This window comes from Rhinolophus sinicus, linkage group LG06, assembly GCF_036562045.2.
Source record: "Rhinolophus sinicus isolate RSC01 linkage group LG06, ASM3656204v1, whole genome shotgun sequence".
Classification (NCBI taxonomy): domain Eukaryota; kingdom Metazoa; phylum Chordata; class Mammalia; order Chiroptera; family Rhinolophidae; genus Rhinolophus; species Rhinolophus sinicus.
This window is the reverse complement of record NC_133756.1, coordinates 47,610,192-47,712,621: the sequence shown is the minus strand read 5'-3', so window position 1 is coordinate 47,712,621 and position 102,430 is coordinate 47,610,192. Positions and strand designations below refer to the sequence as shown.

The following is a 102,430-nucleotide window of genomic DNA, read 5'->3' as shown; positions in this document are numbered from 1 at the left end:
TAAAATTGTAATAATATATACCTATAAAAAAAGTTGCATACAAGTAATGGTATACATTTTTTAGGCACCTCCGCTATAAACACTTAGTATAACTTGATAATTCTGCTTCACTCACCTTTTCATTATTACTACTTAAGGTAGCATGGTATAGTGTTTAATTTCACAAAGTCATTTAAATCCTGGATCCACCTCTTACTATGTGACCAGTGGCCTCATATACAAAATGGAGGTGAAAATAGAACGTATCTCATAGGTTTTTTGATGATTAAATGGGTTAACATTTCTAGAGAGCTTCAATAGTATTTATGCCTGACACATAGAAATTTCTGTATGTGTTTGTTAAATGAAATACCCTGCCTTCTTTTCATTTATTATTAGACCTAAGCAGAAAGTCATCATTGGACTTTGTGGGTGAGGTGAGAGGGGGGAGGGGTAAGAGCTGTGAATCCTAGAAGATGCTGGAGGCCATTCACCAGCTAGTGCCAGCTTGAAAAGAACATGAGACAAAAAGGATGAAATCATTTGATAAGGAGAGTTCTGTGCTATACTGAATGCTCATGTTACAAAAAGTGCTTCTGCATCATGTCGCTTGCATGGCCAAACGGCTAGTACATTTTATTCCTCTGCTGATTTGACAATTCTGTTCAAAAAGGAGTTTAACGTCTAACATGATGTTTTCTAAACATGCAAACAAGAACATGAAACTTAATTAGGCCCTTCTTACTTGATATTCTCTTGGTCATGTAAGTTATAGAAACACTAGTTCCTTCAAAGAAGAAATCCATATTAGAGCCGAATCTTTAGAGATTGTGGCCCATTTTATACATATATGCATTTGCTTCTCCTGAGCTCTTAAAACGTTTATTGTAATGGATTGCAAATGAGCTATTGAATGTTATATCCCAGGTGTATGGCAGCAAAGCCTGTCGTCTGTAAATTTTCAACCAGCTTCCTGCTTTGTGAAGGATGTTTTCTTGTGGCTGAGATTGCAAACTACGTGCTGAAAACCAAGCTTTGTGTTTCACTTGCTGGCAGATGGAGCAGCCTGGCCTGAACTGTAAACACCTGTGAGGTAGTTGTATCAAAACACTTGGTAATTTTGTTATGGAAGGTTACCCGGACTCTGTTCCAATATTGTGGGAAGCAGAGCTGCTCTCACAACACTCTCCCCTCTTCTTTCCCCATCCTCACCCCCACCCCATCTCAAGTACTGTCGTGGGGGAATAACAGCAGGTGCATTTACTGCCTGGGAGGCAGTTTGCATGGTACCAAATGCGGAAGCCATCACTTGGGGCTTGGGGCTTTGGCAGCGAAGACGCTGGCTAAGGCTTGTTCCAAATCCTCTAGATTCCATCTCCTAACTTTTCTTTGAGATAGGCTCAGAAAATATGTCCTGTGCCTTTTCCTTTTGGAGTCAGGCTTAAGTTCATACCATTCTTTACTTTAACTAACCTGCTTTTTCTCCCTTTTTGCTCCCCAGTATGATAGAAATAACTCTTTTGAGACAGCCTTTTACTTTTTTGTCATTGAAACAGAATGTATCTTTTTCAATCACCTGGAAGATTTACCTATAGAAATCTTAACTTCTCGCTAACCCCCTAACCCTCTGTCCAGAAAGACCATTTTCTTTCCTTCAGACTCTGGGCGGAATGGAGTTTGCTTTTTGTAGTCAGTCTCCTTTTGTACAACATTTGTATTATATCTTCTGCTTCCTCACCTGGATTTATGAGGAAACCAAATATTCTTTCTGAAGACATCGATTTCAAACCTCTAACCAGACACACTGGGTTCTTCCTGCTTCCAAATATTGAAGATTTAATTTCTGTATTTTTCATAGTCTCTGTTCTCATTTCTCTCAGAGCTCAGCTGCTTTTCATTCTTCCATTTGCTTCAACTCTCAGAAATTCTTACAGGTTTTTCTTGTTGTTATTGTTATGGTTGTTTTTTTAGGGGGAGAGGGGGCCATCTTACTGAGGCCCTATTGAGAATATAATGGCTATGGACCTGCTTCCCAGGAAAATGTTCATTCATGTCTCTACAGGTGCCATCACATCGATTGAGGAAGTAGTTTACACTCTATCCTTCAAGTATAAGGGATTCCAATAATAATTTACCACTTAAGGAATATATTCAGCCAAACTTAGAACAAAGGCACACTGATTACCTTTATATGAGAAAGGGAAATAAGTATTTAGAATAAAAGGGAAGGATCCCAGGTATATTAGTTTCCTGAGGCTATTGTAACCAATTAACACAAACTTGGTGGTGCACAACAACAGAAATTTATTCCCTTATTATTTTGGAGGCCAGACGTCCAAAATCAAGGTGGTGGAAGGACTGTGTCCTCTTTAAAAGCTCTAGAGGAGATTCTGTCTTGGATCTTTCAGCTTCTGCTACTTTCTTGATCTTTCAGCTTCTGCTACTTTCAGGGTTTTCTTCGTTTGTGGCTCCACATCTCCAATCTCTGCCTCCATGGTCACACTGCTTCTTTCTCTTCTGCCTGTCATTCTCCCCTGTGTGACTCCCGTTTTTTTTTAAAAATTAAAGTTTATTGAGGTCACAGTGGTTAATAAAGTTACACAGGTTTCAGGTGTACAGTTCTGTAATACATCATCTATATACCACATTGTGTGCTCAGCACTCAGAGTCAGTTCTTCCATCACCATATATTTGATCCCTTTTACCCTCATCTACCAACCCCCTCTTCCCTTACCCTCTGGTAACCACTAAACTATTGTTTGTGGCTATGAGATTTTGTTTTGTCATTTGTTTGTCTTGTTCTTTTGTTGTTTTCAGTTTTACATACCACACATCAGTGAAATCATACGGTTCTCGACTTTTTCTGTCTGACTTATTTCACTTAGTAGAATAATCTCAAGATCCATCCATTTTGTTGCAAATGGTACTGTTTCATCTTTCCTTATGGCAGAGTAGTATTCCATTGTGTATATATACCACATCTTCTTTATCTAATCATCTATCGAAGGACACTTTGGTTGTTTCCATGCCTTGGCCACCGTAAACAAAGCTGCAATGAACATTGGAGCACATATGTCTTTATGGATAAATGTTTTCAGATTTTTGGGGTAGATACCCAGGAGAGGGATTGCTGAGTCATATGGTAATTCTATTCTTAATTTTTTGAGGAACTTCCACACTGCCTTCCATAGCGGCTGCACCACTCTGCATTCCCACCAACAGTGTATGAGGGTTCCTTTTTCTCCACAGCCTCTCCAACACTTGTTATTATTTGTCTTGCTGATGACAGCCATTCTAACAGTGGGAGCTGATATCTCATTGTGGTTTTTATTTGCATTTCTCTGATGATTAGTGGTGTTGAACATCTTTTCGTATGTCTATTGGCCATCTATATGTCTTCTTTGGAGAAATGTCTGTTCAAGTCCTCTACCCATTTTTTAATTGGATTGTTTATTTTTTTGTTGGTAAGTTGTATGAATTTCTTATATATTTTGGAGACCTAAAAACATAAGACCTGAAACAATAAACTGCATAGAATAAAACAGGATTGGGGCTGGCCCAGTGGCTCAGGTGGTTGGAACGCCATGCTCTTAATGCTGATGTCACTGGTTCGGTGCCCACATGGGCCAGTGAGCTGCGCCCTCTACAGCTAAGATTGTGAGCAACAGCTCCCCCTGGAGCTGGGCTGCTGTGAGCTGTGTGGGATACCGTGGGCTGCTGTAAGTGACCCACCAACGACCAGTGACCGACTGCCTCAGCGGGGGGAGCACAAGGCTCATAATACCAGCATGGGTCAGGGAGCTGTGTCCTATACAACTAGACTGAGAAACAACAGCTTGAACCAGAGTGGGGACGGGGAGGTGGCAGAGGGGGGGGGAGAAGAAAACATGGGTACTAAACTTATGGCCCTTGGGTTCAAAGAGGCTTTTATGAATTTGACCTCAAAGGCAAGGGAAGTAAAAGCTAAAATAAATGAATAGGACTATATCAAACTAAAAAGCTCTGCACAGCAAAAGAAACCATCAACAAAATAAAAAGGCACCAACTGAATGGGAGATTTTTGCACACAACGCCTCTGAGAAGGGGTTAATATCCTGTGTGACTCTGATAAGGACACTTCTCATTGAATTTAGGGCCCACCCAAGTAACCTTCAGTGATCTCTTCATCTCAAGATCCTTAACTTACTGACACCTACGAAGGGCTTTTTTTTCCATGTAAGGTCACATTTGCAGGTTCTGGCAATTAGGATGTGAACATAGGACTCTGGGGCCACCTCTCAATCCACTCCAGCAAGTCAGGAGACAGTGACGTTCATGAGGGCAGTTCTTCTCATACCTATGGGGTCTTCAGCTAAGCACACACCACTATTCCCTTCATATCTAAGGACGGTCACATCCCCCTTCCAGTTCAATCAGCTTTCACACAAATATTTATAAAAGGGTGAGGAGCGTGGTATTGGGATCTAGCGAGTGCTAAGTTTTAGACTGGGCTCCACCAATTTCTAGCTGTGTGAGCTTGGGCAACTCACCCTAAACTTTAGTTTTCTAATTTTGAAATGGGAATAATAATAATACCTACTTCAGAGTAACTGAGATAATGCATATGTAAGTTAGAATGCTGTTGGTTACCAGTAACTGAATACCTAAGAGGTATTCTGAAAGGAGCTCTTATTTACTTAAGAAGTTTAGAGAGAGACTATCCCAGGATTGATTTGGCCATTTGGTGATAGTATAAAGGACTCAGGCTCTTTCCATCCTTCACTCTGCCATCTTCAGTGTGTGGTAATGTTTCTTCTGTGGGCACAAAATGGGTGGTAAAGCTCCTGTTAAAGATGCTATAGTTCATCATGAGATCTCTCTTGGGACCAAAGCACTAGGTGCCGGAAGTGTTCACCTTTGCTGGCATATGGTTGGGACCCCCTGCTGGAGCTGCCCTTGGGTAAAGGAAGCTGTTTCGCCCAAATTTATACCCACTCCCCTGCTCATCATTGTGGGAGATACAAAATCCTGAACCCCTTGCCTCAGTTGGGATAACTCTGCAGGGGCCTTCCAGCTCCACATCTTCCAACTGGCTGAGGCCTCTGTTGCAACGGCGTCACTGTCAGCTTCTCCCTCTGTCCAGTGCTGCTGCCCTCACTGCTCACAGGCATTGTTCCAGAGAGCATTCCTCAATAAACCTGCTGCATGAAAATCTCAGGGTCCAACTATGTGATTCAGGGGCAAGCCAATCTGTGATACCAGGAGTTGTCCTAGGAAGGAGACTCTAAGATGGGGTTTTGGGAGCTGATGACCCACTGGCCAGCTGGCAATGAGCCTGTAGAATGTTGCAGTCATGCAAGTGTTGAAACTTTCACCAGAGGTGAATTAAGAGGGGACACTGGAGGAAAGGAATACATGGTAGGGGCAACATCTCAGATGCTTGAGACATTTAGGAGAAATAATTATTACAAGGACTGTAGAATTTGGATGGGTGTTGCTGCGAACCATTAAATGCATTAAGAAAAACACTTAAAAAACTGAGGATGATTAATATCCAATATAAGTCAAAGCATGAAAGCAAGAGGGCCTCCTTGGCAGTATATAAACAGAAGCTACAGCCAGATGGCAGAAAAAGCTTAGAAGCAAGCCCAGGACTTACTTATAAGAACAGCAGTGTTCCAAGGAAGATTGAATTCTCAGCCCTAAAGGTCTGCCACACCAAGGTGAGGGTCCTGACTTATGTGCCTGAAATCTTGAATCCTTAGATTTCCCTGAATTCTCTGGGCCTGCAGAAGGGCCTTCTCCTCCCAGTTAAAAGCTAGCACTGCCCTGCTTGCTTGAAGGCAATGCAGAGATTTCTGCCTAGCAAGGAAACAGTGCTCCCCTGAGATCCAGCACTACCTCTCCTCCTGGCTACCAGACCTATAATTAGGGTCAAATCACATCATGAACCAACCAGCCAGAGACATGCTGTGCCTGCTCAGGGAGCAAAGGGTCTATAGGCCAAAAGAGTGGCAAAGACTCAATCAATATACACAGGAGCTAATGGATTATATATGAGACTGGATCCTGAGGGTACTAGATAAAACCCATCCATCTTTCAAATCAAGAAGGAGGGACAGAAGCAGTTTCTATTCACATGGGATGAACACTGTATACATTTATGGTCTTACCCTATGACTACATTAAGTCTTCTGCCTTTGTATATGGGACCAGGACTATCTGGACATTTCATAGAATATCACATTGGTCTATCATATCCATGGTATCATGTTAATTGGACTGGAAGAGCAAGAAGCTATGCTTGTAATCCAGAGAATGGTAGAGAAACTCATCAGAAGCCCACCATATTAGTGAGGTTTTCAGGAGTGTAATGGTTTAGGGCAGCGGTTGAAAAAAATCTGTCCCAACACCTGTTTTTGTAAATAAAATTTCATTGGAACACAGCCAGGCCAATTGGCTTGTATATTATCTATGATTTGTTTTGTGACACGATGGTAGAATAACAGAAAATAAAGAATTAATAAGAAATATAAGTCAGTTGTAACAGACTATTTGTGCCACAAATCTTAAAATATTTACTCTCTGGCCCTATATAGAAAAACTTTGATGACCCCTGGTCTAGAGCATTCCAGGACATTTCTTCCAATATCGAGAACATATTACTGCATCTCAAACTTTCTACCACCAAGAAGAGAGCACAATGCCTGGTAGTCTCTTCAGGTTTTGGAGGCATCATATTCCAATGGGATATTCCAATGGGAATACTGGTCCAACCCTTTACTGGGTGACAAGGAAACCTTCCAACTTTGAGTAGTAAAAGCCTCTGCAGCAGATCCAGGCTGGGTGCAAAAATTCTTGCTGCCTGGCCATATGAATTAGCAAACCTTACACTATTAGAAATGCCTCTGATTGAGGAAGATGCTGTGTGGGGCTTATAGCAAGCCCCAATAGGAAAATTACATGCTATCTGTAGCAGGGAATTAGTCATCATTTGAAAAATAGCTTCTGGTGTGTTACTGGGTCTTGGTAAAGACAATTGTCTGTCTATGGACATCAAGGAACTTTATGGCCAGAGCTGCTCATCATGAACTGGTTTCCATCACACCCACCAAGCATTAGGAGCTGGCGAGTCCAACAGGAATCCATTGTAAGATAGAAATGAGAGATTTGGGATCAGATACAAGTAAAGCTATGGGGCACAAGACGTGGGCCATAAAAGGAAGGTAGCTTTTATGACAGTGGTGAAAGGAAATCCTTGCAATGAGTAAAGCTTTAGAAAATGCAGCAAAGGGTCATCTACTCTGTGTAGAAAGAAAAGTGGCGCTAGATATGAATATATAAAAACTCATGGCAGATGGCTTGGTTGGTTGGTCAGGCTCCTGGAAAGTTCAAGATTGGCAAATTGGGGAGAAGGAAGAGGCTTGTGAATAGATTTGTATATATTAATCAAGTTTTGTTTGGTTGTTTGTTTTTTATTATTTTTTTTAATCTTATGATGTTTTGAATCTTGAGGGGACTTACAGACCCAGGGAGAGATTGCCTCTCCCAGGGTTAGCTAATTCCTAAAGTTAAAAAACTTACCTGGAAGCATGCCTCTCATATGCAATCTAACCACTTCCTTTATGTAAATCATACACGAAACCATATTTCCCTAGCCCTAAGTCAACCCATGGCCAGGAACCAAACAGCTAGAGACAGTCCCTATGCCCCAAATCCTGCCACAATTATTCCTGGAGTGGGGATACTTCCACTTGGGGATTCAGTGAGAGTGATTTAATCTGAAAGCTATAGGCTTGTACAATCAGCCAACTCAACGATTCTGAAGAAAAACCGCTATTCCCAGCCCACTGAATAGCCAAGAGAGAATCAATCAGACTGAATGCATAGAACATTTACGAAGGGGAAATGACATTGTAGAACATGACAATGCTGTAAGTTTTAAGTGAATGGTGGAGGGGAACAGCGACGCGTGTAACTCAATTGGATTCTCAGAAGAATCACAGAAATTAAATGCTGAAATAAACTTCTGGTTGGACTTGTTTATTTTATATGGGAGACAATTGAACCAACAGAGGTTAAAAGATGTGTACGAGGTCTTGCAGAGAGGTCAGCAGCAGATCTGGGACCAGAAACCCAGTCTCCTGATCCTCCGTCCGGTGTTCCCTTTCTCCTCCACTGTGAATTTGTGGCTCCAAAGTTGTCCTTTTTAATTATCTGTGGATCAGGCTGATGTTAACTTACTCTGCATCCTGCATGCACCCCATACAGAAGGTTGATGAATAACCTATATTCTGGTGGCTGGGTGAAGTCACCTTAACATTAAAAATTCATTATGAAATCTGCCCATATAGGCAATTAAACAGACTGATGTCAACCTAATTGGCTCAAATTAATGAATGCAGACCTACTCAGATTTTACAATTTTATTATTTTCTTAATTTTTTACTGTTTGTTATTGACCTAAAAATATCAGAGGTCTCCCTTTCATTAGTCTCACAAAACCATTTGAATGTCATTAGAATGTTCATTTTTAATTAGGGACAGGATGTATTTAGAATTCACAAATGCCTCAAACTAACTTCTCTAGGCCTTTGGGGACCAATAGAAATATATGCATTTTGCTCAGAATATTTCCCTTTACTCAGCATAACAATTTTTTACGGTGCTTAAGTAATATAGGTTTTTTCTTTTCTTTTATATGCCCTTATGAAGATAAAGCATCCAGAACTACCCGATATCCAAGGACCTGAGAAAGTAATTGTTTTATCTTTTAGTAAGATTCGGATGCATCAAATGAGCAGTATTTGGGTTCAGCATGTGTTTGTTAGTTCTGTGACTCGGCTGGGCTTGAAATGAAGTGAGAACATAGTAATAAACCATATTTTAATGCACTTTTCCTATAACACTAATGACTGTACACTCTAGTGTCATTTGATCCTCCGTCCTTATAAGACTAGTGTTATGGAAGGACTGCTAGCTTCCCCACAGTATCCATCCCTCTGTCCTTATTTCACTGGGCACTTGGCTGCCTGAAATAAAGACTGCAGTTCCCAACATCCCTTGCAACTAGATATGGCCAAATGACTAAGTTCTTGTTAAAGGGATGTAAGTGGAAGTGCTGTATGCAAGTTCTCATAGCAGGTGCCTTCTTTCTTTTTTCTTCCTCTTGGCTGGAATACAGTTGCGATAACTGAAGCTTAAGCAGTCATCTTGGACCACATAGGAAGCTGTGTGTTGAGGATGGTGGAGAAACATGCTAGGAGAAATCTAGGCCCAGGTGGTCATGGAGTGGATACTGACTCTGATCTGCTTACCTTCAGACTTCATGTACGTGGTAGAGAAATTCTGTCTTATCTAAGTACTGTTATTTGGATTTGTAACTGAAACTAATCCTAACCCATACACTTGTGTTGTTCTGTCCTAATTGAGATGTGCTGTAAGTATAAAATCCACAGTGGATTTTGAAGATGTATGAAAAAAAGACTATCATAAAGTCTATCGTAAAGTCTATCATAATAATTTTTATATTAAATGGTAATATTTTGGATATATTGAGTTAAATATATTTTTTAATTCCCCCATTTCTTTTTGCTTTTCAAAACGTGACTACTAGAAAATTGTAAATTACATATGTGGCTCACGTTATATTTTTACTGGACAGGACACATTTTTATTGGTTAGTGTTGCTTTGCAATGTCTTTGTATTTGCACTAGAGAATAGATGAGGTACCCCAGGCTAAGGGGAGCCATACAACTTACCCAAGTTTCCATGTCAGGTAAATGGTGGGGCCGGATTCAAGCCCAGCTCTATCTGGAGCAGCCCCAGGGCTCCCACCCACTGCAACTCAAGTGTATCTCAACTGGTGTCATTGGGTTCTGGCATAGTGGCAAGAATACCGTCCAAACGCTACTTCTTAAAGGCAGGAAATGCTGGTTACTTGAAGAGTTTTACTGAGTTCCCCTCAAAATACATTTATAATCTGATGAGTTTTATAGTCTTATTTTCAAACTGTATTTCCCAGCACATAAAAATAACGTGTAACCTATTGAAAAAGGGAATGAAACACAATATAAGGATTGATTCTGCTACCTTTAATTCAGAAAGAAGACATTTAACTTGAAAACTTTGCCATAGATATGTCCCACAGATGACAGAGCTGGAGATCCTTGTGACACCTTTTTCCTTGGTTGCTTCACCTGAGTTTTCTGGAAGCTTAGGGCCTTTACGCTCTGTAACCTGAGATGCCCCATGGGTGATGCCTAGTTGATAGCATGTGCTATCTTGTGGCACATATTCCCTTCGTTGTTTGTAGATCTGGCTGCTCGGGCTATGGCCTGCTCCACAGGTACTGAGTATGTTCAGCATTATTTACACCTTTGCTCACTGACCTTTTCCCCACCTCTGCTATGATAAAGCTGGTAGGTCTGCCTATTCTATAGAAGAGGGGCACATTTTCTATTTGGAAATTGCCTAACATCCCCAGTTTTCCTATTTTCTCCTTAAAGATAACTGTAGACAGGAACACCCTGCCTCCCTGAGGTAAATAGATATATATAGCTACCTCCTGGTGGGTAGCCAAAGCCTTCTCTTGCTTTACTCACAGGTTCCTCCATTATTCTTCCCCAGTGCTAGGCTAGGCCCAATGCTTTTCTTGAAATTCACAAACACATAAGACAGCCACAGTCACCAAATGAACTTGGATGTGATATTTTTAATCTCTTTTTATCTATATGGAACTGCCACTACTGGCCAGAAGTGGTATCCAAACTACTTAATTGACTATGGAGCTACAGCATGAAGCTAACGAGCTGCTCATTAATGCACCCGTGGTTCTTTCCCTCTGTCCTGTGGCTTCTGTTCCTGGTTTGGAAGCAGAATTAATAAGTTTTCTCCTAAGGAGCATATCTGTCCTACAGCAGTCAGCTCTTTGAACATTTAACTTCACCCTCCAAATCATTGCAGAAAACAGTTAATGGCTCTGCGCCCAGACCTGACCCCTGCAGATCCCATTTGCAATGACCGTCAGAGGCAGATGGATCACCCCCAGTAAGTACTTTTTGCGCTCGGCTTCCAAATCTGGGAGTGGCTGGGCAAACGGTGGGTCATTTGACTTTTCTAAATTAAATTCCTCCAAAGATATATTTCACTAATGCAAGGGAAGGACAGTGGGGGGCCCTGACAGTGTATGCTAAGCTCAGAGGGATAAAATCGTGCTCAGATGGGATATTTGTTGAGTGCAGAATGAGGACATTACCAACAATTGGTCTGCTTTTCATCATATTCATCACGTCCACTAAGAATCAAAAATGATGCTCAAATCTGCTGCACACCGCAATGCAATATGCCAGCTTGTTTTCTTTTCACCAAAATCTAATTCCTGAATTAGATTTCTAATTCTAGTTCAATCTCTGTTTTTAATCTCTAGTTCCTGAATGGATTTATTCCAAGGAGGCTCTCTGTGTGTTCTTTGCTTTAGATCAGGGACCTAAATTTCATATACCTTCAGGGTCCAGACAAGTGATGTCAAAGTGTGCAGTTGCTGGTTGCAAAATATTAGGGAATTAAAAGATTATCATAAATTGGAGCTTTCAGTCTCACCTCGAAGAATGCAAATGTTGTTGTAAAAAGACACACATATTGCACAGGCCGAAGGAAAACATGTCAGCTTAGGTTCCACTGAAAAGCAACCTGTTTGTGAACTTGCCTTTAAATCAATGCCTTAAATATCTTTTGTAGGGTCTAAATCCGAGGTTCAAATGCAGGTGGGGAGGGGAGGTAGAGTGGCAAATACTTTTAAAAAATCCCTGATGGTTCTGATATCCTGTCTGCCCCTCCAGTTGAAAATAATCAGATTCAACATTAAACAATTCTCACATGAGACCTATTGGCATTGAGGCATACTCATTACCACTTGTACTCATGAGGTGCCTCCCCAGATGGCATGTATATTTGCTACTAGTTGCAGACCCAGATCACACTAATAGAAATCCAGTGTGATCTGAAAAGGAATCAGACATCTACGGTTTTACTGCTGTCTGGAGACAAAGGCTGCCTACCTGCTGAATTTCAAGTACTTCCAGCCATTCTCTATGGCTTACTTTGATTGCACTGCTTTTCCCCTGGATTGAGGATGTGAGGTGGAAGGAATGAAAGCACCTTCAGTTACTGTCAAGGCACTAAATTCTGCCTGTCACAGACCTTTATTCTGGGTGCAAGAAAGGCAGACTATCTTTAATTTGCTAATTTTACCTGAAAGCTGTCAACAGAGGCTAGAGAATGATTGGATTCTTTTTGGTTTGCTTTTCAATTGAGACATTTTCTTTTCCTCTTTTTTTTTTTTTTTTTTTTTCCTGACAAGCATTTATAGAGCAGTCCAGATTTGAAGCTTAGTTGGGTTAGGTTGGAATTAGTGAACAAAGCTTCTAATAGTTGTGGGAAGTGACTGTGATAAAAAACGAAAAACAGAAACCATCTAGAGACTAAAAGGAGTGTGAGCCCAAGTTCAAATCTAGAGAAAAAATATAACTATAGACACATTTTCAGTGTCTTGTGCTCTAAGTGTTCAATGGTCAGCTGACTGGTGACAAAAAATCACCCCCTAATATTATTTCTCCTTTATCTACAGAATAATGGGACTTTTGAATTTTAATTGACCCCATGGCCTCCAAGAATAAGAAGAAATATTTCAAACTTTTCCTTGCAATGTGACTGAATTCTGGACAGCAAGATATAATAGGAAGTATTACGAACCATTTCTTGGAAGTGTCTAAAAGAAGGAAATTTCCCTTTTCTTCTTTTCTTCTCCCCATTGGTTGGAATTAAAGTGGTGGTGGCAAGAGCTGAAGCCGCCATCTTGGGCAATAAAATTCTTGGAATATCATGTATGATGGAGCAAAAAGATAGCTGGGGTCTGTGTTCCTAACCTTCCATGGAAGGTCATACAGGGGATCCCTGCTTCCCTTATCTGGACATTTAGATGAGGAGAAGCAAGCTTCTGTCTTGTTTACAATACCACTTGTGGTGGAGGTAAGAGCAGGGGAGGCACTTTCTAGCACTCATAGCCAAACCCTATTCCCAACTAGTATGGAAGGTATCAGGTGGATGCACAGAAGCAGAACTTGGACACTGTTCGGGTCGTCCCTTTGTGGTATAGGGCTCGGATGTCATCAGTATTTCTCTGGCGTGAAACGCCTTCAGAAAGGTTAATCAAGTTCTTCATTCCATCTTTCTTCTATGCGAACTCTTGTCCCTTCTTTCCCACCTAAATTACCAGCAGGTACACTTCTCACCTTTTATCACTCTCTCTGCTCACAGTACTTAATTATATTCTGCCTTTTATTCTTATGTTTTCTGTTTGCTGTCTCAGGTAGACTGTGAGAATTTGGGGGTAGAAAATGTCTCTTTTGTAACCCCCTCTCCCATTTAAAGTGCAAAATAAAGCATTACTTAAATCTCAGATACCCCATAAACTCCATAATTGAATTAATTTGGAACACATTTTTGAACCCCATTTACTATATCATTTCCTATGTTTTTCAGACTTTCTAGTCTTTAGAGAAATAATCCCCATGGGTGACTGACTTAAGTTAAAGAAAGAGGGAACTTCAGAAAGTTCATCATCTCAGCAAAGTTTTGTACGTGAGAATATGAGCTTTTGTCTGGAGGGAAGGTCCATGGCTTTCATCAGAATTTCCCCCCAAATTATGACCCCCACTAGTTTATAGAAAAAAAAATTTGGCTAAAAATTGGTTGTTGGGTGGGGGTAGGAGAAAGAACAAAGCATACATGGATAATTCAGTTTGTAAGGAAGATAAACCCACATATATATCTGTATGTTTTTTTTGGTCTAAAGTTTTCTTTTTTTTTTTTAAAAAAAAAATGGTTTAACTTCCTCTCCATGATTTTAAGGGGCAACCTTAATCCATAATCCCAGCTCCAGAAGCAACCAAACAGAAAAGATCAAACTCATACTGTGAAGAAATTGAAGCAATGCTTTATTGCAACCACAAAGCACCAATCCAACAAGGTATTGACACACAGAGATTGAACAAATGTCTCTTTGAACAGAGATGTAACAAGATCACTTCTTCAAGTTCTTAAAAACAAGTACTCAAACCAAGATTCAAACAAAGCGTCAGAGCAATTAAAAAAATATTACACCATCCTGGAGGAATAGATATAAAAATATTCTGTACTAGGAACGAGGCTTTTTGATCTGTGACTCCTGGCAAATTTCTTCAGAAACAAATTATTATAAATACAAACCATAAAATGATAAAATGCTTTCTTCAAAATAAAAACCCAATTTAAAAGCAATTCTATGCAGAAAATATCATTGCCCCCTGTGAAATCTAGCTGAATATGGATGGTTACCCCGAATACACAACAGAGTTTCTCTTTTCAGGCTACAGTTCTGCTCCTGAAGGGGCCATGATGCATATTCACTTCAAACATCGCAGCATATCCCAGTGAAACCTTAATAAGGTCAAGTGGAGGACCCTCTATACAAGGGTGTCGGCAATTCCATCCAAATAACATCAGCAATAAGAAGCAGAGGAATTCAAGGGTGATGGCCATCCCTTTCTCTTTTCTCCCCCTCCCCAAATCTGTAACTGAAAGATGATCATTCCATTAAATTCTTTTTGAAGGATTTTGGGAAAGCAATCTATGAAGAAATGAAGAAAATCCTTATTGAGTTCAAAAACTTTCTGAAGAGGGGTGTCTAATCATGTCAAAGATTGATTTTTTCACTCTCTTTGATGAACTCCACCATGAAAACCATCCTGTCCACATGTTGTCCTTGATCCTCCTGGCTAAATTCAGGTCAGCTGATGGATTGCCTAGTCTATCCAATAGGATAACGTTTCATTTGACTGAAATTCTTTGCAAATACACATGTATGTATTCTGTCAACAAAGTTTCATCACATGAAACTAAATTATGTCATAATGTACTTTTTGAGGTCTAAGCCCCAATTTGACTGTACTATGAAGAGTTGTTCTTTAAATGCTTTGACTGCAGAGGTTTTACGTGATACTCATAGATTTTCAGAGCAGGCCCCAATTTTAACTGAAGTCCGGTCAACACATCATTTCTTGTCATCAATAGCAGGGACTTTCCATCAATTTCCTATAACAGAAACAGAGGGTAAATCCAACACGTAAGCCCAAAAGCTCAAGAATAATGAGGAAAAAAGGAGGTTCAAAGGAAAAAGTCATATCAATTTTCTCCAAGTTATAATCATTACTTTTTGCTTATGCCAAAATGGAAAAAATGGCATCTTCTATTTTTATCTTCCATATTCTACTTTTATTTTTGGATTAAATAGAATTCATAGCTGTTCTTGTTTTCAAGATCATATCACAAATGTCATGTCTTAAAAACTGACGGCAAGCTTGGAGCATGTGCCCTTAAGGATAAAAACTATTGCTTCCGAAAGGAATGACACTTTCCATTTATAAAATACATTAAAGTTTATGCTGAATTTTGTGTAGTTCATTCCTAAAACAACTCTATGAATTAGAACAGGCAGGGATTATCATACTTTTACAGGCAAACCAAGAATCAAGGCGAGAAGTTACGCTGTCCAAGACCAAGAAGTTAGGAAAGGATAGCAGAAGATTTCAATTCTCATTTGCCTGCAGCCAAAGCACATGCTCTTTTCGTAACTCCCTTCTGTTTTTCTTGACACTTAGAAGTAAATATGTGTTGATGTGTTGTCTAGATGGACCAATGGGGACTAGAGTCTTAGGTTTTCTGGAATCATGTCAATCACAACAATGGGCATTGGAAACACAACTCATTCACTGTGAACTTCTAGTCTGCCCTTTACATGGAGAACCGTCCTGCCTCAACCTGAAAATCAACCTCCTATTTTGAGGGCCCTACTGTACTTCCTCTCAATGGATCCTTGCGATTCAAATAAGGAAGGTAGTGAGGGGCAGGGCTCTACCCACCTCAGCAAATTCCTTCCCCTGTTCTCCTCAGACTCCATTCTCCACACCCTTCAGGTACCAACCAGGTACCCTTCACTCCAGCTCCCCTGAAGACTACAAAGCTTTGGGGTGAAATAAAAATGTGCTTCCCATAAAAGATATGAGGACCCCAAGTATAGAAAGTGGTTTGAAACTTTTGGGAAAAAAAGCACTGAGAAGAATGCTGAATAGCACATTAGTTTTTGTTATTGTTTATTGTGGAGAGAAGCTGAGCTGGTTCTTAGGGGACCTGGGCTCAAGAGATGGACCAGTGGTGCATGCTCAGTAAGCCTCGACATAATCTATTCGTTTTATCCACACACATCTGTACCCACCTCCCCCACTGATGGATAGACAAGGTGACACAGTATGAAACTACAACTACATAAAACTATGACTCCCTCCCACACCATCCCCAAAGGGGCCATTCCTCCAACCTCTCTCATGAGCTTCCCCAGGCTGTGAAGAAAATGTGCTGTGAATGTCTGAGTATGTAGGAGAAATAGCACCAGGCTAGGGGGCTGAAGAAACAACCACTTTGTGACCTTAGGCAAGTCCCCTCCCCTTCTCCTTCCTTTGTTGATAATAGGGGGTATTGTATTTCTGACAGGATTTTATGAGACACCCCTCTTGCAAATGGTCCCTGAGCTGTGAGTTTTACCATCACTTGTCATTATTCCTTGACAGGACCATGGTCCTCATTTCACTTGTTAACCACCTATCACAAACCACAGCAGGACAAAAAATACTTCTAACTGGCCTATTGTGTATCTGAGTGTTGGAAATCTTCATTTTGTCATCTATAAGCAAATACATGTCTCTGATTAATTTGTAAGAGACAACTGTTCAAAACCATAGCACATAAAAAAGCCGTTGGTTGATAGGGCAAGAATGGAAAATTAAGGACATAGGAATTAACTTTCCAATCCTAAAGTATTTTTTTTTTCTATTTAGGCAGCTAGTAATCCCAAAGATGGACCATCAGTAAAACCTGCAAGTATGAGAGTTGGTCGAGGAGATTTTGACATCTGGAAATCACAGTCACAGTTCTGAAGGCATTATGAGGTCACAGAAATCTGAATCATACATGACTTCAAATCTTACACTCTATCTTACACACTGAGACGAATGTTGACTCACTTGCAATGATTTTAGAAAGCAGCATAGCCCCTGCTGCTTGCCATCTTTCCTTTGCTGGTGTTTTACTCAATTTACTACAGATTTTAGACAGGCATCAGGAAGAGATGACACTGCTTTCATTTTTATACAACAAGAAAACTTCCTTGATTAAATGAAAGTTAATTAAAAAAAATCTTTGCTGGCAGAAAGTCCTACAACTCAGCATTTCTGTCAAAAGCCAAGTAGGTCTGTGAAAAATGCTGAAATTTGGGTTTTATTTAAGAAAAAATGGAAAATCATGTTTCATGCTTCACTCTGCTTTTCCCTTTGTTCAGTAGCCACCGCAGTTCACCTCAGATGAGGGTTGATAAAAGAAAGCTCGATTTGGAAATCCTCACTTTAAAGTTTTTGAAATGAATAGAATTCATACAACAAAAATTTTCCTCTTAAACCATTGCGATAGCAGCTCAGATGAATGGGAGTAGAACGTGGCATAATGGAAATGTGAGCTTCCAGGCCAAGCCGACCAGTCTGAGCTTTGTCTTCACAACTTAAGGTGTGACTCTGGGTGAGGGACTCGACTTCCCTCAGCCTCAGTTTCCTCACGTGTGGAATGAAAACAACCCTCTGACGGATTTTGGAAGTTAGAAATGATGCATTTATGCCAGGCACCTAGCACAGTGCCTGACATACAGGAGGTTCTCAATGGCTTCCAAGTGGAAATGTACAGGCTTTGAAAGAAAAGACATATGTTCCAATTTCAAATACACCTTTTGCTTCCTTTCTGGAAGAGTGCTCTGCCTGAATGCTACCTTTTGCTGGCGAGATGCAGGAATATTCCCGTTCAAGTTAAAAAAAATTCATTCAAATTTTTAAAATTTAAAAACTACATAAAACATTTGTCTCATAAAAATTACAAACATAGGGAAGTTCCTTGAATTAAGAAAGCTAATCGTTTATTACATACGTTCTATAAAAGTTTGCAAAGCAAATGAAATCCAAATTTTGCCAGTCAGCAGGGTGTAGTAGAATGAGCCTGAGAGTGGAAATTGGAATACAGAAGTTCTACTGCAGGCTCCGTCAGGAACTTTCCACAAGGAACCACTCCTCTGGACCCATCCGTTTAGTATAAATGAAAGGGTTGGAGTATGACCAGATCCAGTTAAACAAACAAACAAACAAACAAACAAATCCCATGATTTTGCATATATATCATGATTAAAGCTAAACCAAAGATAATTCACATCTTGGGATCCTATTTACGTATCTGTGTTGAGGGATAATCATTTGTTAGTTTCAAGGAAACTTTTTACACTGCTTCTGACTTCATGTAAGAGTAACCAAGTACCTGTTGGGCAATAATATTCAAAATGTTTGCATACTTAATAAGTTCCAGCAAGTACTCATGCATGGAAGTAAGGTTTAGGGATGTCAGGTATAAATTTCCAATGAGCGTAAGAACCTAGATCTACAAATAAATGAATAGGATCCATAGATGTTATAGTTCAGTAGATAAATATGTTTTAGAGTAAGAGACTATTCTATTGCTTATTAAGTGGGGCTTGGGGCAAGTCACTTAATCTTTCAAGCCCCATTTCCTTATCTATATGATGGGGGCAGGGATAGCTACCGTATTTCACTACTGAAAGTGTTATTGAGATAACACATGTGAAGTAGAATTCCCCACATCTACTCAGTACTCAATAAATGTTAGCTATTTAAAAAATATATATAAAAAAAATCTTAACCCATTTACTTTCTATTCTTTCTCTCTGTCAACATTAATTTACATCTAGGTAACTTTTTCAATTGAGCCTGTGATACGTATGGTCCTTTGGAAATATATGGAAAGAAGAGGAAGTAGGAAGAGAAGAAGCTAAGAGAAAGAAGCTAGAAAGAGAAAAAGAGTGACGATTAAGAAAGAGACAACAGCACAATAGCGAGGTAAGGCAAGAAAGAAGTCGAAGAGTAGTCGATGGGGCTTATGATGGTAGGGCACTGACTCAGAAAGCTGTATTTGTGGTGGTGGTCTCTACTATACCAAATATAGTGCAGGGGAAAAGAAGGGTCAATTTAGAATCAGAAGACTTGGGCCTGGAGGCCAAACTCTGCTGCTTCCTAGTTCCTTGTGTAATATCTGGCCCATTATTCTCTTCCTCTGTAAAATGAGAGGTTCGGACTAAGCTGACCTCTGTCCATTCTAGTTCAACACACTCTTGGATTCCAGTTCTGTCTTTGATAAGCCTCAGGATCACAGTCTCATAGGAAAGTCTCCCTGTGAAAGAAATACAGCAGCAACTCCTTACCAGTGACATGGAGGAATCTGATGAAACAGGTTTTCTTCTTCCTCTTCAGTCTTCCCTCTCACATTTTCTACAACTTTCTTGGTAACAATTCTCTTGCCATTCACTATCTGGCTACAAGTGGTGACCAGTCTGAAGTTTCCCATTCCACTGCTCACAAAGGGTACACATGTCCCAGAAAAAGGGGGACTTTGTCTGGAGCCCAGGGATACAAAAGTGGAAAATCCTGTGTCCAATATGGGGGTCACATCAAAGAAGGAGTGGAATCTCCTGGCCCTACCCGCACGGCCAGGGGAAAAATAATCTCCTGAGAAGAGGTCTTCATCTTTGAAGACATTTTGAGAGCCACAGTGTAGCCTCTCAAATCATAGTTCCTCCTTTAAGTAATTTTTATCTCTGCTGTCTCCTCTCTTTTCCCTTTTGCTATGGTTCCTTCTGGACTTGTCATAGTTGCTTTTCTCGGCATCAGACAAGACCTCATAGGCCTCAGCTACTTGTTTGAATTTCTCCTCAGCTGCCTCTTTGTTTTCTGGGTTCTTGTCTGGGTGTACCTGAAGAGCTAACTGGTGATAAGCCTTCTTAATATTAGAGGAGGAAGCATTTTGGGGCACTCCTAGTACTTTGTAGTAATTCAGCATGTTTCTTTAAAGAGCCTTTCCTCACCAAGTGTTTATTTTCTGAAGAATTTCCATATAACTTTGGAAAGGAAGATGGTGAACTACTGAAGTCTACACTAAGACCATTTAAATCTTATCACATGGTTCTTGGGACCAAAGTCTCTTCTGGGGGAAAAACTCCTCTTTGGTGTAGGGGTCCTCTACAGCATCTCCACCCCTCTCTGCCTTCTGCAGCTCATTGTGGGTGGAGTAACTGTGACTCAACAGTATCAGCCAATGACTCTCAGCTGATGCTGTGCTTGCCTTGCATTCCTATTGGTGGAAAAACTGGGGTGGATAATATACATGTTGGGGAGATTTCACCTAGTTTAAAAAAAGCAACACTGACCAGCTTGTTAAGAGAGAGAAAATATTGGTATGGCTCAAAAAGTCTTTCCCTCATTTATCAAAGTAACAGTCAGAAGCAAAATAGGTCTTGCACTTAAATCAGGCACAAAATCCATTCTGGCTCATTTGTGAGGGCTAATGCCTTCAGTGACTGAATGGCTGGCTCACTGTATTATTTAATGTTTGCCGCTGGCACAAAGTGGGTGATAAAGGGGCTCTATTCAAAAAAAAAATTGTACACATTTCTGATGAAGGAAAAAGAGTGCAACTCACTTCATCAAATGAGGAAATTGGGTTAGAGATTTCTGCCTAGATTGAAAAAAAAAGAGTGGATTTAAGGAACAGAATTACAAGGGAAGGCTTTTCATGTATGATCAAATAAGGCTTCTTCACTTCAGTTCACCTTTTCAAGTTAGTCTTTTTGAAATTTATCTCTGGACTAAAGGACAAAACTAAGTAGCAGCATCACAACAGCAAATGCTGGAAAAAAAAATGGCTTTAAAGCTCAAGGGTAGCAAGGGCTGCTCGTTGCTCTTTTTCCAGGATGTACAACCACACATTTCCCAGACTTCCTTGCAGTTGGATGTAGCCATGTGACCAGGTTCTGGCCAATGACCTGGGGAGGGATGGATGTGCATTTCTTGCAGGCCTGGCCCATAAAACCACCTACATGCACTCCTCCTTGCTCTGTATCCTTACACCAGCTGGATGACGATGCCCAGATGACCTTGAAAGAAAGCTTCTGGTTGAAGATGACAGAAGCTGCATCTGCCTGGGTCTTTGAATTACAGCGAAGCAGACACCCCCACTGACCACACTGGATGACTTATATGAGCAAGAAACAAACCTCGACTATAATTAAGTCATTATACATGGCTTGTGATACATCTACTTTTGATAGCAGGTAGTCTAGTACACCAACCATTTCTACAACTTCACCTTCACTTCTAGAACCTAGTCCTATAATGTCAACCATCGGAAGAGTCCCACCTACGTACCACCGAAAGTCCAGTATCCTGTTCTATCTCTCACTCCTCACTCTCATTACACCCACTTGTTCACTTCATCTCCACTTTCTGCAGGCTTCCTCTTTTGTACCAAGTTCCTTCAGGTTCCTCTTTTGTGCCAAGTCTGTACCCCCTGGTTGGCCCTGGGAACCATTCTTTTACATACCCTCTTAGGCTATTATCCCTCCATTGTGCCCCCGCCACAAACATGCCATTTAGGAGCAGTCTAACCATCAGCTTTTCTGACTCCTGTACCTGATGCAGCGGGGAAAAAAAAATAAAATCAAGAAACCATAAAAATGAAACACTGCACTTGGGCAGTGTACCAGTGTCAGCTGGGTCAGTAGAACACCTCAGCAGTTCTTGCATTTATCCTTGGGCAGCTTCCTCTTCCATTCCCCTGGGTGGCCATTCTTAACCTTCATGGCTCTCCTTCAGTTCCTTATTAAAACCCCATGCATCCTGTCCACTCTAAGCAGAGTTGCTTTCCTCTTGTTTGGAAAGGAAACAGAGACTGTCAGAAACTCCCTTAGTGTCCCTCAGGACAAGGGCAATCTTAGCTGTATCTGCACTCATTCTCATCGATGTCCCCGGAGCATTGGAAGGGCAGAAAGGATAGAGGGAGATATCTCTGGCGTGCTCAGAATTAATCCCTTAATACTTTTTTTTAAAAAGTAAAATAGTTGAAAGTTTTTACTGACCAAATTGATTCATTATGTATATTTTGGCTGAAATCACATTTTATTGTGGTAAAAGACATATAATATGAAATGCGCCATTTTTATGTGTATAATTCAGTAGCATTAGTTACATTCACAATGTTGTGTAATCATCACCACTATATTTTAAATTCTTCCATCACCACAAATAGAAACCCTATTAAGCAATAACTATCCCTTCCTTTCAGTCCTTGATAATCTCTAATCTACTTTGTGTCTCTATGAATTTGCCTATTTTAGGTATTTCATATCAGTGGAATCATACAATATTTGACTGGCTCATTTGACTTAGGATAATGTCTTCAAGGTTCACCCATGTTGTAGCATGTATCAGAGGTTCATCCCTTTTCACGACTAAATAATACTCCAATGCATATCCTACATTTTGTTTATCCATTGCCCTGTTCATGAAAACTTGGGTTGTTTCTACCTTTTGGTTATTGTGAATAATGCTGCAATGGATATTTGTGTACAAATATCTGTCTTTAAGTTCCTCTTTTGTGTGGAATGGCGGGGTCATGTGGTAAATCTATGCTTAACTTATTGAAGAACTGCCAAACTATTTTCTACAGCAGCTACACCATTTTGTATTCCTACCAGCAATGCATGAGGGTTCTAATTTCTCCATATCCTCACCCCTCCATACTCTTTAGATCTCATCATTTTCCTGTCCTCAGGGAGTTTGCTTCATTTAACTGTCCTCAATTTCATTCAGTTTTAATCTGTCCAATTCTTTTGTCTACTTCCCTGCATGTAAATAAGTTTGAGTGTCTCCTCTCTGATGAGGAAAGAACCCACATGCCTACATGACTCCTTCCCCCCAGCTCCACTGAAACTGCCCCGTTATGCACAGATCCCACTGGGTTTCACTTTTTTGAGGTATTTGACCTTGTCAATCATTTCATTTTCCTTGAAACTCTCCCCTTTATTGGTTTCTTACAACCTCTCATCAATGGTTCTCTCCCCACTTCCCCAAGTCTTCTTTCTCAGTGGGTTTTCCTAGTTGCCTTCCTTTTCCTAACATTTAAAACCTTGGTATTCTCCAAAGTGCTGGCCTTGGCCTTTTTCTCACCCCTTTCTAAATGCCTCTCTCATTGTTATTCCCTCCTATAATGCTGATGACTCTCATCTCTCTGTATCTAGACCTCACTTGTTCCCTGGGTTGTCTACTAGCTATATTCATTTACATGTCCTACAGGCCCTCAAATACAATGTGCCCCAAACTGTACTCATTACATCCCTTTCAAAACTTACCTCCCACAGACATCCTGGTTAATGGCACTACTTTACAAGCACCCAACCTGGAAACCTGGAAGTCACTCCAGCCTCTACTCTTTCCCACCTGTGAGTACTCAGCTAAGTCCTGGGGCTACAGCAGAGAACCAGAATGGGATAAATCTTCAACCTCCATTGTTAACAATCCACAACGTTCCTTTGACTCTCTTCCCAGACTTTCTAATCTATGTCTTACTTTCCATTCCCAATAGAAGTATTACAGCAGGTTTCTCGCCTTTGGTCTGCTTGTCCTCCAAGCCACTCTCCACATTGCCAGTAGATTGAACTTTCAAAAACACAAATCTCATCATGGCACTCCCCACCTACTACCCTTGAGTGGTGTCTTAGTGCCTGTCAGGTAAAGTCCTCTTCTAGGATACTGTCTGCTACCTGGAGCCCCGTTTACCTTTCTGTCAAATCCCTTGGCATTCCCTGGACCACACCTCTTACTCCAAGGAACTTGGAGTTCTCAAGAGAAACCACATTATTTCATGTCCCCATACCTTCGCATTTGACCGTCCCTCTGCCTGGAATCCTCTGTGCTTCCTTCAAATGGTTCTACACCTATAATGGGTTCAGGTAACTTTATTAAAGTAAAGGTAAACTTGCAATAATGACCATTATTTTACTTTAATAGTCTTATATTTGTTTTAATGTGTTAAAAAAAGTCTATAACAATGATGGCAACAACTGAACTAGTGAATAAGCCAAAGATGCACCACACACCACACACTACACACCTGTCTATCTTATAATTTCTTATAAATGTTCTCAGTTCAAATGAATGATTTAAAGAACCATTTGGGATTTTTGGTTTATGGAAATCTATTCTATTTCAATCAAAAATTCAAAACGATTCTTTCCTTATCAGCTTTGCTTTCCATTCACCTGGCTATTTTCTTATTGTTCGCATGACCTATTGGCTTTTGAACTCTTTTCTAAGTTTTTATGGGCTGAAAGGACATATCAGCAGAGTTTGAGTTGCCACTTCCGCTGTTCATTATGCTGTAAAATATTTTATACATTTCAGAAAACTTCAATTGTTAAGCAATCTCAGGTGTCAAATCACATTGAATATTTTCAGTACTTGGTACTATAAAATGCTGAATATTTTTAGTACTTGGTACTATAAAATGCTGATAAAGTAATAAAAGTATTTCCAATTCGTGGGGTTTCAGCTGGTCTAATTCAGCTCTGGATTAACCATAAAGCTAATGAAGCTTAAGTTTTGCCTTAGTGATTTTACATTCATGCTTTTGTAATTTTTTCCCAAGGCAGTCTATTAGAATTGTATAAGCTTTAGACCACCCAAAACCTGGATTTGTCCTGGGTCTTATTAGAAACATCCATCTAAACTCACTACAGTTGAAATCCATCTGGCCATGACTTAGGCACATGCTCAGGATGGACTCCCTATTTGACCACTCCTTTTGAGGTGGTTAGTGTTACTTGGAAATTTGTAGCAATAAGAGATTTTCTTATATTTATTAAGTCAGTGTCCTCAGAAACATATCAAAAGTTAGCAAAAAGCCACTTGAAAAGAAATTCCAATCTTTGCATTTCAAATTAATGGCTGAAACAACCAATTGGGCATTTCAGAGTAAAATACTGTTCTTATTCAAATGGCTTGGGGAAAGTAGATAATAGAGTAAAATTAATCTGTCACCATGAGTTGCATATTATTTTGTCATGATACTCTGAGAAAAAAATTATCTCAGTCATATATACTCTTCTAGAAACAGGATCACTGATGTCGTTCACTTGTTAAGTTTGAGAAATCTGAACAATATGAATTATACGACATTGATTGAGTGGCAGATCTCTATCTTCCATTTTATTCATATATGTTTTGAATAAGTGAGTCAGACAGATAAAGATAGAAGTGAAGTGACTACATTACAATGGACAGAACTATTGCTGTGACTTGTAGTTAGGCTCCAGTTTGAGTGGTGAAGTTGCTGTACTGGACGGCCAGACTGCCTTAACTGGCCACCAAAAGCATTGTCAGTAGGGAGCGGTGCTCATTTAGGCTTTAGAGTTTCACAAAATGAACCTGATCCTTCATGTTCCGTGTGAGGAAGGTGGCAATGCTTTTGAATGGGCTTAGTCAAAAGATTCTCTCTTAAAAACTAAAGTTCTTAGGAAAGTAAAATTTCTGAAGTATCTTTGACTCTTGTAAACCAGGCAACCTATATCCATGGGCAAGTGACAATTTTTTATCATCTAGTCATGAAAATTCAACGGTGTATATATAATATCTCAAGTAGTTTTCTGCCCTATGCTGGGCATTGAAAGCATACTTCATGAGGGCGAGCTCTAAGAATAACACTTGACTATTAAAACAGGAGCTTGAGCGTATTCTGCTTGTTTAACTCAGCATTCACTACAGAAATCTAGTCTTAGAAAGGCAAACTCTCCAGGATCATCCAAGAACTATGAGCCAGTCAGGAGAAAAGGAAAGAGGAGTCATAACTCTCACTCATTCCCTATAACCCAAACGCTTATCAAGACACAGAAGACTGTCATCACCCAGGAATTGCCTCATGCCCCTTCCCAGTCATTCTCCACTCCCCCCATCCAAAGACAACCACAGTTCTGGTTGTTTTCTACAGGATTTTCCTGTTCTCAACCTTTATCTAAATGGAACTGCTATGGTCTGATTATTTGTATCCCCGCAAAATTCATATGTGGAAATCTAATCCCCAAGGGGCATTAGGAGTCTTAGTAATAATATTAAGAGATGGAGCCTTTGAAAAGTGATTAGGTCGTGAAGATAAGAGTCCTCATGGATGGAATTACTGTCCTTATAAAAGGGGTCCCAGAGATCTCTCTCACCCTCCTTCCTCCATGTGAGGACACAGCAAAAAGATGGCTGTCTAGGAAGTGAGCATTCACCAGACATCAAATCTGCAGCTACCTTAATCTTGGACTTCCCGGCACCTAGAACTGTGATAAATAAATGTTTGTTTATAAGCCACTCAATTTGTGGTGTTTTTATTATAGCAGTCCAAACAGACTGAGACAGGAAACATTTGGTATGAATTCTTTTACGTAAGGCTTCTCTTACTCAGCAAAATGTTTTGAGACTCATCCAAACTCCTGTATATGTCAATAGTTAATTCCTTTTTATTAGTGGGTAGTATCACATTGTAAGATGATACCACACTTTGTATATTCATTCTCCTATTGATGGAAACTTAGGCTTCTAGTTTTGGACTATGATGAATAAAGCTAGTAAGAACAATTTTATACAAATCTTTTGTGGACACATGCTTTCATTTCCTTTCATTTGAATAAATAGTTGAATAAATACGCAGGCGTTAAATTGGTAGATCACGGGGTAGATGTACCAGTGTTCACTCTCTCACTGACAGTGCAGCAGAGTGTGGTTGGTCTACATCCTCACCAACATTTGGGTTTATCAAGCTTTCTCATTTTAGCTATTCTGGTGGGTGTGAAGTGACTCAAGCGCTATTTTGGCAAATGTTCCAAGTTAACAAAAAGTATATCTGTATAGGGATTAGGTTTGAATAAAATATTGGGGGAAACCCACAGATTAGCATATATGATACTAGAAAAGCTCACCAGTCCAAACCGAGCTTGAGAGAATAACAGCTAACGCGATATGGTAGAAGAAGCTAGACACATTATTCAGTCTATAATTCTCTCAATTATATTACAATATTAGAAAAGTAAATCTAATGCTTAGAAAACTGAAGCCTTCATTGATAGGAAGACAGGAACTCTGTTTCCCTACACAGATGTGGTGTGGACCACAACATGCTTCCCCAATTTGCTTCCTCATGGCCAAAGCCCCTTGAGTACTGTCCCTACAGAGTTGGCCCAGCCTGAAAAATGGAGTCAGGAATCACCCAGACAAGTGGGAGGAACCCTTGGCTCCTCCCTCCCTCTGTCCAATACCAATTGTGGATGTGAGGGGAGAGGCATCAACACTGTTTGAAGAAAATATTGGACCTATTCTAGGCACCATGTATACATTGTCCTTGAGTCGTCACACCACCAACCTATTAAGTGAGGTACTGACAGCCTCATGTTACAGATATGAAACCGAGCCTCAGAGAGATGTAGTAAGTTGTCCAGGCCACACGGAGTTAGAAGACCAGGATTTACCTAAATTCTGCACTCTACTTTTCTAAGCACCCGGAAAGCAAATTAGAAGGGGCTATTCAACTCAGTTGGTGCCAAGGCCAGTAGGAGATGGGGCAGCATGTCTCTTAGTGAGAATTGTCCCTCTTTTTTTGTCCTTTTCTGTTTTCTAGTGGGTTTGTGGTGAAGGTAGAGCTGTTTCGTCTTGTAGATGTAAGTGAGCTTTAGCCCTCCTTTCTCTAGCTGCGACTGGGTCTCAGGGTTTGGGTTTTTCTCTTGCAGGAAGGAATCATTAGCTTGTCCCCTTCCTCCTACCCTTCTTTACTCGCCTCCATTTCTTCAGGTCTGGTATGACCAGGATTTGAGGTGGAGGACATGCAGATGGCATCACTGATCCCTCACTGCTCGCGGGTCCTCTTCCTCCTCACTCCCTTCTGCCCACTGTGGGGAAGGGAGGTAACTGTGATCATCCTATGTTTCTCTAGACTGAATTACCTGTTCCTGAAAAGCACTAGCTTGCTCCTCAAATCCCGCTGTTCGGAAATAATTGACGACATCCATCACAGCCCAGTCTGCAGGATCGGGTGGTCTCCCATTCTCCATGGAACTACAAGACACAAATCCAGACAGCAGTCATGGCAGAGCAAGCAAGAGTATGCAGCCAGGCTCACTACTCAGTGTCCCAGGGGCAGGCCCGGGCCAGCTCCCTGGAACCATGGTCCTCTCTTCCCGCGGACGCCTAGATTCCGGTTTTCCCCCGGGACCGTAATCATTCTTGTATTTCTCAGGTTCAGAAGATCATGACTCTCACTGGCTCAGTCACTGTTTTCCTACTAAACCATTAAACCTTTAATATAAAGTATTTCCTCATGTACTATTTTTTTAAATCCAGAAATAGTAAGAGTGGTCCAGTGATTTCTGGTGGCTCACAGTTTGATACTCATACTCCTGAGTTAAAAACACCAGGCCCTTTACAAAATAGCCCCAGTGTAACTGTCTTTTTCCACCTCCTCCCACCTTCCTCATCCTCATCCCCATACACCCTCACTGCAGCAGTGCCTTTGCACATGCTGTTCCAGACACTACAATGCCCCTTCATTTGTTTTTACCTGACAAGATCCACCATTGCTACCTAGTTAATCCTAATTCAAATGCCTCCACCTCTGTGAGGTATTTTCTTGCTCTACAGGGAACTGTTTTAGTTTTAACCCCCTCTGCATTCAAGAACTCCATTCAAACTCCCACTGTAGCACTTTCCATGCTGGATGATGCTCTCTGCTCATCGGATAGTCTCTCCCACCAGCATGGGAGATGCGGGCTAGAAATATACATTGGGACCTGGACCATTTCTTATTTTATTATTCCTAGTGTCAAGCACCTAGTTAAGAACTCAATCAGTGTTCAAGTGACTAGATATGATCAAGCATTTGTCTGGGAGCGTCAGTGGGTACCCTGCCTGACTGCATTTAGAGAGGAGGGACAGGCAAAGTGGAATAGAGACAGAATGGCAGGGACCTGCAGTGACTGTGATTCTGTGTCATTTATGTTTGGAAGTGTTTGTCTGGATTTTTCTATGCCTCATGCAAGGTGCTTCTTCCAAAGTGAACATCTTATCACATTCCTCTGCTTAAAATCCTCCAAAGGCTTCCCATTGCTTTTGAGATAAATTCCAAATAGCTTAATTTGGCTTAGGAGATTCTTCGGGACAAAGCCCCTGCTAGCTCTCCAGGATTACCTCAGTGAGCAAGCAGACATGGGCTTGCTCTTGTGGACTTACAGTCCTGTAGGGGGAAGACAGTCATGAGTACAGCCAAACGCACAGCTGCACATTGTGGTACATGTTATGATGGACAGGTGCACTGTATTGTGGCAATTTAAGGGGCTAGAGGAGGCTTTCCTGTGGAAGTTTCTCTGGAGGTGAGGTCTAGAAAGCAGCCAGAGATTAACCACACGAAGAAGTCAGAAGAAGATTATTCCAGATTCTTTGATAGGAATGTACACTGCCAAGATAGCCATGCAGGTCTTGAAGGTCACATCAAGGATTCTGGATTTTTGTCCACAAGCAATGAGGATTTGTTAATTGGTATTGTCGAGGGGGTCATCTGGCGGGGTCTCTGCTCCCGCTCCCCACAAGAGAACGCAGGATATGGTGAGGACAAAAAGGAACACCCACAGAGCCACAGGTAGGGGAGTCTACTACTATATTCTCGCTGGCGGTTGGGTTGGGGAAACTGGAAGCAGGAGCCACGCTGTTCGCAACCCTCACTGCGCCGCTTGCAGGCTCAGCCACCATCTTTTTGCTAGCCCCCATTTTGCTGCTAGCGTAGCCACAGCAGTTATATTAGTGGCCAATAGCTCACTGGTTACAGCTGACGGCCAACTAGCCACAGCTGATGGCCATCCAATCACAGTTGGCCATTTACTACCTGAGCCAGCACCTTTCCACGTGAGGCCAAGAGCCTGGAAACTGTTCTTTGGGGCTCTGTCCTCACAGTATCATGTAAAGGGGGTGACCTGGTCAGATTCACATCTTGAAAAGAGTATCGGAGAGGAGCCAGAGGGGAAGAGGGGTGCCAGTGAGAGGTCTACTGGAGTCATCCAAGCAAGAGATCATGGTGATCTAGCCTGGAGTTGGGGCTATGGAAAAGGAGAGAAATGTGTGGATTTAAGAGATATTTAACCAATAGAATCAGCATGACTTAGTGGTGGACGAGACATCGCGAATGAAGGAAGTGGAAGTGTCATGGAATTGGACGAATGGTGGTTAATTCACTGAGATAACACCACTTGGGTTAGTTGGACACATTGAATTTGGGGTACCATCGATATCCAAGTAGAGATTTAGGGTGGGACCTTGAGTCTGGAGCTCAAAGCAGGTGAGTGGGCTGGAGGTACACATTTGGGAGACAGCAGCATTTAGATGGGAATTAGTTTCTAACCCCTTCTTAGGAACTACCAGGTTTCTTGGGAGAGAGATGAGAATTGGGCCTAGAACTAAGCTGGGGAGGTTTCACATTTAGTGAAAGTTGAAAAGATTCGTTACTTTTCGCGGAAATGAAACTGCCCAGACTTTGGGGATTCCTGAAAGTCTTCAAACATCAAAAGTCAGTGGTCTAGCGGCACCTCTGCCTGACTCCCCGCACAACGTTTTGTACATAGTAGGAACTTAAAATATTTGATGAAGAAAACAAACTTCTGTCCCAGCTTAAGAAAAGGGAGCCATGAATCGACAGCACATGTGCTCATTGATTTAGCAACATAGCACTTAGTTTAAAAGCATTTACAGTGAATGCGTAATAGTTAGAAGTGTTTTCCCTTTTGGGCTGAGAGACTGTGAATCTACAAACACTGCACGTCCATGTACCTACACACTTGTAGACGGACATTCGTGCTCACCTGTGTAGACACACACACCTTCCTACCATTTAACAGGCAATATACATGAAGAAAAAAACTGCTTCTCACCCTGACATTGTCAAATATTAACTATGTGTTTTAAGGTCAAAGTTAAATGGGTTTTTAAAAAATTATCCGTGTGCTGGGATTTTTCTACCATCCCATTCACATAAGCGGCATGAGCTGACACTGGAGACTCTATTTAAGGTAACATTTTCCTTCCTCTTTTGCTTAAAGTGCACTTGAAGAATGTTTGGAAAGGAGTTCGTTGTTCTAACGAATCTTTCAAGTTTTCTAATCAGCTCACTTCTCGCAGTGAGCACAGGGTCCTATCGGATACACTTTTAAGTGCCCCAGAAAACATCTGAATTCACTCTCCCTGTGGATGTCTTCAATTAGCTACGTTTCCTCATAAATAGTAGTTATTTAATTATAATAACAAAGTATGCTACATTGTAATTTTAGGATGGGAAGCTTTCCTGATTTTTACTTTGCTGAGATACAACATCATCACTTCCATGATTCTGAAATGCACTTGAGAACTAGCAATGCAGCAGAGGATATGAATTTGGCAAAACTACTGGCAGTGTGGCATAAGGAACAGGAGCGACGTGGGACTGGGTGCTCTCTCATACTGAGGGTGGAGGGCATCCACGCAGAAGAAACAAGGGGCTAGAAACTAATCAGTGCATTTAATAAGTGAGCCTCCTAAATTTAAGCCTGACAGCCCCCTCCCCACAAAATAACTTCGAAGGAAAACCAGTGTTTTCTTTCTCCTGAGAGGAGAACCCTGTCTATCTTTATCTCTTGTGCTCTCCAGCACCCAGACAGGTCCGGTGGTGCGTAGTCGATCCACAGTAAAGATCTAAAACACTAATGGACTAACAACCCAGGGTATTTAGAGTCTACAACGCGCTTTTCACACATTACCGATCATCAGCCTCCCAGCTATTTGTGAACTGGCTACTGTGACATGTTTTTAGGAAACTAAGGCTCAGAAAGGTCAAGACATTCACCCAAAATTACATAGTAGACAAAGCCAGGATTGGATTCCATATATGCTTGCCTCCATATCAGTGCTTTTCCCACTCTACTTACTCATTGATACCACAAATTTACTAAAAGCCTACTGTCTTCTCAGTACTGTGCTAGATGCAGGGTCACAGGGATAGGATACATAGGCCTTGCCCTCAAGAAGCTGGCAATCTGGTGAGGGGAAGCAGACATGTAGACAGCAAACTCTAAATCATTTTAGAATTGAGGGGTGAACAAGTGCTACTGAGGACGCATGCACTGGAGGGCCCAGCAGTTCTGCCTGACTAGGACACGTGAAGATTTTCAACAGCAATTTTGAAAAGCATCTATTGGTCCAAACACACCCTACAATCGTTCCTGAGAGGGGATGGTGTGGAGAGGCAGATACATGCAGACACACATTGTCACTTCTAGGTTGTGGATGCTAAAGCATGGTGAATGACTTTGCCGGGCCAGTTCAGTGGTTCCAGCCACAGTTTTAAGGAGCAAACTGGAGATGAGCCAAGGCAACATGATGGCTGGGGTTGGGGAAGCCATTGTATCAAGGCTGAGTAAAATTGTGAGAACATTTCAGAGGTTGAATTTAAGTGTTGCCTTTCCCCACTGGAGAAGCCAAATGTCTCCTCAAGGCCTGTTACTGGTGGCCAAACCGAGACACTTATTCGTAGGTCCCTTTTAAATGGGCCATTCTCTCAAAGTCGTTTCTTATAATTTATGCATGCCAAATTCCAAAAGGAATTTAAATGGTGCTGTTTAAAACACCTCCCAGATGGTGGTTCCCATTGTGGCTGATAATTTTGCACTGATGAAATGAGATGGCAGTTATGAAAGTTCCATTATCATTTAATATTTATCATTCACTATCATCATAGCAAAATGTTTAATAGAATACAATGTGTAAAGATGATAAATTCATAAATATTTTTCTAGGCATGGAATCTTTAAAAAATATATATGCATTTTACTTCATGCCAAAAAATTAGCAAGAAATGAGGGCAGAATTTGTCTACACTTCTATCACTTAATCAAATCAATGTTTCCATTTAACACAATCACCTCTTAGCCCCTGTGTATATAGTTGGGTATGTCATGTATTGATAAAAATTATATCATGCATGAATAATTCACACTGGGAAACAATTATCCTTTAATTAAACAATCACCTCACTTTTAAAGAGAGCTAGAGAGACTCCATCATGGGAACAGAAATGCAATAAATAACAAATTTGGCAGATATATGCAGATTGGGACCTTATAATGAGTGTTTTCATGTTAGCGCATTATAATTTTAAGTGCCGGCAGCAGTAGTCCCCATTGTTCTTTCATATATTAGTGAAGGCACGTGGAAAATAGTTGGAACTCTTTCTCTGAATCTAGCATGTGTATATTCTATGGTACGTATGAGATTATAGATTTTGAGGGTTGATTAGACCAAAAGGAAACTCTGGATAAATATAATCCATATGAGATTCAAAATCCCATTATAGACATTAATTGTATTTCTGCTTTAAAGTTCAGAGCAAAAGTTACTTCAGACACTGGTTAAAATATTATGAAAGCTAATCCTCAACATTAAGTTTCCACTTAGAAATGCACTTTAACTTTGTATTTCCTTGATATTTATAACTTACTTTTAAAATTGAACTAACCTATTCTTTGCCCATATCTTAAAACAGGCTTTGTCTAAAAGCAATATAATTCTGATTGTAATGAATTAATATTGATTTCTTTGCCTCTGACATACCTAAGAACGAAACAACTGAATGAGTTTTAGTTTATCTCCATTCTTTTCTCTTTCTCCCTTCATCCTAACAAGCTGGCTCAAAGGCAGGCAGGACCAAAAAGAAAAAGAATGATTCAAAGGTTCTTGGCAGGACATTTTTCTTCCTTCCTTCCTTCCTTCCTTCCTTCCTTCCTTCCTTCCTTCCTTCCTCCCTCCCTCCCTCCCTCCCTCCCTCCCTCCCTCCCTCCCTCCCTCCCTCCCTTCCCTTAATATTCGATAAGTAAAAATGGACTGCATTTAGCTGCAGCATACCCAAGCAATGAAAGCCCTGAAAAAGCAAATGATTCTTCAAGCCTCTGTATATTCCAAATTCTTTAGCCTGGCATTCAGGCATTTGATTCAAACATAACTTTCCAGTCTTACTCCCCATTCCAAGTATCTACTGAAGCCCAACTGAGTAAAATCCTGTACTTTCCCATGGCCACAGCCTTGGTATGCCACTCAAAATCCTGTCTGTTCAACTTCCAGGGATTAGAAACTTACTCATCGTTTTAAAAGGTACCAGTTCAATGTCCCCTTCCTAATATCCCCAATCAATCTTTTATTCCAATCATTAATTTTAACCGCCTACTATGAGCCAGGCACCTGAAGAACCTTAGAAACTCATAGTCTAGAGAAGAGAAAAATCTCAAACAGCCACATGATGAAGAGGGTTGTTTGTGTTCCTGGCCTTATTCCAAAAAGCAGTTAAGGAACAGGAGGAATAGATGGAGGGAGGAGGACACAGAAATCAAAGTCAGCACGGCAATGCAAGTCAGGCTGTGCGCGGTGTGTGGAGGAGAGGCTTTGGAACCCTGAATCAGCAGGAGAAGGTCCCAGGCCAGACTGGGCATCTTCTTGCATCATTCCTTTCCACTATTATAGGTATGATGGCTTCCCTCTGAAATCGCATGGCGCTCTGTCCTTGGATATCTCTGCTGAGAATGTTTCCTCAACACCCCACCCCATCTTTCTGAAACAGGATCCTGTAACAGCCTCTTTCCCTACCTATCCAAATAGAGACCTTTATAGTACAAACAAAGACCTCTGCACTAGTGTAAATAAGGACACTCCTCTCAAGAGGACTCAATGACTTTCTGGTTTTTACTTGCTATCAGATACAATTCATGCCAAGATTCATGCTAAACACAGACACACGAATGTTCCATATCCCAGTCATTAATACTAAAGACAACTGCATAAAGGCCACCTGAGGGACTTTCCACTCTGGAACCCAGCACAGGGGTAATTCCAGAAGCCTTAGGTGCAGCTTCATAGCTTAGACAAAATTCGTTTTCCTTCTGTAGGAATAACAGTAGCACATCAGAAACTACGCAGAAAACAGCAGTCCTTCAAGGTTGCTAATGTATAAAAGATACATGATGCAAGTTTGTGAATTCTGTTGCCTTTGAATGAAGCTCCTACTGTTTTCACATTTAAAATACAATATGCTTAGCTGACTCAAGTTATGCATATTTTACTCTTTGAAAAGGTACACTTCTTCAAGGCAGTTATTTGCAATGGAAATACTGGTATAAATCAAAACAGTAAACACACTCAATTTTTAACCCAAGTTATCATTTAATTTAAGGGAATAATCAAACATAAGACCATACGGTAAGACTGAATTTTGTCTCCCCCCAAATTCCTATGTTGAGCCCTAACCCTCAACGTGATTGTATTTGGAGATAGGGCTTTTAGGAGACAGAGCAATTAAGGTTAAATGAGGGCATGTGGGTGGGATCCTAATTCCATAAGCTTGGTGGCCTTGGAAGAGCCACATTCATGTGCTGAGCAACGTCCGTGTGAGGACATAGTGAGAAGGCAGCCATCTGAGAGCCAGGCAGAGAGCTCTCTCCAGGAGCTGAATCAGGCAGCAGCTTGATCTTGAACTTTCCAGCCTCCAGAACTATGAGAAATAAATTTCTGTTGTTAAAGTAACCCAGTCCATGGTATTTTGTTATGGCAGCCCAGGGTGACTAATACACCATATATCAGAATGAGCAGACAGCCATGAAATATTAAGGAATGAATTTTAGCTTCACTAAGAAAAATAAAACTGTACCAGTTACAAGTTACCACTATTAACTCCCACATATTATCTGTATTTAAGAAATCATGCAGCACTAGATTGGGGGGGAATCACTTCATAAATTATATAAATGCCTAACCACTATGCTGTACACCAGAAACTAACATAAAATAATATTGAATGTCAACTACAATTAAAAAATATATTTAGTCACAGGATGTAAAGTACAGCGTAGGGAATATATTCAATGGTATTTTAATAGCTATGTATGGTGTCAGAGAGGTAGTGGACTTAGTGGGGCTATCACTTAGTGAGGGGTGTAAATGTCTAATCACTTTGTTGTGTAGTACACCTGAAACTTAAAAAAGAAAGTATTGTAAAACAAAACAAAGAAATGATATAGCACTCTAATTGTTCCCACCAAACATATCTGCAGAAGGATTACACCAAATCCTGATTAGAAAGGTCATTTTTCAGGTTTGAATTAGTGGCTCAGTTTACCTCCTCTTCCCCCATCCTCCTCCTTCTCTTCTTTTTCTTCTTCCTCCCTTTTTCCTCCCTCCCACCCTCCCTCCCCTCCTTCCTTCTTTCCTAACAAGCTATTTGTTAAGAGGTATTTGCTATTTAGCCACTCCAAATATAAGGAGGGGAGGTAGTCTTATATTCCCACACCTTCAGTGTAGAGGTGTCCTACCGTCATGATCACTGCCTATTCCAGATCGCTGCTAAAAGGAATAGCATCCCGGGAACCATCACTCACCGCATTCAGGTAGAGCTGAGCAGTGTGGTCGTGGGGTCTGGGAAAGGTGGATGGAACAGATGAGACAGGCACAATGAAGAGAGAGTACACAGGAACTACCCAGCAAGCTGGATACAGTGCCCTTATTGCTTTCAAAGGACATACATCAAAGGACTGATGATTATTTATGTGACATCACAAAAAGACAAGATTAGGAATAAATGAATGAACACTAAAGCCAGTGATCAGACACACAATTACTTCTAGTAGATTCCCCTTCCTCTTTCCCTAAGGAAAATAACCAAATACGCTGTGAAGTTATTTATTCAATCCTATATGTGATTGCTTTCCTTAGAGATGGAGACCTGACCCATGTGTAGATTTCTGTACATGTAAACATTGTTGGATCTTTTGTATTAAAGTTTATTGGGGGTGACAATTGTTAGTAAAGTTACATCGATTTCAGGTGTACGATTCTGTAATACATCGTCTGTATTCACATGGATCTTTTTAATGAGGTAAGTAATAGTAGCCATTGTCATTGTTACATGAAAAGTCTCTTTGATAATTCTACACTGAAGTCAGGATTTTGGAATTCTAAAAATACAAATAATAATTTCTTACTAGACTCTAATATTTTACTTCTACCATTCATCTCCTACTCCTACAATTCACATGGGTGAAAATAACTTCTTTAACTTAATACTTAGCTTAATAGTTAATATAGTTAAACAGCCTTCAGGGAGAGTTATTTCAAAAGTTACTATACTGGTAAATTAATTTAAGACAAAGGAATAAAAAATATACAGTGGGGAAAGAACAGTGTTCAATAAATAGTACTGAGAAAACTAGACAGCCACATGCAAGCAAATGGACCACTACCTTCCACCATACACAAAAATTTACTAAAGATGGATCAAAGATTTGAACATAAGACCTGAAACCATAAAACTTCTAGAAGAAACACAAGCAATAAGCTCCTTGACGTCAATCTTGGTGATGCTTTTTGGATCTGACTCCAAAAGCAAAGGCCCCAAAAGCAAAGTAAACAAATGTGACTACATCAAATAAAAAGCTTCTGCACTGCAAAGGAAACCATGAACAACATGAAAAGGTAACCTACCACATGGGAAAAAATATTTGCAAGTCACGTATTTGATAAGGGGTTAATATCCGAAATATATAAAGAACTCATACTACTCAATAGCAGGAAAAAAATTCAATTTAAAAATGGGCAGAGGATCTGAATAGGCATTTTCCCAAGAAGACATACAGATGGCCAACATGTGTACGACAAGGTGCTCAGCATCACTAACCATCAGGGAAATGCAAGTCAAATCCACAATTAGCTATCACCTCACACCTGTTAGAATGGCTATTGTTAAAAAAGATAAGAAATCAGGAGTGTTTGTAAGGATATAAAGAAAAGGTAACCCTTATGTACTGTTAGTGGGAATGTATATTGGTGCAGCCACTATGAAAAACAGTAGGGAGGTTCCTCAAAAAATTAAAAATAGAAACACCATGTGATCCAGCAATTCCACTTCTGGGTATTTATCTGTAGGAAATGAAGACACTAACTTGAAAAAATATATGCACCTCCATGTTCACTGAAGCGTTATTTACAATAACCAAGACATGGAAGCAACCTAAGTGTCCATTGATGAATGGATGAATCAATAAAGAAAATGTAATATATATGTAACCATAAATATATATATGTGTGTGTGTATGTAACAAAGACAATGTAATATATATAATATGTTATATATATAATGAAATATTATTCAGCCATAAAAAAGAAGGAAATCTTGCCACTTGTGTCAACATGAATAAACCTTGAGGGCATTATGTTAAGTGAACTAAGTCAGACAGAGAAAGATAAATACCGTATGATCTCACTTATATGTGGAATGTAAAAATTTAAAAAATTAAAGAAAATTAAAAAACCCAAGCTCATGGATACAGAGAATAGATTGGTTGTTACCAGAGGTGGAGAAGGGATGGTGGGAGAAATAGGGGAAGGTAGCGAAAAGAAGCAAACTTCCAGTTATAAAATAAACAAGTCATGGGAATGTAATGTACAGCATGGTGACTATAGCTAGTGATACTGTATCATATATTTCAAAGTGGCTAAGAGATCTTAAAAGTTCTCATCACAAGGAAAAAAATTGTAACTCTGTATGGTGATGGATGTTAACTGGACTTATCATGGTCAGCATTTCACAATATATACAAATAACAAATCATTATGTTGTACTCCTGAAACTAATATAATGTTATGTCAATTATATTTCAATTTTTAAAAAAGCTAGTATAATATTACAGCAAGTTTAAAACTTTACAACATTCATTACTAAGAACAATATCAGTTTACTGTTACAAAAGGAATGTTAGTTCTAACATTTTTAAAAAGTGTCTTTTCTTCATAATTAAACAACACACTGAACACAAAGACAAAGACAGTAAGATACATGTGCAAGAAAAGGCATGGCATTAATAGGAAATAGCTTCTTTTGAAAGTCCTTGCTAAACTTGGTTGCTGTGAATTTTCTATTGCAGTAGAGCTTCTCCACTGAGGGGTAAGAGTTGCAGTGGTGGCGGTGGGCAGATAAACCACTTCCTGCTGAAAAGCTGCTAACTTATAATCATCTATTGTGTGGGAATATTGGTTCCTCCTCCATCCATGGAGAAAAGGGAAGAAGGAAAAACAGACCAACTGAGAGTGAGACTAAGTGAATGGCAAAAAAAAAAAAAAAAAAAATTGATATTGAATACTTGTGATTTGTACAGATATGAACATAACTGTAAAATACCTAGAACTTTAAAAAAATAATTTAGTAAAAATTATAACACGGCCAAACATATAACACAGCCATCTAACATGGCCAAATAGATCAGTGATAAGAGCATCAGGTACCAAGGTTTATGATTAATTCATATCTTGTGGATCTGAAATCCATAAAAAGAGAATATTACAATGCCATTTGCTCAACAAAAGTTTATTTTATGTGTCCTTTGACTATATGGCTACCTTCTTGTCTATGTACTCATATACTCATACGTGTATATATTCTTGAATACAGGTGAATATATGTGCATATTGTTGAATGGCTATGTGTGTAGATAGATAGATAGATAGATAGATAGATAGATAGATAGATAGATAGATAGATAGATAGATAGATAGATAGATAAATAGGAGAGTATTTGCATAGATATAATCTAGAAGAATATATTCCAAATTATTAAGATCACTCCCTCTTAATTATTTTTAAAGTTAATAAAAACGAAAGCTAGAATCTTGACAATAACTAGATCTATCCCATCCCCACTCCCCTGACCCAAGGCCATCATCACCTTCAATCTCATACTCATTTAACCTTCCTCCTGGTGCACCTGTGCAACAGTTTCTCTTGGCTATATACCTCTGCAGTATGGTAGTCACTAGTCACACGTGGCTACAGATAATATAAAATTTGACCAAGGAACTGAATTTTTAATTTTATTTAATTTTAATTAAATTAAAAAATTTGAACTAGTACAAAATATGTTTCTGTGAAAAGCAACTCCATTGTTTGGTGTGACTACATGTCATTTTAAACATTGCATCACCTAGGATACTATCGTCAAATTAAAGTTCTCCTATCAGATGCCTGTGTCCTCTCCAGTATTATGCATAAGCACATGGCTAACCTCGTTGGTGTCAAAGATTGATTCAGGTCATATGATTTTTCCTATGCACCCATGTAACACTAATGTATTTGACGCAGACAGCGTAAGTTTAGAGTATCTTTGTATCTTATAATTGGAAAGTAAGTTGACAGTCTTAGTATTTTAAGTATCATATAATTAAATGTTTTTAGTTAAAAATAAGTATGAACAAATTTAACATTTTTAAAAGGAGGCATCCTACTGATACAGAATTGAGAGGAGATGCAGAAACTAGCACTAGAACCCTAACAGTAAAGAGAAAAGCAGACTGATTGAAAGTATATTGGAAATTTCATGATGAATTGCAATTTTTTTTTCAAATTTATTGGGGTGACAATTGTCAGTAAAATTACATAGATTTCAGGTGTACAATTCTGTATTATATCATCTGTAAATCCCATTGTGTGTTCACCACCAGAGTCAGTTCTCCTTCCATCACCATATATTCAATAAATTGCAATTTTAATGTGTTAGCGCAGAACAAAAGGAAAAAAAAAAAGTTGTGTAAAAAAATGGTAAAGACAATAAAATGGACAACATTAAGAGACATTTTCAGTAAATATAGTGAATTTAGTAACTTTCTTCTCAACAATCAAAAAAGAATTGATGAAATGAGTCACCTGAAATCAAAATTAAATGTCCAACAAAACATTTTGAAGTGATTTTAAACAGAATCTGAACTTATAAATTTGTCCATCTATAAACAGTTTCTATTCTTGCACAAAAAATAAAACAATTTTTTGATAGGTGGTTTTATTCAGATTTGTTAGAATATTATGAGAAAAGACTAAAAAAGTACTTCACAAAAAGTGAAAAATTTTCAGTGAAGCCACCAAGAAATTGAGTGAAGAATACAAGCTCTGTTTAACAATATCTAAGATCAACTGATTCAAAATTTGAAAAACATAATTACTTTTCTTTAGCTTTAGATGAACAGTGCAGCACAAAAGATACTGCCCAATTAATATTTGGAGTATGCTGTATCTCAAAAGACTTCCAAGTTTATGAAGAAATGATGTCAATTTATGGTCTGAAGAATTGAACCCATAGTTTAAATATTTTAAAATCTTTTACATCTGTCAAAGAAAAACTTCAGCTAGATTTTTAAAAAAAGTAATTCGATTCTGATGGATGCTACTTCCACTAATGTGGCTACATGAGGTTAAAAAAAAATCTGGATTTAATGTAATTTTAAAACACGAGACTGATGTTTCCCTGATGTTTCATTCTACTGTATGATGTCAATATTCAGTTTTCTAAAACTAACTCTTGAAAAGTGTCATGGATACTGTTGTTAAATCATTCAGTGTATATTTGCAAATGCTATCGATTAATACCAGATAATGAAACTCTTAAAAGAAATAGAATGCAATAAATTTAATGATCTGTGTTCTTTGTCAATGCTTGTTGGAAAAGTCATGGAAAAATTTTAGAGAGATTTATTGTACTGTTAAGTCCAATTTGAGATGTTATTGAAACAAAAGGAATGCTTGCCAAATATTCAATAATTAAAGACAAAAAATGACAGAGTAATTTACATTTTCTCACTGATATCAGATGACAAGCAAGTGAGCTAAATTTTAAGCTCCAAAAAATAGGAAAAGCTGATTTGTGACCTAGGTATATACATGTACAAAATTTTGTGTTGAAATGGAAACTTTTCAGAGTACAATACAAAAATAATTTTATAGTTTTCTAACATATACCAATTTTGAGAAAATTAAATAATGATTTAGTGACACTGATAAACTTATAGCTGCTTATCAATTTATGCAATACCCTTTTGAAATCAATGTCAATGATACTGACATAAGTATTAGTAAATTTGTTTAACTTGCACAGACGGAGTTTTAAAACTGATAATTCTTTTGCTCTAAAGTTAAGTCAAATCTTCTAAAAAAGAAGTAGTTGTATCAAATATGCATATATTAAAAGAAAATAACTTTTTGGTATTTGATTCATTTATTGGAACTTTTAAGTATGTTTGGAATTATTGGGGTATTTGACTCTTTTTCAATGGTAAATTGTATGAAATATAATACAGATCAAATATTTCTAATGAAAGTTTTGCATCCAAATTGAGATATACTCTAAGCATAAAATACACAGTGGACTTAGAAAATTTAGTACAAAAAGTGTAAACCACGTCATTAATAACATGCTATATTGGTTACATGTTAGAATAATAATAATTTGGATATTTTCAGTCAAATGTGAAATATATTAAAATTTGTCTTATCTGTTTAAATATGATCATTAAAAATTTAAAATTATATATTGGGTTCAAATGTCATTTCTTTGGGGCAGAACTGGTATGTATCCAGAAATAGAATTGTTCAGTTATAAAATATTTAATTGTCCAACACTTGAAGATAATGTCAAATTGTTTTCCAAAGTTGCTGTACCAATTTACACTCCAAGCAGCATTGTATCCTACAAATCCGTATCTGCTCTGATAATTAGCATTATCAGATATTAAATGTTTTGCCAAGTGAATGGGCATATTATTATGATACTGATTTGCATTTTCTTGGTGACTAATGATACTAAATATCTCTTCATATATTAATTGGCCATATATATTTCCTCCTCTATGGAGTGTTTGCTTATGTTTTTGACATTTTCTATGGTATTTTTCTGTTTGTGTTTTTCTTACTGATCGGTTCTTACTGTTAAAGGTCCTGAACATAAAATTATGTGTATAATTCACTTACTCTTATATTTCAGAATGAGTTCAAGTATAATGTAGGCCTTGGCGATTATCAAGCTAAAATCATATTGACTTGTAATACTCAGAATAATAGAGATCTAAAAGAGGGCTATGATTAGAGATCTAACAGTTATGTGTGTCAAGACCACAAGATGTTAGCAGGATTAAATGAATGAAATGAGGAAGGGAAGTCCAACAGGATGTGTGTTTACAATTGTTAAAGTAGTATTTATCCGATCAGTCATTTAGGTAACAATTTCACCAAGTTAGAAGGCCTAAAACATAAGTTCCAATCAACTTTTTCCCTTTCTTACAACAATGACATAAGAATCCATGGTCCGGCTCTGGAATAAGCTTGTCCCAAGACTGCCTAAAACAATGCTCATTCCTGCTTATGAGATTGAGTGAGGATAGTTATAGGATGAAAGTTGTATGAAAGAAAGACTCATCTTGTAGTCAGAAGAGCTGGATTCAAGCTCCAGTTTATTTCCTTGAAAAAAGACTGCAATAATATTTACCATAGCTAATGTTGCAATGTTTAAATGAAATAACATTTATGAAGACAATTAGCACAATGTGTGGTTCACAGCAGCATTCCAGTGTTTCATGAATTGTAATACAAAGACTATCACTGCCACATCACTCTATAGTCTACAAGTGCCTTCTTTTCATTATCACGTAACCCTCCATTCTTATTTTACAGTCACGAGAACCCAGACAGAGAGAAATAAGTGATTTATTTATAAATTATTTTTCTGTTAGCTAAGAAACAAAAGCAAGGTCAAACCCAAGTCTTCCAAACCTGACTTGACTCAAAGTTGAAAGCTCTTTCCATTGCTTTACAATGCCATGCTTAATTTCTCTGTGGTCTGCAAATCTAGGCTAGGAGTTCCTAGAGGAAGATGAATTTTCCTTCCCAACTAATGAACTGGTTAGTTTTAAAAAAATATTAATAATTTCAGACTTACAGCTGAAAAGTTGCAAGAATAGTACAAAAATCCCATATACCCTACACCCAGATTCCTTCAATGTTTACATTTTACTATATTTGTTTTATGCTTCCTCTCTTTACTCCTTCTTCTCTTCCTCCCCTTATATATAAAGTAAGATGGGGAAGAAGGAAGGCAAAGGAAGCTCCAGATTGAAATTCATGGTCTTTTTAGAGTCTTAAGCAGAAATGACCAACATAAATATGTAAACTAGTTCTAATACCTAAAAGCCACCCTGTTACACATTCCTCATGCAGAGCTTAGCCTAGAGCAATGGTTCTTATTTGGAGATATTTTGTCCCCCAGGGGACATATGGCAATACCTGGAGACATTTTTGATTGTCATGATTGGAGAAGATGTACTACGAGCGTCCAGTGAGTAGAGGCCAGGGACTCTATTAAACATCCTACAATTTCCCCAACCCTGACAAACAATTATTTGGGCCAAACTGTCAATAGTGCATAAGTTAGAAAACCTTGACCTAGTGTACTGGTTCTCAGCATCAACGTCACCAGAGAATATATAAGAAATGCAAGTTCCCGGGCCCCATCAGAGACCTAGCGAATTAGAAATTCTGGAGGTGTGACCCAGTAACCTGTATTTTAACACACTCGCCAAGTGTTGCAGCCTCAAGCTTCAGAAATAACTGGCCTAGTGTGCTTAGAACAGACTTTAAAATGTTCTGTACTCACAAGGAATATATGATTTTGGAAAGGGACATCCTGTCTTCATTAAATTATGGTCATATTATTAAATGTTTGCATCCATCTGCAAATCTTGAAGACCAACACAAGGTGGAATTCCACAGCCTCACGCGAGTGAAAGCCATGCTGTGGTGAAAGGGACTGAAAGCTGCCTTTCACAATCTAATGGCCCCAGTGAAGAAGAAAGGACTCAGGCTTCAGAGCCAGCCTTAAATCTGAAATCCAGTCCCACCTCTTTATTAGCTGTGAAATCTTAGAAGGTCTTTAACCTCCTGAAACCTTCGGTTTCTTGGCTATAAAATGGGAATAATAAATACCTCAAAACAGGATTAACAAGGTTCACACAAAGTGCTAAACACATAGAAGGGACTCCATAAATTGCAGCCTTGTAAAACTAAAACTCTGATCAGGAGCATGTTGCCAGCGAATAAAGGCTGTTATCCTGGGCTTCTTTGGAAATGACCCTTTGTGACGGTACATTCCCCAGTAAAGCAACTTGATTGTCCAGACCTGGAAACAAAATGGAAGCAACTGTAACCCTCATTTTGATAGATCTCAGAAATAGCCTTAAGACTCTGTTTTATGCCTTTTGGGATTCTATATTTTAATCTCACTCTACCCTGTCCAATAGGTTAGGCACTAAACACTTGTGGCTATATAAATTAACTGGAAATTCTATTTCTGGTTAAGACAGAATAATAGGGTTCAGATTTACCTTTCAGTCTAAAATAACTTTAAAAATAGACAAAATATATGAAAGAATGAAACTCAAGGCATCGGACATGGAAAATAAAGAATAGTGATCCCTGAGGGATGGAAAACAAGGAAGGTAAACTCTGTCAAGTACTGCCCGGAGAAGGATTTTAGGCTGTACACAGGCCAGAGTCCTAGAGGGGAGAGAGAGCTACACAGAGAAAACTCTAGACAGCTGCAGATCTCAAGTACTCAGCAGAGTACTGATTATCACATACAAGCGAGGAAACTAACTGAGGCTGGGGAAGGAAGCACACAAAAGAATTAGAGAACAATCCATGGAGGTCATGCAGGGATAGGAAAGTGCCTTTTTCCATCTGCCAGAGAGAAAAATATCAAAATTCAGGAGCATTGGTTAGAGTACAAAGACGAGTCTTACCTCGATGAAAGGGAAAAAATACCCTTAGACTAAACACAGCCCTGGTGCTGCCTTACCATTCTTAAATGCAAGACTTAAAAGGATCAATTACTTGTTTCCAAGTAACTTAGGCGCATTCCAGGACAAAGATCAAGAATATTTACAGGGATACAAAAATATCCAGCACCCAATAAGGTAAAATTCACAATATTTATCTGACATTAAATAAAAAATTACCAGGCATGCCACTGTGGAAAACAGCACGGAGATTCCTCAAAATTAAAATTAGAACTATCATACGGCCCAACAATTACGCTTCTAAGTATTTATCCAAAGAAAATGAAAACACTAATTTAAAAAGATATATGCACCTCTATGTTTATGGCAACATTATTTACAATAACTAAAATATGTAAGCAACATGGATTTTCATCCATAAATGATCAGATAAAGAAGATATGATGTACAAGTATATATAAAATGGAATATTACTCAGCAATAAAAATAGAATGAAATCTTGCCATTTGCAACAACATGGATGGACCTAGTGGGTACTATGATAAATGAAGTAAGTCAGACAGAGAAAGACAAATACTGTATGATTTCCCTTGTATGTGGAATCAAAAAAAAAAAAAAATAAGCAAACAAAACAAAACAAAAACATTAATAGAAACAGAGAACAAAGTAATGGCTGCCAGAGGGGAGAGCTGTAGAGGGATGGGTGAAAAAGGTAAAGTGAATAAAAGGTACAAGCTCCCAACTATAAAATAAATAAGCCACTGAGATGTAGTGTACAACACAGAGAATATAGTCAATAATATTGTAGGAACTTGGCAGGGTGACAGATGGGTACTAGATTTAGTGTGGTGATCACACTGTAAAGTATATAAATGTTAAATTGCTATGTTGTACATCTGAAACTAAAATGCTATTGATGCCAACTACAATTTAATTAAAAATTTAAAAAAATTACCAGGCATGAAAGAAGCAAACAAATACAACCCATAATGAGAAGAAAAATCAACTGAAACTGACTGATAAATGACAGAATTAGTAGACAAGGACATTGAAACATTTATTATGTCTGTATTTAATATGTTCAGAAGCAAGAGGGAAGACTGACTATGTTAAGTAGAGACATGAAAAATTTTTAAAAAGATCCAAGTTTTACTTCTAGAGATGGAAACTACATTGTCTGAAGTGAAAAACATATTGGGTGGGATTAACAAGTGATTATACATTTCAGAAGAAAAAAATTGAAGGCAAAGCAATGGAAACTATCAAAAATGAAACAGAGAAAAAAGACAAAAAATATTAACAGGCATCAGTGAATTGTGGGATAATATCAAGTGATCAAATATAACTATTATATAATTGGAGTCCTCAAAGGAAAAGCGGGCGGAAACAAAAGAATTAGAAAAATAATGGTTGAAAAACTTCCAAACTTGAAAATTAAACCCACAGACCCAAAAGAACAAAACAGACTACAAGCACAAGAAAGATGAAGAAAACTATACTGAATCTCATAATCAAATTGCTTAAAAATCAATGATAAAGAGAAAAATTAGTAACCACAAGATTGCCACGGGGAAACAAAAGTCAATTTGGGGAATGTAATCAATAATGTTGTAAAGATTTTGTAGGGTATCTGATGGACACTTGTCTCATTAGGGAGACCACCTCAGGGATGATGTAGATGCCTGATCACTGCACTGTACAGCTGAAGTTGAACAATAATGAATGTCAACTATAATTACAAGAAGCGGAGTACAGCATTAGGAATAGAGACAGTGGAAATGTAATGGCTGTGTGCAATGTCAGAGGGGTAGTGGATGGGTTGTCACTGTGTGAGGGATATAAATGATAAATGTCTAACCATTACATTGTTTTGTGCACCTAAAACTAATTTAAAAAATGGGGGAAAAAATCTACAGAAAAACTAGAAAGTAACCCAAAGATTTCCCAATGATCAAAAATTCACAGAATAGGGGCAGCCGGTTGGCTCAATGGTTAGAGCACAGTGCTGATAACACCAAGGTCGCCGGTTCAATTCCCACATGGGTCAGTGAGCTGCACCCTCCACAACTAGATTGAAAACAATGACTTGACTTGGAGCTGCTGGGTCCTGGAAAAACACACTGTTCCCCAATATTCCTCAATTTAAAAAAAATTTCTTAATTCACAGAATATTAGTAAAATCACTTTGACTGTTTTCAAGAAGAAAATTGAAACAAAGAGAAATAACAACTTTCTCTTATGTCACATAAAATTGTGTCCTATAATATGTAAATTTTATTTCCCCCCAAACCTTATGAGATAAATAAATATTAATATCGCCATTTTAGAGGTTCCAGAAAAGCTGAATAAACTTGTCTTGGTTACAGGAAAAATAAAAAAAAAAAAGGAGAAAAATTAAAAGCAGGCATGCTAAAAAACAAAAAGACACACTATATACAGAAGAAAAAAGATAAGAAAAAGACTAAATGTTTTCTCTTAAGATCGGGAACAAAACCAGGATGTTTAATCTCACAACTTCTACTCAACGTTTTACTGGAGGTCCTATTCAGTGCAGTACGGTAGGATAAATAAATAAAAACCTTCCACATCAGGAAAGAAACAGTAAAACTCTCTTTACTCACAAGACCTAATTGTCTATCAGATGGAAGCTACCAAACTAGAAGTAGTAAATGAGTTTAGCAAGATTGTAGGATACAAGGTTGATATAAAATATTCAATTGTATATCTATATATCAGCAACAAACTGTTGAAAATCAAAATTTAAAAAGCAGTACCATTTATGATAGCATAAGATATGAAATATATAGGAATATACCTGAAAAAAGATATGCAAGACCTGAACACTGAAAACAACAAAACATTGCTGAGAGAAATTAAAGAAGACCTAATGGAGAAAAATGATGTGTTAATGGGTTGGAAAACACAATATTGTTAAGATGTCAATTCTCCTTCACTCGATCTATAATTCAATGCAATGACAATCACATTGCCAGTAGGTTGTTTTTTTTGTGGAAATTTACAAGCTATTTCTAAAGTTCATATGGAAATGCAAAGGACCTAGGAGAGCCAAAATAAGTTTAAAACAGAACACAGTTGGGTGGATACCACTCCCTGATTTCAAGTTTTATTATAAAGCTATAGTTATCCAAACAGTTTTGTTATTTGCATAAATATATAAAAAATAATCAATGGAATAGAGAGCCCAGAAATAGATGCACACATATATATTGATCAATGATTTTTCAACAAAGTTGAAGGAATAATTCAACAAATGATGCTGGAAAAATTGGATATCCAAAGGCAAACAACAACTACTACTACTACTACACCACCATCGATAGAAACACTTTAATTCTTATTTCACACCATACATAAAAATCAATTTAAAAATCAGAGTCAAAAATCTAAGAACACATAAGAGTAAAACTTTGCGACCTTGGGTTAGGCAAATATTTCTTAGATATAACACTAAAAGCATAAAAGCACTATCCATAAAATAAAAAAATTGGTAAACTGGACTTCATCAAAAGTCCACTTTGAAAGACACCCTAGAGAGAATGAAAAGACAAGTCATGTAACATAAAAATATTTTCAAATCATGTAGGTGGTAAAGGACTTGTATTCAGAATATATAAAAACTCTCCACACAATAATATATTTTTAAAAACTAGCCCAAAAAGATGGGCAGAAGATTTGAACAATACTTCAGGAGATATGTGAATGGTAAATAGGCACATGAAAAGATTCTGAACATCATAAGTCATTAGGGAAATGAAAATTAAAACCATACCTAATATCTAATATGAAAAAGACTGATCGCATCCAGTTTGTGAGGACAAAGAACAACTGGAATGCTCTCACACTGCTGGTAGGAATGTAAAATGGGACAACCAGTTTGGAAACCAGTTCGGCAGTTTTTAATTTTAATTTAAAAAAAAATTTGGCAGTTTTTTTAAAAAGCTAAGCATACACCTACCATATAGCCCAGTCATTCCAGTCCTAAAGATTTAGCTAAGAGAAATGAAAGCATATGTCCACACATAGACCTGTACACAAATGGTCAAAGCAGTTTTATTTGTAATACCTGAAAAATGGAAACAACCCAAATGTTTACCAACAAATAGATGGATAAACAGTGAACACATAGGTGTATCCATATAATAAAAGAGTACTCAGTAATACAAAGTAATAAACTATTGATACACACTATAACATGAATTAATCTTTAATTATCTGGGTGAAAGAAACTAGACCCCTCCCCACCCCAAAAAAGTACAATCTGAATAATCCCATTTATATAAAATTCTAGAAAAAGTAAACTATACTGACAAATAGTATATACGTGGTCACCTGGGGATACGGGGACAGGGAAGGAGGTGAGGAGAGAATACAAAGCGTTGTGAGGAAACTTTGGGGTGATGGATAAGTGCATTATCTTAATTGTGGTAATGGTTTCATGGGTACATACAAATATGCAAACTTAGGAAATCTTACATTTCAAACGCATGTAGTTTATTATATGTCAATCGTATTTCAATAAAGTTGTGAACTTTTAAAATGGATTGAATAAAACTAAAAGTTCAGTTCATCAGTTACACTAGTCACATTTCAAGTTTTTAATAGCCACATGTGGCTACCAGCTACCATTTTAGACAGCGCAAGTATAGAACATTTTCATCTCTGCTCAAAGCACTATTGGACAGCACTGATCTAACACATACATAAAAAAGCATCTGTTTCTTTCATTCCTCCTCTATCTGCCTACCCCAAACTTCAAGAATGGAACTAAGCATGGCAGCATGGCACTGATACATAAACTACCTCAGAATTTTAAAAAGGAAATTTATTGTTTAATATAACTTAAACGTAAAATATACCTTCTATACATAAATATACACATATATATACATATATATGTGTGTGTATATATATATATATATATATATATATATATATATATATATGTATCACAGGGTTTTCCTCATTTAGATATCACAGTTTCTATGAATTATATTTAATTAGTTTTCTCCAAAGCTCAAGTTGAAGGCAATTTTAAACTGAATGACATGGAAAGAAATGAAAAAGATAACACCCACTTGGAACTTACTTTATCCTTGTACTCAAAGTGACTTTAATGTCAATATTACTCCTAAATGAGAACATATACTTTTTCACATACTCACAGATATCTTGTGAGTCAACTTTATGTTCTGTTTCAAAATATGCTACCTAAGGCAACTGAATTTTCCTACTTGAAAGAATCAAGCATGTAATTCACAACAAATATAATCAGAAGTTTCAAATGTGAGAACAGACATTAAAATAGAACACTACAGTATATACTGAAATGTTTCACATTCAAAGAAAAGTTCACAAAATTTGGACAGAGAAGTTGTTAAAACTGAGTATTTTCACTGAAGCTTTTTTTCTTCCCTCACTATAGCTCTGTTTTGAGAGAGGTGATTTTATTTCAAAAGACTTGAACAGTATTTTCTGGCCCCACCCTTGCTTGCGGCTAGCCTATGGGCTTGGAAGGCAGGTTTGCTCCGCGTTTTTGTTTCCATATACAGAATGCAGGGCAGAAATCCTCAACTGTCACTGTTCCAAAGCCTGGTATACTAACCCCTTTATGCACAGTTTGATGTCTGAGTCATCTTTGTCTTAGAAATAGATTGTAGAAAAAGGAAACTGGGGTTGGGGGGAGAAGGGAGGCTGCTGACCAGTGTAGACCAACCAAGGCAAGTCCCAAACAGTGTCTTGTACTAGATAAGCAAGAAGTATAAATATAGAAACCAAGTCCCTCTGTTGTTTGCAGAAGCAGAACTCACAAGCCAGTTTCACTTACTTTTTTACACCGACAGAGCCATTTTCCTTGTTTTCCATGTCAACAGATAGCATGGGAAGGCTGCAGGGTTCCTTTACTTCAGCAACTAATCAATAAGGGAGAAAAGCTTGTGTTTAATTCTTAGAAAGTGAGAGAAGAATATATATTCTGAATCGGAAACATAATGGTTCCTTTTACAGCTTCACACCAATTCACGTATGTTTGTTTAAATCTCCAGTTCCCTCAGCGATTGGAGAGATGTGATTAAACCTAAAGAACTAGAGGAGACGGGTTGGGGTGCTTTCATCTGTACTGGCACTCCCTGCCTTGACAATAAGCATTTGCAAATGAAATTGAATCCTTGTTCAAAACAAGTGCTGTGTGAACTGGCACAGCTACCTCTGGGTGCCAAGCTCTCACTTAAGACATTGCAACTCATAAATGAGTCAAAGTCGAGAAAAACAATCCCCCTTTTCCTGCCCTTTCCCACCAAGGGCTGTGATTTTTTTTTTTCTTATTGCATATTTTTTGGTCCACTCCCACTCCCACTCTTTCTATATTTTTTTCATTGCAATGCAAAAGAGCACTTAAAGCTTTTGTCAGCAAGTATCCCCCTTCCTCACATACTCTCAGCGAAAGCCTCAGAAACCTGTGATATGGCCATGCCGTTGGTAAAACTGAAGCTCACAAAAATGTCAGAGAGCCCTTAGCATAGAAAGGGTGTGTGTGTGTGTGTGTGTGTGTGTGTGTGTGTGTGTGTGTGTAAGAGAGGATAGGCAGCTAATTAGATTTATGTAAAAATCACCACATCATTCAAGGAAAATAACAGCATCCATCACTTTAGTCTTTTTGTTTAGTAGGATGAGGACTGTGAAAAAAATTAAAAACCTTCCACAATTAATATGCAATTAGCAAGCTGAAAAAGCTATGAACAAACTGCTTAAAAAAAAAAAAAACTAGTTCTGAAACGTGCTTCTTCTACAGCTGAAGCCATAAATTAAATACATTTCCTCTCAAATCACTTTATACTTCGGCACTCCGTCTCTAGGGATTACTCTGACATGACAAGTACATCATTAAGTATATTCACAAGATTTTATCACTGTTAGAGAAGTAGATGATTAACAAATAATACTGTAAGTGTGGGATAATCTTCACTCCTGATACACTGGTACACACACGCATACACACAAACTTCCAGTTGCTAAACCACTTAGATCATTCATAGAGAAATCCAACATTGCATATACATATAGATATTAACATACATTCACACACCGTAACACAGTAGACAGAAGACAGTGCTGCTGCTCCATGCCAAAAGAATGATTTCACTTCAGTTGGAAACTGTTACATATTCACCATTTTCTAAGCATCTCAGAAAACAAAACAAAACAAAACACAATGATATTCTGTAACACCACACTACATTGTCTTATTATTATTATTATTCTTTTCTTTTTTGTGGAAGAGTAAAAAAAAAAACCTACCTAGAAGCAACTAAAACATGTCATTTTTTATAGGCTTATCAAGAACAGCCAAAGAAACCCCAATGTTTTCTTTCACAAAGTAGGCTGGCAAAGGAATTCAATAAGGAGGTACAATTTGACACAGTGAAATAAAACCAGGCTGGCTCTCAGCCAACATGACGTTAGGAATCACACACAAGCTGCACCAACTGCCTTCTGGTTCATGGCTGACTTTTTAAAGCTACAGTGTGCCTGTTCACTTTTGCTAACTACCTTCAGCACAATTAGTGGAAGTGAATGAATCAGGAGTCCAAAAAACGGCAGAATTCTCCCTGCACCTGTCTTGCACAAAGAAAAACAAGCTGTATCAACAGCTTGTTTTCTCCCTCCCCTTCATTGTTGCTACATGATAAGTCTTTGCTGTGGTTCTGAACATGAATGTCATGTTTCAAACTATTTCTTTTTCATCTCCTTGGGAGAAAAAAAAAAAGAGGCAATAAGAGAAAGACCCAGTACTTATGGGCAATAGCCAGTGAACGCGCAGAAGCTGCAATCCTGTGTTACTCTTTCTTCCTAGTAGAGACTTGTGGACCAAGTTCCCATGGCTGACTTTTAAGTAATCTCTCTGTGAGGATAAGGAAAGTACTGCCCCGCAGAAAATCCTTTTACTTTATTATACAGGAAGTAACATATTTCAGAGAGGATGCAAAGTAGATGACCAGATCTCCTGAGAACGCCCACATTCTTTTATTTTGGCATTCATCCTCCCAGATGAAGTCAGCAAAAACTCAAAATGAAACAAACCTTATTCTAGAAAACAATTAGTTCTGCGAGGCTTAATTTTAACTGTTTATCCCAGTCGCACAAAAAGCATAATTCAACAAATTCAACTAACATATTATCTATGAGTAACTGGTACTCCATTGGTTGCATATGCAAAACAAGATATTGTGCCACCCCCCAGATTCACAGTGTCTCCCACCACCACCACCCTAAATCCCAATTCAGGAAACTGGGAGGTGGAATAGGGAGACTGGACATGATCTTTTCATTGTTAGCCTGGTCAATCTCACAGTTCTCTTGCTTGGCTGGGAAACATTCTGATTCCACAAACATGCTGCAGATGTACAGGAAATATACGTATATAGTTGTCATTGAAATAAACACCAATCAATATTTGAATACTTTTAGGCCAAGATGTAAATAAAACCACTCAAGATAAGGCAGATAATACAGGTTCCCAAGAAGGATCCCAGAAAAAGTCATCTGCTGCTATAATACTGTATAGATTTCAGGCAGAATTGAGAAGAAAGCTGCTGGCCTCCCTTTTCTTTAGTAGTTTTTAAGGGCACTAGAAAACCAGCAACCATGACCAAACTTTGCAACCTGAATTTCAGTCAAATTTTTTTTTCTTACTTATTCCAGGAATATCAGAAAATGTCAACTTCTTGAGAGATTATCACTGAGAAAGATATGAAGTAATCTCTCTGTCCACCTTTGCCATTACACCCTTGACAAAGCAAACAATTATTTAGGGATAAATTCTAAGTGTTCATATATTTTTGAGCACCATTTATTGAGCATGGGTCAAACAGGTGGGTCTTTTACCAGCACTGATCAAAACGACAAGAGAGCTCTTTTACCAACAGATTTTATAATGCTTTTGGAATTGATCTGAAATTTCTGAATTGTTCTCCAACTAAGTTCAAATGGAAGAGGGCTGGGCTGTTTGAATCCTGGGGGGCAAGGAAGGTGTCCTGACCGTACTGCTATGCTTCTGCTCAGAATAAAATCATGTTCAGCTCCCTACTCCTGAAAGGAGAGTAGAAAACGTAGTTACACTCAACTCTTCCTTAGACACACTCATAGGAGGAAGGATTCTGTGATGATTCTTCCAGGATTTCTTCTTGCATATAGAAAAGGACATCCCCTCCTGCCTGTCTTGCCTGCTGTGATCAAACGTTTGCCTGTTAGACAAGGGTAAGGGTTTCAGAAGGTGTTGTAGGAAATCAATCCCATTTTGTAAAAAAATGAGCCACAAAGGCATTTTAAATTCTGACACCAGATTGCACTTATCAGCTAGTTTTTAACTTTGGAATAAATTGACATTTGTGAGTATAAGCATATATACTAGTACTCAATCACTTCCTCCTCACTCCGTTCAACGAACTGTTTGATATTAACCCTCTTCTCTGCTAATAAAAATGTGTTTGTAGTGTGTAGCATAAATGAAATGTGTGTGCAATGTACATGTGTGATGACTGTAATATGTGTGCTATGTGTAATATATGTGGGTGTTGTGTGTGCGTGTAGTGTGCACAACGTGTGTGTGAGTGTATGTTGAGAGAGAGAGAGATGCAAACAAACACGACCTTTTGATCCAGGCTGTTATGGAATGTGCTAAAATACCTTCATTGATCCTCGTGTTGGGATTCTGGAGCAGAACTTTCGGCCACACTTGGGAATGGGCTCAGATACGGGGAAGGGAGGTGGATCAGGAAGGAAGGGAACTGGTGCCTCCATTAGGCTTCTTTTATTGATCAGCACTCATCCCCCAGAGACAGAGGACTTGTTCTGGGAGGCAGCACCCTCCCAAAAGAACCACCCGCCCCTGCCTCTGGTCTGGGGGGAGAGGGCGGGGGAGGGAATCAGCTCTCAAGTGTCCAGCCCGCATGGCAGAGGGCAGATGTGGGTCCTTATATCTGCAGAAGAAATTTCGAGAAGTCACCCGAGGGCAGGATAGAGCTCAATAGGTCCCCAAGAGTGTCTCAAGGGAAAGTGAGGAGCGACCTGGAGAGGGGGGCGCTTGGGGCAGGGCAGAGGGTAGGAAAGGGGACACCAGGAAGTGTCTTGGACCAGAGGCGTCCGAAAGCCAAACCACTCGCTTGAGGCACCGGCGACAGAGGGAAAAGTTTACGACCAAGACTTTCAAGAAGAAACGGTTGGTCTCTGAGTTTGAGGGCTCCTCGGGGCAGCCTATCTTTGAAAAGGGAGTGTGGGGGTGTGGCGCTCGCTGTGCGCCCCGCAGAGCGGTGCCTTCACCAGGTTCCATCCTGCTTGCGCGCTCGGCGCCACAGCCCCTCGCAAGCCCCAGCTCTCCACGGGGCCAGGCACGCTTCTGTCCCCAGTTCCACTCCAGAGTGACAGATTCCACGCTCGTGGATGCAACAAGCTGCGGGAGTACCGGACACACAGCAGAGACGAGGGAGGGCAAGGCGGTTTTTATTGTGGTTTGCTTCGCTTCCTTTCATCCTGGATTGGGGAGAGGGCGGGCACGTTCCCAGTGCCCTGGCAGGATGAGTGGATCACTTACCTCCCCGCATGGCCAGCACCGGGAGGCTTTCCTCCCACACAGAACTCCGCAGCCGCCACGCGCCCAGCCCCAGTGCAACAGGGCGGGTGCGCCGGGCATGCCGGGATTTGTAGTCCTCAGCGGGCCGTTGGGGCGGGTAGGGGCGAGGTACCGTAGCTGGGGCCACCAGGAATGGGGGAGACCACGAAGGGACAGGGGCCTTATGAATATAAGGGAGAACATTTTTAAAAACTTAAAACCTCCAGACAGCTGTGGAGAAGAGGACACTCCCAGAGAGATCTTAAAATTGATGGTTTTCAGGCTAATACAATGTCTTACTCGCTGAACCCTGGTGAAATTTTAAGATGGGTTTTGGCAGTAATGACAAAGGCCAAGTTCGTATTACTTAGGACCTTATTTTCCCGTCACCCCAAACATACACGTGGCATTCTCTGCTTGGAACACCTATTCTGTTGTTCACAGAATAACTCAGTTGAAGCCCTTAATATACAAAGGGAGGGTGAATAATTGCACCTTACATTTGTAGAGCACTCTACAGTTTACAAAGCACTTTTTACTTAATTGGTTCATTATGTTAGAACCATAAAGCAACACTGAGTTAGGCAGAGAAAAACTCAAGGTGCAGGAAGTTTTTTGTCTTCACACCTACCAAGGCTGGAGCTACTCCACACTCTGCACTTCCTTCCTCAACCCTGTTTTAGCAGCTGGGAAGAGAGATGGAGAGAAGGAAAGCTGTGGACAGACGTGGTGGATGCAGTGAAAGAAGAGGAGTCTGCTGAAGGACTTGCTTGAAATAGCTGATGAATAAGTCCTTAGTAAATACCGAGATAAGTAAAACCAAAAGAAAAGCCTATGGACTGGAAGAATGGAGTGGGAAGGAAAAGGCGGGTGGGATAGGGATAGAGACTGAATAGAAGGTTTTGATTAGGCGATATGAAAATGTGTATATCCATTATATATATAATTTTATATATAACACAAACAGAAATTTTAGAAGTAAAAAAGACGGGGAATCCTGCTGTCACTCGGAGCTAGCCCTGTAACTTTTAGGTTAAGTTGTTTAACTTTCCCAAACCTCTTTTGCCTCATCTTTAAGATTTAAATAACAATAGTTCCTACTTTGTAATGTGGCTGTGCAGATTAAAAGAGATGGAATACACTTAGTATAGTGTAATTATTATTATTTATTAATTATTAATAGATTAAATAAAATTTCAATATTAATTATTAACATTATAATATAATAAATATTAGATATTCTTATTATATGCCAGGCACTATACTAAGTAGAAATAATATTATTTATAAATACTCATATTACCTGCAGAAACTCCTTTTATGGAAGCATCAAACAATAAATCTGAGTAGAAGTACCAGTTAGGAGGCTGTAACAATATTCTAAGTTATAGGCAATGATGGCTTGAACTACAGAGGTAAAAAAGAAGCAGCTGTGAGAGACTTCAGAGGGCAAATGGACAAAACAGTGTAATCAATTGGATGTGGGGAATGAGTAATAGGAAATCAAAGATGGTTGTCATTTCTAGATTGAGTAAGTGTATGATGTTGTCATTCACATAAATAAGTACAACTGATGGGATAACAGGTTTTGGAGGAAGATGACTAGTTTGATTTTGAACATGTATAACTTGAGGCTTTCTGTGTATGACTGACAAAGTGGCAATTAGAAGTGTACATTGGGATATCATGTAGAATGGAACTTGGAGAATCAATTTCTTAGGAGAGGTCGTTGAAGATCACGTGAAAAGTAAAAAGGAAGGGCAGCAGAGGTGGGCCGGGGGAGGTAAGGAATCAGACAATTACACTAGGCAGGAATTGGGGAAAGGGACAGGGAAAGCTGCAAGAGTGCAGTGACATGGAAGCCAAAGGAGTGAGGATGAGCTCATCAATACGTCAAAATCTACAGAGAGGTTGCCAATTACAACAGAGAAGAGGCTAATGAATTTACAGGTCAAGAGTCTATTGGAATGGAACTACCTCCAGGAGTTGTTTTGAAAAGTTACCAGAGTAATTTTACTTGTCCCAGTGATAACAGAAAGAGGACTACTGGAATGCTGTTGATCAACCAAAGATGCTAAACATCTTGCAATGCCCAGGACAGTCCTGCACAGCAAAGAATTGTCCTGCATCCTGTGTGATTTGACTATTCCACAGCTCTTTCATGTAGATGAAAAAAACTGTTTATGTTTACCTAAGCCTAGAATCTACTTTATATATAAGTATAAAGTGTTTTTTCACAGAGTTCAAAATATATTAAATTTTTCTGGAATGCAGTAAATGGAATGGCAATACTATTCCTGGAATGTGAATCAATACAGTCCATTTTGGTGGCTGTCCATTTCATGGCGATTCTGCAGTTGGATGCAAGCATCTTACTATTTTGTTGTGTGTTTTAGTTTAGGGATGCCTGAGCAGTTCCATGTTGAATCACATATTACCTTTCCCTTTATGTTAAACTTAGAGCATAGCTTTGAATCTTTTTAATTACATGTGTAGGTACCTTATGACTTTCCCCTTACAATATTAAACAGGATATTATCCCATATTTGTTATTAAAAGGGGCAGTGGGTTTGACCATGCTGAGAACCATTATTCAGTCAGTCAACAAATATCTTTTGAGTGTTCATTATGTGCTAGATACCATTCTAGATACTTGAGATATATCAACAAATAAAACCGAGAAAGTTTACTGCCCTTATACAGCTTGCAGCCCATCTAATGTGAATGTGGGGCAGACAGACAATAAATCATAAAAATAAACTGAATAAGTCAATTCTATGGTATCTTAGAAAGTTATAAGTATTATGAAAAATAAAGCAGGATAAAGGAGACTGGAAATGCAGGAGGCAGTGTAGGTTGAAATGTTAAATACAGTGATCAGGGTAAATTTTATTGAGAAGGTGACATTCAAGAAAAGATCTGGGGTTGGTAAGAGAATTGCCTTGTGGGTTTCTCAGAGAAGAACACTCCAGAAAGACAGAACAGTTAGGTATAGGCCACACAGTGAGTGTGTGCCTGGAGTTTTCAAGAAACCGCAAGGGTCCCGATGTGGCTGGATTGGAGAGTGGAGAGGGAGAAGCAGGAGGCCTGAGGATAACCGCTGGGTTGGAACAAGTCTTGTAGGGCTTGTAGGGTATTCATTACAAGGACTTTGGCTTTCGTCCCAAATGAAATGGGCAGCTGCTGGACAGTTCTGAGCAGAGAACTGACATGGTCAAGCATATTTTTAAAGGATTATTCTGACTGCTCTATCCATTACGAATCACAGAGAGCAATGGTGGAAGCAAATAGCTGAGAAGCTGTTGCGGTAATCCAGGTGAGAAGTAATAGCAGCTTGGACTAGAGTGGTAGCAATGAAGAGTGATGTGGGAGAAGAGTCACGAATTCAGAGGGCACAGTGGAGAAGTTTCAGGGGTTGGAAAGGGCAGCAGGATGGAGAAAGCTCAGGGGATATTCAAAGCCTTGTGGGAATGAGATTTAGGGAGAGACTAGGGAGTTTGGGACTTCTTGTGGGGACTGACATAAACAGAGATAAAGGGGATAATAAAACCAGTCCCAGAGCAGTGAAGAAATACAATGGTCGGGAGGTTGTAAGTGTGGGGAGTAGGGAGGAGTATTTGGGTTCCCTGACTCAGAGGTTTGAGAATGGACGTTGACAAAGAATTTTGAGAATCAGGTGGACTCTTAATCCATGTTGGTGGAATGTTGAAGGTCTGGGGAAGGGAGGACTCAGTCCCAGGGTAATTCTCATCCAGGACTCCTGCCAGGGGAGGGGCCTGCTTGTTCAGAGTGCAGGCTTCTCCTCCTCTGCCCTTGATCTTTTTCATGGAGTTAACCCTTTGATGGAGTTGAGAATTTAATCACAAGCTAGTAATTACTCTAAGAACAAAGGTCCATAAACAATATTGATTCAATAAAATGTATGTCTAGAAGAGGTGGATTTGTAATTGTGGAAGTGGAGTGTGCAGTAGAGAATTTTAGCAAAGAAGGGCAGGAGGAAGCTGGGCCCTTAAGGTGAAGGGATGCTCTCTGACTCCCAGGAGACAACTGTGTTTGTAAGGTGACATGAAGAAGCCATTAGAAGTAGAAGCATGAAAATTTTGAACAGAGGATAATTGATGGAATAACATTCTAGAGAAGGTGGAACTATGAGCTAACTGTTTTTTTCTTGGAAGGAAGATGGAATAGTTTTTTTCTGTCAGAAAGGAAAGAAAGACAATGGAATGATTCAAGAAAATTCTAAAGCGATAAGGAGATGCAACATTTAAAGATCTTATTTATTTATTATCAAAACAAATTGAATATGTGGTAAAAGTTAAAGCAATCAGAAAAAAATACCAGAAAGTGAAAGTTTCCAATATATCCATTTTTAGAGTTGTTCTTTTTAAATATTTGGTATATATTTTCCCGTTTTTTTCCCTGTACATATGATTTCTTTTTGTGGCTGTTACATGAATACTAAAATATTAGGGTTTTTTTCCTTGTAGGATATAAAATTCGTATAATAAGTACGTATTGAGCATCTATTAGATAGCAGATATTATCATCAATCTTTTTGATCATATTATTCACATCCTGTATATTCATATATATTTTTCTCTTGATTTTTCAAGAATTGAAAAAAATTTACTAAACTTTCCGAACATTATTTTTCCTCTTATTTCTTGAAGTTTTGCTTTATGTGTTTTGATGCTGCATTATTTGATACATGAAAATTCAAACTGGCAATAACTTTATAGTAAATAGTATCCTTTGCCATGATAAAGGGACACCCTTTGTCCCATTGAATCATTTGTTAAAAATAGTTAATTCTATCCCACTTGAAATTATTTTAAGTAGATATGTTTAGTCTCATCTGTTATGTCTGTTTACATTTTGAATCCTTATGGTTCTTTTTCTCTTTTGCTTTATGATGTTTTCTTTGTTTTTGTTTGGTTTTTATTATTTTTATCTTCCTCTGTGTGTCAGTTATCTATTGCTGTGTAAATATCTACCCCAACACTTAGCAACTTAAAACAACACACACTTTCTTATCTTGCACTTTCTGTTGGTCAGGACTCCTGGCATGGCTTAGCCAGTCCTCTGCCTCAGGGTGTTCACAGGCTGCAGTCAAGATTGGACTGGGTTCCCTTCTTAGCTGAAGGCTCAGCTTGGGGGAAGGATCTGCTTTCAAGCTCACCCCTGCGGTTCTTGGCAGGATTTAGTTCCTCGTGGGCCCTTGAAAGCCTCAATTTCCTGCCCATGGGCCTCTCCTCCATAAGGCAACTCACAACTTTATCAAAGCAGGCATGTGAGAAGAGTCAGAGAAACAAAGTGAGCAAAACAGAAGTCATAGTCACAGTCTTTTATTGCCTAATTTTAGAAGTGAAATCCATCATTTTGCCACATTCTCTTTGATAGAGGCAAGTCCTATGTCCAGCCTACACATAAGGGCATGAATTCCAGGAGGTAAAGACCATTGGGAGCCACTTCAGAAGGCCACCACCACACTCTGGCAATCTGGACACTGTAAAGTGTATTAAATAATATGTTTACATTTATATTTCTCAATTTACCTTAGAAATGAAATGATGAAAGATGAAATTAATCTACTTAAGACTATCTTCTTTTCTCCTCACCTTTCTATTAGTTTTGAGAGCAAATATGATTCATGTTCCAGTCTATTACCATCAAAATATTATTCTTTATATTATGTAATTTTTCTTTTAGGCATTACAACAATTATATATTTCATTTTCATGACTTAGAATACCCGTTATTTAAATATAATTTTATGTATGAATAGATTCAAAGCTCATTGCCAAATCTTTTGTACATCATAACTTTTTCATTTGTGAATTCATTATTGTTACTTATCTGTTCATTGTCTTGAATTTTTTTCCTGATCAAATTTGAAAACAGCATAAATGTTATGTTTCTTGAGTTGCATATTTGAGAATTTCTTTCTCTTACCAGTATTCATGAAAGGTGGTTAGACCAGGTATAGAATTTTTTCCCCCTTCAATATTCATTAACCACTGTTCCATTTTCTTCTAGCATCTAACATTGCTTGGAATATGTCCAATTTCTTTGCTTTTGAAGATGTCCTTTTACCCTCAGCTTAGATGACTACAGAATTTTTTTCAATCCTTAAACTTCTAGAAAAAAGCTTTTATTAAATTTTCTTGGAATATGGTGAGCCCTTTTAAAATGTAATTTTAAGATATGCTTTATGTCAGAAAATTCTTCTATTATGTAAATTTTTCAGTTCCATTTATTCTCTCACATCATCAAAGACGTCAGTCATTCATATGTCACTTCTCCATTATCTGCTGGCCATATCTTTCATCTTCTCTCTAATCACCTTCACTCTATGCCGTTTTCCACTAAATTCTATGTGATTTTTTTCAATAGTTTGCCTTCTATGTCCAATTTTCTTCAGTTTGAGTTCTACTTATTGGTGCTTTTAGTGTGATTTGGGGTGATTTAATTTCTTCTTGTTTAGTCCCTCTGCTTTTCCAAGTTTTGTTCTTTTTTTTTTTTTTTTTAATTTTTACTGTTGCATGGGTCCCATGGTATTTTTTCCTGACTCTTTTTTTTTTTTTTCAATCTTTAAAGGAAGTCAATTAGGTCTCGTTGTTTGGCTCATGAATAAAGTGAGTGATTGTCTTGCCTCCCCACTTCTTTTTTTATCTGTCTACTGTTTGAATTATCCACCCAAAATGTTTTTCACCATTACTTATGTATAATATTAGCGGAGAGTTTGTCATATATGGTCTTTATTATATTGAGGTACTTTCCTCATATACCTATTTTATTATATTAACTGTTTTAATCAGAAATGGATGTTTTATCTTGACAAATGTGCTTTCTGCATCTATTGATATGATCATATGATTCTTATTCTTTATTTTGTGTGGTGTATCTTATTGATCGATTTGCGTATGTTGAATCATCCTTGTGCCCCTGGAATGAACCACTTGATCGTGATGTACAATCTTTGTAATGTATTGTTCTATTTGATTTGCTAGTATTTTGTTTAGGATTTTTGCATCTGTATTCATCAGAGATACTGGTCTGTAATTTTCTTTTGTGTGTGTTATCCTTACCAGGTTTTGGTATCAGAGTAATGTTGGCCTCATAAAATGAGTTAGGAAGTATTGCCTCTTCTTCAATATTTTTGGAAGAGTTTGAGTAGGACAGGTATTATAATATCGTTGAATGTTTCATAGAATTCACTAGTGAAGCCATCTGGTCCTGGACTTTTGCTTTTGGGGATGTTTTGGATGATTGTTTCAATTTTCTTACTTCTGATCAGTCTATTTAGATTTTTCAGTTCTTCATTATTCAGTTTAGGAAGGTTATAGATTTCTAAGAAGTTGTCCATTTCTTATAGGTTATTGAATTTGGTGACATATATTCCTTCGTAATATTCTTGTATGATCCTTTGTATTTCTGTGGTATCTGGGGTAACTTCTCCTCTTTCATTTCTGATTTTGTTGATTTGTGTCTTTTCTCTTTTTTTCCTAGTTAGTTTCACCAGGGGGTTGTCAATTTTATTATTCTTCTCAAATGATTAGCTCTTTGTTGCATTAACTTTTTTCTGTTGTCTTTTTGTTTTCTCTTTCATTTCGTTTTGCTCTAATTTTTATTATATTTCCTTCCTTTTGCCGACTTTGGTTTTCATGTGTTCTTCTTTTTCTTGTTCTTTAAAATGTAATGTTAGATTGTTTATTTGGGATTTTTCTTGTTTCTTAAGATAGGTATCAGGCAAAAGAAAAAAATAAAAGGCATCCAAATTGGGAATAAAGAAGTTAAATTGTTACTTTTTGCAGAATGACATGATTCTTTATACAGAAAACCCCAAAGACTACACACATACACACACACACACACACACCTAATTAGGAACATTAAACAAATACAGTAAAGTTGCAGGATACAAAATCAATGTACAGAAATTCATTGCGTTCCTATATGCAATGAAATTTCAGAAAAAGAAATGAAAAAAAAATTCCTTTTGCAATTACAACAAAAACAATGTAATACCTAGGAATAAACTTAACAAAGGATGTGAAGGACCTATATGCTGAAAACTATGATACATTATTAAAAGAAACTGAAGAAGACAAAAAGAATTGGAAAGGGTTCATGGATTGGAAGAATCAACATAGTTATATAAAATTCCCATATTACCCAAAGCAACACACAGATTTAATGCAACCACCATCAAAATCTCAACGGCAGTTTTTAAAGAAATACAACAAAAAAGTAATCAGATTTGTATGGAATCACTAAAGACCCAGAATAGCTAAAGCAATCCTGAGAAAAAAGAACAAGGCTGGAAATATCACCCTCCCTGACTTCAATTTACACTACAAAGAGTGACACTAATTAAAATAGCATGGTGGTGGCAGAAAACCAGACACAGAGACCAATGGAATAGAATTGAGAACCCAGAAATAAACCCACATATATATGGGCAGATAATTTTCAACAAAATAGCAAAAAACATACAATTAAGAAAAAAAAGCCTCTTAAATAAATGGTGTTGGGAAAATTGGAAAGCCACATGCAAAAGCATGAACTAGACTACTGTCTTTCTCCATACATCAAAATTAACTCAAAATGGATCAAAGACCTAAGAGTAAGACATGAAATAATAAATTGCATAGAAGAAAGCATAGATACTAAACTTACGGACCTTGGGTTCAGAGAGGATTTTATGAATTTGACCTCAAAGACAAGGGAAGTAAAACAAAAATAAATGAATGGGACTATCTCAAACTAAAAGGCTTCTGCACAGCAAAATAAACCATCAACAAAACAAAGAGTCAAGCAACTGAATGGGAGAAGATATTTGCAAAGAACACCTCCAATAAGGGGCCAATACCCAAAATATATAAAAAACATACAACTCAGCCACACACACATAATAATAATAATAATAATAATAATAATAATAATAATAATAATTTAAAAATGGGCAGAAGATCTGGACACTTCTCCCAAGAAGACATACAAGCAGACAACAAATATATGAAAAAATGCTCAACTTTACTCATAGTAGGGAATTGCAAATCAAACCACAATGAGATACTACCTCACACCAGTTAGAATGGCTATCATCAACAAGACAAGTAATAACAAGTGTTGGAGGAGTTGTGGAGAGAAAGTAACCCTCATACACAACTGGTGAGAATTTAAATTGATACAGCCACTGTGGAAAACAGTATGGAGGGAGGTTCCTCCAAAAAAGTAAGAATAAAATTACCATACAACTCAGCAAACCTTCTTCTGGGTATATACCCCCAAAATCTGAAAATACTTATCCATAAAGATAATGTACCCCTATGTTCACTGCAGCATTATTCATGGTAGCTAAGACTTGGAAACAACCAAAGTGTCCTTCAATAGATGATTGGATAAAGAAGATGTGGTACATATATGCAATGGAATATTACTCAGCCATAAGAAAAGATGAAATACTGCCATTTGCGACAACATGGATGGATCTTGAGATTATCATGCTAAGTGAAATAAGTCAGACAGGAAAAGTCAAGAACCATATAACATCACCCATATGTGGGATATAAAACTGAAAACAACAAACAAGATAAACAAACAAACAAAAAACTATAAACACAGACAATAGTTTAATGGTTATTAAAGAGTAAAGGGGGTGGTAGAAGAAGGTAAAGGGGGTCAAATATATAGTGATGGAAGGAGAACTGACTCTGGGTGGTGAACACATAGTGCAATATATAGACGATGTATTATAAAATTGTACATTTGAAACCTGCATAAATTTACTAACCAATGTCACACTAATAAATTTAATGAAAATTTAAAAAATATATAGAAGACTTCTCTTATACTTAAGGACTTAACATGAGTGATAAAAATATATTATCTTCTAAATTCATGAATATATTTAAAAGTAAAAAGAGCATGTTCAATATGTTAAAATAAATTATAAAGGAAACAAAAATGTGAGGAAGGAGTAACATAGTATAAAAATATCTATTGCATTTGAAAAATTACAAACTAAAATTTCTAGAAATGAAAAATGAAAAGATTGAAATTAAAAACTCCTTGGAAGAATTAACAGCAGAAAAGACCACAGCTGAAGACAGAATTAGGGAGTGGTAAGTATAGATTGGAGGACCTTACACAGAATACAACACAGAGAGACAATTGCTAGAAAATATGACAGAGAGGTAAATCACTGAGGATAGAGTGAGAAGGTTTAATATGCCTCTAACCAGAATCTCAAAAAGAGACAATAGAAGAGGAGACAAAGCAATATTTGAAGAGACAACGAAAGAGACATTTTTGGAATTGATGAGAGGTAGTAACCTCAGATTCTAAAACCAGAAGGATTCCCTGTGAGATAAACTTCAACACACACACACACACACACACACACACACACACACACACACACAAACATATTGTTGTAAAATGTCAGAATATCAAAGACAAAGAGAAGGCATTAAAATTAGCCAAAGGAAAAATACAGATTATCAACAAAAGAATGACAATGAGATAGCCAAGTGCTCAGCAACAAAAATGAAAGACAAGATTGTCTGATAAGGGCCCATTCTTGGGTGATAGACAGCTGTCTTTTTGCTGTGTTCTCCCATGGTGGAAGGGACAGAGAGCCCTCTCAGGCCTATTTATAAGAGCACTAATTCATGAGGGCTCTATCCTCATGACCTAATTAGTTCCCAAAGCCCTCCCTCCAAATAGCACCACTTTTGGGGTTAGGATTTCAACATATGAAATTGGTGGTTGGGACACAAACATTACAAAAATAGCTGGCACATAGGAAGATTTAATAGCATTGGCATTGCTCTAGAATCGTGATTTAACTGGGATTGTTGTTATGCTTTGTTATGTATTGTAAATGTTATTCTGTAAGCAACATATTTTTCTTATTTTAAGAAATAGTTGAGAGGTGGAGAACCAAGATGGTGGAATAGATAAACACTGTGTCTGCTTCCTTCCATTAACACATTAAAATTACAACTAAATTATAGAACAATCAACCTGGAGAATCATCTGAAGTCCAGCTAAACAGAAGTTTTATAACTAAGGACATAAAAAAGAAATCATGTGGAGACTGGTAGGAAGGGAGGAGATATGAAACAGGCAGCCTCTACACCTGCGTGTGGCAGATGAGAATCAGGAGATATATCTCAACTGCGGAGGTTGCCTCCAGAGGAGCGAGGAACCTCAGCCCCATACCAAGCTCCCCAGCCTGGTGAAAGGGTTCCAGGAAGAGGTGCCACCACAACATCTGGCTGTGAAAAACAATGGGGATTCCAACTATCCAGGTGGAATGGAAGACTGGTGGAAACTGAGATGTCCTCTTAAATGGCCTGAGAACAGATTCCCTCATTCATAGGCACTCACATTGGGCTCCAGCAGAAGGATAGTGACTCGGGAGGCATCAGAGGCATTACAGCGGCCAGATTGAGGTGTGTGGCTTCAGTAGGAGGGCTTGAGGACAGTCTCTATTTTCCCTATGAGGAACCTTGTTTTTTTGCAGCCAACTGGCAGATGCCATCTTTCCTTTGTTAAGCCTCTCCCCTACACTTATGGTCAAGTCTGAATCTAATAGGTCTCATTAGCTCCACTGCTCTGCCCTGCTGCCCTGCTGGGATCCAAACTCCCCCAATGCCGGAAGCACGTTCTCTGCAAGCAGCCAGACCTGCCCACATTGCATTATTTCTTAAAAAACTATCAGAGTCTGTGGGCCTCAGTGTGCGCTAAGACTTTTGCTGAGTAGCTCCAGGCTCAGCACTGGCACCAAACCAGAACCTACATTAACTTGGTGACCACAACTCTTTAAACTCTAGTGACTCCCTGAGGTCCAGCCTCACTCATCACTTTGTAGCTCCTACCAGGTAATCCCCTGCCAGTCACAGGCAGTGGGTGACCTGGGCCTGTAGCAGAACCCCTCCCAAGTGGCCCCAGATCCAACATACTTGGAGGTTGGCTTCAGACCACAGCAGAGCACTGCCCAACTAGCCCCACAAGTGGCACAACCAAAGGACAGTTTCAACAGGCACAGGAGCCTGCTGGGGCAAATTCCATTCAGTGGGGTAAGCACCCCACTCAGCAGCCCGTAAGCTGTGAAGGTGGCCAAACCCTGAAGCCAATCAGCTTGATGGTCAATCCCACCCACTGAAATTCCAATAACAATCAAGGTTCAACTATAACAGGAGGGCACCTGCAACACAAAAGGGACATTCCTGGAGCTCCCAGAGCAGGTGACCAGGGAGACTGTGCCACTGGGCCCTACAGGTTACCTGTTACATAAGGCCACCTGGCCAAGACTGGAAGATATAATAGATCTACCTAATACATAGAAACAACCATAGAGAGGCAGCCAAAATGAGGGAATAAAGAAATGTGTCCTAAATGAAAAAACAGGAGGAAACTGTTCTCCGGTTCTGAATGAAATGGAAGCAAGCAACCTACCAGAGACAGAGTTCAAAACAATGATTATAAGGATGCTCAAGGAACTTAGTGAGAATGTCAACAGAGATAGCAAGCATAACAAAGGATATAGAAACCATAAAAAAGAACCAGTCAGAAGTGTAGAATACAATAATAAAAAGAAGAATGCACTAGAAGGAGTCACCAGCAGACTAGATGAAGTAGAGGATTGAATCACCAATTTGGAAGACAAGGCAGCAAAAAATACCCAATTGGAACAGCAGTGGGGAAAAAAAGAGGGTAGGTCAAGTGACCTCTGGGATAACATCAAGTGTAACAACATTCACATCATAGAGGTACCAAAAGGAGAAGAGAGAGAGCAAGGGACTGAGAACCTATTTGAAGAAATAATGACTGAAAACTTTCCTAACCTGGTGAAGGAAATAAACATACAAGTCCATTAAATGCAGAGAGTCCCAAACAAGATGAACCCAAACAGGCCCACACCTAGACACATTATAATTAAAATGGCAAAGGTTAAAGACAAAGAGAGAATCCTAAAAGCAACCAGATACAGGCAGTTAATTAACTACATGGGAGCTCCCATAAGACGGTCAGCTGATTTCTCAACAGATACTTTGCAGGCCAGAAGGGATTGGCACAAAATATTAAATGTGATGAAAAACAAGGAAATACAATGAAGATTACTCTACCCAGCAATGTTATCATTTTAAAATTGAAGGACAAAGAGCTTCCCAGAGAAGAAAAAGCAAAAGAAGTTCATCATCACCAAACCAGTATTACAAGAATTGTTATAGCGACTTCCTTAAGATGGAAAAAAAAAAAAAGATAAGAATTATGAATAATAAAATAGGAGTAGCTACATATCTATCAACAATTACTTTCAATGTAAATGGATGAGAAACACCAATCAAAAGATAGGGTGGCTGAATGGATAGAAAACAAAACCTTTACTGCCTACAAGAGACTCACTTCAGATTGAAAGACACACACAGACAAAATAAAGGGGTGGAAAACAGTATTTCATGAAAATGGAAATGAAAAAAACAGAAAAAGCTGGGGTAGCAATGCTTATACTAGACAAAATAGACTTTAAAACAAAGGCTATAACAAGAGACAAAGAGACAGTAATCCCATTTCAGGATATTTATCTGAAGAAACACAAAACACTACTTCGAGAGGATGTGTGCATCCATTTGTTCATTGCAGCATTGTTTACTATGGCCAAGATGTGGAGGCAGCTGGGTGTTCGTTGATGGATTAATGGATAAGAAGAGATGGTACAATGGAATATTGCTCCGCCATGGAAGGAAATGGATGGACCTTAGGGTATAGTGCTGAGTGGAGTGTCAGACAAAGAAAGACAGATGCAGTGTGATTTCACTTACATGTGGAATCTAAAACACAAAATAAACAAACAAAAGAGAAACAAGCTCATAGACACAGAGAATATTTTGATGGTTGCCAGACTGTACGGGAGTTGGGGGCAATGAAAGAGGGCAAGAGATTAAGAAGTACAAATTGGTTGTTACAAGTCATGGGGATGTAAGGTATAGCATAAGGAATATAGTCAATAATACAATAATATTGTAATAACTATGTATGGTGTCAGGTGGGTTCTAGATTTGTTGGGGTGGTGGGAGGGGGGTGGGGACAGGGTGAAAAAATTGAAGGGATTAAGTACAATTGGTAATTACAAAATAGTCATGGGGATGTAGAGTGATGCATAGAGAATACGGTCAATAATATGATAATAACTATGTATACTTCTTAAATTATATAAATGTCTAACCACTATGCTATACACCTGAAACTAATCTAAAATAATATGGAATGTCAACTGTAATTGAAAAATTAAAAGGGGAGGACAATAAAGGGGAACAAGTGATTCAAATCTCCAGGTATAAAACAAGTCATGGGGATATACTGTACAGCATGGGGAATATAGTCAATAATATTGTGATAGCATAGTGTCAGATGGTTGCTGGATTTATCATGATGATTATGGTTTTAGGTATATAAATGTTGAATAACTATAGTGTACCCCTGCAACTAAATAATATTGTATGTTAGCTACATTTTTAATAAAACTCTTTAAGAAAAAAGAAGAAATAGTTGTGAATATTAACCAAAAAAAAAAAAAAGAAAACCTAAATGTGACCAGAGGTAGCTTTGTCTTAAGGTGCTTGAACTAATGAACTCAACTCTTAGAGGCATTACAATTGACCCTGATGCTCAAGTGAGTATTAAGTATGTTATTTGTACATAAACTCAGTAATTGGAAATTACTATGAGCCCATGTGGCTTAATTGGAAGCTGATTCTTGTCCATAGAGTTAAAGCCAAGAAGTCAGTTAGTACGGCCTTCTCGTGGAGAGTGGCTTAGAGGCCCAACAGCCTTCCTAGCACCAACTCCACTCCTACGTACTGGTCAACACTGAGTGATTGCTCTGTCCATTCACTGTTCTAAGCATACACAATCCTCACAGCAATGCCTTGAGGCAGGCACTATTACTATTCCCGTTTTACAGATGGGCAAACTGAGTTCCACAATGGTTAAATACCTTGCCCAAGATCGCTCAGGTAAAAAGTGGCAGAGTCTTGATTTATACACGGTTTGAGTCCAGAGCCTGTGCTCTTATCCATCACTCTACGCTTGATCTCAGTGGTTAGTACACTTTATTATAAATAAGATTTACACTGAGGCATTGGATTAAAATGTAGTTTCTTCTGACATATTGTTCTGGAATTTGTCTTCCAATGAGCCCTGGAATTCACATCGTCAAGTGGCATCTTAAGCAATTGCCATTAGTATGACTTCCATCCAACCTACCCCTCCCATAAATTTGACCATACCTCTGCTCTGCTTAAAAATCTTTCATATGTCTCCTCAGCATGAAGAGTCAAGTTTAACCCTCTAAGATTACCACACAAGACTATTTCAGCCCTGGCCCCTGACCATTCCTTTTGTGTTACAGCCATCCATTCCCCTAAACCCTTTCTTTACTTTATATGGACTTTTCCCCAAAACTATGTATAATGGCATTTCACACCTGCATTAGTTAGTTCGCATTGATTTCTCTGCCCAAAAATGCTCTGCCTACCGTCTTCTTCTAGCTAACTCATATACATCCTTCAAACTAATGAGACATCATTTTACCTCCCCCCAATACTGATTTAGAAACCTCTCTTTGCTGTTCCATAACACCCCTATGCTTAGTTCCACTGAAAAGCCAATGACACTACATTGTATAATAACATTCAGTGTACTCGAATGTTTCCCCTTCTAGTAGTCTGCAATAGTAATAAGTGTTCCTTATGAAGCAGCCCTAGGAAATTTACAAATAATATTTCTAATTCTAATACAACCCCAAAAAGTACATTTTGGAGGTTGTATTTTAAAGTTGAGGAAACTGAAGTTTGGGGAGTGAGTCAGCAAGTCTACGGTTACACAATTATAATGGCAGCATCACACTCACATCTGGTTCCATAATGTTTCATTTGACTCTGTCTCTCCAATGCCTGGTGTTAGTGCTGACGCCAGCACTTAGATGGATGTGGAAGGATGGACGGTCTGGGTTGCCATAGGTCCGCGTTTAGAAGAAAGAAAAGAAAAGCCAAATTTAAGTTAGAGAGGAAAAACTTCTGCTTAGGTGCTATCTCTTCTTACTAGATGCCAAGATAGGAGAGTTCCTGAAAACTGAGCATGCCCAGAGGTGGTCTGTATAGCAAATGGGTTTCTGGGTGGGGGAAGAAATTTGCACTAGAGTTTGCAGATCAACACGGAGAGCAGAGAGTCTTCACCCAGGGGCAGGGTGCCCATTAGTGCAAGTTTTCTTTGAGGAAGAACTATGTTGTCATGCAATATTTATCTTAGTTCCTCAGATGGGGAGATAGCAATTTGTTATCTCTGTGTGCAGCTGTGACCAGAGATTGATGTGGGTTTGGTCTCAGTGCAAGTGCATGCACACCACCTGCCTTTTGGTTTGTGTCCAATGCTGCTGTTTTCTGAAAATAGAAGCTGTTACCGCCTCTGACTCAGTACCGCCTGTGACTCAGTCCCTTTCACCTCATGTTTTTTCTGGTACATTTGTCCTAAATGTATCAACCCATCTCTGATTCTTTACTACATGCCAGATTTGTAAAATTTGTGAAATGTGTGTTACTACTGAAAAATTTAAGCTGTCTTTGATTAATTCCTGGAAGTTGGTGTCCTGTGAATCAGAAGAAATATACAGCGGGTGCCAAAAACATGTATACACATTTTAAGAAAGGAAAACAAAAAAAAACTATTAAAATGGTCATACTCAATATATACCGATAACAAAAGATGAATACAGTGACATTTGACGTCTGCAATTACAAGAGGTGCTCAAAGTGGTTACCATCAGTGTCCAGACACTTCTGATTATGGTGAACTACTGCTTGAGCCACGTTGACCAAAGTGCCTACTTGTATACATTTTTTTTTTGAGCCCCTGGTTTATCTTTTTTTTTATTTTTATGTTGCCTCTCTAATGATGTACAAGGTCATGGGATCTCCTTTACCCTGAGTCCATTGAACAAAGTAACAGAGTTTCTCAAGGCCACCCCCTTGGGGTCCACCTCACCTCAGCTGGTCAGCAGGGGTGGTGAGTTTCTGCTTCTGGATTCGCCTTCTTAGCTTCTTGTGATGTGCCGATCCCTCTTCACTTCCCCTCCAGGAGCTCCTCTGCACCCTCTTCCTCAGTATCTTCCCTTTGAGGAACTGTTTAACGAGGTCTTCTCTGCACCCCACGTAACGGAAGTGGTAACGCTGCATGTTCTGAGTGCCTGCAAAGGCTCCCTCTGTGTTCAGTGGGTCCTCAGTTTCCATTCAGCTCCTCTGCAGAGAAGCCCCAGTAGGATTCTACTTCTCCTGCTCCTCACCCACCTTCTCCACTCCCAAACTGCGATACTTAAACAGTGATGATCACGATTCAACTCTCTTTTTGTATTTTCACCTACTGGTTAGGCTCTGGGCATTTAATTCCTTATGATGTAAACTCTCTTAGTTGTATGTAAATATAATAAATCTGTCAATTTCTCCCTGCCATACTACCTCAATCAATATAGTGTTGATTGGCTTAATGATGGAACCTATTCTATTTTCTGCCTCTAACTCTCTTTTCTTTTTGACCGAAAAAAAAAAAAAAAGAAAAAAGAAAAAATCAGGTTGGTGGGGATAGGCAGGTATCTGGTACTCTCAGTGACTAATTTGCTTCCCTTTGCTTGTTTTACATTTAGTATTTTTATTATGAAAGTAATACACGCTCATCATCAGTGCAGAACAGTAGGGATTTTCCAATCTCATCTCCCACTAGCAGTGTAGTCAGTATTCTTCCAGTTATACTCTAGGAATTTATGAAAAATAAAATAAAAATCATACACAACACACACAAAAATATAATTTATATGCAGAAATAGAGTGCTATCAAAGATATTATTCTGCAATTTGATGTTTTTTCATTTAATAATCACTAGAATTATTTTCCAAGCCAGTATATTTGTTTGTCATTCTTTTTAATACTTGCAGAATACTTTCTAAATTTTTTATTACATTTTTTGGGTGACATTAGTTAATAAAATCATGTAGGTTTCAAGTGTACAAATCTATAATACATCATCTGTATATTGCATTGTATGTTCACCACCCAAAGCAGAATACTTTTATTAGTTAAAACACTCTGGCCTCCAGTTACAGAAGCTTAACTCAAACTATCTCAAGCACAAAAAAGAATTTACTGGTTCACAAGAGTAGTGGGAGAAAAGGGAGGGCTGGTCCCAGGGACCCAATGTCCAGGGATCCCATGGTGTCCTCAGAATATCTTCTCTTTCTATTTCTCAGGACTGATGCTCTGTTTTGGCCTCATTCTTTCTAGAGCAAAGCAAAATTGTTTATTCTATGCAATAGGGACAAAGAGAGTCACCCCTGCTGACACCTGCAGGATTATACCTCACAGCAACCAAGCTCATTACTTGGCCTCTCCAAACTGCAGCTCTGTCATATAAGCAGACATTCTTGGGCGTATCCTCCTCAGCCAGTGTCCCAGCCAGACTCCTTCCAGGTGTGGAAGCTGCAAGTCCAGGAAGCAAAGTTTCCCTCTGCTCCAATGCAGGTCCCTATAGGTGCAGAAGGCCCACTCCTCCTGGGAGAGGAACCCGATCACATCCCTGAAGGCCACGTATCTTGGAGCCCATGTCCTCTTACCTGGGCCTGCTCACAGAGGAGCTGATGCTGTGCCTTCATTTTACTGGGTGCACTTTTGAGGGTAGAGGCAGAATTACCTAGACTGTAAACCCCTGATTGAGTGTTTCTCCCAATAATGACCAACTCAAGGCCTCACCCATCTTGTTTCTGAGACTGAGGCTGCTCTTCCTCCTGGGAATTCCCAGAATTAGGCCTCATTATTTCAGACGTATACTTCAGAAGCCCTAACACACTGGTGCCCACAGGTGGAGCTTTCTTCAAATAAAGATTCCTGGGCCCTATTTCCTGAGACTGGATCAGTAGATCTGGGGTAAGGCCCTGGAATTTATACTTTTAAAAAGCAACACACCTGATTTTATGACCAAACAGATTTGGGAAGGACAAACTCATAAATCTTCCTGCATAATTCTCTCTGTTTAACTTTACCTTCTGAAACAGTGGCAGCTGGATAGGTGTGGGCTCCCTTTCTGTAGTATAAATGACCGGCCTTGGCCAGCTGTACTTAACAGATAGGTGTGTCCAAGTCCCTCCCCTACTTTTACCCTAATCAGGTATTTTTATTCCTAAGAGAGGTCTAAGATGGAATGTTCTTCCTAAGGAAGGGGAAATGTAGGTGTGTGGATTGGTGAGTTTTCTTGTTGTTCCCTGTATTTCCTGAAATCATAGAAAGAGCAACACAGTTCCTTTAAAATCCACCTCCCACTACCTTTCTGACCACATGTACTATTGTCCTACTTGCTGGTCTTCTTCATCCTTACTGGTCTTCTCTGAGTCCATCTGGATGCTCTCGCCTTAGGGTCTCTGATTGGGGTTCCTCTTCCCAAAATGACATTGTCTCCATGTTAACAGAGAAAGACAAATGGGTGCTTTGACCAAGTAAGTAAAACCCACAAAAACATCCATAATGTCTTCTCCACTGATCTCATTCTTGACTCCCCTCTTTCTCACATACCCCATCTAATCAGTCAGGAAACCCTGTTGGCTCCAAATTCAAATATGTTTTGAGTTCAACCATTGTTTCCATCTCCACCATTACCCCTTGAGTGGGGGACACCACCACCTTAGATGACCACCATGGCCTCCCATCTGGTCTCCCTCCTTCTCCCCTTACCCCTTATAAGCTATCTCAACAGAGCAACTAAGACAGTCCTTTAAAATATGAGTTAGATCTTGACACTTCTCTGCTCAAAACACTCTCATGGTTCCCTCCTTCTTCCAGAATAAAGAGCAATGCCTTTACAAAGGCCTATAAAGTTCTACAGCTGTGCTGTCCAAGGAAGTCACCACTGGCTACATTTGGCTAGAGAGCACTAGAGATAAGGTCAGTCTAAACTGAGATGTAAAATACACATTGGATTTTGAAGAATTAGTTTTGAAAAAAAGAATCTAAAGGTTGGTGGTTGCCAGAGGTAGGGACTGGGTTGTGGGAGAAATAGGTGAAGGTGGTCAAAAGGTACTACACAAACTTCCGATTATAAGATAAATAAGTTCTGGGGATGTAATGTACAGCATGGTGACTATAGTTAACAATATTCTTGTATATTTGAAATTAGCCAAAAGAACTTTTAAGTTCTCATAAGAAAAATAACCCACTAGGTGAGGTGATGAATGTTAACTAAATATATTGTACTAACCATTTTGTCATGTATACATATATCAAATCTTTATATTTTTCATCTTAAATGAATATAATGCTATATATCAATTATATCTCAATAAAATTGGAAAAAAGAAAAAAATATGCAATAATTTTTATATTGATTATTTATTGAAAATATTTTAATATATTGGGTAAATAAAATATATTATTAAAATTAATTTCACCAGTTTCTTTTAGTGTGGCTAATAGAAAAATGTAAAATTACATATGTGGATCACATTTCTGGCTTGAATTATATTTCTACTGGACAGCACTAGACTGCAGTATTTGGTCCCTCTCTGAAATCTTTCCTGAGGTTGTCTCCTGCTACTCTTGTTCTTGTTCACTCCCATCCAGCCACACTGGCTTTCTTGCTATTTTTCGAACATAGGAGCACACCAAGCATCCTCCTGCCTCAGGGCCTTTGCACTCACTGTTTCCAATCCTAGAAAATTTTCCCTCCAATAATCTGGATGATTTGTTCTTTAATCTTCTCTGAACTTTAGTCAAACTTCACCTTCTTAATGAAGCTTATTCTGACCGCCCTATTGAAAATTCAATTCCTTATCCACCTCCACTCCTGTGCTCACTGAGCCCCTTTCCTAATTTATTTTTCCACAGTGTTTGTCATCATGTAACATACTATATATCTTTTATATTTATTTTGTTTATTGTCTGACTTCCAATGGAAACTAAGGGTCCTTATGACTTTCATTAAATTCAGTTTTAAGGCCTAGCTTTAAAAATCATCTCTCTCTCTCTCCCCTCTACCCCCTCAGAGACGTAGCCTTTCTTCTCCCAGATAAACAGCAACCCCTCCACCTCTCCACCCCCCAGGCAGACGAAGACAGTAGCCAGACCTAATTAATGGTCACATGGTCTGGACCTCTGGCAGGCTAAAGATAACATCTTGACTTAAGTTATGTTTCAGTTCCCAACCCCTAAGGTGGAATGACCCACTGGCTAGTTTGTCATGAAACCAAACAGGGGGATGCCAGAAAAGACCTCAGCGCTGTCCTCAAGACTTGAAGAAATGATTTATTACCCTTACCTCACCTCCGGCCAATCAGCTCCCAGTAGGACCTCAACCCCTAACCCACAGTGTCTTGTGATTTTGCCCTGTATAATCTGTAACCTACACGCCATCAGGATTGGGTCTCTAGAGCATTAGCTCCCCGCTTCTGTATTGGCCAATTAAATATTAAGCTTTTTTTTCTTTCTATACTGCAAACTCCTGCTTGTACATTTCTTTGGGCCAGTGTGTGCAGGCAGGCGGACCCAAGGGAAAACATGTAGCATAGTATATATATTTTTGTATTTGTTTATTGTCTAACTTACCCTATAGAATGCATGAGGGCAGGAAATTTTTGTTTAAAGCTGTGTTCTCAGCATCTAGAACTATGCTTGGAACATAGTAGGTTCTCAACAAATATTTGTTAAATCAATGCTGAACAAATTTTAATCAACCACTTAATTACACAGGTGAAGGTAAGTGGCTTTTTCAAGGTCTCACTGTGAATTAGGGGCAGAGTGAATGCACTCTCAGTAAGATTAAATGCTACTGACCAGAAATGCAGGTGCCACCACCTAGATCCCAGCCGTGTACTTATATTTTTGTTTCCTCACTGGAAGCTGCCCACACTTTCATGCCTCTTTTAAGCTTTGCACTTAAGGAAAGAAGAATTTACTCCAGAAACTTATTTTACCTCAGTCATCACAACCAAGAGATGACCTCCAACATTCTTTTTTGTTCCAACGATAAGCTTTTGAGATGTTTTTTTGTTTATTTGTTTTGTTTTTCCCCCTAGGCAGAAATTCTAGATCTATATGGATCTATGGAAATTAATGGTATTTCAACAGGAAAAAAATTTGCTCGCAGGAAGCTATTACATTTGATTATACAATGAAATATTTAAGCTAGACCACGGAAAATTTAAACTAGTTCATTTGACTAACCAACACATATTTACTGAGTAATAACATATGCCAGACATTGTTTTAGGTCCTGGGAACAAACACGATCTTCAGGAGCTAACAGTCTAGTGTATATGTATTGGGGTGGGGGTGAGTGGAGGGGGGTGAACAAACAAGTACAGGATGTGCTCATTTCTTATTGCTGCTGTAACAATGACCACAAACTTAATGGGTTAAAATACACATTTGTTCTCTTCCAGTTCTGGAGATCTTATGTGGTTGAAATCAATGTTGCCAGGAGGCTGCGTCCCTTCTGGAGGCTCTACAGGAGGATCTGTTTTCTTGCATTTTTCAGCTTTTAGTGGCTGCCTTACATCCCTGGCTTGTAGCCTCTTTCTCCACCTTCTGAACATATCACTCAATCTCTGCTTCCAGCATCACATCACCTCCTCTCATCCCTCTGACTCCTTCTGAGTCCCTCTTACGTGAATCTCTGTGATGATACCAACCCACCCAGATAATCCAGGATACTTTTGTCATCTCAATATCTCTAATTTAATCACATCCATAAAGTTTCTTTTGCCATATAGGTAACATTTACAAGTTCTGGAAATTAGGACGTAGACATGGTGGGGGGTGATCATTACTTAGTCTGCCATGCAGGACTATGTGACAAGAGTCACAATGGAGAGAAATACCAGATACTAGGTAAGCACACATGACAGATCAGGCAAGGTTTGGAGGAGGAGTGGGACACCTTTATAGAATAAATGCTTTTTAACTGAGGCTTGCATGATGACAAAGGAGGGCAGGTATGGGTCATGTATAAAGGAATGTGCAAGGGAAAGGAGGTATAAATGAAGATGACTTTTGCAATAGTTATCTATTGCTGGGTAACAAATTGCTCCAAAAGTTAGCAGCATACAACGATAAACGTCTGCGCTCTCACACAGTTTCTGAGGGTCTGAACTGGATGGTCTTGCCTTATAGTCTCATGAAGATGTTCTCAAGCATTGGCTGGGGCTGCAGAAGCAGGATCCACTCACGTGTCTGTCAGCAGGACGTGTCAGTGCCTCACTCCGAGTGCGTTTCCTTAGGTTTACTCACATGACTTGGCAGCTGGCTTCCCTGAGGGTAAATAATTCCTAAGAAGGAGAGACAGTCTAAGATAGAAGCCTCAGTCATTTATAACCTCATCTCCCTAGTGACGTACCACCACTTATGCCATTCTATTGGTCACCCAGAGCAACTCTGGGGCAATATGGGAGGGAGAAGACTGCACAAGCATGTGAACACCAAGAGGTGGTGGTCACTGGGGGCCATTTTGGAGTCTGGTTACTATGATATTATTGGGATTACAAAAGTTTTCCATTGCTAGGGTGTAGGGCAATCACAAAAGATCAGTGGGAATAAGATTGGTTTGGGAAGGGATGGCTAGAGCGTGGAGGGCCTGTATACTTGGCCAAGGAGTTTGGAGACAATCTTTTAATGGATAGGAAGCTATTGCAGGGGCTTAGTCAGGGAAGTGACATGACCAAATTGCTTTTTAGAATGACCACTGTGTATGTGGCAAGAGTATAAGAGGGTAGAGCAGAGGGAAAAGAGATTAGGGAGAAAAAGAGTAGCTGAGAGGATATTTGCAGCAGTGCAAGAGAGAGGAGAAGGTATACTCAGGAGACGAAATGCTTAGGGAGGTAAAGAGTCGGGGGAGGCCTCAGGGTGAGTCAACCTTCTGGTTTGCAGGAGGGAGCATTAAATGAATACAGAATGAGGACCTGGTTGATATGAGAGTCAAAAGAGTTACTATGCCTAAATTTGAATACATTGAGTCTGAACTGCTTATGAGGCAGTCAGGTACAGAGACAACTAATGGGTAGAGTGGGATAAAGTTAGTTTGGACTAACTGCAGCAAGGCCTTTTAAGCCTTTCTCCAGAGAGATTGTGCCTTCTGGCGGCAGCTCTTTCCCCTCTGTGTTGGTGTTAGTTACCAGCCTATGCTGAAAGTCGTTTTCTAGATGCCATCTTCCTATTATCATCGTCCTCATGCTTAGCATTTCGGAATGCCTGCTGTTATACTACACTCTGTGCTCTGTACCTTGTGTTCATTTAGTTAATTTCGCCCTCACACTAACTGACTGAGGTATGTAATGTCATTTCCTTGTTGTAGGTGAGGAAACTGAAGTAGGTACTCCCGTTATCCCATTATACAGGTGAGGAAACAGGCTTAGCTAGTTCACATTACATTGCTCAAGGTCACATCATGAGTACGTGATGGACACAGGTCTCAAAGCCAGAGCTGTTGGCTGCAGACCCTGTGTCTTTAATTGAACAGCCACTTACTAAGTGCTTTGTAGAATTAGAGCCACTTTCCAGCAGGGCTGGGGTAAGGTGGAGTGATGATTTACAACCTGACTGACGTGTGGCTGACAGCAAATAAATAAAGCAGGAACAAGGTCAGGAATCCACATATGAAGAAGAAAGTCATATACCCTCTTCCTGTTAAATATATACAGATTTTGGCATAGTGGCAATGCTTGCAAACTTCTTCCTGCAACTTTCTTTCAATTTTTGCTATTTTGGAAAAAGTGTGAGGAATTGCTTTCATGCACTTAAAAAAAAGTTCATTTTCTTGTCACAGGAAAGTACACCATCCTGGATCAGCCAGGTGGCCTTTCAAACTTAAGACTGATGCAAAAGGAATTTTACCATGGTGCAGTTTTCATTAGAAAGGAGAAAGGGGAGTGGGTGGATGAAGAATGTCAGACAGATCACGTCTTTTTCTTAAAGAGAAGTCCCACAATGGCAGATAAATTGGTCTGGAAATAGCTACCAGCCATTACTTTATGTAAAACTCAAATTAAAATAAAAAGTTCCCATATTGAAGGTTATACTATGGAATTTAAGAGATAAAGGAAATGGCAGTCATGCCCAGCTCGGTAAATGGCTCCTAGATTATTCACTGCTGAAGGGTATGAAAATTTTGCCACCCTGAAGCTGCCTTTTTGGGATATTGATTTTAAGCTGTTTATTAAGAAACAAACAGAAAGAACCTTTGATCCTCCCCCCTTTCCTGCTCAAGAGATTCAGACAGAAAAACCTGCTTCAGGAAGGAAATCTTAGGATGTTCACCTTAGCCTAATTTGAATTAAGTATGGTCAGTAAGCAGGAGGGGCCTGTGAACTATATACCCTGTGTCCCATTGTTTCTGAGTTGCCCAGCAAAAATTTGCCTGCCATGTGGGTTCCATTCTTCCTCAGCTACCTGCAAACCACCCATTCTCACTTCCGAAATCTAATACTGCATCCCTCACCTCCTGCTTTGTCCCAAATGTCATGTGTATCCAATGTTGTCCCACTGTCTTTGGAATTTTCATGCTTATTTGAATTTTCTGTGCTCACGTATTAAAAATTTGATTTTCTTCTGTTAATGTGTCTCTGTTCATTTGAGTATTAGCCCAGCTAGAAGAACTTAGATGGTGAGCCCCAACACTGTCCTAGACAAGATCTGACCACTGGACCTCAAGCTTCCTGCAGATCAGAGAGTGAGAGCACAGGTCCTGCAGATAAGCAAGAGATACTTCACAGCTTCTCTGCAGTTGTCTGGAATTGGCCCGAGAAAGCAAAAAGACAGGCTAAATATAGGCTTTCACCTTGAAATGCCACAAAGGTAATAAAATCAGGGCATGATGGTTTATGATAGGTTCATTTGCAAAGCTCCCACTTCACATTTTATGTGAGTTTCCAAGCAACAGAGCTTACTGAAACTACAGAAGTAGGGAAGTGACTGACGAGCCCAGAGGGTTCAGCCATGCAGTTGCACCAGAGACAGCTTTGGACACCAGAGAACTGCTTGTCCCATTTCCCTGCCCCGAGTCCCTCCCCACCATCTAACCTGTCCACCCCGCTACCCTCAGGGCCTGGTGAAATCCCCCCCCCCACACAGTAGCTGTCCTATCAGTATTCACCTCCTTGCCTTCAGAAATACATGAACATATGTCATACCTATGTGTCTCGATTTATCTAGGAACTATCCCTTATTAGCAGGAAATAGGTTCCATCCTAATTTCTTTTGACATTTGTTAGTTAGGTAAATGAAGCAGTACATTACTTTGGGGAGTCCTAAGTTTGGGTTAAATCATGATTCAGCTTTTGGGACACAACTCGCCCTGTTTTGAGTAGCCGGTAGGCCTTAACAGAATTTATAGTTCTGGTTTTGGATTTCAAACATTATCACTTAATTAAAACTCATCAACTGAGTTTTCTTCCTCAACCGATTTTAACACAGAATTCTTTTTACTTCTAACTTTGATTTGTCAATAAAAGAAAGTAAATTATGAAACTTCTCCTGTCTGGGTTAATAATTTGTGCTTAGGTCCTGTCAATATACTAACATCATCAAAACATAGACGTCCACACAAATGGGCTAAGGAAAACAAAAACTGTGTAAGGAAGGGCTGCCTAACAGGAAACTAATCCACATCCCAGGAGGCCCACAATAATAAAGTCAAATGCTGACTATATGAAGATTTATACGACGTGTTAGCACATTATTACTGCTCATTCTATTACTAAGTCAGTCATGGGAAATCAATTCAGGGCCACAAGGAAGACAGTCCATGGACAAACCCAGCCCTCAGTTTGAAACTCTTCCACCTGCCACTATCACAGAGACCTTTCAGGTTCTGAGTGGTCAGCATCTACTGAGCAGTAAGACTAGGACATTAGCAAATGTTGGCTGAGAAACACCTTAGCAACTCAAATTTTCTGTTTGCATAGTTTGTCCATGTTTGTCTTTATAATTCTACTCTTATCAACTTTGCCTGCTGAAGAATTAGTATATGCCATTACTGAAATGGACATTGTCTGAGAGGTTTTCAGAGAACTAATATTCTGGAAAGGTATTCTGGGGTGGAATTGGATGTGTTTGGTGTACTTCCCCCTTCTCAGGGACACCTCTAGCTCTTCCTAGGAAGAGGAAGCACCCCATACCCACCTGTGTCAGGAAGACTCACTCAGCCTGGTGCTCTGTGCTTCTGAGGTCCGAATGGAACCAGCTGGAGAAGCCCCAGCAACTCTCTCTGACTCTTCTCCCTCCAATTTGTCATCTTGTTAAGTTCCTCCAATTTAGTAACTATTCCAACTGATGGGCTTTCTTCTTCTTCCTTCTTCCATATCCTCTGTCTATTTTGAATCCTGTTCTTTGATCTGGTGCTTGTTTCAAACACTAGTTTTGGTAATTGACCTCTCCTGCCCCCACAATATGCCCAGGGGCACTGTTACAGTGGGCAGCTAACTCTGTCCCTATGGGGCCACCTCAGTGCGTCAGGGAAACCTCAGTTAGCTTCTGGGGTTCTTTAAAGACTTTATTTTTTTAGAGTAGTTTTAGGTTCACAGCAATATTGAGAGGAAGATACAGAGATTTCCCATATACCTGCTGCCCATATACATGCTGCCTCCACACATGCATAGCCTCCTCCATTATCAACATCCCCACCAGAGAGGCACATTTGTTATGACTGATGAACCAACACTGCCACATCATTGTCACCCGGAGTCCATAGGTTACATTAGTGTTAATTCTTGGTGCTGTACGTTCTATGGGTCTGGACAAGTGTACAATGACATGTATCATACAGAGTATTTTCACTGCCCTAAAAATCCTCTGTGATTCACCTGTTCATCCCTCTCTCCTCACTAACCCTTGGACACTACCATATCCATCGTTTTGCCTAATCTAGAATGTCATATAGTTGGAATCATATAGATTGTATCTGTGGGGACAGAGTCCCAGAGAGCAGTTTCCAGGCTCTCGACCTCACGGGGAGGGGTGTTAGCTCAGGTGGTGGATGGCATCAGCTGTGACTGGTCAGCCATCAGCTGTAACCAGTTAGCCACTGGCTACTGATATAGCTGCTGTGGCTGTGCTAGCAGGGGTGGATTGCAGTTAGCAAGGGGTTGGGGTTGGTTGGCAGAGAAGCAGATGGCGGATTGCAGCTAGCAAGTGAGGTTAGCAAGCAGATTACATTGGGCATCGTATGGAGCTTGTTTTCTGTATCTCCAACCCAGTCACCAGTGAGACTATAGTGGTTTGAACCCCCCATCCATGGCTCCGTGGGTGTTCCTTTTTGGCCTCACCATATACTATGTTCTTAAATGGGGAGTGGGACCAGAGACCCTGTATTACAGTGTTCTTTTCAGATTATTTTCTTTCCTGTGGTAATATGCACTTAAATTTTCTCCATGTATTTTCATGGCTTGATAGCTCATTTCTTTTTAGTGATGAACAATATTCTATTGCCTGGATAGACTACAGTTTATTTATGCATTCACCTATTGAAGGACGACTTGGTTGCTTCCAAGTTTTGGCAGTGATGAATAAAGCTGTTATAAACATCCATGTGCAGGGTTTTGTGTGGATATAAGTTTTAAATTCCTTTGGGTAAATACAAAGGACCATGATTTCTGAATTGAATGTAAGAGTACGTTTAGCTTTGTAAGACACTACCAAACTGTCTTCCAAAGTGGCTGCACCATTTAGCATTCCCATCAGCAATGAGAGCTCCTGTTGCTCCATATCCTCACCAGCATTTGGTGTTGTTATTGTTACGGATTTTGGCCATTCTGATAGGTGGATAGTGGTATCTCATGGGTTTAATTTGCACTTCCCTGATGACATATGTGGAGCACATTTTCATATGCCTTTCTTTTTTCAGTACAGGGTTTTTATTGCATCTTTAAAATATCACAACTAGGTCATAGAAATCATCACCCCCTTTAGGTATGACAGAATGGCTAGAGTTAGATATTTACCTTCCCCTAGGCCAGGTAAGTGCTGATAACACCTCAGCTGATTAGTCTCTTGTTAACTAGTGTTTCCTGATGTCAAGCCTCGTTGAGGAAACAGAGTACTCTGGTGTATTTCAAAATGGTTCCCTTTCCTCTCTCCCAGCTGGAAGCCTGAGGTCATTTTCCCCAGGTACTTGCCAGGAGAATCTGGAGAAGTTCTTGGAGGTAAAACTCACAAAAGTTTGCCCCTCCCTCCCAACACTGGCTCCCCCTGGAGTTTTTAACTCTCAGACTTGTCTACAGTGAGCTTTCGTTAATTCATCAATTACGGTTCAAATTTTCCTCCTGCGGCACTGGTTTCCACGGCAGTTTCCACTCCTTAGTCTCTGCTCTGGTAAGTTGTGATTTTCATTGTTTGCCTGTCTGTCTCGCCAATATTAGTGACAGTGGTTTGCCCCATGTCTTTCTTTTCTTATGAATTTGAGAAAAGTTGTTTCATTTTCAGTCCATTCAGCTTTTTACTTGTTGTTAGGACAGAGTGACAATTTCCAAGCTCCTTACATGTGGAACTGTAAGGGGGACGAAAGTTTTGCCACCCCAAAATATACTTTGGAGTATATTGACTTTAAGCTGGTTATTAAGAAACAAAAGCGTCAGAAAGAACCTTGTACCTGCCTAAAGGAATAAAAATAGAAAAACCTGCTAAAAGAAAGGAAGCATCACCTTAGTTTAGCATCACCTTTGCTAGAGAAACCTAGCAAAGTCTGTTTGCTGAACTTCCCTGTGTCCCGTTGTTTCTGGTTAGTTCAGCAAGAATCTGTTTACCACATGTTTGCTCTTTGTCATCTACCTGCAAATTACCTGCTTTTCCTTTGAAACCTCACACACCTGCCTCCTTGTCCTTTGTCAAAAATGGCATAGAAACCCTCAACTGCTCAGTGCATCTTCAGGTCCCATATTGTATGGCATCCACATAAACATTCATAATAAACTTTAGACATATTCTCTTGCTAATCTGTCTCATGTCAGTTTGATTATTAGCCCAGCCAGAAAAACTTAGAAAGGTGGTAGGAAAATTATCATTATTTTGCCCCCACAACTGGAAACCATTCTCCTGAGTTTCTTGCTCTGGCTAGGGGAATATATGAATCTCCAGGCTACTTGGGTCCCAGGTGAGACATAGCATATGCTGTAAGCGGTCTTCCAACTTACAGCCAGGCCCAGGAAAAACACTCACATGTAGGAGAGTGTTCTCTGCTCAGAAAATGTGATGGGGTCTGTGGGGACAGAGCCCCAGAGAGCAGTTTCCAGGCTCTCGGCCTCACGTGGAAAGGTGCTGGCTCAAGTAGTACATGGCCATCAACTGTGATTGGATGGCCAACAGCTGTGGCTAGTTGGCTGTTAGCTGTAACCAGTGAGCTATTGGCCACTAATATAACTGCTGTGGCTACACTAGCAAAAAACCGGGGGTTAGCAAGAAGATGGTGGCTGAGCTAGCAAGTGGCAGAGTGTGGATTGCAGTTAACAAGTGAGGTTGTTTGGCAGAGACAAGTGGATGGCAGGTTGCGGATCATGTGGCTCCTGTTTCCTGTGTCTCCAACCTAGCCACCTGCGAAGCTCTAGTGGTATGACTCCCCTATCTATGGCTCCATGGGTGTTCCTTTTTGTCCTCACCATATCCTGCGTTCTTGTGCGGGGAGCAGGACTAGAGACCCAGCATGTTACCCTGCATGACAGGGTCCTGCCTGAGTTGAGACCTAGGTACCACAGAGACACATAGATACGCCAGGTGGTCCAGGCAATGAATGCTCACCTGGCCAGTCACCAGTCCTAGGAGCCTTGGTAGAGAAACTCACATTCCCGGAAAAAACACCTGGTCCCTAAGCTTTGCCATCCATATACCCCTTTGCTGCATAGGTCCTTTTAGTCTTCCCGAGATCCCACTGCTTGTGGGCTTCTGGGTGACATAATCATTTAGGGTTTGGTTGTGAGCTTACACGAGCCTCTGTTTAGAGGCCTCCTCTGTTGTCATGAACATGCTGACTGAGAAGGTGGGCCCAGGATTCCTGCATATTCTTAGTTGTGTTTTGTTTTGTTTTGCTTTCAAGAAAAATGGACATCTGATTATTTATTATTGTGGTAAATTATATATAACGTAAAATGCGCTATTTTAATCATTTTAAGTGTCCAGTTCAGTAGCAATAAGTACATTTACATCATTGTGCAATCATCATCACCATTCATCTCCAGAACTTTTTGTCTTCCCAAACTGAAACTCCATAGCCATAAACAATAACTCCTTATTCCTCCCTTTCCCAGCTCCTGCAAACATCGTTCTATGTTGTGTCTCTATGAATTTAGTGCTCTAGGTACCTCATATAAGTGGAATTGTATTGAATGTGTCCCTTTGTGACTGGCTTATTTTACTTAGCACAATGTCTTCAAGGTTTATTCGTGGTGTAGCATGTGTTGGAATTTCCTTCCTTTTAAAGCCTGAAAACTGTTCCATTGTATGTATATGCCACATTTTGTTTATCCATTCATCCGTCGTTGAACTTTTGGGTTGCTTCCATCTTTTGGCTATTGTGAATAATGTTCAATGAACATAGGTGTACAGATATCTGTTTGAATCCTTTTTTTTTTTCCAAGTCTTTTGGGTATACGCTCAGAATTGGAATTGCTGAATCATGGTAAGTCTAAAATTGTTTTTTTTCCATGTTGTTTTCCTCAGTGGTTCCCCCATTGTACATTCCCATCAGCACTGCACAGTTCCTGTGTCTCCAGACAATAAACAACCCTGATTTTCTTTCTTTCTTTCTCGTTCTTTTCTTTCTTTCTTTCTTTCTTTCTTTCTTTCTTTCTTTCTTTCTTTCTTTCTTTCTTTCTTTCTTTCTTTCTTTCTTTTTTTCCTTTTTTTGCTTTCTTGCTCGCTTTCTCACTTTCTTTTTTATAATAGCTGTCTTGATGGGTATAAAGTGGCATCTCGTTGTGGTTTTGATTTACATTTCCCTAATTATTAATGACATTGTGCATCTTTTCATGTGCTTATTGGCCATTTGTGTGTGTGTGCGTCTGTGTGTGTGTGTGTGTATATATATATATATATATATATATATATATATATATGGAGAAATGTGTATTCAAATCCTTTGCCCTTTTTCTAATAGGATTGCTTGTTTTTGAGTTCGGTCAGAATCTGATTTGTTTAATGGTTTTACCCAAATGTTAAATATTGATTACTAGGTAAACATTTTTTAAAAGATCGTGAAAACAATAACAAAGCTGTAGAGGTCAAACTAATCCTATCAGGTGGGTGGCTCTGGCCCAGTGGCACCAAGGGTTTTGAAGATGGCTCTCAGGGTACTGTGCAGAAAACAAGGTGTGGAGGAAAGGACCAAATGAAGAGAATTCACTGTTTAACACGTAGTGCTTTTCAAAGTCCCATTTTCTTCCCTTTTATTACCAAAGCCAAAATCCATATGGCTTACCTGTGCTCACCATAGCAATGAAAGCAAATGACATATTTGACTTTATTTAAGGGAGGGCCTGACCTGGTGAGTCGTCATAGAAAACTTCCCACTAACTGAATGTGAAGCATTAAAGACCTTTGTCCCCTTGTACAACTTTTCACTGAAGAACATTCCTTTGTAAAACATCTGTTGATGCGTTCATTGTTTATAGGAGGAGAAAATAGCACATTGATATGAAAGTATATTAACTAGATAACTCAAAGACATGGCCACTGACCTCCGTACTGACCTCTTTCAGTACTGCTGGGAAAAGGTGTTTCAGGTGGGCTCCATGGAAACAGCCTGGATGGGAAGTTCTTGGATAGATTTCTGCCCCTGCTACTATCTTCCGTACTGAGCTCTTCCCTTATAAGATGAGCTTAATAATACTTCCCTGGAGGGAGTTTCAAAAGGAGTAAAAGCTTTCTTTTTTAAAGTGGAAGTGCTTTTTAAATGTAATGTTGCATGCAGTGCTTACCTTTGAACTCTTGTTTGTCCAAGTCCCCCTGGTCTATGAGACAAACACTGGAGTGGGTGACACTTGCCATGGTGTTTGGTCTGGGCCTACTTGAGAGTTATAACTGAAGTGCTAAGCCTCCTGGACCTTGCTCTTTGAAGACCAATGAAGTTCTTTTGTGTGCTGTAATCACTGTAGTCCTTGACATTTACCACTTGGCAGCTTGCATGCCACCTCCTGGCTTTCTTGAAAGCCACAGCCATCCCTCTGTGACACATCCCTGGCAAAGACACAGCTGTGGTTAGCCAGGGTGGCCCCTATCCTTTGCAACCCACACCGTGGCAAGCTCAGTACTTGTTCCCGAAGCTTCTGTCCACACCAGCTCAGGGCTGAGAGGTATCTTCCCACAAGAGAGCACAGTTCTCCAGGCCAAATTCTCTGAAACTCAAGCAAGTTACAGGCCCTTTAAAGGAAGAAACATTCTCACAAACCCTGAGAGTGTATTTGAGGGCCTCCAGGAATCTTTGGATTCAGTGTAGGGAGCAGTGTTCTCGGATACCCAGTGACAGAGAACAGGAGCACACATGACAGACAAAGCCATGGCCCTTAGCCACCCTAGACCCGCTCCTTGCTAGCTGTGTCACCTTGGGCAGGTTTCTCGGAATCTCTTCTACAAAATTAGTGTGATAACACCGATCTTATCAATATGATGAGAGGGCTGAAAATGATATCAAACTTACAGTGCTTGGTATTCAGGAGAAACTTAAGTTAGTTGTTCAACAGCTTCGAGGTGGAGAAAAGTACCAGAGACAGGGCCGTGAAGCGTTTGCCAGGTACCAGCCAAAGGGGAAACTTTCATATTCTTCATCTCCCAGGAGCCAGGGTCTGGGAGGGGTCCAAGCACTGGGCATCCTTATGCCACCCAGTGAATGTCCTTTCCTGAGTCAGTGGTTTCTTGAGATGTGGGAAGGTTGTGTCACCAAAAGTCAGTGTCACACAGGCCTACGCTCTTTCTTCCTTCACCACTTCTCCCAGAAGGCTTAGAAGCCTTTGTACAAACACGACTCCTGGGGGTCTGCCTGAGAGCCCAATTGTCCCAGGATGGGTAGGAAGATTGGGATTCTCACTGTGTCTTTTTATACAAATGGTCATAGTTGTGATTATTCAGGGCTGAGCCTGTGGAGAAAATTGTACAACTGTGCAAATTAGGGCCATGACAGATTCATGGTTTTCAAAACCAGTTAACCCTTAATGATCATTTTGTCATGTCAGCCCTTTCTCCTATTTCCCTCAGCTGTTCTTCTGAACCTTAACCCTTTTCCATGAGTCTCCTAACTTATTTCTGCTCCATCCTCTCTACACATGCACTGGCCTCCACTTTTCTGGAAAAACCAGTCTGCCAGGTATTGACTTTCCCACTCTCACCCTGTGTCTTCAAAGTTGTCCACTTTGGCACCAATCCTCCCTCTCCTTCAGCCTGAAGAGATGAGAGGGATTTCCTTCTTTTCATGAGCAATCCCTCTGTATTGGACTCCTACTTTTTGCCTCCCCAGTGTCCCTTCTTCTGTCCAAAACATCAAAATTGCCTTTTTGGAAACATCCTCTTCCATTGTAGTCCATATGGTTAATATTCACCTCACACCAACTCCTGCTCCAGAGGTAGACATGTGACCAGTTTGGGGCCAATCAAAACACTAATCTCCCTGGCGATCAATACTGGGTCAGAAGGGACACATAACTGAAATCTGCACCAATCAGCGTCAATTCAGAGACTCTTGGGGGGTAGGGGGGTCTTGGCAGAGCCCCTGAGATATAATCTCTTTATTTTACTGAGACTGTGGGACTTGTGGACCATATAATGATGAAGATAGTGGGCACCATCTTTACTACCACATGAGTGCAGACTACCCGAAAAGTGAAAGAGAGAGAGAGAGAGACTATCCTGACAGCATTTTGTTAAGTCTTTGGAAGCAGCCATGCCTGGATTTCAATTCATGTCACTAGGAAAGAATGATATCTGTGTCGGTGTTGTTCATCCTGGCACTTAGGGCAATGCCTACCTAGCACATAGTAAGTGCTCAATAAATATTTACTGACTAATCCTACTGTGACTAGTGTTGATGAGCCCATCTCTTCACCTTACCTCCATTTGTGTTCCTTTCCTTTTTTGTTCCTACCATCATTTTCTTTCCTGTGTTTTAAGCAGATAGCATATATGTTCAAGTCCCCTTAATTCTAAAAACAGAACCAAGCACATAACAACAAAACAAAAATCTTCCTTCATCATGGAATTTCTTCCTAGCATGCTGACCTACTTTCCCATCTCAGCTGACTTTTCCAAAAGTGTATTCTTAACTCATTGCAACCTGGCTTCTGTCCCAACTCTTTCAACCTTGTCACAGTTGTTCCTGACATCACTGACATGAAAACACATAGTCAACACTCTCTGTCAGTCGCTCTTATTACTATTTGAACAAGTGATTGATCCCCTTTCTTCCTAGGAGGCAGGATGTCCCTCAGCATCTCCCAGACTCCAACCTCTTGATCTCAAAGCATGCTTCTTCCTTTCCTGGAAAGTTCTATTTGAATGCTAGCCTTCCATTAAATACCAAGCATTTGCAATTCTTTTCTTGCATTAGAACTTCAGCAACACAACGCTCTCTCTCCTTGGCCTTGGGAATTTGCCCCAGGTGACGACGTAGATCAGGCTTCTGTGATCCAGTGTGTCTAGCGCCCACACCGATGTCACATTTTGAACTTCAGAGTCATGCAAGTGGAGGACAGTTGTTGCGGTCCAAGAATGCCCAAGGCTGGCATTCTTAGCTCAATAATTTTCAGAGGCCAATCTCCGAGGCCAGCCCTTTAAGCATTGAATTGGGAGTGTTCTCTGCAACCTCCAAGATGAGGTTAGAGATCAATTTCATTTTATCTAGGCTAGTGTACTATTACCAAAGGCCATTTCAAGAATGGGACTATGAAAGGAGGTGCCTTGTCACACTAACCCACAAGACCCTGGGGATTAATCCTGGCTGGTTCTGATGACCTGACAAGTAGTGGAAGATTCCAGGCACCAAAACAGAAAATTACAACTTCACCCACATAACAAGTGAATGTACAGAAATCACCTGAATCATTTAATTCATAGACTCTTAAGAGGTACATGGTTTCTACCCATTCTGCTGGCTGTGGAAAACAACAGTCATCCAGTGCCTACATTCACTTCATTTGTCCATTCTGCAAATATTTGGCAAGCACCTACTGCCTACCAGGAGTTTATTATCCATGTAGGAACAAAAATCATGCAGATAAATAGTTTTATCAAAATGTGCCATTAAATTTCAACTGGCTTTTCTTCTGTTAAAAGGCTGCAAGGAGCCTTGAAAGTAAGAGTTAAGTCAACAAGTATGAAGTACTCGTTTAATCTAGTAAAACACTGGGCCATCTCATTTAGAGATGGTTACACTTGGCTCCCTATCAGAGCCTGAGGCAGTAGCCTGAGGTGGACCCTGCGGCTGGGGTTTCTAACAATGTCCCTTAGTGATTCTGATGTGCCCTTAGGGTTGAAATATAGCATTGATATATTTCATCCTTCACCTTCAGAATCAACGTCTTCAAACTTCACATCTCAGTGTCATTTGATTGTATCTCTCTGAAAGTCGCCATCTCTTGGTTACCTTACTGTCCTTTCTCTGGTTCTCTCCTATCTCGTTGATTTTCCTCAGTCTCTTTCCCTGTTTACTTCTTTTCCACCAGTCATGTTTTATTTTTCTACAGTTATTGTAACCACAAACTTAGTGGCTTGAAGTAACACAAATTTATTATTTTACAGCCTCTAAGTTAGAAGTCCAATCAAAACACCCATCTCCGGTCTCACTGGGCTAAAATCAAGCAGGGCTGGGTTTCTTTCTGGAGACTCTAGGGAAGGATCCATTTCCTTGCTTTTTCCAGCTTCTAGGGGCTCATGGGCCTTATCCGTCTGTCCATCTTCAAAGCCCACAATGGCTGGTGGAGTGTTTCTCACATTGCATTATTCTGACCATGCTTCCATAGTTACATCTTTTCTCTGACTCTACTTTGTTTCTCTTCCACTTTTGAGGATTCTTCCATTCCCGTGTCTTCAAAGGCAGCCCCACGGGGCTGAGTCCTTCTCATGCTGCATGACCTCCCCTTCTGTTTCCCTCTTCCACTTTTAAAGATTTTTGTGATTACATTGGGCCCACTTGGGTAATCCACTGCACTCTCCCTATTTTAAGCCCAGCTGGTGAACAACCTTAATTCCACCTGCAACCTTAATTCCCCTTTGCTATGGAGCCAAACCTCTTCACAGATTCTGGGGATTTGGATGTGAATGTCTTTGGGGAGCATTATTCTGCTACTCAGGCCCCTTTATTGTTGCTCATCTCTAGCCTTCTCTTTGCAAACTCAGGACATCAGGGACCAAACAGTTGATAGAAGTGAGTGGAGATGAACAAAGAGGTGAGCTGGATGCCCTTCTTAAAGGGGCAGCAGTTGATCGGGCTGGGCCATTGTTGGTATGAGAGTGTGGGCTCAGTATTGCCAGATATTCTGACTTTTTTCAGAAAAGCCAGAATTTTAGATTTTTTTCTTTGTTATAGCTCCCAACTTTTAAATGTTGGCAATGAATTTAAATAAAAGCATTATGCAAGCCAAATCAAACACATCTACTGCCGTACTTGGCTTTGAGCTGCCCATTTATAACTTCTGCTCTGTACGTTCTCCTGGAAATGATCTCTATGCCTAAGGATTCAACTGCCACCTGTACTCCGCCCAATGACTCCCAAACTTCTATGTCCACCCAGACCTCTCTGATGAGCTGAGAACACCATCTCCATCCACCTTCTTCACAGCTACCCAGACTCATGATATCCCTGTACAAATCTGCTTCTCAAGCCTAAAACCTGGGAATCCCACCCTTTCTAATCCAATGGTCACTAAGTCCTGCACTCTCTCCTCTTCTTTGCACTTTATTTGGGACCTTGACTGCCTCTTTACTAGGTTGATATAACACTCTTTTTACTCACCTCTTAGGATTCATTCTTCTTGATTCTAGCCTGAGCTCTGAAATGCAATTTAGATCACATCGTCTATCTCTTTTACTTAACATCCCTCGGTGGTTTCCCATAACCTTCAGGGTGAAGCCCAATGATCATAGTATGGCATTCCCTGCCTCTCATGATGTGACCCCACGTGACCTCTCCATTGTCATTTCTTACCATTTTCCCATTGCTATCTGGTATTCCAGTATTACAGAATATTAATTGCAGTTCCCCATACACATGATGTAGTATAACACTTGTGCCCTTCGGCTGGAATGTCTTTCCCCATTGATACACCTACAGACCTATTCATCCTTATACTAAAACCTCAGAGCTTACTTATGCTGTGAGATATTCCTGACTCCTTCCCCTCAACCTTTTCCTAGCTCTTCTTCCCAGCTATCATTATGCTTTGCTTATTCATTTTTTTATTGCAACTGTCTCATGTGACTTTAATTACTTGTTCACATATATACCACCTATCTTTGTGTCTTATTATCTTTGTATCACGAGTACGTAACAGAGGGCCCTCACAACTGACATGCCTAATAATATTTCTGAATGAACAAAATGAATGAAGAAGCCATGCTAGACAGATGGCATCTGTCTGATTTTTTATCAAAATTACCCCAGAGAGTTGTAATTCTTTGATGCGTTTCTAATTCCTCTCTTCAAATAAGTTTCTATCTTCCGCCAGCTGCAGAGGCTCTTTGAATGGTTTGAAATGCAGAATTCAAAATTGGCTGCCAAAGAAATGCCATTTCATTTCCTTTCTAGAATAGCATGATTTTCCACATGACCCAGATGAAAAAAGCAACCTTTGGCTAATGTTTCACAAAAAGGGGAATTTTCAGGGGAAAAGAGGTTAACTAGAGTGGATTTTAGCTTTGCTCACTGCCTCAGTGATGTTCCTGTCTAGGTGTGAAGACTTTCCTGTCACAGGGAAAGGCCACTCTAGGTCAGGCATTTAATCCCACGGTGACGTCACCTCAGGAAGTGCCAGGACCCTGTGAACCTTGCAGGCTCCTGCAATATAGTCATAGAGCTGGGCAAGGACCACAATTTAGAAGGCATTTATCTCTCAGATAGAGAGAAGATTAGTCATCTTTCTAAAAATGGAAGGAACAGGCACAAAGGGGCACTTGTCTTCACAGGGAGCCTGGCCAGCAAAGCCCACAAATGGACTGAAAGAATTAGGCTAAAGATTGGCCTCAAGGGCAGTCCCATGGTCATTCACAATACGCCAAACTGTAGTAGCACAGATGCCAGGGGCAAAGAAAAAACAACCAAGCTCCTGGACCCACAGAGTTGATCAGACATCACTTTTTTGAACTCGGAGGTTTTCTCTTCTCCTGTGTCACTGGGTGTATTATCTCCCCCTGCTCCTTGAAGGAAAAGGAGAAGGAGGAAAAGAATTAACATCTGCTCTAAACCTATCATGAACCAGGAAGTATGCTAGATGCTTTAGATGCCTTCCTTTTTTTAACTTGTTTTAAATTTATTTGCATTCGTAAATCTCTGCTTTACAAGTGAGAAGACATCATGAGCTCAAATAACTTCCTCAATTCTACACCACCAGTAAATATTAGGGCCAAGATACTATTCCGGGTAGATGTTATTTTAAAGCTGATGTTTATTCCACTATGATGCTGCTGATAGAGGAAAATAGCTGTAAAAATCTAAGTTTTGTGCTTGTGTACCAGAATCGACAGCTTATGCCAGTCCACTCCACTTAAGGTTTTATTGGGCTAATGTGTCCACAGTATTCTCAGGCCAACATTTGGGCAATCAGTCAACACCCATTATGTGACAGGACAGCCAGGTGGATTCAAAGGGGCATGGGAGCCAGTCCCTGCCAGCCTGCACTTCCAGGCTATCTGGTGAGATGAAGGAAGTGAGGAGCAGCATTAGAGCGCTGTGATAGCACAGGAGCTGCCACAAGTAAGCATGACAGCAATCCTGGACATTTCTACCATGACATCCATGATGGTGAAGATCTCATGGGTAACACGCTTCCCTGCGCGTTTGTGGGGTCACGGCTGTCATGGTTCCTCTTTTGCCCACTCAAGAAAGTGCGTTAGACCACAGTGACTGAGACAGTGTGGTTAGGGGGATTACTTGAATCTGGGAGGATCTTTGGTATTTTAATTATTAGAAACAAAGTACCAGTAGCAATCTCACAACAAATGACAGTACAGCGCATGTTCAGAGCTCTGGTGCCTAAGAATCACTGCAGGGGCAGCTGAATGTGTAATATGGACAAAACATGCTGTGAGCTGAGAGGAGGGGGAACTCCACGGTGCTGAAGCAGACTGGGGTGTCTTACACAAAAGTGGGGGTGATGTAGGCTCAATGCCAGCATCCTGCCTGATGTGTGGAAGAACGATGGCTAAGAGCTGCAGATGCCAGCCAGTCACACCCAAGGCCCAGCATGAGGGACAGGATCCCCTTCCCCCAATACAATGAGAACACACAGGTAAACCTTCTCCCTCTTCCTGTAGACATATTGTCTCAGGTAGAGAATCAGGTGGAGGGGTGAACTCTCAGACTGAATATTTTTTAAATAAATTGCTTGATTTATCAGTCTGGATTATTCATTAAAGTGAATAGCATAAACACTATTTCCTCCTTTAGCCAGAGGGTAAGAAATTGGGAGAGAGGGGAACTGGATTGATAAGGGATAAAGTTAAGGAGCTACATACATATTCTCTACCCCAAGGCGAGTGTGAGATAAATTTTGTGACTCTAGTATAATATATTGCTATTTGCTGGGTTTTCAATTTTAGATACTATCTTATACCACCCCATGTAATTTACTCCCTTTTCATCCTAATTTTGACAGTTAATAACACTATCTTTAGTTATATTGGCACCTTTGTGTAACTTCAAATTTTATACTTAAATCTCTTTCTTGTTCCATCAACTTTCAGTGATGTCTCTGAGTTCCTATTTTGTAATATAAGGATACTCTTCCATCCACCGCTCCTTCCATCTTCTAATTTCTGTCATTTGGATAATTAATGTTTATCTTCTGTTCTGTAATGATATTTGAGTCTTATTTTACATTGTATGTAGGTTGATTCTAAAAGGTTGAGAATCAAAAATAAATCTATGCTACTTTGTGAAATACTTTTCACTGCAGAACCACGTCAAGGTCATGACGTTTGCACCTTGTGGAGTGCATTAGTACCCACCTGCTGCGGTAACAAATTACTATAAACTTAGTGCCCTACTACTCAACAAAGTTGCTTAGTGACCTGCTAAAACAACACAAATGCTATAGTTTTGGGAATCAGAAGTCTTCCATGCGTTTCATTCAGCTAAAATTAGGTGTCAGCAGGGATGCTTCCTCCTGAAGGCTCTAGTGGAGAATTTATTTCCTTGCCTTTTCCAGCTATTAAAGGTCACCTCATTCGTTGGCCCATTTCCTTTCTCCATTTTCAAAATCAGTAACGTTGTATTTCTTTGACCCTTCCATCATCTTCACATTTCTCTCTGAGCATAGCCTGACAAGGTTCTCTGTTATTAAGGACTCATGTGATCACATTGGGCTTACCTGGATAATCCAGGGTAATCCTTCTCTCAAATTCATAATCTTAATCACATCTGTAAAATCTGTTTGGCCATGTAAGATAACATATACACAGGTTCCACGGATTAGAGCATGGACATCTTTTAGAAGTCATTATTCTGCCTACCATAGAAAATAAAATGTTCCTCCTATTGAGAAAAAAAAATGGATTCTATCTCTTATACTCCTTGAGTTGCACAAAACCCACAGCACATTTTACTGTGCTTCACTTTTGGTCTGCGATTTTCTTGTTTAGGTTTTTTATTATTTTTAGTGAAGTCTTTGTTTTTCTTTCTTTTTTTTGTTAAAAGTATATTTTCCTTTCACCAACTTCTTAATATCTTCCTGCCTTTTATTTCCATCCTATATTTCATTGGGATCCATCTTAGCCTTTTTTCTTAAGCCAATTTTTTTTGGAGGGCTCCAAATTCTTGTTCTAGTTTGGGCCACTTCCTTTCTGGGCCTGGCCTGCTGCTCTGTTTTCACCTGGGATTTCTTTCCTTGAACTCTTATTTGATCTCACTATTTCTTATATTCCACATCTTCCACATCTTCATGTTTGTTTTTCACTCCAATCCTCAAGCAACTTCCCATGAAATTCCCTGAATTCTTTATATGTGAAAATGATCTCTCCCAATCTTTTGCATTGTTTTGCCATCTTATATTCACTTGCATTACCTTGATTCTGATTCCTGATAATTGGGCTTTCTATAAAAATAAATTTTGCCATTTATATTTTTCTATGAATTATTCATATTCTTTTTTTTTTTTTTTTTTTTTTTACTTTTAGTTGGGATGTTTTGTGTTAGAGCTAATTTTTTTTTAATTAAATTTATTGGGGTGACAATTGTTAGTAAAATTACATAGATTTCAGGTGTACAATTCTGTATTACATCATCTATAAATCCCATTGTGTGTTCATCACCCAGAGTCAGTTCTCCTTCCATCACCATATATTCGATCCCCCTTACCTTCATCTCCCACCCCCCACCCCCCACCCCCCTTACCCTCTGGTAACCACTAAACTATTGTCTGTGTCTATGAGTTTCTGTTTCTCATTTGTTTGTCTTGTTCTTTTGTTGTTTTTGGTTTATATACCACATATCAGTGAAATCACATGGTTCTCTGCTTTTTCTGTCTGACTTATTTCGCTCAGCATTACACTCTCAAGATCCATCCATGTTGTCATAAATGTTCCTATATCATCTTTTCTTACCGCTGAATAGTATTCCATTGTGTATATATACCACAACTTCTTTATCCATTCATCTATCCAAGGACATTTTGGTTGTTTCCATGTCTTGGCCACCGTAAACAAAGCTGCAATGAACATTGGAGCACACGTGTCTTTATCTTAGAGCTATTTTTATATCATATAGTAGAGATAAATCCTTTTTAATGTATATTGCAAAATTTTTTTGCAAAATATTATTTATTTTAAAATTTTGCTTGTGGAGATTTTCCTTTATACAATTTAAACTTATGGTATAAATTGGTAGTATTCAGTCTTTCCTTTATTGCTTCTTTGTTTGGAGTTTTATGTTTTGCTTAGAAAGACATATATTCAAAGTCATAAAGATGTTATTCTGATTTTTTTCCTACTAAATGTGTACTTTTATTGTTTACATTTTATTTTTAATCCATCTGGAATTTGTTTTTATATTTGTTATAATTTGTTACAATTTTCAAATAGATAACCACCTGTTTCAATACCATTTATATATTAGTTTATTTTTCCCACCACTTCTTAGAAATGCAATCTGTATTAGATTATAAACTGTATATTTTGGGGACATTTCTGAACTATTGTTTTCTATTGATCTATTTGCCTGCCCCTTCACCACATGTTGTTTTGTTTTGTTGTTTGTTTGCTTGTTTGGGGGGGGATTGTTTCCAGATTTATTGAGATACAATTTACATATAATATTGTGTAAGTTTAAGAAGTATAACATGTTGATTTTGTACATTTACATATAGCAAAGTGATTACCACCGTAGCATCATGTAATCACCATTTCTATTTTGTGATGAGAACATTTAAGACTACTCTCTTAGAAACTTTCAAGTATACAATACAGAAATGTTAACTATAATCATCATGCTATACCTTAAATCCCCAGAACTCACTTAACCTTTGACCAACATCTCCCCATTTCCCCACCTCCAGCCCTGAGTAACTATTTCTACTCTGTTTCTTTAAAAATGTTTGGCTTTTTAAAATTCCTCATATAACTAATATCATACAGTATTAATCTTTCAATGTCTGACTTATTTCAACCTAAATATCCCTCAATGGATAAATGGATAAAGAAGATGTGAAACAAACACACGAATACTCTTCAGCCATTAAAAAGAATGAAATCTTGCCATTTGTGACAACATGGATGGATCTTGAGTACCATATTATTTTAATTACAGTAGTTTTATAGTCTTTAGACATACAGGACATCTTACCTGTCGTTGTTATTTTACAAAGTCATCTTGTACAACTTTGTATTTGTACTCTTTCATGAAATCTTGAAATCTTGAGAATAACATTAATAAACTCCATAAAAATTCTCTAGGATTTTGACTGGAAAAAATTGAATTAATAGATTGATTTGAAAAGACTGTTTACAGTATTGACTCTTGTTACAGTAAAAAAATATTCTGACACTTGTCAAACTGGTAAGGAAGACTTTATTCAGAATTACTGTATTATGATAGGTCTCAAGACTAACACAGTAGGGGAGAGAGATTGGGCTCAACACTGAATAGGACGAAGACAGGTGGGTATAGCCCTGAGCAGAGTGAGCGGGGTAGGCGGATGAAAAATTACTAAGAGGAGACAGGAAGGATAGGAGGATTCTTGATAAACTGACTTAACAGGAATCTTGCTGAAGGAAGGCCATGGGGATCAGATATTAAGGGTGGGGGATTCTCACTAAACTAACTTTACAGGATTCTTTTAAAACTGGGCTTGGCTTGCCAAAGACAGGGCCCAAGGATGAGGCCCAGTAGAAAAGAGGGCTCAGAAGAGCCTATCTAAACTGAAGTTTAGTCAGATAGAGTCTTTGCCACTCTTTCCTTCTAGGGACATAATGGTTCTTTATATTATTCAAGTTATATTCTACATTCTTCTATAAAGATTTACAGTTTTCTTCAATCAGATTTTATTTCTTTTTTGTTATACTATCTTTAGTATAATACAGTTTCTGTTAGTATTGTGAAGGGGATTTTAAAAATTACATTCGCTATTATAATTGTGTAGTTGAGTCATATGGGAAAACTATTGATTTTTGTAGATTGATTCTGTGCTTATCCATCTTATTTTGCGTTTTTATTAAATCCAGTCATTTTTCATGTATTGTCTTAGATTTTCAATGTAGACACATTTTCCCCCTTTAGTGCCAGTTTTTAAACTTCTGTTTATTTTTCTGATGTTATTGCATTGAAAGAATCTGAGGAAAATATTAAATACTAATGGTGTCTTTTTCTTCACTTAAATGCAAATGCTTCTAATATTTACTGTAAAGCCAATGTTTGTGATAGGTTTCTTGGAGACTACCACTATCGTGTTACTAAAGCTTTCTACTATTTATAATTTACTAAGTTATTTTTAAATTCTTGAAATTAGGATGAATGCTAATGTAGTTAATTATAGTAACAGAATAATTGATTTAGTAAGGTAGAACCACCTTTGAATTATTGGAGAAAAACCTATTTCATTGTTTTTTGAAGTGTAGTAAGGAATGGCTTGTGGCTTCGAAGGGAAGATCTATGAAATAATCTTATTCATAATCATTTCACAAATGTTTGTTTTACTTATTTATGGTGACTGCATACTAAAATATTTACTAATTTCTTTGTTCATTATTGCTTCTTGTATCTTACTCCTTTTCAGGGACTCTCTTTCTCACTGAAGTATATTTAAAATATATTTCTCTTAGTAAGGGGCTGACTTTGATAATCTTCTCTGCTTTCCTCACTCTTCAAAGAGAGCTTGACTTGAAATGGGATTGTAGGTTGACAGATATTTATTCTCAGCTCTTGAAGGTATTATTGTGTCATCTTCCACCATCTATGTTTGCTGATAAAAAGTCTATCTAATTGTCATCCTTTTTAGGTAACTTTTTTCTTTCTGGTTGCTCTGAAGATTTCTTTATGTTCTTTGATGCTCTACAGTTTCTCTCTGCTGAATCTAATGTATGTTTACTTTTACTTACCTTTCTATGGTATTGATGTACTTTTCAATCTGAAAACTCACGTTTCTTTAATTCTGGATAATTTTAGGTCATTTTTGCTCTGAAAATTAAATATCTACTGCTCTGTCTTTGATATATTTTGGATCTTCTCATTTCATATAACAAGTCACAAACTTTTACACATTTTTCATCTCTCTGTGCCACATTCTGAGTTATTTATTCTGTTCTCCTTTCCAATTTTTAAATTCTCTCTTCACCTGCGTATAGATTACTATGCAATAATAGTTGCCAGATGGGAGGGGGTGTTGGGGAGCTGGGTGAAAAAGGTGAAGAGAT

The 102,430-nt window shown here is 39.2% G+C and overlaps 1 protein-coding gene across 8 annotated transcripts; it reads right to left on the bottom strand.

Annotated features, from left to right (window-relative positions):
• Positions 1-13,939: 13,939 nt before the first annotated feature.
• SAMD13 (sterile alpha motif domain containing 13) lies at positions 13,940-73,474 on the bottom strand. 8 transcript variants are annotated; one of them, XM_074335044.1, is made up of 5 exons: positions 73,361-73,474; positions 72,231-72,325; positions 51,527-51,611; positions 27,966-28,077; positions 13,940-15,091 (listed from the first exon to the last, which is right to left on the bottom strand). In XM_074335044.1, the coding sequence occupies exons 2-5, from the start codon at positions 72,250-72,252 to the stop codon at positions 14,948-14,950; spliced, it is 363 nt and encodes a 120-aa protein (XP_074191145.1). In that variant the 5' UTR covers positions 72,253-72,325; positions 73,361-73,474; the 3' UTR covers positions 13,940-14,947. The 8 variants fall into 8 exon arrangements, with proteins under 8 accessions (XP_074191145.1, XP_074191149.1, XP_074191150.1 ...); XM_074335048.1 differs by lacking the exons at positions 72,231-72,325; positions 73,361-73,474 and adding exons at positions 54,822-54,941; positions 56,288-56,354; XM_074335049.1 differs by lacking the exons at positions 72,231-72,325; positions 73,361-73,474 and adding exons at positions 54,822-54,941; positions 55,384-56,209.
• Between the last annotated feature and the right edge of the window lie 28,956 nt (positions 73,475-102,430).

Coding starts and splice junctions, on each gene's coding strand:
- SAMD13 (XM_074335044.1), bottom strand. CDS start 72,252: ATGAAACATTATGGAACCAGAT. Junction 28,078..51,526: donor GGCTCTGTCGGTGTAAAAAA/GTAAGTGAAACT, acceptor TGTGTCTTGTAG/TTCCATGGAGAATGGGAGAC. Junction 15,092..27,965: donor CTAGTGCTTTTCAGGAACAG/GTAATTCAGTCT, acceptor TTTCTGTTATAG/GAAATTGATGGAAAGTCCCT.